Source organism: Cynocephalus volans, chromosome 4, assembly GCF_027409185.1.
Source record: "Cynocephalus volans isolate mCynVol1 chromosome 4, mCynVol1.pri, whole genome shotgun sequence".
NCBI classification, from domain to species: Eukaryota; Metazoa; Chordata; class Mammalia; order Dermoptera; family Cynocephalidae; genus Cynocephalus; species Cynocephalus volans.
The window spans coordinates 100,635,133-100,754,321 of NC_084463.1; the positions used below are offsets into that span (position 1 = coordinate 100,635,133).

Below are 119,189 nucleotides of genomic sequence, written 5' to 3' on the forward strand. Positions count from 1 at the left end.
ACCCAGAGTCACTTCTGGGGTATTATTGCCAAAATGTACAACCTAAATCTAATCATGAGGAAACATCAGACAAACCCAAACTAAAGATTCTTCTACAAATTGACCTGTATTCCAAAAAATGTCAGGGTCATGAAAGACAAGGAAAAACTGAGAAAAACTACTCTAGACAGAAAGCAAATAAATGCAACATGCAATCCTGGATTAGAATATGGACCACAAAGAATATTGTTGGGGCAACTGGCAAAACTTGAATGGGGTCTGAAGATTGGACGACAGTGCAGGATCAATGTTGATTTCTCTGTTCTGATAACTGTACTGGGCTTACGAAGGAGGGTGTCTGTTTCAGCAAATGTGTACTGAAGTTTTTAAGGGTAATAGGACATAATGTTTACGTATTACTCTCACGAGTCAGAAAAAATATATACAGCATATATATATAACCTGTGTACATATATATAACGATAAAGCAAACATAATAAAAAGTTAATTGGAAGATCTGGGTGGGGGATATACTGGAACCCTTTGTACTATTCTTGCAAATTTTCTGCAAGTTTGAAATTTTTTCAAAATAAAAGGTAAAAATAGAAAAAAAATCAAATATATGCACAAAGAGACATGTTCAAAAAAGAAACCTTTACCTATTGTGAGGACTGTGCCTGGCACAGAGCACACGCTCAATAGCTGATGCCGCTGCCAGTTTTTCGGGTTTGAGAGAGAGGTACTTCTCACAAGAAGTCACAAGGGGGCATCTGAGAGCCAAGAAACAAGGTCTAGCACAGAATTTCACTGGGCCTGTAGTGCTACGGATGGGAGTTGTCCTATTCTTCCTTACCCAGAGTGCACTCCTTAACCCTAAAGGGAAAAAAAAAGCTTTGTCTGCTGAAAACTGGGGCTTCTTCCATTCACAGTAGACAAAGGGCACCTGGGAGCTGGCATCCACTCCTTCTGTTTGGGTCTGGATTTCAGAGTATCTGTCAGGGTCATTACATCTATCAAAACCAGGACATCAACTCTGGAGACCTGTGAAAAGGGGCTCATAAATGTGATGGCAACATAGAAGAGTGAGCCCTGGAATGTAACTCAGATAAGTTCACTTGTTGCGTGAACTCAGCCATATCCTCCCTCATCCTGTTTTCTTAACTGACTTCTTAAAGTTTCCCGTAGATCTCCTAGGATTCAATGTTTCCAGGTTCTAGAATATGTCCCTTCTGGTCTACCTGACCCTATCACAAATCAATCCTTAAAATGAAATTGCTCTAGTCACAAAGGCCTTACTATTTGCTCATGATTATTAGGTGATGGAGTTTGGATGTGTTGTCACCTCCAAAACTCATGTGGAAATTTGATCCCCAATGTGGCAGTGCTGGAAACTGATTTGAGTCACGGGAGGCGGATCCCTCATGAATGGATTATGCTCTTCCTGGGGGAGGGGAGATTAATGGGTGAATTCTCGCTCTATTAGTTCCCGTGAGAGCTCATTGCTTAAAAAGACCCTGGCACCTTCCCTCTCTCTCTGGCTTCCTCTCACCATGTGATCTGCTTGTACCCACCAGCTGCCTGCCGCTTTCCTGAGTAGAAGCAGCCTGAGGCCCGTGCCAGATGCAGCTGTCCCAGAATCATAAGCCAAATAAACCTCTTTTCTTTATAAACTACCCAGTCTCAGGTATTTTGGTTATAGCAACACAAACAGACTAAAACACTAGGTCTTGCTACCTGCTCATGATTACTCATGGTGTACCAGAAGGAGCTTTGGAGATTGACCATAGTCCAAATGAAGGCTCTGGTATTTCATTTCTTGAGCTCAGTTTCCTTATCTGAATAAAACAGCAATAATATTTGCTTTTTAAAAGTGTTCTGAGGATTAAATATATAAATACAGTACACAAAACAGAGTAGATACTCAATGAATTGCACTATTTTACTTTTACATTTTGGTTTAGGCATAAGCAATGGGGAGTTACAGAAAAAAATGGAACTTAAAGTTAAGACAAAGTTCCTGCTATGACCAATGGTAAATCACTTCACCTCTTGGGAGTCTTAATACCTACTTGTCACAGTGTAATTGTTAAGAATGACGAGAATGGGCTGACCCCGTGCCGCACTCGGGAGAGTGTGGCGCTGGGAGCGCAGTGGTGCTCCCGCCGTGGGTTCGGATCCTATATAAGGATGGCCAGTGCGCTCACTGGCTGAGCGCGGTGCGGCCGGTCACAAAAAGAAAAAAAAAAAAAAAAGACAAAAAAAAAAAAAAAAAAAAAAAAAAGAATGACATGAGAATATACCTTTAAGAACTCTGTCAACTACATTATTACCTAAGCCAGGAATTAACTTCCTCCCTTAAATAAATCAAAATCTTAGCCTGTCTGGCCAAGCTCATGTGTTGTATCCTCCAAGAAACTTTTCTCTAATAATCTCTAAAATGTAAAATATAGTACCCATACTCTGGACATTATTAAAAAGAATGAGGAAGATCTAAACATACTGAGATGGAAAGATCTCAGAGATACTAAGTGAAAATAAATGAGGGAATACATACATTATGATTCCATTTTTATGTTTAGGGGGGAAAAAAAAGAGGTGACCATGCCATTCTCTTGCTTAAATCCTTCAGTGGTTCCCCACTGCTGACCAAGTGAATTCCAAGCTCCTCACCTGACATTCAAGCTCCTTTACTATTTGGGCCCTGCTAACCTCTCTAGCTTCATCTCCTATAGACCAACCCTGCCATCTTATAAGCCCTGGGTTTTAGCTATGACTAAAGTGCCCTTTGCCATCTCTGCCTTTAGGTCAGTGGTTCTCAAACTTCAGCATGCATCAGAGTCACCTGGAGGGCTTGTTAAACTACAGGTTGCTGGCTGCACACACACAATTTCTGATTCAGGTCTGGGGTAGGGCCCAAGAATTTCTATTTCTAGCAAGTTCCCAGTTGATACCGACGCTGCTGTTCTAGGAGCCATACACTTTGACAGCCGCTGTCTTTACAATGGTGATGATTCAATTTCCTCACCTATACACAGGCTGACCAACCACATCCGTTTGCTGTGACTGCCCCCATTTGGCCCCGAAAGTCCCATGTTGCTGAAAACAGTTCCAGGTAAACCGGAATGGTTGGTTACCCTAACTGTGTAAACATCTCTCTGGGTTGCAGCTTATGGGATATATTTTTTTTTTTTTTTTTTTTTGTCTTTTTCGTGACCGGCACTCAGCCAGTGAGTGCACCGGCCATTCCTATATAGGATCTGAACCCGCGGCGGGAGCGTCGCCGCGCTGCTAGCGCAGCACGCTACCGAGTGCGCCACGGGCTCAGCCCAGCTTATGGGATATTTACTGCTACTGCCAAGCAGTCCCTCTCTGTGGCTGGGCCAACAGGGAGTGATGAGGAAGGAGTTCCATCATCTTGGCTGACTTTTTGCTGTAGCAGAGTATTTAACAAAGATTTTCAAATTCAGGCCAAACATATTTTCCAAACATATTTTCTTTATTTCCACCAGAGAACAGGCTTTATCCCTCTAGTCCTTGTAAACATTTAACACAACTGGTGTGAGAACAAAGAGTAAGCATCCATATCTTTGCCCTGTGCTGCCAGGTGAGTTTCTACAAGGAGAAGTTGGGGCAAATGCAGTGAGCACATGTGAGCTTCTTACTCAGTTCAAAGTAGGTCTTGGGACAACAGTTCCACATGGACCAGTAGAGCTCACTTTCTGTGACTTCCACGGGGAGCCCAAGAGAGTAAAGGACCATGGTCCTTTTGACAGACTGATGACATTTCTCACTGTTGATTAGGGTCAATCCTTTTCACTAAATGGGACTCTTTTCCAAGGGGTTAGAGGTCAGAAAGCTGATAGCGTCGCACAAGACCATCTCGACAGCATGTGTAGATCTGCTTCTCCCACGTGGCTACCTGGAACACAAAAATTCACAGCTCAAATGAAGCCTGGGATTCTTTCATTTCAAAAAGATGGAGCTTTGTCATTGACCCCCATTAGTCCAAGGGAGTCTGAGAGGCTTTAATGACTCTGAAGGGAAGGAAGAGTTACATCCACGATATGTATTTACAATATCGCTGGCCAGGGCAAGGGTGCACTTATGACTACAGAATAGAGAAACAAGTCATGCACTGCTTAATGACAGGGTTAAGTTCCGCGAAATGCATCCTTAAGAGATTTCATCGTTGTGTGGGGACATTACAGAGTGCATTTACACAAACCTACATGGTATCGCCCACTACACACCACCTAGGCTATATGGTATAACTATTATCTTACGGGAACACGTCATATACACAGTCCATCGTAGACCGAAATAATGTCACGCAGAGCATGACTGTAATTGGCCTGCACAGAATGCAAACCCATTAGTGTTGTGCACGGTTTAGCACAGAGGGTCTGCACCTGTGGTGGAGATGGTCCACAGATGGGCTCGGGTATCCCTGAGCCTCATAAAATTGTACAGAAAAAAGTTCTGAATATGTGCCTGTTCTTCTGAAGGGTTTTTATCAACTACCCGAAGAAAGGTAAGAACCCCTGCAGAAATAGCATGACTTTTGGAGTTGAATTAATCTCAGGTTTTCTACCATGTAGCTGCATGTCCTAGGGCAACTTTTTCAATCCATTTGGGCGCCAGTCTCCTCCTTTGTAAAACGGAAATGATGTTTATTCACAATATACAACACTATACAGGAATTTTAAAAAATGAAACGGATCTATATTTGTTTACCTGGAAAGAGCTCTAAGATGTTAAGTAAAAAAACACAAACCATAGAGCAATACCTATAATAGAATGATCCCAATTATGTACAAACTAAACATAAAGCTATATTATTTACATAAATATATAAACACAAAGATGTAAGTGTGCAAATTCTCTGAAAACAGTCTTGAAAGACATATGCCAAACTGTTAATGCTAGTTACTGCTAGAAAGAGTACATTTAACCCCAAGATCAAGTGTTCTGATTCCTGTACCAGCCAGCTTCCAAAAACAAACAACAACAACAACAAAAAAGAAGAGTGGAACTTAAAAGGTCTAAAAGAGAATTTTAAGTCTATATAATTCTGTATTATTTGAATTTTTATAGGTATGTATTAATTGTACAACTTTTAAAAAATTATAGGAAAAAAAAATAATACCTATGCCTCAAGAAATGGTAACAAAGATTGGATGAGAATATTTGTAAAACATCCAGTACAATGTCTGGTTAATAAATAATATTTCCCCTTTCATTTTTCTCTTTCCACTCTAATCCAATTGAGACAATCCGTCTTGAACTTTAAATAATAATTGCTAATATTTTAGAATACTTTACATTTACAAAGAATTTTCATATTCATTATCTCATTACTATCCTCATTCTATAGATGAAATGACAGATTGAAGAGGTGCAATAATTCTTCAAGTTTCTAGAGCCAGTAAGTGACGAAGTTCACTTCTGACTCAAAATCTTGATTTCTTTTCATCTCACTATATTGCTTATACAATAACCAGTATTTTATAAACCCTAATGACCATAAGGTAGCTTGATTCAGTCCCTTCAAAGCCCCAGATCCCAGGCAAGAATCACCCAGACTTGTGTGCTCTCAGGTCTGTACCTTGTACACAGGGTCACAGTCAGCCCCAGTGAGTTCAACGACATAGTCTAAGTCCTGCTGAACAATGAAACAGCTCCCATCACCTAAAAGGCAGAAAAAAAATTTAGATAACTACAGAGATATTTTGACTTATTTCTGCAGGTTATGAGCTTAAAGATGATGGTCCTAAGATCCAGAGTGGCAAATAAGTCTTATTATGTGGGCTATCTATGATGACCTTCAGTGGCTGCCTAGAATGCTGAGCTGGGGAAGAGTTGAAGGCCAAGTGCAAGCTCAATGTCAAGGACTATCTTTGCTTAGTGATACCTGCCAAAGGCACAGAGCAAGCAAATGCAGGCTTATACAACTATTTACAAACTTATTCTCAACAATGCTTTTTAATAAGAAATTTGTCTACACAAATGTTTTCTTTAAGAAAAATCTATGCTCCCAAATTATACCTCAATTTATAAACTTGACTGTATATACACTAGATGAACGAGGAAGGTTATACCAAGCAAATAAAAGTGTATCTAATCTTAAATTTAATTTTCTCAAAAGAGCATGGACAAATGAAACTTGGGGGGCTGGCTGGTTAGCTCACTTGGTTAAGAGCATGGTGGTGATAACACCCAGGACAAGGGTTCAGATCCCCTTATCAGCCAGCCATCAAAAAAAAAAAAAAAAAAAGAAAGTTGGGATGATCTATATACTGCTTATTAAGGTGATTTTTGTTGTTTTATTTAATAAAAAAAAAATACGTGCTCATTAAAGAAAATTTTAGAAAGATAATTACTGTTAACAGATACATTTTTAAATCATTTTTATGCAAATTTTAATTTTACATGGCTGAGTGTGTGTTGTAAAAGAATGTCTTTATGCATAATGTTTCTCCAAATTAAGATCATGACTTTGGGCTGGCTGGTTAGCTCAGTTGGTTAGAGCATGGTGCTGACAACACCAAGGCCAATTCGGGTCCCTGTACCAGCCAGCTGCTAAAAAATTAAAAAAAAAAAAAAAAAGATTATGACTTTGTATAGAACCCAGAAGAATCAAAAGATATCAATCAACCTTTTCAAACTTTTTTTTTAACAGGATGAACAGCTTTTATTGGTTGCCACGTTAAGTGAAAGAGAGGAGGAGATATGATAGCTCCCTCTCCTGGGGCGTGTCCAGACCCGGTCGCCACCCTCCAAAACAGAAACTTCTTGAAAATTTGAAAAAGTGCTTTCCAAATTTTTCTGTTAATCCACCTACGCCCCAATCAGCGGTATACAGGAGGTAATACTTTATCCTTTCTTGCATTATTAGTAAAAATCATCTTTTCCAAAAAAAAAAAATCCTAATCTTTTAGAGATACATGTAGAAATAATGACAGATAAAATAATATGATGTTTGTGATATATTTCCAAATATTACGAGGGCTGGGGATTGTGAAAAAATGGGTAAAATAAGATTAGCTATATACTGATAATAGCTGAAGCTGGATAATGGATACACCAGGTCGCTATGCTTTTCTCTCTGCCTTCATGCACTCTTGAAAAATTCCATAACAAAAAGTTTTTAAAAATAGTTTCATCTGACAATTTAAAACTCCTCACTAATAATCAGAGAGTTCCAAAGGACCTCAAAGAACATCTATGTTGAACTTCTAAACCAGTACAGAAGTCCCTCTATGGCACCTTGCAGAGTAGCCAACCAGCCTATGCTTGCCCATCTGTAGAGTTAGGGGTGCTCACTACCTCAATGGTAGCTTTTTTCTTATGAAACAGAAGGCCTTTCCTTATAATGGACTGAAATGTGGTTCCTAATAACTTTCTCTTAGTGGTTGTAATTTTATACTCTGAAAACAAAGAATTATAATTTTACTTCCTTTGCCTTTAGATGCTAGTAAGGGAAGTTATGCCTTACTTTCTTCCTAGCAGAAAAGAGTTACAAAAAGTAGAAGGGCCGGGAGTCAGCTCTTCTCCACCTGTTACCCATCATCTTACCCACACATCACCTTGCAACAGAGATGTTAATATTCAATAAAATGGCCTCAGGGCCGGCCCATGGCTCACTCGGGAGAGTGTGGTGCTGATAACACCAAGGCCGTGGGTTCGGATCTTATATAGGGGTGGCCGGTTTGCTCACTGGCTGAGCGTGGCGCTGACAATACCAAGTCAAGGGTTAAGATCTCCTTACCAGTCATCTTTAAAAAAAAAAAAAAAAGAAAAGAAAAAAAAAAAAATGGCCTAATGGTGAAGCTGGGGAACAAGAAATGCAGAGGCCCTGGGTGGCCTACCTGATGGTTCTCAAGGATATTACGCTCCGTTACTTCAGAGCTGCCAATGAAACAACTGAAGTTCCTCGTGTGCTACATTATGGTTCTGGGTTTCAAGTCCACATTCCTCTTGTCTCAAAAATCTCACTTTATGCCAGAGTGGGAAACCAACCATAACTTCTTGTCAGTTTCTCACCATTATTACTTAATTCAGAAAGGAAAAGTGACATTCTACTATTGAGTTTCTTTCCTCTCAAAAAAGTGTGATTACTATAGCTCTTCTTCTGCACTCTTAATTTTCTATATGCAAATCTAATCTGCTGGATAAGCCCCAGCTCTATTCTCATTGCCTCCAGGAAGCCATTTCTCAACATCCCATACAGTAAATTCTTTCTCCATCAATCTCTCTGTAACATTTATTACTCCTTTGATACTTCAACAAATCTTGCCTTGTTGCATAATTCTACTTTTTGTGGTTGTGTGCCTTACCACTGGAACATGATGATAAGGAACACTTTTAGGAGGGCTTATCAGGGCCAGGGGTAGTAGCAGGAATAAGCAACTATCATTTATAGAATGTCTACTTTATGTTGAGTACTTTTAATCTCTAAGGAAACTGAGGCTTAGAAGAGTGAAGTGGTTTACCAACGTCACAGAACTACTAGATTAAACCATATACGGCCGCCATTTTTATAAGTAAAAAATGGTCAGATATTAAGAATTTTATATGGTTGAATCCAATACTAAGTGATAAAGTGAGGATTTAAACTCATGAGTTAGTTGTCAGTCTGGGTCGAAAATCTATGCTCTTTCTACATCATGCTATTGCCCAATAAAATGTGAGCTAAGTAGGAGGTCAGGACTAGAACTAGATTCTAATCATTAATAGCTAAAACCATGAGAACAGTCAGTTCTTGAGGAAGCTTGGAGAAAGAAAAGGTAGAAAGACAAAAGCTGAACTCAGGAAATATCTCTGGTTTAGAAATGGCAACAATAGCAGAAATAGGAAAAGGATTCAAGTTCAATGCCAATTTGAGAACCTATAGTATACCATAAATCATGCTAGGTACTTATAAACATAAGCTATTGAAACCAAGGAAAGGAACAGTAACTGGATAGAGAGAATAACCAGGAAATAATAGTATTTATAATTCATAGTATCACAGAAGTCAAAGGAGACAAGAGCTTTTTTTTTTTTTTTTGTCTTTTTTGTGACTGGCTGCACCGCGCTCAGCCAGTGAGTGCACCGGCCATCCTTATATAGGATCCGAACCCGCGGCGGGAGTGCTGCTGCGCTCCCAGAGCCGCACTCTCCCGAGTGCGCCACGGGGTCGGCCCTAAAAGGAGACAAGAGCTTTAAGAAGGAAATAATAGTGACCAAATTCATTAGCACTAAGAGTCACAAAAGATGAAGAATATTACTCATTCATTCGATAAAAATTTGCCGAGATCCTTCAGTCCTGGGTAAGAGCTGAAAACACAGAGATGAAGAAGACATGGTACTTGCCTTCAAAAAAACTTTTGGCTGTCTCCTCCCTAGCATGCTGGCTTTTGTCCTCACCATACAAGACAGCTGATGAGACACAGAAAAGGCCACTGGATCTAGCAAGAAGCACATCATTGGAGTCCTTTAAGAGGACAGTTTGAGCAGAGGGACAGGAATGGCGGATGGAGGCCAAACTGCGGAGTTCTCAAGGGAAGTGTGTGGCATGGCAGCAAAATTCTCATCCCAGAAATCTGGCAGCAAAAGGGAATCAAAGAAAAAGGATCTCACTGAATGGTGGCAGCAGCATCAAGAAAAGCTGCCACAAGCTTATGCCAGCTGTTCTCTTACCGAGGTTCTATAACAGGGCATCACACAGGGGAGAAACACATCGAGAGAGCAAATGCAAAGAGCTAAAAAATTAGGTCTTTAGATTCTTGACTACTCTTTGCTATGGTCTGGAAATCCTGAAGAAGGGCAGGGGAAATAAGGCACCAATTTTGACAGTGACGAAGAATATCTACCTATATCAGAGAGGGAACCATGGCAATCCAGACTGCCTACTCAACTGGTGGCCTACTCAACAACTATTTTCCTGACCACCTCCTGGCTAACAAAATCCCAAATTGTTTCTAGTAACAGATGACCCAGGGGGTGAATCTTGATTATGGTAATTCCATTCTCTTTGTCAGTGTTTGTCTTAGGCATGGGTGTATGATATAAATCTGGCCAATGAAGTAAGTCTGGCAAGTCTGCTGGGCTGCTCCTGAAGAAATGTTCCTCATTCTTAAACAGGACAACAGGATCCACTGTTGTGTGTGAATGACAGCTGCTGCAGCTATCTTGTACTATGAGGACAAAAGCCAGTACGCTAGGGAGGAGACAGCCAAAAGATGGAAAGAAGCTGGTTTCTTGATTTTGTTTCTTTCTCCTTGCTAACTTTGTTTTTTAAATTAAAAAACAAACAACAAAAAACACTTGATATTTTAGAATATTTTAGGTTTACAGAAAAGTTAAAGGCAGGACAGAAAGTTCCCATATGTCCCTTAGTCTGTTTCAGCTTTCCTGAATGTTATCATCTTATGTTTGTTTAAGATACTGATACTGGTATGCTACTATTAACTAACCTCTATACTTGATTTTGATTTTGCCAGTCTTTCCTTTAATGTTCTGAATCCAATCCAGTACCACAGTGATTTAGTTGTCAAGTTTCCTCTTCTTCCTCTGGAGACTTTGTTTTCGAATCGCTAAATTAATCTAATCTGAAACCACCATACATCTGGACATCTTGTTAAGTGCGGTAGTACACTTTCCCAGTTGTTTTAGCCATGTTCAGGTGGGTGTTCTGTAACCAACAGCCAAACACATCCAAACTGATACACTGAAATACTCAGGTTAGGTGGTCCCTCCTCACCTTTATCATTCTGTGGATCGACAGTGTCCCTTAATGTACACTTTGTTCCATGCATTTCCCAACTCCACTTCAAATGTTTTGTCCTGCCTATACCAAGTCCTGCCTATACATACTATAATATGTATGTAAAGCAACAAACACAGTACCTACAACATAGCAGGAACTCAGTAAATGCTAGTTCCCTTCTTTTTTGCCCCCTTTCCCTCATCTATGACTTTGCACACACTATAGCTTCAGCCATCAAAGTCCACCTTTACACCTCCAGTTTGTGAAATCACCAGCTTACATGTCACCTGGTCCATGAAGACTCACTGACAGCACTCTTAAAACTAAAACTAGCTATTCTCCATGCTCCTCTACTGTATTCGCAGTAGCACTTACCAAACTACTACAATCACATGCTCACATGTCTGTCTGCCTTACCAACTGTGAGCTCCCTCAGGGCAGAGACTGTCACTGATTCATCATTGAATCCCTGGTGTTTTGCAATAAGGGCCCATATATTTACTCTACCAATGTTTATGGAGCACCTACTCCATAGTGGGCACTGAGCTAAATGCTGAGGATAACACAATAAGGCATAATCACTATTCGCAAGAAGCTTGGCCTGAAGGGGGACAAAGATAATTACAATGTACAGTGATATAAACATTATGTGATAAGCACAATATGCCAAGGAATCATGGAGGACCACGCCCCAACCCAGCCATAGATCAGGCACTTAAAACTATGTTTAATTAATTGAACTACATGGAATCATTTTTCTCACTTGGCCCCTGGACCCACCTTGGCTAGCAATGAATCCATCTCTGAAATTCAGCAGGGATAGAACTGGTGCTCCTGATCTGTGGATGACTTGTACTGGAGCCCTAGGATTCAGAGTAAATGGGGCAATTTTACTTTTTTTCTTCAAAAGCAACGCTTCACTATATTCAACATATAGTACTAACCATGTAAAAGTAAACAAGACAAATGTGGAGAGAGATTAAACATTCATATGATTTCTTCCCTGGCAAGATCTTTAAATGGCAGATCAAGATAATTCATTCTAAACCACCTTGGAGTGAATCTAAACACCAATTAAATCACCACCAAAATCTCAAGTTTTTAGGGGAGAGCTGACATGGGTTGAAGATAACAATGTTAACAATATGTCAAGCTTTTTTCACTTAAAGACAGCACTAAGACCACTTGTGAAATATTAAAATTGCCAGGAATCTAAAACATTTAAGAGAAAGATGAGTGAGAATCAATTTAATATATATATAAAATTGATTTTATAATAGTGGTCAGAGATTCCCCATCTGTTTGGTGACGCAGCCATCTTCCACCCAGCTTTTACTGTCACCTCAGCCAAAAGAATAAAAAAATAAATAAATAAAAAAACAAAGATAAACTAACTTAATGTTAGAAAAGGCTAGCCACCTTCCACTAGAATTTTATAACTGCTCTTGGAATAAAGTCCAAAAGTCCTTAGGATGGTAGGTAAGGCCTAAGCAGGCTCCTGTTTTCCTGTATGGCATCGCTTCTCGCCATTGCCCCCATCAGCAGGGCACATACGTGTTATACTAAATTACTCAGAGACCCCTGAACATGACAGTTTCACATCCTTCATGCTTCTATATGTGCAATTCTACCCAGGGCAGGTCCTTCCCTTCCTCTTTACTTGCTAACTTCCTACTCGACAAGATCCAATGCTTCTCATTTCCTTGGAGAAACAGTTTCACCTCTTTCCCTCTCCTTTTTGTTGCTTCCTCAAATTTCTGTGGATAGCCCTGGCAGACCAGTGATCACACTGAATCACAACAGTCTTTTACTTGTCTATCTTTACCATTAGACTCCAAGTGCCTCAAATGCAGTGCCTGTATCTTTTATTTCTGTTTTTTTAAGTGCCCCACACCAAGCCTGGTACCCAAAGAAGCCATTTGATAGATATTAGTTGAAAAAAGGAAGGAAATAAAAGGCAGAAGGGAAAGGGCCAGCCCATGGCTCACTTGGGAGAGTGTGATGCTGATACCACCAAGGCCACGGGTTCAGATCCCTATATAGGGATGGCCGATTGGCTCACCTGGGAGAGTGTGGTGCTGACAACACCAAGTCAAGGGTTAAAATCCCCTTACCGGTCATCTTAAAAAAAAAAAAAAAAAAAAAAAAAGGCAGAAGGGACAGAATCATAGAAACTGTTAAATCCTGCACAGAGAGATTGTATGATTCTTTATGAATATCTTTAAGACCAGGATAAGTCCTGTTTTAGATAGGTCGTAATCAAAGCTAAATAAGAAATAGAGCTGGATTACTTGAACTAAAAATGACCAGTCATTCATAGGCCAGCCTGGGTCTAATATCATAAAGAAAATTACTGTGCTCCTTAAAGTTAAAAGTTCAAGACGATCATTTTAAATGAAATGTTAGTTCATGTTTAAGCATAATTTTCAAAGCAATCATTACAATAGGACAATCATGACAGTATGAATCGAATTCTTTTAATATGATTCAAGGAATAGTAAGAATAAAAGATTCACATTGGGAAAATCTTTATAAATGGAAAAATATACCCTTAACTCAGTAGTCATCTAAATGCTAGGCTAAATCAATGTTAAAACCAATAAAAAATTCCACTCTGTAGAAGACCCGCATCATGCAAATTAATGGTGACTCACCTTGGATTCCTCACATCCAGCTGATAAATGTTTCCATCTTGTGTTCCAGCCAATAGCAAGAAGCCAGAGAGAAAAGTACAGCAGTTGAAGGCATCTGAGCCAATAAAGAGGAATACCTGGGAACAAGTAGGAGAAAAAATGCTGCATAAAGATTAATTTATTTCCAGGACAGTTGGCCAGTTAGCTTGGTTGATTAGGGTGAGGTGTTATAACACAAAGGTCCTGGGTGTGGATCCCTGGACTAGCCAGCCGCCAAAAAACACAAAAGCTTTGTTTCCAGGAATAAACAGACACCAAAAAAGGGAAGATTTCATTATTTTTAGAGATATTTTCTTCCTTCCCCCTTTAAGCACTCTTGTACAATAAACTAAGCATTCACCAATAACTGAGAAAGAAGCACTCACAGGATTTCGTTGGCCAACGACTTGGGCAGTTCATGTAAAACACTACTCTGAGACAGCGGTTTTCCGATTATTACCCCTCAACACATTGACTCATAAGATCCTCACCACCAAAAATCCTTCTTTCCCACTTTTCATTACAACCCTCCATCTGAGAAACCTGCAATTCCCTGATTTGAGTTTTACTTTCTCCATGTCACTTGCAGCAACCTTTTGAAGGGGGTTACTTTTGTAGGAAAAGAAACAAGCTTAAATAAAGTGGCAATTGAAAAAAATCAGTTATCCCCATGTATCTGAAAAAGGAAATTATTAGATTTTCATTTACTCCTTACTGTTAGCTCAAACTGATCATTTCTTTCCAATGTTCTAAAAAGAAAAGAAAAAAAATAAAATAAAACAAATACACAAAAAACCCCTGAGTTCCCTTTAGAAGTAAAAACCAGCATGGAGATTCAAGGGCAAAGGCAGTATGAGCAAAAACAGTGATATTACTGGAACAAACCTGGAAAATGGAAACATCACCAGTACAATGAAGTAACAAGATGAAATGAAATTAATAAAGCCTGTGGCCAAACCAAATCATTAAAGTTGTCCGGATGATGATGACAAGAGCATAGTCTGCCCAGCAAAACCTCAATGTTGAAGGAAGAAAATTCAACTAGTTCTTCTCTAAGATGTTCTGGTCATTAATTGACTGAGAGCCCTGAATTTATGAGTCCTTTACTCAGAATGTCTTCATATTACCTTAGAGGTAGAAGCACCCATAAAGAAAATCTGTACCTCATCACTTTACATATAGCACCCGAAGGTCCAGAGAGGAAAAGTCACAAAGGTCACAAGGCAGTAGAGCATTTAATCCTTATCACATAACCTTATGAGATAAGTCCTATTATGCCCAGTTTAGTGATAAGGAAACTGAGGCTCAGAGAGGTCAAGTAACTTTTCCAACACCTTAACCATTAATTGGAAGAGCTGGGATTTAAATGTTACCCTTATTCCAAATCCCATGCTCTTAATCACTAAACTGTACTACCTCTCACCCATTCAGCCTCTTCAAAAAGTGAACACAAGGGGCTGGCCCGTGGCTCACTTGGGAGAGTGTGGTGCTGATAACACCAAGGCCACAGGTTCAGATCCTATATAGGGATGGCCGGTTCGCTCACTGGCTGAGCATGGTGCTGACAACACCAAGTCAAGGGTTAAGATCCCCTTACTGGTTATCTTTTAAAAAAAAAAAGTGAACACAACAGGGAGCAAGTGAAATGTTTCCAAAACTTCCCAAGAATGAGAGTGACAGGGTTGCCTCAGAGTTCAAAGGTCTTATAGGAACCACTTGCCGGCTGCCTGCTCTGTAGTCCAAAGCATTGCAGCTTCTTATCTTCCCGGCCCAACAGCAGCATTTTCGCCTCGGTTCCAACCTCCCGCTCACCTGCGTGAAAGATGAGCTACGTTAATAATAGCTGGGCTGATCAGAGAGCAGTGCCCACAAAGCACAGATACGGATGGCTGTTTACTGACTATACTCCATGTTAGCGATTCACTTATTAATAAAAAAAATAATTATGTTCTATATGTCACTGAGGTATTGTTTATGTGCATTTGTTAAAACTCATAGAACTGTGCAAAAAAAAGTGACTTTTACTACATGTAAAATATAACTCAATAAACCCAACTTTAGAAATATTGGTTTTTTGTAATGTGATGAGACACACTAGCAGCAGAAGTACAACGTTGAATAAAAGTCTCTGCCCTCATTGGCCTTAGTCTGAAAGAAATCAAATTTATTCATTCATTCAATATTTATTGAGGGTCTATTATGTGTCAGACACTATTCTAGGTGCTGAGAGAGTAGTGATAAACAGACAAGGTGCTTACTCTCAAGGATTCTAGTGGAAAAAGACCACGGGTAAATAAACCGGTTAGGATAGTTTCAGAGAGTGATGAGTTCTAAAAGGAAATAAAATAAAAATATGATCAAAAGTGAGTAGATAGTGGGAGGCTGGGTGGGGGAGGGTAATTTCAAATTTAGACTTCAACTTTCTTTTTTTTTTTTTTTTTTTTGTCGTTTTTTCGTGACCGGCACTCAGCCAGTGAGTGCACCGGTCAGTCCTATATAGGATCCGAACCCGCGGCGGGAGCGTTGCCGCGCTGCCAGCGCAGCACTCTACCAAGTGCGCCACGGGCTTGGCCCTAGACTTCAACTTTCAAAAGGCTCTGTGGAGGTCACTTTTCAACTGAGACCTGAATGGTGAACAGAAACCAGTCATGTGAAGATATATTTCAGACTAAGGAAAGAAGATGACCAAAGCTTCTCCTGAGACTGAGAGTGTCTGCTGTGCTAAAAGAACAAACAGAACGCCTGTGGCTGGAATGCAGTGGGTCTGGCAGAGGAATGCAGGGGTTAGAAAGACATGAGGCCGGAGAGGATTGCAGGGGTTAGAAAGTCTAAGGGTTTGTTGTAAGCCATGCTAAGTGGTTAGGACTTCAAAATACATTTAAAGGGAGGACACTGGAGGGTTTTAAGCAGGAGAGTGACATGACTTGATTTATGTGTTGTTGTTTTTTTAACAACCATAATGATTGCTCTCAAGAGAATGGAATATAGGACAGTATAGTAGTAGTACAGGCAACAGATGATGACAGATTCGACCACGATGTTGGCAGGAGGGAGATGAGGAAGAGAAGGAAAGAGAGAGAGAGAGGGAAACATAATCAGAAACTCTTTGAACGCAGAGATGACAGACTTTACTGAGGAAAGTGGGGTGTGGGTCATGAATGAATCTCAGGCTTTGGGCTTGAACAAATGGATAGATGGTGGTGCCATTTTCTGAGATGGAGGAAAACAGATGGGGGTGATCAAACACACCATGTCAGATAAGGTAAGTTCAAGATACGTATTAGATATCTAAATAGTCTAAGGTCTATGCATTAGACATACTTTTGGAAATGAACAGCTTAAATACAATATTTAAAGCTATGGAGCTGATGAGATCACCTAGGGAGAAACTGTAGTTAGGGCCAAGGGCCCAGGAAATAGAGAGGTCCTCCAACATCTAAAGGTAGAAGAGAGGAGATTTATAAAAGGAGAATAAGAAGTAGCAGCCAATGAGATAGGAAGAAAACCAGCATAGTGCGGTACCACAGAAGCCAAGAAGGAAAAGTATTTTGAGGAGAGGAGTTTATTATGTTGTATACTGTTGAGTTCACAAAGACAAGCACAGAGAAGATGGGATTAGGCAATATAGAGGTCACTGACAAGCTTGACAAGAGCCATATCAGTCAAGTAGTTGGGCCATAAACCACCCTAGAATGGGTTAAAAAGTAAATGGTAAATGAAAAAATAGAGAAAACAAGAATATTTTCATTTAAATTGCTTTCATTATTAGCTGTTTAAAATTTAACCTTGTTTTAAGTAATAATGTCTGTGAAATCTTAGGTTTGAAGTGAGGTATGTGTGTATTACATGAACATATAACTATTAAAAATGTGTACTGCCTGAAATGATCTCATTCACCATTAATTATACATGTATCACACTCTAGGAAATAGACTCTCCCTATTAATCCATTTATTCCCAAAGAGGAGTCAGGAACATCCAGTTGTTAGAAACAGTTTCAGCAGGAGTTCCTGGACCACAGTGCATCTATATAGGAAGTTTAAGAGCGAGGCAGAGCACCGATAGTGTGTCAAAAGTGAGGAGCAAAATTAAAAATGAGTTGAAAACTTAATTCCACACAAAAACCTGCACATGGATGTTTATAGCAGCTTTATTCATAACTGCCAAAACTTGGAAGCAACCAAGATGTCCTTCAGCAGGTGAATGAATAGCAAATACTATGACATTTTATATCAGGGACTTGAGCATCTATGGATTTTGGTATTTGTGGAAGGTCCTGGAACTGATCCCCCACGAATACCAAGGGACAACCGTACTTAATGCAGTGACTATGACATATACTTCCTTTGTAGATTCCAAAGCAACAGAAATATAGTAGGTACATAATAAATATTAACCTTGGGTGGAAATACCAGCTACAGAGCAAGAAAGAATGAGGAAGAAAAATGAGAAACAAAGGCAAACACTGAAGAGAGCCTAAGAAAACAAAACAGCTCATCTATCATTATCAACTTACTGGGCATCTGCTCAGGAGAGCCGAGGTTTATGGAGTTGTCAGCAGCACCCACTGCCAACCCATTGATGGAAGAACCACAGTCTGCAATGACTCCCAAGCAGGCTGAGCGCCCACAATCCCAAAGTCGTGCTGTCCCATCTCGGGAACCAGACACCACATTCCTCCCTCGATCAACAATGGCTGTATCCAGGATACCTGGCAAGAGAAAAAACTCCCTAAGATAGAGAAAAAAATTCCCTAAGGTAGAGCAGATAGTAAAAGAACTACCAGGGCAGAGAAGATGGAAGTGCACAGATGACTCCATCTCTTCATGAACATGTTATGAACACATGCTACATGCTGGGCATGTTCAAAGGGTAGAGAAACAGAAATAAGTAGAAAGAGTCCCCACGTCCTAATGGTTTGAAGATGAGCTGTGAGAGACAGACATGGAACAATAAGCTCTGGATATAATTTTTAGTGGAGTGTTCTCAAACAGTGGTTTTCACGTTTTTATTTTGGCTTCAAAACCCGTTTTAAACAAAAATTAAGAAGACATCTTAGTTTAGTTTGAAAATCAGATCCTGTTACTTCCACTGAGGACTGATTAAAAGAGTTAACCTTCCCATCCTAAAAAAGGATGTGTTAAGAAAAATAAAAAATAAAAATAAAAATCATTAAAAAAATTAGGGTTGGCCAGTTAGCTCACTTGGTTAGAGTGTGGTGCTGATAACACCAAGGTCCAGGCCAGCCAGAAACAATAACAACAATTTAAAAAAGGATGCAACTTCTGGTTTTGGCCAAGATGGAGTAAACCCTTTGCTCACAGGTTCTTCCATTCACTACTGAAAAAACATGGAACTAGAGGGCCGAGCCCGTGGCGCACTCGGGAGAGTGCAGCGCTGGGAGCGCAGCGAGGCTCCCACCGCAGGTTCAGATTATATAGGAATGGCCGGTGCACTCACTGGCTGAGTGCCCGTCACGAAAAAGACAAAAACAAAACAACAACAACAAAAAAAAAACATGGAAGTAGAGAAGAAGACTCTGAAAGATGGAAAAAAAGGCAGCAAACTACCTAGGGACCTCAGGACTTGAAGAACACCACAGCTAGTTCCCTGGATTTCCTTATTGCCTCCCATATATCCCAGACAGGACAATGCAGAAGCCTCTAACACGGAACTGCCAACAGGCACTACTTTATTTCTTTTTTTGTTTTGGCGGCTAGCCAGTAGGGGGATTGGTACCCTTGACTTTGAGGTTATAATACTGTGCTCTAACCAACTGAGCAAACCAGCCAGCCCCAACAGGCACTGATTTTAAAAAAACAACAAAAACTCCAAGAAAAGTCTGTTGCCCCTAGCCAAAAGACTGGGAAAGAGGGGGCCTAACAGAATAGAAAGACTTCCTGGCAATATCCACCTTACTCCAGTCAAACACCAACAGAAAAATTGATATGCTCCTTGCCCATGGTTTCAGTGGAGCTGAACCAGAAGAGATAGTCCACCCCACTCTCGTGGAAGCGGGCAGCAGCACTTTAATACTCTACCCAGTGGGGTTGTCTGGGCTAAGCAGAGTATTGTCAGCAGGGTCCAGAGGTGAGCTAAGCCTCCACCCCCACCTGGCAGCAACAGGTGGGAAAAAATAGCACCAGATGGTAGAAGGTAGCACTCTACTTCCCCCAATCCCTCTTCTGGTATCAGTTAGCAGGGAACCGAGCTTATAATTCCACTAGGAGGCAACAAGGTGTGCAAGTCGGTACCCTACTTTCACCAGGAATGTGTCAGCAGGACTGAGAGGGAAGCTGACCTTTCACTTTATCTGTCTGAAATGAGGCAGTGTGAGTCAGTGCTCCACTTTTGCCAGGGTAGTGTCAGAGGAGCCCAGAAGGAAGATGATACTCACATATACCCATCCCTCATACCATTACCTCAAAAGGGGACTGCCTGCTAAAAAAGAAGATTGATAAGATGTAGAGTATTATAATAATATCCAAAATGTCCACTGATTTTATAATTTTTGAAGCCCTTTATTACCTGTTGTCTGAATATTTGCTATGGTCCCTAGCCTCAGGAACACACAGCATAAAAACAGAGAGTCATGGACACAAAGACTTACAATACACAGGCAAGGTGTGATAACACAGAATTGTACAGAGTAGAAAGGTAGTACAACCCTATGGCAATCCACGCTGGGCTAATATTTGCTTTATTAAAGTCCATTTAACCGAGCCTAATATAGGTTCCAATAAATACTTGCAGATTGAGTAATTAAGAGTACCAGACCAGGATTGGCCAGTTAGCTCACTTGGTTGGAGCGTGGTGCTGGTAGCACCAAGGTCAAGGGTTCAGATCCCTGTACCAGTCAGGCACCCAAAACCAAAAAAACAACAAAAAAATCCCAAGTACTTGACCAAAGGTCACTTAGCTAATTAGTGATCTTTAGGTAGTTCTCATCCCTCTCAGAATGAAATGACTTCAGATATACAGAAAACTCCATAGTCAAAAACTCCACAGCAACTCAACATAACATACAGGTGACAGTCTGGTGTGATTAACCACATACTTCTCAACATTTACTGGAAATTTCACTGTGAAAGCCTTTGTTCAGAAGAAAATGTGTTTAAGAAAATGCTGCAACTTGAAAAAGTAGCCAACTTAGGGTCTGTTTGAGAAAATATAATTAGAGGGAACTCAGGTGGGACCTAATCACTACAGTGTAACTTTCCACATAGATCCAATACAAAATAAAATAAATCCAATTTACATAGCTGACAATAGTTGTTGGAAAAATAAAATGTACTTTCCACAATTATATATCCACTGGATAAAAGCCACTAGAGACAAAATTATAAAGACAACCTTCCCTTCAGAAACAGATCTATGAAGGCAAAATGTTTTGCTATTTTATGTTTCTTATTTACAACATATTTTGTAATAGGTCAACAAAGTATTTTGAGTTCGGAAAACCCACCTTTCTACTCTATCTCCATAACAATTTCAGCAAAAATCTGGCTAGAAAAGGATCCTAGAACTTTTAAGAGGACTAATGGGTTTAGACTATGCTATCCACCCTAAGTGAGTCATTGTGCAGTATATGCATGTATTGAAATAACATACTGTACCCCACAAACATGTATAGGTAAATGTCAAAATACTTTTAATAAAAAAAATAAAATTAAAAAAACAACTTTTAAGAATCCTAAGGAATCACCATTAGGAAGGGCCTTCAGCTCTAATTAAGCAAAGATCTGTTTATATCTTTATTGGAAAGTTCCAACTGCTATTAAAAAAGGTATTGAGTTCCATGGAAGTGATACAAGCTTTTTAAAAAAATAATTCTGAAAAGTATGTACACCAAGGCAAGGATGCTACTCTGTGGCTAGGGAGTGATGAGCGTATTAACTATGTACAAACTTCAAGTAACACTCAGCAAACAGCTGCCAGCTAGAGAGTCTCTCTTTTCTATAAAAGTAGAGTGGAAAATTATCACCCCTCTCTAATAAAATGTCACTCACAACATAATGGAATCTAGTGTGGGTCTCTTCACACTTAGATGACAAGAATAAAAGGAAAGAGGAGCCCTACAGGAGCAGGAACCTACAAGGAATTATTTTAGAAAGAACTATTAAAGTAGGAATTTCAAGAATGCCTTTATAAGAGAAGCAGCCACAGCTAAGACCTACCCGAAGTTGCAAAAAGCTTTAGATAACAAACCAAATAGATATAAGTCTTCAGCATATGAACCAAAACAAAAAAGCATTTGCCTTCAAGAAAAGATTCAGGTGAATCACATATAAGCATCCTTGCCAAAGTCTGGGAAATAAAAATAACATTAGATGAAACTATGAAATAAGTATTTACAAAAAACAGCAAATTTTGTATTTCTAGGTATATATTTTTAACAAGTTGACTCTTTTAAAATTACTTTTACTATTATATTAAGCCGATTTAACATTTTGCTAGGGAACAATATACATACAAGTGTACACTGGTAAATTAATGGCCATGACTCAGATCTCCGAAAAAATAAGCCTTGAAGCACCTACTATTGGAGGCAGCATACCTACCCTATTTCTAACGAAGTACCTAAGAGATTGAAAATAATAACCCAAGTGATGAAAATGCAGCTTGGTTTCTTAAAATTATTCTACAAATATAAGTATTTCTACTACCCTGGTAAGCAGAAAAACTCAACCAACTAGTCAACTGAAATGGTGTTTCACTTGGTCCCAATGTTTCATTGATTATGAAAGATGTAATGCTTATTACACAAACTAGGATTATAAATGTATACCCCCAAATTCACTAACCTTAATTAAACAGCCTGGGCAATTAAACTTCAAACTGATTAAAGTTCACTTTAGAGCTACTTATTAAATTCATATATTACAAACACAAAAACACTTTTAGTTTATCTTTCCATTTGAAAGATTCATAACACACAGAAACCTTGCCTCTGCTTGTTAAGTAAGGAACACACTAATTAATTAATTATATATTAAAAATATAAATATATACCATTGGGGGATCAATTTATATATATTTAAAGAATATATATAAAGCATTTGGGGGACCAAACATGTATTAACTAGGATCATATTTGTTTCTATTGGAAGTGTTTATTCTATTAGAAATAACAATTTCTGCTTTTACATTTGGCAAGTACATTAAAACATTATAGGGCTGGCCAGTTAGCTCAGTTGTTTAAAGTGCAGTGTTATAACACCAAGGTCAAGGGTTCAGATCCCCATACGAACCAGCCACCAAAAAAAAATATTGTAAGACTTACATTTCCTGGCAGGGATTAAAGCTTAGTTTATGTCTTATACAAATAATAACACTTATTGAGTACTTATTCTATACCAAGGATTGTGCTAAATCCTTAATATGTACTATCTCATTTAATACTACTATCCCCATTTACATATGAGGAAATTAAGGCTCAGAAAAGTTAAGCCATTTTTTTTTTTTACTTTTTTTTTTTTTTTTTTAAATTTATTTTGTCGATATACATTGTGGCTGATTAATCCTCTCCATCACCAAAACCTCCCTCTCTCCTCCCTCCCCCCCGCCCCCAAAAATGTCCTTTCTGTTTGCTTGTCGTATCAATTTCAAGTAATTGTGGTTGTTATATCTTCTTTCCCCCACCTAAGCCATTTTCCAAGGCCACAATCTGTGAGTGGCAGAGTTATGATTTAAAGCAAGATTTGCCTGTCTCCAAATCCCATGTTTAACCACTCTATTGCACTGCCTTCCTTCCTATCACGTGTTCATCTACTAGAAGCAGAAGCAAGTCAGAGACTTAATTAAACTGACAAAAGGTTACCATTCCCAACAGACCTCCATACATAGCTACTTCATTATTCTCCTAATGGTTTTCTGCAATAAGCATCAGGCTATGTTCAGTCCAGTCTTTCTTGTATTTTCTTTTATATTTTGCTTGCCAGAGACCTACCTTAGTAATAAGGGACCATGTTTGCTTTCAACACTATCTTCTGCTTCTTAGTCACCACTTGTGAAACCATTAAAAACAAAAAATGCAGGTGCAATTCTTTATTCTACTTTTTTATATGGTTCATGGCTTTGGCTAATAAAATGCTTCAACATCTCATAACTCAAGAATAATAAAAGGAGCCATACAAAGTAATTTGGAAGTCACTTGGCTGGAGAGTAACTCATATGCTGTTAAGCTATCAGAGATTGATCATGATTTTTGCTCTGTGTTGTGAAAGAATGGGCAACCCCAAACCAAGGGCTACTTTACAGAACTAAGTGGAAAGGAGCATTCAAGACCTGACAGACATCAGCTTGGATCTGACCTCACGTCATTTCTCCTATAGGGTATCATTTCATTCAATCTATTAAAAACCCTCCTCTCAAGGAAAAAAAAGTCAGGGTTGTTATACTCTACAGAAGCACCTTACCCCCACCCCAGCACTTTCTCACAAGGCCAAAAGAATGGAAAAACTATATGAATAAAAGCTTTAATCATATTAATAAACATTCTGTTATTCACTCTAAGCTAAAGGACACACATTCTTGTGGAGAACTGAAGAATGTTGGGAGACTCACCGAGGATTCCTGTGGCAGGCACACTCATCGCTGCAGTGGTCCGAAGGTATTCATAAACTGAGTGTGCATTGATGTTGAATATATACCTTGTTAAGTTCAACACATACAGTCATGCCTTATTCCACTGAAAAGTTTCCCTGTGCCCTAAATATTCAGGCAATGGCCAGATCTGAGGTGAATCCCTCAGAGTTTTTCTAGACTCTTTTGGCTCCTGAACTCCTCAACTTTGCAGGCCACTCTGACTCCTTAGACTTTTCAGTTCTTCAGGCTAAATGTGAGGAAGACTCTGCATATTGTTTCTATTCCTTCTCAATGTACCCACGTACTTTTAGTCTTGGAAGTAAACCATTTATTTGCTAAGGTTAACACATGTGTTTGCTAAATCATCTGCGTGTAATCTGACAAACCATTATAAAGAAATATTAGGGCTGGCTGGTTAGCTCACTTAGGAGAGCATGGTACTGGTAACACCAAGGTCAAGGGTTCAAATACCCATATTGGCCAGCCACCAAAAAAAAGAGAAAGAAATATTAAAACTTAAATCTTGATCTCTACACACAAGTTACAATTCAGTGGGGTTCACAGGCAAAAACATTGGCTTAAATACCATAAGTACAGAGCAATACATAATTAGTTCCCAAATGAGTTATCAGACAATGTGTACTATGGTTCCAAAAGAGGGATCAAAACAAATTATTTGGAGACGTTATTACATTTTTAAAAATATCCAAACTTGTAAAATAAGACTAACATATTTATCACCTTTTTAATATTCCAATTAAGGATAAAACATCTCTAAATGATACATCTTTTTCCAACAAATCAATCAATTACAAAGGGAAGATGTTCTCACTGTCTCTATGAGATTCAGATTGAGCATCTCTAAATTGAAAATCCAAAATTTGGAATGCTCCAAAATCCAATTTTTTGAGTGCTGACATGATGCTCAAAGGAAATGCTTGCTCACTGGAGCATTTTGGATTTTGGATTTTCAGATTATGGATGCTCAACCAGTATTAACTGGTTATATTGCTAATGCATTTTTAAAATTTCAACTGTAATTTAAATCCACGGGAATCAATGGTATCTTTGATGTTTGGTGATGCAGCCATTTGCCACCCAGCTTTTACTGTCACCTCTGCCAAAAGAATAACAAGGAGAAAATGTGGGTACACCTCTCTCTCTTTCTTCCTCCCTCCGCCCGCCATACACAAGTAAATGATCTCCTGGGGAGGATTTTTTCCCCCATTTTAATTGTGGAATACAACTATCTGTGTAAGACAGTTTTAGACAGCAATAACAAGACTAGTTCTTGGGGAATAGCAGCTCATCTAAATGGCAAATTGGATGAATTATTTGTGTTTGTGAATAATGAGCTTTTGTCTCTATTTTTTTAGTGATTTATCTCTATGAATCATTAGAGAAGCTTTTTGGAAAAATCACCCTACATACCTCCTTTGTGACCTTTGAAGGTCACCACACAGCTAGCATCTTCAGCTGACCAGATCTTCAGCTGCGCATCCATTCCCCCACTCAGAACCACAAGGCCTGATGGGAAAAACCTGCAACAATTCACATCAAATACATGTCCTTCCAATACTCTCTGGAAAAACAAAAGAAAATTCCACGCTAGTTGTCTTGTCCATCCCTTGATGTTCTCTTACCTCCTATATCTTTCATCCTTTAAATGAAATACTTACATGCTACACCTGCATGTTGGAATTTAACAGTAAGAATGTCCAAAGGATCTCTTTAGATTGTTTGTCACCATGTAGTGTTCTAAGAGCTGTTGGCTCCCTTTCTTAGGATTTAACTACAGATGCTGTGGAACTGAATTCCATGGCTCTCACAACCATCCCTAGGTCTATTTCAAAGTAAAAGAGGCTGCCAAGGCTTGGGAACTCTGTATAGGTTGGAAGCTCAGTATGTTCAATCTAACAGCCTAGCTACTCTAGTCTTGGAAACCAATCACTGAAGGCAGTTCAAACCAAGGGCCCACCCACTTAGACATTCACTTGCCGGGCTCCTCAACTGCTCCAGCCCCACTCTGTAGTGGCAAATCACTAAGCTTGAGAATGGTTCTCCAATTAACAAATGGGAGAACAGAGATCAGCTGATCAGCATTTGTCCTACGTTTTTAGAATGGCTCACTCTTCCTTCCATTACCCAGTATAAGATTTGTCAGACCACCCTTCATGTATCAGACCCTAAAAATGTATCCAATTCCTTTACTCTGAGTTCTCCATTGGAAGCCTGCCAGATCTTCATGCTCCCATCAGTACTAGAAGACACACCAAGACCTCCTCCACTGGAAATATCCAGGCATGTTATCTGTTCAAAAGATAAAACAATCAATGTTACAAATAATGAAATTCCCTTGAGATACATTATAAACCTCCCTTGTTTCACACTCCTCCAAAACATATTCAAGCCTATGATTCCCAACACAAAAGACATGTGTTTGATATGAATGCTGAAGTATCATCAACAACCTCCCCATTAGGTTGGAGCCAAAAGCTTCTATTTCTCTAAACAAAAAGATATTCCTGTAATCAATCATTTGTAGTTTTCTGTTTCAGCTAAAAAATTTTCCCTATCTCCATATCATGTCCAGAGTTTCCATCTTTTGCTATTTTATTTTAAAATTAACATACTGCTCCTAATTCTTCAGAACCCACTTACACAAAAGATAATCTTCCAGGCTCCTTTTGCACTGGGAGTCTTTTCGAAAGGGGATATATGTCAGCACATCTTGGCATGAGATGGGGATTGTTCCGACAGTGCTGAAACAGCTTTGAATGGAGCCTCGATATTGATGCCTTGCAACTGATATGTGGTGTTGTACTCAAAGCCGAGAGAGCTCCGCAGGTGTCCAGAGGAATTCCAGTATTTGTTGCGGTAACCTTGTCAGCCTGCCAAGATGGCGATGCGAGTGGCCAAGAGGATGAACATTCATTTGCCTCCCACCAGAAGTAGATCAGATTTTGTATATAAGAAATTTACCATACAAAATTGCAGCTGAACAAATGTATGGTGTATTTGAAAAGTATGGACCTATTAATCAATTCAGAGTGGGGAACACACCAGAAATTAGAGGAACAGCTTATGTAGTCTATGAAGACATTTTTGTTGCCAAGAACTCATGGGATCACCTATCAGAATTCAATGTTTGTAACAGATACCTTGTGGTTTTGTACTATAATGCCAACAAGACACTTCAGAAGATGAATACAAAAAAGGAGAAGGAACAGCTGAAGCTTCTCAAGGAGAAATATGGCATCAACACAGACCACCAAAATAAGCACTGTTTTTCGTATTTTCATTGTGCTCTAAAGCCCATAAATCATCACCACCATCTTTTATTTTCCTTTTTAATTAATACTGAATGTTATGATTTCTTATTTGAGATTCAAAATGACCTTCTTGAAACTTTGATACATATTAGGATATGTTACATTAATAAACTTGTAGCATTTTGTTTAAAAAAAAAACAGCTTCCAAGATGCACCAGAAGATTCAAAGAGCAAATATACTTCCATATATATCTATATATAGGTATAGATATAGATCTTTCAGAATACGGAATAGAGAATTCTCAGATTCACTTTTGCAGTGTCACCATCAGCAATAGCTTCATTCATAAGCCATGATCAGAATGCCAAGTCGTTTTCATATACATACCCTTTTTATTAAAAAACAATTGAAAATTTCTAGAAATGTGGGACTGAGATATATAATCCCTAACATTCCCAGCAGCAATTCCCACATGACTTAAATCACTAAGGAAAAATTAAAGACTTTGGCTTTATCCAACCTTTCATTTTACTTTGTTCTATGCCAATTAAAATAAGTTTGCCAAAAACTATAGGGATATATGGGCCAATACTAACATTTTCTAAGACTTTTCTTCTTCATTTTGGTTCTTCAGAATAAAATATCTGTTAATTGTGGATTTTTCCACTGTAAGCAACCTACTTCAACCTCTTTCCTGATTCAGGTGGCATCTATCCAACTGCCTGCTAGGCATCTACTTTTGCTGCAGCAAACACCTCAAATTTAACATGTTCAAACAGACCTCTTATTTCTCCCTGCTCCATACCAATACAACTGCTGCTCCTCCAATTAGTAAATGGCATCACAGTTCACTCATTTCTCAGGCCAAAATTTCTAGAATCATCCCAACTCATTTTATCTCATATCTCACAGCCAGTCATTAGTTTCATTCATTGCTATAGACCTGGTGCCCAGCAGAGTACCTGGAATATAGTAGTTGATTAATAAGTGTATGAATCATTTCTTAATAAGCTCAAATAAGGGAAAGGGAGAATAAGACACAGAAAAGGGGCACAGTTAATGATTTTTTAAAACATGATCTATTTCTCAAAAGGTAAGTGGCTTTTCCAACTCACCCAAGAATTTCATCACGTCTTCCCTCATTAGTCCTCAGCACTATGTTCATACATTGTAGTGCTTGTCAACTCAGGCAAATTTGCTCCCTACAGGACACCTGAAAATGTCTACAAACGTTTTTGGTTGGCATAACTGGGAGAAGGGGGGAGATGGGTGTCCCACTGGCATCTTGGAGGTAGAGGTCAGGGATACTGTTAAATACTGTATGAGGCATAGAACAGTCTCCTACAATAAAGAATCCAGTCCAAGATGTCAATAGTGCCAAGGTTGAGAAGCCCTGATATATAGTATTGTATCCTCTCAGTTACTATACTGTCCCTGGACGGGACAAGGACATTGTGTTATTTACCTTTGTTACTTATTCTTGGGGCCCCAATTCCTAGCTGCTGTAGACTGACTGAATTGTGTCCCCCAAATTTCATATGTTGGAAGCTTAATTCCCACTGTTACTGCTGATGGTGGGAAATCCTATTATGGTAATTGAAAGGTGGGGCCTTGAAGAGGTGATTAGATTATAGCACCATGCTGTTGTGAATGGATTAATAATGGTGGTCGTGGACATGATTCTAGGGGCTTTAAAAGGAGAGTGCATGACGAGCTCGCTCTCTCTCTGCTCCACCATTTTCTGCCACGTGAGACCCGTGGGTCACTGTTGCCACCAAGACTCACATCAGATGTGTTCCCTGGACTTTGAACTTCCCAGCGTCTGAAATTATAAGCAATAAATTTTGTTTTCTTATAAATCGCCCAGTTCCATATATTTTGTTATAAGCAACAGAAATGGACTAATACAATAGCCCCAAAAAGAAATTAGGCCTGAACTATTTATTTCTTCCAAAGTGATAGGAATTGAAGAATAGATTATAGGTTATGCCAGCTATCTCCTTAATCCAAACTTTTGTTAAAGGAAAAGAGGAAAGATAACTAATATTTACAGAACATCTATTATGTGCCAGGCATGTAACAGATACTATCTCATATAATCCCCTAAAAATCTCTAAGTTAGGTATTATTCCAATTTTTTAGATGAGGAATCTGAGGCTCAAGGGGTGATTAAGTAAATTCCTCAAGGTGACACAGCAGAGCCAGGATATAAACCTAGGTAAGAGTCCAAAGCTAAAGATCTATTCCTTAGTCACAGCAAAAGAACAGTTCCAAATTATGAGAAAAACGTGACAAAGATGACAATTTAAGTCTGTGGGATAAAGAATAGATTACTTTGTAGTGTTGTGACTTGCTAATCATTTAAAAATTGAAATGTAAAAAATAAAACATAAAAAAAATCAAAGAAAATACTATATTTATATTTCATTTAACAAACACTTACATTGTGCTTAAATCACTATGTTCTAAAAACCTATTCTAGCTGCTCAAATACTCAGAACAACCCTAACAATTAGTAAGTGGCAGAACCAGAACTGAAATCCAAGGAGTCTGGCTCTAGGGTCCATGCTTTTACCCATGTTCTGTGCAGTTAAAAGTGAAGATATATAAAATCATGGACTGCCCTAAGCAGAATCCCAAAGCAGTTACTATAAAGGAATAAATTGATAGACTTTAATATCTAGAAATATTAAATATCTATATAAGATACCATAAACAAAGACAAACAATAAACTAGAAAAAATTATTTGCATAATACATTGCAAAGAATCAATTCCCTTAATATAAAAAGAGTTCTTTTCAATAAAGAAAAAAATTCACATAGAAAAAAATGGGCAAATGACATGAAGATGGCCAATAAATATATGAAAAAGTAGCCAATCCATAATTAATCAAAGGGATGCAAATTAAAATAATAATGAAATACCATCTCTCAAATTTGTAAAACTAAAAAAAAAAAAAAAATTCCAGGGGCTGGCCAGTTAGCTCACTTGGTTAGAGCATGGTGCTGATAACACCAAGGTTAAGGGTTCAGATCCCTTCACTAGCCAGCTGCCAAAACAACAACAACAACAAAAAGGCTAAAACTCTAGCCAAAAAAAAAAAAAAGAAAAAAATTCTAATACCAAGTGTGAGCAGAGTATGCCAAATCAATATAGTAGAAAGGCAATAAAGTAAAAGCCCTATTAGTCGATGGACAGAAGTCAGTGGTAGGCTAATTAATCAAAAAATTCAGTTAAAGTAGGAAATAATAAAAAATGATTAAGACCTACAGTTTATTTTAATTCAAATATATAAATGTACACTAAAATTCACTATTTCATTAGTCCACTGATTATTATATTGTCTTTCTTGTCCTAAACCATAACCAAAAGGCCCAATTTACAAATTCCAGTTTCTATAAAGCAATGCAAATCTTTATTCACATTTACAAAGCGATCTAAGAACAAAAATTCATCTAAGGTTTTGTTTTTGTTTTTGTTTGGCAGCTAGCCAGTACAGGGATCTGAACCCTTGACCTTGGTGTTACAACACCTCGCTCTAACCAACTGAGCTAACCAACCAGCCCCACCATCTAGGGTTTTTTTTAAAAAAAATCTTCTCCCTAACATTTTGCATTTACCTTTTCCCTATATACTATTAATGGCACTCATCTTTACCAAGTCTTTATAAAGCAATCAACTTAGTTTTAAAAGAAATTGCTCTCTGCCTTTTCACAGTCATATTTCATTGGTTAAACACAATATTTAATCAATTTACATAATTTCAAAAATAATATAACTGGCATTACAACTAACTCCCAGTAAGCATTTAACTTAAACAGTAGTGGCAGAAGTGTGCAAACATAATAGAGAAGATCTTATGAGCCACCAACATGCTGTGGATATCAGCCAGCATTCTTTACAGAGGAAATACAGAGTAACAATTGACTCCACAAAGCAGTTTAGTGGATGTCAGTTAGAACATACCAAAAGCCTTAGCATTTGTAAACCCTAAGACTCAGCAATTCCACTTTTACAAGTGTATTCTCATTTTTTCCTATCTTTGTGAGCAAAAATTTAGCTATGAGCATATTCGTAAACATATGAAGTCATGAAACTAGAAACACTTAAATGTCCAATAATGTAAAAAGGGAAAAATAAATTATAGTAAGCCATACAATGAAATACTATGCAGCTCTTGAAAGAATACATAGAAAGATGACAAAATAAGGGAGATATTAAGTAATAAGAAACAAGTTATAAAACAGAATGTACTATAAAAATCTATTTCAGTAAAATATTTAAAGTAAAGACTGAAAGGATTAAGTAAAATAATAATATGCAGAGTTTAGCATGGTACTGGCTCATATTAGACAATAAATGTTAGCTCTTACTACGATTATTATTAATAAAGGCTATATAACAAAAGCTCACAACAGTTATCTTTAGGTTACAGAATTATCAGTGATTTTCACTTTCTTTTATGTTTCTTAAATTTTTTTTTTTTTTTTTAAAGATGACCGGTAAGGGGATCTTAACCCTTGACTTGGTGTTGTCAGCACCACACTCACCCAGTGAGCTAACCAGCCATCCCTATATGGGATCCTAACCCGTGGCCTTGATGCCATCAGCACTGCACTCTCCCGAGTGAGCCACGGGCGGAACCCTTAAATTTTAATCATAAATGTATATTCATTTTGCAATCAGGGTAAAAAATAGGTCTTTTTAAAAATGTACATGGTAAGAAGCGGAGAGCTTTATTTATTTATTTATTTATTTATTTATTTTTTAAAAGATGACCGGTAAGGGGATCTTAACCCTTGATTTGGTGTTGTTAGCACAACGCTCACCCAGTGAGCTAACTGGCCATCCCTATATGGGATCCGAACCCGGGGCCTTGGTGTTATCAGCACCACACTCTCCCGAGTGAGCCACGGGCCGGCCCCCCCCCCCCCTTTTTTTTTGTCTTTTTCGTGACCGGCACTCAGCCAGTGAGTGCACCGGCCATTCCTATATAGGATCTGAACCCGCAGCGGGAGCGACGCTGCGCTCCCAGCGCCGCACTCTCCCGAGTGTGCCACGGGCTCAGTTCGGAAGTGGGTAGCTTTAATATAATCACTTCATCTACCAATTTCTCACTTCTGCTTCCAAAAACCCCATGGTAGTCAAAAGAACTTTATTACAAAGACCTTTGAAAATTATTCCTCAATATGGTATATTTGGAATTTTGAGAAAATGTCCCTGTCCTGTAAGCAAAGGAATAAAATATGAGCAGTGGCATATTATGCAAGTATCAGCATTATATCATTACACAAAAGCTGGTAAATAGCTCTGCTAAAACACACAATTTCTAAGATTATCAGTGAGTATGTTTGCACACATATTCTATGTGGACCCAAGCACCAATTTTGCCAAACATATCACACTGCCTCAGCTGTATCATCTTACAATGATAATGAAAGCCATATTAATTATGAATATGTTTATACCACTAGGCAAGCAAATAAAATGAAAAATTAATATGCTAATTACATTTTCTCTTCATCTTATCAAAATACTTACACTCTTTGTATGAATTCTGGAAAAAGTAGTGTATGGTGCCAAAAATTTAGAAGATGCACTTTCCTTTGGACATGAAATATGAATGCTTTTCTAAACAGAAGAAAAGATAAAGTCCATCAGTAAGCTATTCCAATGTGATGAAGCCTCTTAAAGAAAACATTAGGACTACAGGAAATTCTCATCTTCTAAGTGTACCGTCTCTAATCTTCCTTCCCCAGCCCACAAAACTATCACTCCTTCAAAGCTCAGCACTCTTTTTACTGCAGAGGGCTGCAATGTAATTTGGTATCACTCAGATGCCATTATCTTTTTCTTTCTTTCTTTTTTTGGGCAGCTGTCCAGTACCAAACCCTTGACCTTGGTGTTATTGACACCATGCTCCAACCAACTGAACTAAATGGCCACCCCTACCATTTTCTTTTTTTTTATGGTGAAGTAAACTGTCCCATAGAAGACAGACCAACAATAAGATACAACTGACAAGCATGAGAGTGTTGATTTTTAGAAGAAAATCTAATACCAATACATACTCGCAATGAGCAGAGGGACAAAGAGAAGGATCAGCAAAAGAGCACATAAGGAGATGTGAGGAAACTCAGCACCAGCCCCCAAGCCTATAGCCTAAAAGACAAGCCTAAAGGTAAACTTGCTGCCTATAAGAACTTTCAGAAAAAATGTTAGACTTAACATTTACAGTTACCAGAGAAAATTGGTAAATTATGGTATACCACACAATGTATGGGCCCAGGTCAGGCTTGCAGTATCATTCATACCTAGGACTTAAACTCAATGTAGACGTTCAAAGACTGGTAACTGTCACACAGCTGTATTATAATGCCCCATGCATTTTGCCTAGCCATTATCATGTGTCTTACAGCTACTGCAGTAGTCAGCTACTGTAGTAAGATATAACACTGGTGGCATAGTAGGAAAGTACACCTAGAACCAGATGTTAGATTCAGGTGACATGACTTGTTAAGGCCATTTGTAACCATTTAGGTAAGTATGTTGGTATTTCAAGTTAGCATGTGTAGAGGTAGAAAAGGCTTGGTAAACCCTTCCTCAAGGATTCTTGAAATATGACAGTCCCTTACTCTAATCAGCAGAAGATCAGAAGATTACTATCACCACTTAAGTATATATCGCCTATGAGAAGTTGAGGAGCTGCACTCGCCAAAGGACCCCTAACCTGTTATCTCTTCTGCAGTAGTACTTTGAAGTTTCTGGAAACTCTGCAGGACAATGAATATGTCCTTCAGTCATCAAGATTTTCTGAACCTCTTTGTATCAAACATGAACAGGTCCTCATAGTTCATCAGAAGGAACAGTTTCAAAGTCATAATATTCTCATCACCAAAAATCAATATGTTCTTGTTATAGATTAGTCCTTTTAAAAGACAATTAGAATAGGGTGGCAGGTTAGCTCAGTTAGTTAGAGTGCAGTGTTGATAAAACCAAGGTCAGGGGCTCAGATCCCCTTACTAGCCAGCCCCCCAAAACAAACAACAAATAAAAGACAATTAGAATTAGAATATCTATACAAACAGCACTTTCTTAGCCAGCATATCCATGCCTGGCTGCCTGCAGACCTTTCATTAAATGAGTTTTTGCTTCTAACAGTGTGGCAAAGCCCCCACATAGCTGCAAGAGGGCTAACCTGGATTTGGAACTGCCTCGTGCACCAGAAACGAAAGTGTCAGCTAAATTCTCTTGGCTGAATATTCATACCACCAAGGATGCAAGGAGCTCCAAAAGCTTAGTGTTCAGGCCTCCGTAAGAATTGGATTTGCTCGCAGAAGACTTAATTTCTTTGGGGCTAATTATATGAAAAATTTCAAGAACTGGTGCTTTTCTCCTGCTTATCAATCCTGTCAATCTTTAATCCATCAAAAGACTCTGGAGGAAGATAAATATTGAATTGCCTTCCAATATCAGCAGTAGACAGTCATGCTGGTAATGAAAATATTTTAAAGAAAAGCGGCAGAAGATATCAAAACAGACAAAATCCAAGGGGAAAAAGTGTGAGTATACCACACTAAGATAAAATTCAAAGTCAGACTTTTTTTTTAATCTTCCAAGGTTAGGCATTTAAGCATAATGACAAATCTATTGCTTAATAGAACGATGTAGCAACATCAAATAGCAAAGTGACTCAAGGCAGTTAGGAAACAAATGAATACTCAACCATAAGCACTTACTGTCTGAACCCACCCAGGAGGTTCACGCAGAAATTAGCAATGATGTTTGAAGAGATAAGGATTGTATCCTGGCCTGAATATGAAGGGAAGAGAGAAGTCAGCACCCAGGCTATGGATGGATACTGCCAAAATACCTGGGAAAAAATGTAGGCTTGCAAGGTGGTGGTAAACTTGGAATCAATAGAGCTGGGTTTCGATTCCACCATACAGTCTAAGTGACTTTGATTATTAGGGATTAATTAACTTTTCTGAGTCTGTTTGCTTATCTGCAAAATGGAAGTTTAAAAATACCAATCCCACAGAACTGTTATCATAAAAATAACTAACTTTTGTGATATTTTAGTTTCATCTATATGCAGTCTCACTTGCCATTAACCATCCTATGAGGTAGACTATTATCTCCATTTTATAGATAAGGAAATTGAGGCTCAGAGAACTAAGTTATTTGTCCAAAATCACAAAGTCAATAAGTGTTAGAGTTAACAAAGACTTAGACTCAGATCAATGGCACTTTCTACAATACCATAGCTACTTATGAAAAACAATTATAAAATATACAATAACATGTAGCCTTTTACTCGGCACAAAAAGGATAATGAGTGAACATTTGCTAAAAATCTTTCATAAAAAACAAAGTACTCTCTATTCTTGTCACTATACACAAAATATTTTACAACTAAAAAAAGTTTACACACATGCGCACATGCATGTGAAAACAAAAGGCTGGTTTACCCTTTGAGAATCATCAGACCAGAGCATACTAACTACAGCAGTCAGAATGAGTAAGACAAGGCAGATCATGGGTTCTCCAACACTTATCTTAGCCATCTACTCACCTCAAAGCCAAATGAGAAAAACTGTTAATTAAGTATTATTAATGCAGGCTCTTCACAAAGGCCTAGTCAGACACAGATTGCAAGGCCATGCTATCCAATATGGTAGGTACCAGCCACATTAGGCTACTGAACATTTGAAATGTGGCCAATGCAAATGAGGAACTGAATATTTTATTTTAAATTTAAATTTATTTTATTTCATATTTTATTTTATTTTATTATTTTTTTTAAAAAAAGATGACCAGTAAGGGGATCTTAACCCTTGACTTCTTGTTGTCAACACCACACTCCCAAGTGAGCTAACCGGCCATCCCTATATAGGGATCCAAACCCATGGCCTTGGTGTTTTCAGCACCACACTCTCCCAAGTGAGCCACAGGCCGGCCCCTAAATTATGACTTTTTTTTTTTAACAGCTGGCTGGTACAGGGATCTGAACCCTTGACCTTGGTGTTACAAGGCCATGCTCTAACCAACTGAGCTAACCAGCCAGCTTCTTTAAATTTTTTTTTTTTTTTTTTTTTTTAAAGATGAACGGTAAGGGGATCTCAACCCTTGACTTGGTGTTGTCAGCATCATGCTCAGCCAGTGAGCGAACCGGCCATCTGTATATAGGATCCGAACCCGTGGCCTTGGTGTTATCAGCACCGCACTCTCCCGAGTGAGCCACAGGCCGGCCCTAGCCTCTTTAAATTTTAAAAACTGATACTTGATTCAGTTATTGGAAAACTTTTAAGTATGTTTTAAACTACTTGCTATGTTGTCAACTATATATTTTATGAAACCTAAATACAGATCAAGTATTACAAAAAAAATTTAGAGTCTGAATTGAGATGTGCTGTATGTGTAAAATGTACATGGGAAGACTTAATAAGAAAAAAGGAATGTAAAATATCTCATTAGTAATTTCTTACATATTAATTACAGGTAGGAATAATATTTTATTTTATTTTATTTTATTTTATTTATTTATTGTCTTTTTTCGTGACGGGCACTCAGCCAGTGAGTGCACCGGCCATTCCTATATAGGATCCGAACCCACGGCGGGAGCGTCGCCGCGCTCCCAGCGCAGCACTCTCCCAAGTGTGCCACGGGCTCGGCCCGGAATAATATTTTAGATATACTGGTTAAGTAAAATATATCATTAAAATTAATTTCAACTATTTTTTTTACCTTTTTAATGTGGCTACTAGAAAACTTCAAATTACTTTCACAGCTCGCATTATGAGAGCTGGCATAAGGGAAGTAAGAGGCAGTCTGATTGCATTTAAAAGTATATGTAACTACAAGAGAAAAAGAAAATTGACACTCAAAGGCAACAAAAACTATGACTACTGTGCAAATGAAATGGAGGTGACACAGATAAACAGGTAATAGTATAAATATCTATAGAAGATTTATGAGTACTACCATGGTTTTGAATACCATGCCATCTACAGGACATAAAAACCTACCTTGTTTATTTCATTCACAATAAATCCTTCTGAAGCTGTAACCTCTGGGATGCCATCTAGGCCAATTCCTTGACAAGTAAGGCTGCCATACAAAGATGGTTTTCCTATATAGCACAAAAGAAGCATATCTCAAAAAATAAGAATTTAATATTTTTTCCTTGAAGACTCACTCAATTCAGGCATCTGTATAGATGGTTTACCCATGAAAGAAAAGAGGTACTTGTGTTAAAAGTCAGGTGAAGCAGAAAGAGCATTCGACTAGGTGAACCTAATTTGGGAGGGAATACACTGAAAGACTAAGGGCTAGGAACAAAGATTTAGAGATATGATATAGAATTTATAGAGAAAGCTGCTACAGTGATCTCAATCTGTTTTTACTGGCTGTGAAATGTAATTCTTCCAGGATAAAAGGCGAAGATCAACATGTGTATATGTATTTATCCACAGTATATACACATAATACATAATAAAGAATTAAGCTTCAGTAATCTGGAAAATTTGCCTAAGTAGAATACTGATCTTGCAGTGATATGGGCTACACAAGATATTATCTTACACAAAAACATATGCAGATGGAAGAATGAAGTTTAAAAACTTTCCATTCTTCTTCTGCACTTTATATATTCCTGTCTCTAACAGCCCATAACACACTGTTTACGTGTCTGCCTTCCCCACTAGACTGTCTCAAATGCAGAAACTAGCAGGGTGCTACAAGTTACTCAGTAAATAAATGTTGCACCAAACTGAAGTTCTAGGAGTAAGAAGAAAGTAGAAACCATCATGGATTCACACAAGAGTTGGACAGTTTTCTAGAGAGGGTAGGACTTGAGCAGGATCTTGAAAGAAAGATAGGACTAGCCTAGGAAGAAGATAAGGGACAGAAAACTTTAAGTCAGGGTGGGCCATGCCAAGAATAAAAGAAAGTCAAAAAGAACAAGGGAGAAAGAGGAACCAATTAATATACCAGTTTAGTTATAGCAGCCATGGAAAAGGTAGTTGAAGGGTAAATCACAATAGAATCACCATCAGGGTAAAAATCTGCACTAAAGATCTAGTAAAGAAGCCTTTGACAGGGAAGTGGCATGAAGTGCTATTTCATTAAGATGCCACAAAAATAGGATTGAGAGAGCTTTGCTTTCTGTCCCACTCCAAGATTCCCTCTGTCTTCACCAACTGCCCTATTAAGTCTGGCCTTCATGGTACATCATTTCAGTGAATCTCCTGTCAGCACCCTCAATGACCCTTCTACATTTATAAAGTCACTAAAATGATCTCAGTCCTTTTTTTGTCTATATATATAACACAACTGGCATCAATCCAACCACTCACCTTCTATGTTCCTATATGTAAGCTGTTAAGTGCTGCTACAGAAAAGGACACACCTGTGCAGATTGGCACCACTACAATTCAGAAGTTTTGCAGTCCCTTTGCTCCTCCCATTCCCCACAGCAGCCAGTTCTTATGCTACCTACCCTGCCATCAAAACCTCCTTCCTAGCCGGCCCGTGGCTCACTCGGGAGAGTGTGGTGTTGGTAACACCTAGGTCACGGGTTCAGATCCCATACAGGGATGGCTGGTTAGCTCACTGGCTGAGCATGGTGCTGACAACACCAAGTCAAGGGTTAAGATCCCCTTACCGGTCATCTTTAAACAAACAAACAAACAAACAAAAAACCAAAACAACCTCCTTCCTCCCTAACAGCCAAAAAGTATAAATAATTTAAATGTCCATCAATTGATGAATGGATAAATAAAATGTGGTGTATCTAAACAAGAGAAAATTACCTGGCCACAAAAAGAAGTGGGGTACTGATAAACACTACAAAATGAAAGAAGTCAGGCACAAAAAGGCCACATATGAGTATTTTATGATTCCATATATATGAGATGCCCAAAGTACGCAAAATCCATAGAGACAGGAAATAGAATAGTGGTTGCCAGCTCTGGAGGATGCGGAGTTACCACTAACAGGTATGGAGTTTTTTGGGGGGATGATAATAATGTTCTAGAATTAGATAGTGGTGATGATGCACAACTCTGTGAATATACTAAAATCCGTCGAATTGTACACTTCACAAAGGTGAACCTGATGGTATGTGAATTATATCTTGATAAAGCTGCTTTAATAAAAAATCTAGAATCCTAATAGTACCTACCTCAGAGGGTTAAGAAACAGAAATATTGTATGTAAAGTAACACAGCACACATGTTTATTTCAATAAAGCCATTATTTAAAAACAAACACAAACCCATCTTCCTTAAGAAGTGACTTAAGAGGTGACTCTAGCTCCAACTTCATAAAGAAAACTGAGGCTACAAGACATCCTCAAATTTCCACATTCATATCCATACATTTATTTACATCTGCACTTATCCTCACCTTTTTCGTCCTTGTCTCTTAGACTTAATTCAATCTCCTTCCTCTAAGACTTTTTCTTCACTTCTACCTTACTTTTCTTCACTTTTTTTTTCTAAGACTTCTTCACTTCTACCTTCCTTTTCTCTTGTCTTCACCCTATATTTTTTAATTCCTCTTTCTTCAATTAACTCGTATCTTTAAAAATAAAACCAGACCCTTGACTGTGAGATTTTCTAGCTACCACCTGCTCTTCATCCATGCAACATCGATTTCCTCAAAAGAAGTCTTTTTAAAACGTTATTTCTTGTAGAAATAAAATCTATCAATGGCATCTGAAATGAAAAATAATCAGTAAAACAAAACTTTCTTATATAATTTAGAAGGAAGGTTGATTTGTTTTTGGAATGGTACTACACTGGTTACGATGTGAACCAAATGGCTGGGAATGACATAGGAGTGTCATTCAAAGGAAAAATTGACTTAGGAACTATCTGGATATGGCAGGGTAAAGTAATCAGATTTTTCATTCTTATGCCTAGAAGAATGAGAAAAAAGAAAGAAAACTCATTTGATAACAAATGTGCTCAGCTTGGTTTTGGACTTCAGTAAGTCAAGTAATTCAAGATGACAGTGAGACCTTCAAACAGACATGTCTACAAACTGTTCAATCTCTGCTTGAACTTGAAGAGAGGTCAAGCCCAGAGCTATAGATCTAGGAATTATCATGAAGGTCACAAATGAAGTTCTGGAACTGCTTAGAATATAACAAGGGGCTGCTGTATTCTAAGGGACTGATTAAGATGCACCAGCAATGTCTCCATCAATAAGTCTGGATTCCAATTGGAAAACCAACCTGAAGGCCTTCCCCTGGAATGGAAGAGTTGAGGTGATGTCAGTATAGTGTAGACTGGTCAAGCATGTTTGCAGACTACGAGCACTGTGCAAGAGCCTGGACCAGGAGAAAGTAGGAAGCTTTCTTCTAGCAGTAATAAATCCTTTTTCTATAAAGGGAGGGCACATAGATTTATGGACATTACCTGGGGGATGACAGCTCAGCCAGGCCTCCCCTTCATCCTTCCTATTAAGAGAAACAAAAGCTTAATTAGGCTCACATAAAGTTGAATAGGATCCCATGGGTACAAGGGGAGAAAGAAAGTCATATAATCCCGTTTGGTCATAGTATTTAGAAGTGACCTAATCCGACCTCCCATCTAGGCACAGATTATTCTAAGACAGTCAAACTTGGTTTATTCGTTGAAGAAATAGTTATTGGTTTTTTTGTTTGTTTGTTTGTTTTTTCTAAAAGATGACCGGTAAGGGGATCTTAACCCTTGGCTTGGTGTTACCAGCACCACGCTCAGCCAGGGAGCCAACCGGCCATCCCTATATAGGATCCGAACCCATGGCCTTGGTGTTATCAGCACCACACTCTCCCAAGTGAGCCACGGGCCAGCCCTAGAAATAGTTACTGTTAATAAATAGACACCTGTTGGTTATATTAGTACTCAAATACTTCCATCAATAGGGAGTTCACTTTGAAAAATCAAGGTTGTTTATACTTATTTATTTACTTTGGCAGCTTGACCTTGGTGTTGTAACACTGTGCTCTAACCAACTTAGCTAACCAGCCAGCCCAAGGTTGTTTATATTTAGATATTTATCCAGATTACTGTAAACCAGGCCCTGTACTAGGCATTTTGCATGTAGCACCATCAATCCTTACAACAACTAAACAAGATACCTTTTATTATCTCCATGTTAAAGATAAAAAACTGAAGCTCAGAGGCAAGTGACTTGACCAAAGTCACCTAGCTATAAAGCAGGAATTGAAACCTGGGGCTGGTACACAATCAGGTCTGTGTTCTAACACCTTACACTGACTTATTACATGTTGTATCCTTTTTTTTTTTTTGGCTGCTGGCTAGCACAGGAATCAAACCCTGTACCACACTCTCACCAACTGAGCTAACTGGCCAGCCCCCGTTACATGTTCTAGAATGCACCTCCCCAATCATCCAAATTTTCATCTCTTCAAGCTAACACTTTTACAGTGTGATGGAAAGGACTTAAGCTTTAAGACAGAAAGCTCTAGGTTGCATTATTTGGGGCAGGTAATGTACTCTGATTCTGATCCTGCATTCTCTCATGGGTACTTGATGGCACTTAATAAATGTTCCTGTTCTTCCTTCATTACTTATCACATTCTGTGTTCTACTAAGTAATCAGTATTTTATTTTAGCCCACCTCGTACAGTGTAAATTTCTTCAATGCAGGAGGCTATGTTTCATTCATTTTCATCATTGTTTCAACTTGAAAAACCCTTATTAGTACTCATAGTTGTCATTTATGGCACTGCTGTACTCATCCTGATGCCTAGAGAAATAATTGGCACAGTATATGACCAACAAATATATGTTAAATGAATGAATAGTTTGCTGGGTATTCCCAACTAAGACGTCAGCTTCCTGAACAGCAGGAAACACCATTTAAATTTAGACTACACACCTGAGCTCCATTGAGCCTCTAGCACAGGGACTGGACATGGCAGGTGCTACATTGTTTCCTAAATAGAATAGTCCAGTATACCTAATATAACACTAGGGGCCTAGAAGGATACAAAGATTCCATCACATACGCCAAGTGGTGGTGAGTACTGTGACTTTTACAAATCACTGATGACCAATAAATATCTGCTAAACGACTACTCGGCCAAGAGTCTTCCTGCATCCCAGTTTTCCTATCTTTCTCCAACTCATTGATCCTGGTTCTGACGCAGCACACAACGCATATGTGTTCCCCTGGCCTCGGGATAGCTGTTCACAGAATGAAAAACAATGACCACGTGAGACTGAGACTTCTTTTTCTAGACCCTATGTTCTCCAGCTCCCTCGACAATCGATGAGGTAACCTCTATGGACATCCTGGACCACACATGGCTCTCCTCGACGCAAAGGCAACATCCGCTACCCGCCTCCTCTGCCCCTGTTCTAGGCCTGGATTCACCTGAGAGCGTGGGCCCAATCGCTCTGAATCCTCAAAGGCGCCGCCATCTTGATTCCGCCTCTGCCAGCCCGCCTTTTCCGCCCCTTCCCGGAAGTGGTCCCCCAAAGGGGTGCGGCGAGGGCAGAGGGCGGGATCTACATCAAAAGGCCACCAATGAAAATTCGCAGTGGGTTCCCCCGCCCCTTCCTTGTGAGCGGTTTCCACGAGGGCTGCTTCCTGGGAGGAAGGACGGAAGAGCCCCAACTGCTTCCCGCCGCACAGGACATTTGGGTCCTCATCTCCCACCTGTTCGGTGAGCACCGCGAACCGGTCCTTGCGCGGAAGGCGTTGCGGAACGACGGGATTACTCCAGGCGGTGCTCATGCGCGCATGTGCGCATACGTTCTTTCCTTAAATGAGGAGAGGAGCTTCAGCTGGGCTGGCCACTTGGCTTTGTCTGCTTTCGCACCCTTTCCATGCCTTCTTAGGTCAGGCCAGCCTCCGCGATCCAGCTGGCAACTACGTAGCCTGCCATGATCTCTGAGCAAAGGTGTTCTCATTTTACTCCAGGGGAGACTGAAGTCAGGAGGTGGGGGGGGGAAGAGTGCAGTAGTACTGAGTCCTGTTGTAGTCCAAGCACTTTTCATTCATTATATTAATTCTCATTACAAATCTGTGTGTTAGATATTATTGATGAGGAAACTAAAACTAAAAAGATTACATAGTAAAGGGTGGTGCTAGGATTCGAACCTGGATCTCTTGGCTTAGGATCTAGGCACTTTCCATTTCACCTTTCTTGCTCTAAGATATTTGCTCCTGGCCTTTAAAGAGCTCACAGTGTATTTAGAAAGAGGAAACATGTACAGTAATAGGAACTATCACTTAATGAGCTCTTTGGACGTACCAGGCTCCTTACAAACACTATCATCTCTACTTTTCAAGAGAGGTTAAGTGACTTGCCTAAGAATACCCAATGAGGCAGTGACAAAGCTAGGTATCCGAGCCAAGTCTGCTTCAAAGCCCATTTCCCCCCTCCTCCCTTAAGTAATAGTGCCTCCAAAGCAAATAAGTTTTGTGTAGAGCTATAGAGTGCTTAAATCCCTTATGACTTACTCATTGCCCTGAGTATTAAAGTCTTAAACTCCTTAACTTGGCCTGCAAAGTCTTGCTATTATCAGACACTTACTTACATTGCTAGTTTCTTTTGTTGTCTTGTTCTCATACCTTCTCCAGATACTGAACTTTTGATTACCCTCATGTCAAATTCTATCTCAACCCTCTGCTCTTCCATTGGCTAGAAATACTCTTCCCATCTCTGGCTAATTCCCATTCATCCTTAAGTCTTAGCTTAGAAATCACTTCCTGCAGGAAGCCTTCCCTGTCTGTTCCTGCCCTTGTCTGGATTAGGTATCCCTCCACTGTGTTCCCAGTCTCAGCTATCTGTACACACTGTGTAGTAAGTGGCCTGTTTACTTGTCTAGATTGTAAACTCCATGAAGGCAGAAACTCTTATCTGGCTTGGTCATTCCTGTATCAACTCTAGCATAGTGACTGGTACATGGCAGGTACTCAATAATCATTTGTTGAATGAATGAGAGACACAGGAGAGACATTAAGGAGTCCTTCTACTTCCTTTACAGCCCATCATGGTGAAATTTATGCAGAGGCTGAAATCAGTTCTCTTCAAATCTTTTTTAAGTTCCTTCTGGATGCTACATTCTGCTGGGTGCTCTGAAGCAGATGATCTTGGGAAGACAGTCTGGGCAAATACACCTCCCATGTTTGTATAGTTAACAAAGCCATCTCACCTCATAGACTCCTCTCTTGCCCTGGCTTGTGTACCCTCTATGCTACAGCCACGCTAAACTCTTTCCATTCCTCCCATGTGTCATAACCTATGCGGATTTGGTACTCCTCCAAGTGTTAACCTTTGTTCTTCAGGCATAGAATAAAGCCAATAGGAAAAGAGAAGGTTAATTCTTTAGAGGTAGGTCAGAGATGGCTTCTGCAAAAAGATGACATTTTGCTTAATTCAAATTCCATTGGCAGAATCCATTGAGCTCATTGAGTGCTATGTTAAGCATTCTCAATTATCTCATTCAGTTTAGTTCAAACCATTTTGCAGGCTTACTCTCTGCCAGGTTTAGTGCTGGGAGCACTAAGATAAATCGAGCCCAGTATCTATCTGCAAAGAACATGTAATCTCCTAGAGAAGACAGACATACAAATAGGCTATAACAGTTTAGGAACCTTATATATAATCATATCCCTACTTTATCTTTGTCACTATTGATGTTCTATAGACTCCCCAAGATGTCAACCTCAGTCCCTCAAGGCCATACCTGGACCCGACAGGTGAAGAAAGAGGATGAGGAAGAGGACCCGCTGGACCAGCTAATCTCCCGCTCTGGCTGTGCTGCCTTCCATTTTGCAGTACAGGAGTGCATGGCCCAGCACCAGGACTGGCGGCAGTGCCAGCCACAGGTGCAGGCCTTCAAGGATTGCATGAGTGAACAGCAGGCAAGGCGGCGGGAGGAGCTGCAGAGGAGGAAAAAGCAAGCCAATTCCCATTGCTGAGACCCCAAACCACCTGTTCTCAAAGGATGGCCCTGCAGGAACCAGCACCCAGAGAAATCATGGGAGGAAGAAATCCGAAATGGTGGAAGTGGGGGCCAGTAGGTATAAGACTTGGGGATAGTCTTTGGGTCTGGGGTTGAGAGCCAGATACCATGGAATTGGACATGACTCCCACAAAGAGCTGATATATTTTCATGGTCAGATCCCACACATCCTTACCTATTTTGTTCTACCAGTATTTGCCATGTTAAACAAAGAATAGGGTAAGGGATGCTCCTGGACCCCACAACGTGGGTCATTGTGCCAAATGCTGAGATGATTACAGAGAAATTTATTTTTATTTTTTTTGCCACTTTAATGTGATGCCCATTGTCTTTAATTAGCTGTGTACAGAGAAATTTTAAAAGTAAATTTGCAATCTAAAGGTAATTGGTTAGCAAATCAGGTTTGCATTTATTCAGTCACAGGTTCAACAACAGCAAATATTTCTGAGGCATTGTGTTTGAAACTGATGTGATGAGTAATGTGATCTCTGCCTTCATGTTGGTGAGAGTCTAGTTTGAGAGGTGGAAATAAAACAACACTGGAACAACTAACTAATTTCCGACAATGATATAAATGCCTTTATCTTTCATCATTTGTTCAGAATGTTTCATTCAGTTTAATAAAAGGAAGAAAGCAAATGGAGAAACTTTTTATTCAACAAATATTGAGTAGGGCCAGCCCATGGCTTACTTGGGAGAGTGTGGTGCTGATAACACCAAAGCCACGGGTTCGGATCCCTGTATAGGGATGGCCGGTTAGCTCACTTCGGAGAGTGTGGTACCGACAACACCAAGTCAAGGGTTAAGATCCCCTTACCGGTCATCTTTAAAAAATAAATATATATATATATATGTGTGTGTGTATATATATATATAGAGAGAGAGAGAGAGAGAGTACCTGTTGTATGCTACTCTGTTGAACTAACAGATGCAAAGTCTGACCTCAACCTGCTCCTAACCCAACAAACACACAAAGTTGGCCTGAAATTTTAAAAGTATATTTAACACGAAAATATATTCAGCTTTTGAAAAATGGAGAAGCTGTCAACATAAAGCTTGTTTTGCCACTTGACAACAATTTGCTGGAACTGAATAATAATGCCTCCTTTAAGGGGGTTGTGTTCCGTTCATAACAGTTGCCCTCGGGCCGGCCCGTGGCTCACTCGGGAGAGTGCGGTGCTGATAACACCAAGGCCCCGGGTTCGGATCCCATATACGGATGGCCGGTTCGCTCACTGGCTGAGCGTGGTGCTGACAACACCAAATCAAGGGTTAAGATCCCCTTACCGGTCATCTTTAAAAAAAAAAAAAAAAAAAAAACAGTTGCCCTCACTTCTCATTTTTCTTCAGTGAAACTAATTACCCTGTAAGGCATTTGGGAGTGGGAAGGGGGCTGGGGGAGTGACATCTGCCGTTGAAGCTTGTCATATGCTCTCATAAGCAACAGCAACAAACATTTCTTAAGCACCTATTTATAAGAAGCAGAAATCTGAAGTGTAGTAGCCCGTAAAATCTACTTTGAGCCTTTGTACTGGCATTTAGGGAAGAGGGAAGGACAAAAGAGGGAAGAAGATATAAGGAGTTTCCTCCTATCTCCTATTTCAGCCTTCAGGCTGAAGGTGATGACCAGGTAAATAGATAAGGATGAATCTCTAGGGCCCAAGTGTGCTCAGTGCTATGGCTCATCAGAGGGAGCAAGCAGTGTACACTGAAGCCTGTCAGCAAAAAGGGAAGGGAGTTAGTTAGGTTGAACCTTCAAAGGTGAAGTGGACATTTTAACATAACAAAGGAATACCACTTGTAATAAATGAAAAGTACCCAGAAATCAATAAGAAAAAGCATATAGCCTGATAGAAAACTGAAAGCATGCCTCAAAACGTAGGAAAATGTAAATATGTTCTACATCATGGATAATCAGAGAAATGCAGATCATAAAAACAAAGTATTAACTGATTCTACTGACAAAAATTATTTATAATGACTAGTATTGGTGGGAAGAATACTAGTTGGAGGAATCATAAATAAAGCTTTTGGAGGGTAATTTGGTGGAATCTATAAATAGTTTAAATATTCAAACAGTAATTCCTCTTTTAGGGATCCTCTCAGAAATATATTTTTACAAGATGTGTATAATATTGTGTTCATTGCAGCATGGTTTATAATAGTGAATAAATGGTCACAATATAAATTTCTATCAGTTAGGACTGTATTTGCTTATATATTCAAATCTATATATTAATTTATGTAATTAAAAACAATAGGCCATGGGAGAGGAAGGTGAAAGGAGATCGTTAGCAGGAGGAATGGTTTCCAGACCAGCAAGTAGAGCAAGCGAGTTTTGGAGGACTCCGGCCATAGCAGGGAACAAACACTGGGTGGGTCACGGAATGTATTTGATTGGGTAGAAAGGGTTCTGCTGGCACAGAAGCCCGTTTCTTCAATAAATGGGGCTAATTCTTATTTCACATGCGCATTCAGAGAATTAAATGAGGGAATGATACATAAATAATACATAGCTAGTAATAAAAAATGTTGCCATTTATTGAACTATTATAACTAATATTTATTTAGTATTTAACTCAGGTGATCTGGTTCCAGAGTCAGTGCTCTCAATCTCTGATATGCTGCCTTCAAATCCCAGTTATGCCACTTACTAGCTGTGTGACTTTGGGCAAGTTACTTAACAGCTCAGGCTCTGTTTTCTCTTATGTAAAACTGTATATACAGTACTTTCCTCACAGGCCTCAAAACATAAGTATAGACTGTCCTCATAGGGTTGATGAAAGAATGAGTTAATTTTGGTAACGAACTTACAGTGTCTGGCACAAAGTAAGCATTCAGTGAACATTACCTATTATCATCATTATTATTATTGTGTGCTAGTGACTGTCGTGAGTTATATTACCTAATCTAATCCTCACAATACTGCATTTATTCCCCTTTACAGAGGAAATAAAGGTCAGACTGGGGATTAGACTCCAACCATGTCTTGCACTAAAGCCTAGGCTATTCTCTACTATGTGTTCTCTTGCAGGCATCCAGTGCCTAGTACAGTGCTTAACCCACAGTGAGTAACCACATTGAGTATGTAAATTTTACTTTTGTTAGCCCTTTATAGAAAGGAAATGGACCAGTGCAAGTTGCCCACAGTGATCTAGATTGTTGTTTTTCTTTGGTCTCAGCTCTGCAGCCCAGTCGTGAAGCTGGAGTTTAAGGTGGTTCACGCTATCCTATACAATCTTCATCTACCTCTGGCAGCTTTGGGTTACTTCTGCAGAGAGGCTTGGTGCCAGGGATGAGTGGAGAAACCTCTTAGCTGGGTGCCCCTCTTGGCTAGGACTAGAGTAGACTCATGGTTTAGCTCTTCCCTGCGAGGTCTTTGGCTGGCAACTTGGCCTTGTGATCAATACAAAGGTGCACTGTAATCTGTTTTACTAGATGAGTAAGAAGATACTCCTCCCATCGTCCTTCAAGTAAAGTTGCTAGATTAAGTACTTGGGCTGCTGACTTTAGAAATCCAGTGAACTGGAGCGTGTCAAGATTGAAACTATGCTTTCCCTCTGTAGAGAATGCTGGGGCTTCCTCCTCTGCTATAGCAAGGTCTTATTAAAGCAAGCAGAGGAAGTGAGAGGGATTCTTCTCTTCTCAGCAGCTGTCTTCTGAAGAGTTCATTCTTCAGAGCCTAGACATTGTGTAAATGGTGAGCTGATTCCTTAAACCTGAAATGTGTGAGAATGAAAGTTATTCCAGGGGAATTATAAGAGCTAAATGAATCATTTCAAATTCTGCAGGGGGATCAGACATTTGAAGATGAAAACATAACAAAGAGAGCAAAGTACAGATTTTGATCAAGCATAAGGACAAGCACAAGATACACTGGCCACCTCTGCCTGCAGTGTCTTTCCAGCAGGTCTAGATCTAGACATGCCCAGTGCATTCTCAGAGAACTTTCTATCCTTAAGTACATTTTACATTCTATAAATAGTGGGGTCCAGGGATCTCAGCATTGCTACCTTGTCCAAATGGCCAAACTATCCAGATTTCATTTCTTTGTGACCAAAACATACCCTTTCAGAATCCACAGCTGGGCTATCCTTGCCCAGAGGAAAGGGACTAAAATACAAAGCTGAGGAATCTGCTGGCCTTAACTAGGAAAACTGCCCATTTGACCCAGACATTCTGTCCATCCTGAAAGTTACTGATCTACATAAAAACCCATTTCTAAAAATCTCAGTAATGCACACTGAACCAGGAATTGAATGACCTGGAACATCCCTGACTGCCACTGGCTAAGTGGGTGATCTTTGACAAGTCTTTTTCCATCCGTGGGCCAACTAACCCATCTGTAAAATGAAGACTAAAATAGATTATCCCGAAGCTTATATATTGATAGAGCCAAGACTGGAACCCAGCTATTCTGATTCCCAATCCATTGACCTTTCCTCTCTTCTCTCTTGCCTATCCCTTGTGCTTTTATGGCTACTCAGATAGTTAAACCCTAACTGGGGTATTCAAAATAAAGTACGCTCAAGGAATGAACTACTGACACATGCAACAAAATGGGTAAAACATTATGCTAAATGAACGAAGTAAGACACAGAGTACATTCTATATGATATTTCACTTACATGTAGTACTAGATAGGCAAAACTAATCTGTGGCAATGGAAATGAGATTAGTGGTTGTTTCTGGGGGAGAATGACTCAAAGAATATGAGGGAAATTTCTGGGATGATAGAAATGTTCTGCCCTGCCCAATGCCACAGGGAGTCCAGTTAGCTTCTCCCAAGCCCTGGTCAGGCCTGGCCTCATCTCAGACTCCTGCCTAGGATGGGGGGCTTGGCCAGGGGTGCTCCCTTCCTCAACCTCTGTTAGAACATTTCCTTGTAAGAATAAAATTGCCTTTCTCTGTAGAAAAAAAAAAAAAAAAAGTTGTTTTTTATTTTTATTTTTTTAAAAATAGATGACCAGTAAGGGGATCTTAACCCTTGACTTGGTGTTGTCAGCACCACGCTCTCCCAAGTGAGCTAACCAGCCTTCTCTATATAGGGATCCGAACCCGTGGCCTTGATGTTATCAGCACCACACTCTCCCAAGTGAGCCATGGGCTGGCCCCAAAAAGTTCTTTATCTTGGTAGAAGTGTGGGTGTTATGGGTAGATGTGTTTTCAAAACTGATCAAATATACCCTTAAGATGTGTGTTTCACTATATGTAAACTGTACCTCAATGGAAAAAAATCTTTTATGAAAGTATGCTGAAAAAATTTAGAAGGGAAGGAAATCTAAAATTTATTTACTAAGCACTTGTGATCTCATTATACCCATTATCACCATCTCAAAACCCTAAAAAAGAACTATCCCCATTTTACAGATTAGGAAACTGAGGTTCAGTGAGGTTAAAATAATGCAGCAGAAGCCTATAATAAATATAGAAGCCAGAGAGCTGGCCCATGGCTCACTCGGGAGAGTGTGGTGCTGATAACACCAAGGCCACAGGTTTGGATCCTATATAGGGATGGCCGGTTGGCTCACTGGCTGAGCGTGGTGCTGACAACACCAAGTCAAGGGTTAAGATCCCCTTACCGGTCATCTTTTAAAAAAAATAAAAATAAAAATAAAAAAAAAAAAAAAAAAAAAAAAAAAAAATAGAAGCCAGGCACAACCTAGGCTTGTCTGCCTTTCTTATAATAGGTTATCTTAGGGAGGGAGGGGAAGATATTTTCAACCTGGGGCCAGGAGATTTGTGTTCCATTTGATTTCACTGTTATGTGATCCTAAGAAAGTCCATTTCCCTCTGGGACTTACTCTAGAATCAAATGAAACTCATAATTGTTTTGTAACACTGAGGTTCTAGCAATCAGAATATCTCTCCTCCCTCTTACCAGGATAAGGCATTAAGAGCAATTTCTATTTGTCTCAGGGCAGATGAGCAACAAAAGCCCTTTGACTCTGGTAAGAGGATAAATCCTCAACTAGGTCAGTGACACAAGAGCTCTAAGGTGATAGAATCCAGCAGCCTCCTGTTTAAGAGATAAGCCTGACTCATCCCTCAGTGATGTGATGGAAAGAAGTGGACTGGGAATCAAGAGATCTGAAGCCTGCTGCCGCCCTGACAGTGAGATGCCCTGTAACCTTGGGCAAAGCATGCCCTCTATACCCTGATCTTGTACTCACTAAAGAGACGGTTAGGCTGGCTGGGTCCTAAGATCCTTCAGCTCCAGTATCTTGTCAATTTATGAAATCCTGAGTTTTGCTTCTACATATTGATAGCAAGGAACACTGGGCAACTGGAAAAGACTGCTGTGTTTTCCAAGTTCCTAAATGGGGTCAATGGGACACTGTCCATGTGAAATGGGGTGGGGGGTGTGTTTGTGTGTACGCACGTATTTATTCACCTTTTTATCTTCACATCACTTTATGAGTATATCCCCTAGCTTTACACTCATCCTTTAGCTGCTGCTCTTTTATCTTCCCTGAAGGAGACTCAGCAACGAGCAATTCTACAACCAAAATATCAGTCCTCACCTGGAATATTCTGCCCACACTCCCAGTGGGGTTCACGTGGAAGTCCTAACCTGCTGAGTCTTGCGTTTGAATTCAGAGAAGCATTTTAATTAAGGGCACCTACTATCTTGACAGCCCTCACTTAGTGTTACACCTTGGGAGGAAATTGGAGTTTCCTCCTGTTGCCTTTGGAGACCAAGCAAAGAAACCAAGATAACTTCAGGATTGAAGCTGATGAATTTCAGAAAGTACACGCAACGCTGAGAATGCTCTGAGCTTCCACAGACCTCTATGTAGGGGTATTCCAGAGAAGCAGAGGGATACAGGGGAAAGAAGTCTGCTACTTAATAGCTGTATGACCCTAGGAAGTCACTTTCTCTTTCCAAACTTCTGTTTCTCCACTTATAAAATTGGAATAATACCACAATCTCAAAGATAATCCGTGTTAAGTACATAGCATATTAAGAGCTAAATAAATATGCATCAGATACAGACATGCTCACATACATACATTCACATACTCACATGCACTCACACACACACTCATACAAATGATACCCATTCACACACACATGCTGATACCTGGGAAGACTGGCTTAAGGGTTATGTGTACCTAGTACAGAGTCTAGCTCAAAAATGATAGCGATTATACACAAAAGTATGAATGGACTAATGCTAAGAATAGGAAGGACATTAGAGATCAGCTAGACTAGTAGTTCTCAAAGAGGTAACCCTGGACCAGCAGCATCAACATCACCTGGAAACTTGTAAGAAATGCACATTCCAGGCCCTCACTCTAGACCTACTAAATCAGAAAACCTGGGGGTGGAGTCTAGCGTTTGTGTGTTTTTGTTGTTTTTGGTGGCTGGCTGATATGGGGTTCCAAACAATTTGTCTTTTAAAAACCCCTCCAGGTAATCCTGATGCATGCTAAAGTTTGAGAACCAATGACTTAGACAAGGGTTTGACAACGTGTTTCTATAAAGGGCCAGATAATAAACATTTTAGCTTCATGGACCCCGTTGCAACTACTCAACTCTGGCCTTGTAGAATTGAAGGAGCTATAGACAATATGTAAATTAATGACTATAGCTGTGTGCCAATAAACCTTTATTTACAAAAACACAAAGTGAGGTTTTGGAACTAGGTTGAAGTGGTGGTTGCACAAAATTGTGAAGGTATTAAATGCCACCGAATTATTTGTTTTAAAATAGCCTCAGTAAGTTATTAAAAACAAAACAAAAACAAAAACAGGAAGTGAGGGGGATTTGGTTCACCAGCAAAATTTGCTGACTCCTAACCAAGATCAACTTTCAATTTTTTACTTAAACTCATTCTAGGCAAACTTAATTAGCAGTTATGTGAACTCTACCTGAACACTTATGACAAGTCACTCACTACCCCACAAAGCAATTTATTTTACTTATGGACAGATCCCAATTCTATCTGTAATAGACTTTTTTCATATACAAAGCCAAAATCTCCCTCCCTATGACTTCCACCCAAGAGAGTTTACTTATGTTATGATCCTTTGCTTCACTTCAGGACTCCATGCCACATTACTTTTAAGGATGAGTCAGCTCTAATTGGAGAAATACAGAAGGGAAACATGCTTCTGTACTAAAGCACCAAAGAGAAAATAGAATCCCTTAGATTCTCCACAGGATGGGCCGATCTCTCCCTCTCTATCTCTCTTTCTCATATACACATAAACATACACACACACACATACACACACCAGCAGCAGCAGATTTTTATTAGATGGAGGATAATGAAGGTTAGCTCAAAGTGGTAACAAACTGGAAAGCACAGCCACGCCACAGAGGAGAGGAGGCATTCCTGGCTGTGAGGATGGGTACTTATTAAATCTAAGGATCACAGTATCCTGCTTAACTATAACCAGCCAGGAAGCTCTTCTCCCTGGCACTCAGTATCACCAGTGTTGGCATGAAAGGGTCTGCAATAGCTAGTTCAACTTGGCCAACAGTTCCTCCAGTTCTGGCCGAGCTTTGAACCTTCCCTTGAAGTCTTCTTCAGTGTGCTGGGAAGAAGGAAAAAAAAATAGGTGGGAATTACTGTAGAGCTTTTAGTTACCCAAATATGCACACATCCAAAAAAGGGCCCATCAGGTAGCTCTGTAGAAAATGATTCAGATTCAACTAACTTTTACTGAGTATCAACTAGGTACCAGATTTATATTAGGTACCAGGGATCTGAAGTTGAATCAGACTTCCTCCTTGCTTTCACTGAACTTACAGTCTGGTGAAAGAAGACAGACATATAAAAAACTAATGCCAAAATGCTACAACTATCACAATAGAAGCATTTAAAAAAGAAAGAGAATGTCAAAATTATCTATTTACAATAGAAATAACACTCACAGGAATTGGAATATTTTAAGTCAGCATGACCAGTACATTCTCTCCCTGTATGATCTATGTGAAACCCAAATAACAACCAGAAGAAGCTGGCACGCATGGACTCAAATCAACGGGAGCTGCATGATGCATATGGCAACGGTCTAAAATGACCTGACGTATGTGTCATAAGGATCATCTTGGCAACTGGATCCAAATACTCAGTATTTAGGCTAAGGTCCTTAATGTTTTGCAAGTTTTCCATGCCTGACCAAACATCTTTCTGGCTGGCATTCTGACTGAATTTATTCAGTCAGGCTACAGCAAGATCCAGGAAACTTCTCTCTAAAATATATTTTCCAATATGTGTTCTGATTTATTATATTGAATATAATCTTTTGTGTGTGTGTGGTGTGGCTACCCACAGGTTTTATATAATCTTTAATCATGTTCTTTCTGCTATGTGACTGCCTAAGATAATTTTGGGGTGTCAATGGGCTCACCCCTAATATCAGCATGCTGTGATGGAGGTCAGCTCCTGTGGTCCACAAAGCATCCTCCCTGATGCCTCAGAAGAACCAGAATAATGATCATGGTACCACCAGACTGCACACCTTTCCTAATTATTATCTGGGCTAAATTATCCACATTTCTCTGTTGTTCCTACAGCCAGGCAGTCCAGATCTTCTTATCCTTATTTTGAGCACAAGTAGGCCACTAGGGGGCCTCTTCTCAAACTAGAACCTACCTCCTTCACTGACAATTTGACTCCTTCAGGAAGATTGCTGTGTATTATTTCCAAGAAAATCTCTGCAAACGTAGCACTCAAACCGCTGATCTGCAAATGAAAGAAGATACTCTAAGGGAGGGCATTGAAAGCCAGGTGACTGGGCAGACATGGCATGGATTCAAATGCCAGCTCCAGGAGAGCTGGAGGGCCCTAGGGTGGAAGATAACATCCAGAGCTAGTTTCTGAGCCTGCCCTCTATGGGATTTCTCTAGCCATCTGCCAAGGTATTTGCCTGCTGAGGTGGTCACTGTCAATATTACTCCTACAGGCAATGGATGTCATAAATGGACCAAGAGTTACCAAGTCCAGGCTGACTTTCTGATTCAAATCAGGTGTACCCACATAGACCAGGGACTTGACTGTGTTGTCAATCCAGACATGAATCAGATGTGTGGTAGAAGAAAGAGCATGCAGGGGGCTGTGAGGACCTACAAGAGAAACACCTACCCAACTCAAATCAGGGAAGGTCAAAGAAAGCTTCCAGAGGAGGTAACATCTGGGTAGAGTCTTGAACAACAGGAGTAAACCAGGAGCACTCAACAATAGTGTGGAGGGTTTTTAGAAAACCCTCCAGAGGAAACAGGCATACCAGTGCTAGGAAGTTAAAACTAGTTCCATGTGTGGCTGGAATGAATGGGCTGTGAAGAGGAAAAGCAGGAGCAGAATCATGAAAGTACCTGAGTGCTAATCTAAACAGTGTAAACTTGGGCCGAGCCCGTGGCGCACTTGGTAGAGTGCGGCGCTGGGAGCGCTGCAACGCTCCCGCCGCGGGTTCGGATCCTATATAGGACTGGCCGGTGCATTCACTGGCTGAGTGCCGGTCACGAAAAGGACAAAAAAAAAAATAAAATAAAAAAAAAAAATAAATAAATAAACAGTGTAAACTTTATCCTATGGGCCTCAGTGCCAAGTCAGATCTGTCATATGATATAACACAAATAATTTATTCCTCATAACATTTAAAGAACCAAAGATTGTAAGTACATTATTTTAAAAATTAGAATATTTAGATTTAAGGTGTTACTACTTTAACATTCTCTCATTATTTTGATGTTATGTTTGAGTGGATCAAAAAGGGAACAGAATATATAATGGAATATTATTTGTCAATAAAAAGGAATGAAGTACTGATGCATGCTACAACATGGATGGACCTTGAAAACATAATGCTAAGTGTGAGAAGCCAGACACAAAAGGCCATATATCATACAATTCCATTTAAATAAAATGCCCAGAAGAGATAAATCCATTGAGACAGAAAGTAGATTAGTAGTTGCGAGGGGCTGAAGGAACAAAGAAAGAGGAGTGACTATTAATACATACAGGGTGTCTTTTGGGGGTGATGAAAATGTTCTAAAACTGATTGTGGTGATGGTTGCATTACTCTTTGAATATACTAGAAACCATTTAACTGTGTACTTTGAATGGGTGTATTGTACGGTATGTCCAGTATATTCTGAATAAAGCTGTTATTAAAAAGGAGGATGATGCTAAAGCTGATAAGCTATGAATTTTTAATAACTCTGGGCATCCTCATGGTGGTGTGGTTGTCACCCATCTGTTTCTGCAGGAAAAAATACAGGATAACTGCTAGAGCTAAAAGGAAACCACTGAGGGGTTTTGAACAGGAAAATGACAATGTGATCATACTGGTATGGAGGTAAAGCAAAGTGGATGGATCTGAAAGATTTTTAGGAGGTAGAAGCTATAGAATTTGGTGAATGGGCTGGGCAGTTAGCTCAGTTGGTTAGAGCATGGTGTTATAACACCAAGGCCAAGGGTTTGGATCCCTGTACCAGCCAGCCACAAAAATAAATAAATAAATTAATTAATTAAATTAAAAAAAAAAAGAATTTGGTGAATAAATGGATATCAGAGGACAAAGAAGGGTCAAGCATTAGCTCAAAGGTGCAGAAGATTATAGAAAAAGAGGAAAAGAAGCCCCTCTAGTTTTGCATACACTGAGTGTAGGGAAGGCACCTGTTTAGCGTTCTAATGAAGTCCAGTAGATAACTGGATATCAGGGTTGAAGCTCAGCCAACAGATCATAACTGGATATACATATACCTGGAGGTTATCAGTATACAATGATGGTCAGTGAGGCCAGGAGAATAAATGATATTGCATAAGGGGAAGGTATAGAAGGAGAGATGGAGGGGTCAAGAATTGAACCTTGGAGAACACCATTATTCGAGGGGCAGGAAAGAGGAAGAAAAGGGCATGAGAGAATGAGAAAAAATGGATAGAAAGAAGAACCAAAAGAAGCAAATACATTTGGGGTTCAGAATGCCTACCTGAACCACTCGCTCATGGGTGGTAAGGACTGCGTCCAGGAACATCTTGCTGCCTTGGTCCGGCAGCCGCAACATCTCCATGGTTTTGGTGGGCATTGCAAAACTGTGGGAAGAAGGAGTCAGCTATTGGGAAGGTTCACTTAAGCCAGCAGTGCCACTTCAATCAGGATAGTCTATGAGTACAGCCACTACTGCATGCAATAGCTCCTGGAATCTAGGGAATGCTTATCTGCAGCCAGGAGCAAACTAACCAGATCCCTTTTACCTCCTCCAGAAGTCTCTAAACTCCCTGAAGGAACAGATCATGTCTAATGCCCTTCTGTATCCCCAATCATGCTTAATACATATTCTGAATACAACATGGTGATTCAAGGTCAAAGGTTTGGATCCTCATACTGGACAGCCGCCAAACAAAAACAAAAACAAAAATTAGTGATTAATAAATATTTGCTGCTACTGAAGAACAGCCAGTTCTAAAAGAATCAAGCTCATCAGTAGGCACGCTTTAGAAGCTAACATTGGGTATCTCACTTGTTCTGGAAAAATAAGGCATGAAACCCAATTGTTCTAGAGCAAGATTTCTCAACCTTAGCACTACTGACATTTTAGACTGATAATTCTTTGCTGTGGGGGCTGGCCTATACATCCCTGATGGATTTTGGACGTGACCCACGCCATTGTACACACAATAAGCACCAGCACGAAACAGCCGCCAGCCTCATCTTCCACTCCAGCACCAAGCCCCTCCACGCTTCCCTTCACGAGAAACTTCCTGACTTAGAAACAACTTTCTGGCTTCCGCATCGGCACAGTTCTCCACCCAGTTACATCAACCTAATGGTCCCTCCCCCGTACATTTCGCACCCAACAGCTAATATAGACTCTTGAAAACCCACTGTTGTTGATGTCTTCCATTTTGAAGGCAGCGCCGGGCTGCCTGCCACTTTGAGCACAGCCCGGCAGATTTTCTTCCTTTAATAAAGCTTGAACAGTACCAGCATTGGCTCACTTTCTTTCAATCCCTAGCTTCTACGAACTGAATACCAGTAGTACCCCCCAAGTGGTGACAATCAAAATTAGCTCCAGACATTATTAAATGTTCACTGTAAGGGCAACATCACCCAGGTTGAGAACCACTGTTGTAGAGTCTATGTTTATTTTAATCAGCTTCAGCAGGTCTCCATGCTGCAATGAAAAGACTGGACTTGGAGTCCAATGTTGGCCCTGCCACTTATTAGCAATATTTACTTAAGTAAATCACTTCCCCCTCTGGGCCTCAGTTTCTTCATGTATAAATGAGATTACAATCTGGGCCTATCAATGGACAATTGTGAGGATCAGGTGTGGTGATGAGATAGGATTGACTAATCGCTACACAGAGATATGGTATTAGTATTGTGTCCATCTTACAGTGAGTAAATGCTGGGTATTGCAAACTCTTTCAGATAACCTCTCTAAATAATGTCCTCTCCCACTTTCCAGCACAACCTCTGATCTCCTCTTCTTCCAATTCAAATATAGTGATAACTTCCTGATATAAAAAATGGAGACAAAATCATAGACTTCTTATGAAAGATCGAATAAAATAATTACGTAAAATCAGAAAAGTAAAAAGCACTCTAAAATACTACTTTTCTTTTTCGGCATTCTGCAGATAAGATTGACTGACTAAAGTGGGACTTGTCCAATCCTGCCATTAATCATGGATTTTATTCTTCAACACTTACTTCAGCAAAATTTCATTGGTTTTACTTATTTATTCATTCATTCAACAAACATTTACTAAAAGCCTTTTCTGTCCTAGGCACTCTGGTGGGAAATACGCAGTCTATGCTTTCAAAGAGCTTTTAGAGACAGGTAAGTACACAAACACCTGTACTACAGTAAGATAAAGGCAATAAAAGGTATTTGCCTAATATTATAGGGACAAGAGGGAGAGAAGAAGGGCTCAGGGAAGGCCTTAAAGGTGAGGTAGTGATTTATCAAGATGTAAAGAATGTGCAGCAGTATCTACAATGGCAAGGAGGCACGAGAGGCCCTCAATGAAAACCAACAGAAAAGCAGACATAGTTTGATAAAGAATTACTGGGAACTCTGGTAATTTCAAAGTAGAACAGGCCTTTGGGTGGTAAGAGTACAGGTAATTTTTCTTCAGTATCTATACTTTTCTGTACTTTCCATATTTTCTGTAATAAACATTACTTGGATGATCAGACATTAAAACTGAAGGAAAGAAATGAAATAATTGAATTTCAAGAGTCAACATAACATGAGAAAATAGTGCTACCTTTGGAGAGTATCGCCTGGGAAGGAACACTAGGGAGCCTGTTGGGGTGCTGGGGAACTCAGAATATGTGGACTTCACTTTATATGTTATACCTCAATTTTATTTTATTTTATTTTATTTATTTATTTATTTTTAAAAAGATGACCGGTAAGGGGATCTTAACCCTTGACTTGGTGTTGTCAGCGAGCTAACTGGCCATCCCTATATGGGATCCGAACCCATGGCCTTGGTGTTGTCAGTACCACACTCTCCTGAGTGAGCCACAGGCCGGCCCTATACCTCAATTTAAAAAAATATAAGTGAATAAAAAAAAGAAAAGAAAAGAGTAGTCTCACAGAGTGATGCTAAATGATGCTTTTCCTCTCCAGGGAGCTCAGGGGCTAGGTCATCTTCAGGCTTGGAATTTCTTCCCTGATGAGTAAGATTTCCATATTCTCAGGCAACTGCTCAGCAGGGGATGAAGGCAAATTAAGGGACCCCCATAAGAGGCCTCTTCTTTCCTTTCTTTCCGGGTCAGTTGCCGCTGCAGCAATGCAGACTATTTACAGAACAAAAGCTGGAACACTGCTCTCAAGCCCAATTGCAATTCAAGGTCACGGCCATCATCTCTACCTACCTCTCCCCACTCCCAGAGGAAAAAGAGATCAAAATGAAGTGAAAATCAGAAGAAAATAATTTCATCTCTAAAAAGCTGGGCAGTGAGAATGCCTAACAATACAATAATCTGAAAACTTCAATCAATGCAGAGAAGTGAGTCACTAAAAACAAACAGCTCTTTCTGCTCTGAGCTATTTGGAGCAAAGAGCCAGGAAAGAGGCAAAAAGCAGCATATCATTCATTCTGTTGTTCTAGGAATCTTATCCATGCCTATTAGACCTCAATCCACATCAACAAATATTTATTCAGTGCCTACAATGTGTGAGGTACTTGGCAAGGTCTTAGGGTTAGACCACTAATGAAGACAGAAACAGTCCTCACCCTACAGAACTTAGAGTTTAATAGGAAAGATCAATAATAGTCAAGTAATTACAAGGGTAAAGAAGGCATATTACAAAAGGGAAGTTATATACCCTTTATTTCTCCTAAATATATAACATAAGGATCTAACTTAATTAGGTTCCCTGAAGAAGTATCATTCAAGATGACACCTAAGAAAAAAAGTAGGAAGGCCGGCCCATGGCTCACTTGAGAGAGTGTGGTACTGATAACACCAAGGCCACTGGTTTGAATCCCTATATAGGGATGGCCGGTTAGCTCACTTGGGAGAGCGTGGTGCTGACAACACCAAGTCAAGGGTTACGATCCCCTTACTGGTCATCTTTAAAAAAAAAAAAAAAATGCAGCCAGAACTTTTTACAGGCGAGTTTTTACAAGCAGCATCTTTAAAAAGAGCATTTCTGAAAATCTGTAACACTATTCCAGGGAGTTGATCCACTGTAGGAAAGACAGTAATCTTCTGTGAATGACATTTAATGCCTCTTTGCCACCACAACCTCTGAGAAGCTACCCCTGATCCCTGCCAGCTAAAAAAAAATCTTCATTAATTATTAGTAACATTACTTACAGTGTTTACAGTATGCCAATGTCTATACTAGGTGCTGTCATGTACTATCTTATTCAATTTTCAGAATCCAAAGAAATAGAAAAATTATCATCCACATTAAATCGATGAGGAAACTGGGCTTCAGAATTTCCCAAGGTCATATTGCTAATAACTGGTAGAGCTAGAATGTGAATGCAGGCAGTTTGATTCCAGAACTTGCACTCTTAACCACTTATTTTTCCAACTGGAGTCACAGACAAGCTGCCAAGGAGCAAACTGATTATCATCAGACAATGACAAGATAAGAAGTGTTCACCACTCGCTAAATACACTGTTTAATTCAGCCAACTTTTTTTTTAATAGCAAGAATTTCTTGATGAAAGAAACAAAATATTAATGTACATTTTGGCATAAGTTCCTTATATCTTCTTGGAGTGGAACTCTGAGAAGCATTGCTCTAAATTACTCTGCTACTGTGCCTACTTTTTTTTTTTTTTTTTTTTTAAAAGATGACCGGTAAGGGGATCTTAACCCTTGACTTGGTGTTGTCAGCACCACGCTCAGCCAGTGAGCGAACCGGCCATCCGTATATGGGATCCGAACCCGAGGCCTTGGTGTTCTCAGCACCGCACTCTCCCGAGTGAGCCACGGGCCGGCCCGTACTGTGCCTACTTAAACTGACATTGCACTTAAACTTTCACGTACCACCTTTCACATTATGTTATAATTATTTCTCCCAGTGTGTACGTATGTGATGTATGTGTATGTGACCTGCATGTATGTATAATCCCTGAAATCAGGGAGATTCAGTCAGAATGTCTACTGCAGTACCCATCACATAGCAAGAAAAGGCTCAATCAATAGTTTTTGGATTAATTAATTAAAATCACTATCACTGAACTTTAGGAAATGTGTACAACACAACTGGATTGGATAGTCATATTCAGGAACCTGTCATTCTTTCAACAATGAATGAATGTCTACCATGTGGCAGGCCTTGTGCTAGATGCTAAAGAAACAAAGAACACTGTCCCCATCAAGAAGGAATGCTCGGTCAGGGGGAAGGGGAACTGACACACAAATAGATCATTATATCCCAGAGCTCATGAAAGAGGTGTGTGACAAGTGCTGAAAGAGCAACCAAGTCTCTGGAGTGTCAGAAAGAGATAGAGCACATTTTTAGGCTTAAAAGAATTGAAGTACTGTCAGCTGTGAGAGATGAAGTCACAGCTTATTATCAAATCTTCTAAAGAGCACTTTTAGCATAGTTGCACTCTAAGTTGAAAGGTTTAAAAGTTCAAATTTGGCTTAGCGACTTAAAATAAGACCATACATAATTAAACATACTGGAGTAAGGAAGAACTGTGTTTAAATCCAGGCAACTTACTGGTTCTGTGACTTTGGGTCTTTCTCAGCCTTGGTTTCCTCATCTGTAAAATGGGAATATTTACTAATATCTAATGAGTAAGGAAGTATAATTTTTGCCATATCCACATACCATGTCATGTACCACTTTGCCACAATGGCAAACTACCTAAGCTAGTATTTATTAAATATTTTTCTTTTAAACCAACTCACTTTTAAAAAAATTAATTTTAAAAAGAAATGAGATATAGAACAACTTGGAACTATGCATTGCTGGTGAGATAGTAAAATGGTATAGCCATTTTGGAAAACAGTTTAGTAGTTTCTTATAAATTCAGACATACACTGCACTTACCATTTGACACAGCAATCACACTCCTAGAGAAATGAAAACTTAAGTTCTCACAAAAGCCTGTACATATTTATAGTGACTTTATTCATAATTGCCAAAAACTGGAAACAACACAAATATCCTTCAATAAGTGAATGCATAAACACGGTACATCCTTTCAATGAAATGCTACTCAGCAACAAAAAGAAGCAAACTACTTGGTACAACAAAGGCATGGGTGAATCTCAAACACATTATGCTAAGTGGAAGAAGCCAGACTCAAGGGGAAAAATACTGTATGATTCCATTTACTGACATTCTGGAAAAGGCAAAACCATAGAGACAGAAAATAGATCAGCAATTGCCAGGGACTAAGGATAGGGGAAGGGTTTAACTACAAAGGCAGGAGAGAACTTCTTGGGATGATAGAAATGTACTAAATCTTGATTATGATGGTATTTACGATGTACATCTATCAAAGTTCACGGAACTATTCACTAAAAGGATGAACTTTACAGAATGAAATTATACCTCAATAAGCCTGAATTTATATCGTGACTGTTAATTTAAAAAGAGTATCAGCTGCCATAAATAAAAGGTAGGTCAAAAATAAATACAATGAAAACAAAATAAATGTTATAAAATTCTAACTAGATATTAGTGCTTGCCAAAGATTCCAAGCCTGAGGTCCTCTCTGTTACAAAGATTAGGAAGTGTTAGGGCAAGGACATACCAACACCACACTGAGAATTTCTCCTTGACATAATTAGGCTGAATGAGAATTAAAAAGGAAAGAAATTTCTAATCATGTGATTTAACATTATTTAAGGCAAACCACAGGTCATCCCATATTGTTAGGGACACTGAGATAAGATATGTAAAGTGCCTGGCCTGGAGTAGGTCGTCAGTAAATGTTAGCTCCCCTCTCCTACAGTTTTCCAACAAATCCAAAGAGTACATGAAAAGCAGAGCAGGCAAAGACTATCTAAATAAATGGAAAGAAACGCTGTGTTAATGGATCAGAAGACTTAATATAGACAGTTAAAGTTTCAATTCTCCCCCAAATTGATCTACAGATAAAACTCAATCCCAACAAAATCCTCTCAGGCTTTTTTTCTGTAGAAATCAACAAGCTAATTCTAAAATTTTAAATGAAAAATCAAAGGACCTAGAACAGCCTAAATAATTCTGAAAAAGAAGAAAACAAAGTTAGAGTTTCAGTAATCAAGCTACAGTAATCAAGACTGTGTGGTATTCATGTAAGATACATATATCTCTCAATGTTACAGAACAGAGTCCAGAAATAGACCCACACATACAGGGTCAATAGGCTGTCAACAAAGGTGCTAAGATAATTCAGTGGTGAAAAAAATCTTTTCAACAAATGGTGCTGGAACAAACTGGATATCCATATGCCAAAAAAAAGAAAGAAAGAAAGAAAGAAAAAACTTTGACCCATATCTTACACCATATACAAAAATAATCCAAAATGGATCACAGATCTAAGTGTAAAACTTAAAACTATAGAACTTTTAGGAGAAAACATATGAGAATATCTTTGTAACCCTGGGGTAGGCAAAGATTTCTTAGATATGACACCAAAAGCACAAACCATTAAAAAAAAAAAAAAATTAATAAATTCAACTTCATGAAACTTAAAAAACTTCTGCTTTTCAATAGAAACACTGTTAAGAAGACAACAAGATAAGTCATAGACTGGGAGAAAATATTTGCAAAACATATCTGAAAAGGAACTAGTATCTAAAAAGATAATTTTCATAACTCGATAAGAAGAAAACAATCCAATTTTAAAAATGGACAAAAAGGGCCAGCCCGTGGCTCACTTGGGAGAGTGTGGTGCTGATAACACCAAGGCCACGGGTTCGGATCCCTATATAGGGATGGCGGGTTAGCTCACTTGGGAGAGCGTGGTGCTGACAACACCAAGTCAAGGGTTAAGATCCCCTTACCAGTCATCTTTAAAAAAAAAAAATAGACAAAAGATTTAAAGAGACACATCATTAAACATATACAGATGGCAAATAAGCACATGAAAAGATGTTTAACATCATTATTTATTGGGGAAATGCAAATTAAAACCACTATGAGACACCACTATATACCTATTAAATAGCTTTAAAAAAAATTGACAATTCCAAGTGCTGACCAGCATGAGGAGTTACTGGAACTCTTATATATTGCTAGAGGGAATATAAAACGGTGCAGCCACTTTGGAAAACAGTTTGGCAGTTCTTTATTAACTTAAACATGAACTTACTATACAATCCAGAAATCCCAGTAAACTGGAACCAGTCCAAATGTACACCAGCTGGTGAATGGATAAGCCAGCCTAACCATCCAACAGAATATTACTCAGCAACAAAATACTTTCAAAAATCTGTACATGTTCATAGTAGCATTTTTCACAATAGCTAAAATATGGAAGCAACATAAGTGTCCATCAGATGAATGGATGAATGGGTATGCAAAGGTGGTATATACATACAATGAAACCTTATTCGGCCTTAAAAAGGAAGGAAATTCTGATACATGCTACAACGTGGATGAAATTTTTGAACATTATGCTAAATGAAATAAGTCAGTCACAAAAAGACAAATACTATATGATTCCACTTATATGAGGTAGAATAGTCAAAATTGGAGACTAAAGTAGGATGGTAGTTGTCAGGCTGCAGGGGAGGAGAGAATGGGGAGTTGTTTATCGGGTAAAGAGCTTCGGTTTTACAAGATGGAAGGAGTTAATGGAGATGGATGGTGGTGATGGCTGCACAACACTATGAATGTATTTGATATCACTGAACTGTACATTTAAAGATGGTTAAGATGGCAAACTTTATATTATGTATATTTTACCACAAGAAAAAAAAATTGCAGGGCCGACCCTGTGGCTCACTCTGGAGAGTGCAGCGCTGGGAGCGCAGCAGCACTGGGATCGCCGAGGCCGCGGGTTCGGATCCCTATATGGGGATGGCCGGCGGGCTCACTGGCTGAGCGTGGTGCGGCCAACACCACGCCAAGGGTTACGATCCCCTTACCGGTCACAGAAAAAAAAACAAGAAAAAAAAAATCGCAAAATCATGGCTGAATCTCATACACATTATTAAGCTAAGTGAAAGAGGCCATACACAAACAGCTACATACTGTGTGATTCCATTTATGCGATATTCTGGAAAAGTTAAAATAGTAGGGACAGAAAATCAATCAGTGGTTGCCAGGGAACTTTTCGGGTCAACAGAATTATTCTACAGTTCAACTGCAGCAAATTATAGACCTAAAAAGAGTGAATTTTACTACATGTAAATTATGCCTCTGAAAGCTGATTTAACAAAAAAGTAGAGCATGCTACCCACACCAAGAATATCCCATACAAAGGCATCCTTCATACCTTTCCTCAACTTTAATGGAGAGATGGTTGCAGAGGTTGTGAACGTACTGGGCATAACTCTCTGCCAGGGTCATGTCGTATGCAGTCATGTGAATGTTTAAAACCCCATATTCATAATCTGTCCCCAAATTAATGGGTCTCACTTCCACTTTTCCCTTCTTCTTCTTGGGCTGAACAGAAAACAAATAAAAAGAGAAAGTAAATCAAAGGACTATATAAGAAATTTTAATCATACCATCTTGATATTAAAAGAAAAAAATCTTCTGGGAAGATTCAAGCTGAAGTTCTCCTGGGAAGGAATGGGCAGCTTCCTTTGCTAGTCTGGGTTGTGACATCAACCAATGCAAGGACGAAGAATATTGTTGTCATTACTTTAACATGAATACATGTGACTATTACCTTGTATTGAGACCTACTTCCCGTCTCTGGCCCTCTGTTTCTCAATTTGTAAATTGATAGGGCCAGATCTGTAAATTAAAAGATTCTTAATCTAGAACCCACAGATGAATTTCAAGGGGTCTGTGAATTCATATGCAGTGTCTTATACGTACTTTATGTGGGTAGAGAATCCTTAGCTCTCATCAGAATCTTAAAGAAATCAACAGCAAGGAATCTCAGCATTAGTTCTCTTACAGCCCTCCTAGCTCTGAAATTCTGTAATAATCTATACAGCCTTCCTTTTGAGAACTGAGAGGTAAAATAATTATTTTATTTCCACCTTTCTCTTTCATATAAAGATTGCTTCACTATATATCAACCTGTGCAGGCTGCTGCTATAAAAAGTTAAAATGAGGCCTGGGAAGAGATATTTAACACAACACACATCAGGATGAAGAAAGTTTGTCAACTGAAAATAATCTGACCTAAATGCCCATCAAGAGGAGAACTTGTTAAATAAATTATGCAGCTGTAAGAAGAAATAAGAAACTTCTTTCCAAACTGATGTGGAAAGGTCTTTAAGAAAAATTAAATGATAAAGGCAAACTGTAAAATAACGTGTTCAACATATTGCCACACATATAAAAAGGGTGAGTGGGAGAGATGTATGGGAGTGGGATGGGGCGGGTGTGTGTGCATGTGTGCTCATGTGTGTAATTACATAGAAACTTGCTTGCTTGCATATCCAAAAAATATCTCTGGAAGGATGTACAAAAATACTAATATCACTGGCTGCCAGTGAGGGAACTAGGAGGCTGGGGCATAGGGACAAGAAAACTTTTTTACTATTTTTTCCTATACATTTTTAATTTTAATAATGTAAACCATTAATCAATTCAAAATCAAAATCTCAAAATCTACTGTTTAAAATTTTCATTGCAACATAGTATTCATACTAAAACAATGCATAAACAAGTACACAGCTCAATGATTTTTCACAAATTAAAAATACCTGTATAATCATTATCCTAGACAGGAAATAGACCATTACCAGTATCCTAAAAGGTCTCCTGTCCCCCAAATTGGTAACCACTATACTGACTTATAAAACCATAGGGTTATTTCTCCTGTTTCTTTTTTTTTTCGTTTTTTCGTGACCGGCACTCAGCCAGTGAGCGCACTGGTCATTCCTATATAGGATCCGAACCCGCGGCGGGAGCGTCGCCGCGCTCCCAGCGCAGCACTCTACCAAGTGCGCCACGGGCTCGGCCCTATTTCTCCTGTTTCTGAAATTTGTGAAAGTGGAATGATACAGTACGTTCTTTTTTGTGTCTGGCTTCTTTCATTCATTACATTTGTAAGAGTCATCATGCATTATGTGAAACTGCATTTCTTTCCTTGTCAAGGCTCTAGTAGTCCACTGGATGAATATGCTACAATTTATCTATACTTTCTACTGCTGGTGGGAATTTGGGTTGTTTCCAGTATGGGGCCATTATGAATAGCACTGATACCAATGTTCCTGTAGGTATCTTTTAGTGAACAAATGTATTTCTGTTAGGGTTATACCTGGGAACTGAAATACTGACTTAAAATGTATGCATATGTTCATCTTTAATAGATACACTCAGTTTTACAAAGTAGTTTACAATTTAGTCTGCCACCAGTAGTGTATCAGTTCCAATTGCTCTACATTTTTGCAAAACTTAGTAAAGTTTGTTTGCTTTAGCCATTCTGTTGGGTATGTAGTGGTAATTCCTTGAGGTTTTAATTTGCATTTCTTTTATGTGTATTGAGCCTGATCATCTTCCCATATGTTTACTGGCCATTTGGATATTGTCTTTTATAACCTGCCTATTCAAGTATTTTGCACACACACACCCCCTTTTTTTTTGGCAGTTGGTGGGTACAGGGATTTGTTTTGCCCATTTTTAAAATTGGGTTGTCAATTCAAACTCAACAGTAAAAAAACCCAAAAAACAAATCATCGAATTTAAAAAATGGGCAAAGGAACTGAATAGACATTTCTCAAAGGAAAACATACAAATGGCCAACAAATTTATGAAAAAATGCTCAACATCACTAATCATCAGGGAAATGCAAATCAAAACCACTTTGAGATATCATCTCACCCCAGTTAGACTGGCTGTTATCAAAAAGACAGAGAATAAAAAATGCTGGTGAGGATGCAAAGAAAAGGGAACCCTTCTACACTGTTGGTGTGACGATAAATTAGTACAGCCACTACGGAAAACAGTATGGATGTTTTTCAAACAACTACAGATAGAACTACCATATGATCTAGCAATCCCACTTCTGAGTATATACCCAAAGGAATGGAAATCATCATGTTGAAGGGAAACCGGCACTCCCACATTTACTGCAGATCTATTTACAATAGCCAAACTATGGAACCAACCTAAATGTCCATTTACGGATGACTGGATAAGGAAAATGTAGTATATATACGCAATGAAATACTACTTGGCCATAAAATAGAACGAAATTCTGCCATTCACAGCAATGTGAATGAGCTTGGAGAAAATTAAGTTAAGTGAAATAAGCCAGGCACAGAAAAGAAATACTACATATTCTCACTCATAAGTGGGAGCTAAAAATTAAATAAATAAATAAGAAAGAAAGAAAGAGAGAGAGAAAGAAAGAGAAACAAGAAAAAAGGAAACAACAATCACAATAATGCACTGAACTCTCAGGAGAGAACAGAACTGGGGTCACTAGAGGTGGGAAAGTGGGAAGAGGGGGTCAGTGAGAAATTGGTTAATGGATGCAAAGAATGATTACGTACTGTAATGATGAATAAGCTAGTTATCCTAATTTGACAATTACATATTGTACATGAGTATCTGTAGTCAACTCTATATCCCAAAAACATGTATAAATCAATTGTTTCAATAAAAATAAATAAATAAAAGAAAATTGGGTTGTCTTCCTTTCTCATTGATTTACAGAGGTTCTTTATATATTCTAGATATGATCCTTTGCATGTAACTGCAAGTATCTTCTCTCTGTAGATTCTCTTCTCACTTTTTAGTAGTGAAGTTTGATGAGAAGTTATTTTTAATGTAGTCCTATTTATTTATTTATTTATTTTATGGTTATAGTGATTTTTGCATCTTGTTTAAGAAATCTTTGCCTACCTTAGGATCATGAAGATATTCTTGTATTTTATCTTCTAGCAGTTTTATCATTTTATCATTTACATTTAGATCTACAATCCATTTCTAAGTGATTTTGTGTACAGTGTGAAATAGGAATCAAGAGTCATTTTTCTGCATATAATCATCCAGCCCAAATGATCCAACACCATTGCACCGCAGTGTCATCTTTGTCATGCTATATGTGTCCATAGATATGTGGATCTGTTTCTGTAGTCTTTATTCTATTCCATTGGGTTATTTGTCTATCCTTAAGACACCACCACACTGTCCTAATAATTGGAGATTTACAGTCTGTTATTGGTAGAAATAGTTTTTTCAAGAAAAAAAAAATCTATCTCTACTTACATGTCTTAAGTCACCCCTACCTAACAGCCAACAGTCTAGTGGCTGCCGCAGAAGAATTGTTCCAGACAGAGCACCTGGAGTGGTTCCCTCACACTGTGGCGCTGCTCTCCAGGTCAGCTTAAGAGAGTAGGAACCCAATTTAGGGAAGCAGGAGGAAGACAAAAGAAATGTTCCTTTCACAAGGTCAGTAATACAAATGACAGACCTGATCTTACATAAATGTCTTGAGAAGTGAATAAAATACATTTTGTAAAGTAGTTAATACAATCTGTGGCACATGTTTAAACACTTGATAAATATTAACTTTTATTATTAATTTCATTTTTATATTTCTCATATCTAGCACAGGGCCTAGTAGAGAGAAAACATGCAATGAATCACTATTTTAGAATTTTAAAACAGGAAGGAATGTAGAGATGATTTTGTCCTGGCTCTTCATCTTTGCAGGGGAAAAATATAAAGCCCAGAGAGATTAAATATAGCCCCAGAGTCACACAGCCAGACAAGCAGATCCAAGAAATAAAATCCAGACCTCCTGACCCCCAGTACAGGGATTTTTCCACCGTAGCCTCCGCATTACTAAACTTCTTAACAAAGGGGGGCCCTGCCGGGAGGCAGGAGCCAAGGGCCACCACCCCCGCCTGCAACCAGGCAATGAGCACACCAAAAACACCAATTGACATGGGTGGCCCACCACAGCCACCGCAATAGCCATGGCTGCCACAAAAGCGGCTAGACACCACAGCAGTAGCCACAGCTACTATTCAGGGGTTCCGTCAGCCACTCGACTGCATTGACACAAGGAGAGTCACCAGCGGAGACCAAAAAAAAAAGAAGAGGATGTCTCTCTCCACAAAGCCCACTCTAGAGTAATAGAAGAAGCAAGAAGCATCTGTTCTACAATAATAGTGGGGTACCTGAACACCCCTCTCTCAGCACTGGACAGATCATCTAAGCAGCAAATCAACAGAGTAACAGTTAATCTTTCAGAAAGAGAGAACAAATCTAGGGTTATTAGAGGTGGGAGGAGGACAGACAGCAGGGATGGGGAGAGATTGGATAAGGGGCATAAAGAATAAGTATGATTCGTAATGATGAATATGCTAATAATATTGACATACATTGTACACAGGTGATGGTAGTCAACGTTGAACCCAAAAAACATGTATAATCAATTATGCTTCAATAAAAAAAAAGAATTTTACATTTTGAAATAAATTTAGATTTGTAGGAATTACAAAGATAGGACCAAGAATTTGTGTACAACCCAGGCCCAATCTCACTATTGTTAACACTGTAAATTACTATGGCATACTGTATTTGTCAAAACCAAGATGCCAACTTTGCATATTACTATTAACTAAACTGCAGACTTTATTTGGATTTCATTAGTTTTTCCATGAACTCCCTCTTCTTGTTCTGGGGTCCAATTCAGGGTACCACAACACTGCATTTAGTTGTCACGTCTGCCAAGTCTCCATTGATCTGTGAGATGATGTTCCTCGTTTTTCTTTACCTTTACAGTCTTGAAGAGTATTGGCCAGGTGTCCTGGAGAATGCCCCCAGTCTGAATTTGTATGTTTTTCTTATGGTTAGACTGGGGTTAAGGGTTTTTGGAAAGAAGACCACAGAGGTGAAGTGCTAGTCAAATCTTATCAGCAGGTATAGTTCAGAAAGTCAAGTTTGTCTGTTTATTTTTATTTTTAAAAATATGACCGGTAAGGAGATTTTTACCCTTGACTTGGTGTTATCAGCACCACGCTCTCCCAAGTGAGCTAGCTGGCCATCCTTATATAGGGATCCGAACCCGTGGTCTTGGTGTTATCAACACCACACTCTCCCAGGTGAGCCACAGGCCAGCCCCAGAAAGTCAAGTTTAAACTCACCTACTACGTGACTCAATGTACTATGTCCCTGCTCAAAGTCAGGGTTTATTTTGTTTGTTTGTTTGTTTGTTTCTCTTTACTGTTTTGGGAGAATGGTGGATTTGTAGGAAAAGTGCAGTGAGCATCTGGGGAAAAAACAGTTTTTAACAGTGGTGGCTACCCCAGGGTGCTAGACTGTGCTGTGAGTGACAAGCCAACCTCTAGAGACTAGCCGTCAAGGTGCAGGAGGTTCTATTCTTCAGGGCCCACCACACTCATGGACAAATGCAGCAATCAGGACTTCTCATCACGACAGCCAGCACTGCAGTCAGAGCTGTGAAGAATGCTAAAGTCTGAATGCAAAAGTAGTGGCTGAAATTTTCCAGCAGAGAGGGGAGGAGTTGCACTGAAGCCTGTGGGAGGCTTTTCTTAACCAAGGAAAATGCCAGAGCTTTTCAAAGGTGTCACTTGAAGGGAACAAAGAAAGAAAGCTGATTCCAGTATCCCTTTTGGCATCTCACTTGCTTTTCTCTGTTGGCCTAGATCTGCCTGGACCAATCCACACCATCAGAAGCCCATTGTGATAATATATTTCAGTTCTGAGCCAGGGCACAGCATAGCCAGCAAGAGTTTAACTGCATATAATACCAGATTCCAGTTTGTCATTTTACCTGCACAATTTTTCTCACGGCCATTCTGTCCTCTCTATTCCTACTGACAAGTCCAGGGATTCATGAATGCCATGGGGAGCTATTAAAGATATCTGTGCAAGGGATGTACATGAGCAGAGCTGTGTTTGGGAAAGCCCGCCCTTACTGCACATGGAAGACAGCCAGGCAGGGAAGGAAGGTAGACTAGGAGAAAGGTGGTAGGGAAAATAAACTACTGTTCACTAAAAAACCTAGACATTCCTGGGACTAGCCTGGATTCACTAGGAGATGGACCAGGGTAGCCATCCTTAGGTCCCTGTAGAATTGCACTATAGTCCCCCAAATGGACCATGGGATAAATTACTAAACCACTTTTGCACTGTAATGTCCACATTATTATTCTTATTTTTCAGACAGAAAACTGAGGTCCTCTGAAGGCGAGTGACTTACACAAGAGCACTGGGAAACTTTGCTGGGAAAGAGCAGACAGAGGAAGGAATTAAATTAGAATCACAGGCTGTTAAGACTAGAAGAGATCTTAGAGATAATGGTCTCTCCTTCCTTCCTAATTTTACACAAGGGAGAAGCTGAGGCCCAGAAAGGGGAAATGACTCATTTAAGGTTACAACAGTAAGGAAATGGCAAAGGTAACCACTTTACGTCTAGATAGGGCAGGAAGCTGGGTCTGTGGCCCCAAGCCCAGGCAGTCTCCTCTAAAGTGACAGTAACTGTCTATCTCTATAGTTGGCATTCTCCAGGGAAATAAAGTGGGAAAGGAATTGCATCATCCTAATCCTCAAACAAAAAGGCTGATAGGCCGGCAGCATATTCAGTTTACAGAAATTCTGGTGATGAAAATAACAAAATTTACACCTGGGGACTTGAATAATTTGGTGATGGTACTATGAATAGTCCATAATGAGCTGTGAGGTATATCAAGATCAAGTATGTTTGTAATTCAGTGTCACATACTCATGAGATGTATAGACAGAAGACCTGGCCCTGATTGGGGTGGCAAGGAAGTATAGCCTTAGTACTAGAGTACTAGAGTACTAGACTTAGATGGAAGCCAAAGAAAATCTGGACTCAAATCTTATCTGCTTAGTCACTGTATGACATTGGGTGACCTCTCTAGGCCTCAGTTTCCTCATCTGTAACAGCTAAGGTTATTGTGAAAATCAATATAGTGAATTTACATGAAATGGAAATAGCATAAATGGTGGAAGGATTCTGACTATCCTCAGTTCAGATATTGACCCTGGAAATTACTGGCCATTGGGCAAGTCATTTAATCTCTCTGAGTGTCAGATTCCTCAAATAGGGTCTTTAATAGTTATAAGATATTCTGAGGATTAAATAAAATATACCATTTGTAATACTATAAAATTAAATAATGTTTTTAAAGCCTGGTACATAGTAGTTACAGCACCTGGAATCTAATACTCAGTAAATGGTATCTTTAAAAGAGGTTGAGCACACAGATAGGACATTATTAGTACTACAAATTGGAGGTAAGCATGCTCCCAGTATTCTATTGGTAAGCTTTACAGAACGAAGAACACCTGTTGTGTGCAAAGTGCTAGTTCAACCACTCTAAGGAAAGACACCAAAGAAACAGAAAACATAGTCCCAAGTCCGAGCCCGTGGCGCACTCGGGAGAGTGCGGCGCTGGGAGCGCGGCGATGCTCCCGCCGCGGGTTCGGATCCTATATGGGACTGGCCGGTGCACTCACTGGCTGAGTGCCGGTCACGAAAAAGACAAAAAAAAAAAAAAGAAAGAAAAAGAAAAGAAAACATAGTCCCAGCCCTCAAGGAGCTGACTCCAGAGAGAGAAAGACAAAGATGAAAGAACGGATCCTCTCAATCTAATCATAATGAGCGGCCCACTTCCCCTGTGTGAGGCAAGTTCAACACAAGCTACCTTGCCAGCACCATGCTGATTAAATCCCGAAGGGGAACCTGAGAGCAACCGCCTCAGGCGGGCGCAGCTGAAAGGGCACTGAGCAGAGTCAGTACCCCTGAGGTTTTGGCATGACACATAAGGGTGTATAGAAGTTACTCAATAAATGGTATCTTTAAAAAGGTTGATCCAGACCTGCCTACTTCTCAGGTCTCATCTCCCTTCACCCGCTAGTGCCCACTTGAGACTCTAGGATTAACAACATGCTGAAAGCTTCCCAACTGCATCTGCAGGATCAACATCTATTCACCTTTGCCCAGAACATTTTCCCTTCCTGCATAGACTTTGACTACCCACCCCCCACAATACACACACACACCCTCTCTGTGAGAAACTCATTTTTTAAGACTCAGCTCAGGGGCCCAGCCCGTGGCGCACTCGGTAGAGTGCTGCGCTGGGAGCGCGGCGACGCTCCCTGCCGCGGGTTCGGATCCTATATAGGAATGACCAGTGCGCTCACTGGCTGAGTGCCGGTCACGTAAAAACGACAAAAAAAAAAAAAAAAAAAAAAAAAAGACTCAGCTCAGGCTCTTCCAGGAAGCCTTCCAATTCCTCACAATGTGTCAAATAACTCTCCTATGTGCTCCCACAGTGTCCCCTCCATTCACAACTGTCACTTACCACATGTATTCACTTATTTAACAAATATATACTGACACTGGTGATGAGCCAGATGGTTAGCATTAGTGATATGATAGTACATAAGCCAGCCATAGTCCCTGCTCTCTGAAGCTTGCAATCTACTGGGAAAGGCATATACAGAACAAGTAATTATAAGGAGATGCATGTTTTGAAGGAGGACAATAGTGTGCTACGGGATTGTAAAAGGAGTGCCTATGCTATCATCTTCGTCATCATCACCACTTATGGGCACTATGTTTCATACACTGTGCTAAATCTTATAATTTTCCCATTTAACTTACTCCTTACAACAACACTGAGAAGTATAATTTCCTAGTTAAAGCCAAGGAAACTGTGGCTTAGAAAAGTAACATACCCAAGGACACACAACTAGTAAATATCAGAGCTGAATCTTTAACTCAGGTCTGCCTAATTCCAAAACATTTCTCTTAACCTCTGTCTTTCCCTCTAAAAACACCGTGCAGAGCCTGCCGGTTTCCTCAGTATCTATTCCCTCTTTTTCCTTTAATAACAGAACTGCTGGATTTTAGCTGGGCACATGACGATTCATAATAAAAATGACATTTCTTAACCAGTTTTGTAGCTAGCTAGGTATGGTGATATGGCTGAGTTCTGGCCAGTGGGGCATGAACAGAAATGATGTGCATAATGCCTTGCACATACTCTTAATGGCAAGAAACATGTTCACTGCTTCCCCTTTCCCCCTCCTGCTGGCTGGAATGTGGACATGACAGCTGGAGAGGGAGCAGCCATCTCAGATGATGACATAGAAACAGTATGATAAATATAGCAAAACAAAAAGCTGGCGTACCTACTAATACTTTTATGTGAGAGAGAAATAAACTTCTATCTTGTATAAGCCCCTATTATTGTGGATCTCTCTATTATGGTAGCCAAACCACTATCTCAGTTCATATAAGAAGGTACTATGTCTCATCTTTCTATTACTAGGGCCCAGCAATATTAAATATTTCTTTTCATCAAGTGAAAGTGATGGGAGAAAAAACTTGAAATTTAGAAAATTCTACCCATTCATTTAATGTTTTTCTGAAATGGGAAAGACTGTTATAAAACTTGAGGAGAGATTCAGCTCTAGGACCACCAGTGTTCCAAGGACATCTGGTTTGCAAGACATTGAAATAATGAATGTGAAAGCACTTTGAAAATGGAAACGGATCATTGCTCCTATTCATATCAGAAATAAATCCCTCTAAAAATCTGACAGTTGTACTTTGACAGAACAGGTGAAGCAGGGTGAGATTCCTGGTGGGTTGGAGACCAGGATCTCTAATGGCACAGGCAAAGAGTCAGGTCTTCATAGGAGTCATGCCCTGTGCATGGAAAAGCCCCGAAGAACTATTTTATGTTCTTTACAGTCCAGTGTTACCAGCCACCCCAAGCAACTAGGTACTCCTAGAGGAGTATCCGATTCAACTTTACATACCTAGTGCCAAAAATACAGGTGGCATTTGATAAATGTTTGTTGCGCTGAATACTGTGACACCTTCATAGGGAGAATTGCCTCATTACTTCCCTCCCTCCCTCCTTCCTTTCTTTAAAACTTAACAAATAAAATTGTATTTGCCATGTATAACATGATGAAAGAATTGCTTCTTTATCTTTGCTCTCCTGATATTTAGTTTATTCCCCTAATAAAGCACTTACCATGTGTATTTAGTTATATTTTTGAGCACTGACTTTCCCAGCAGACTGTGTACTTTTTGTAGGAAGAGACTACGTTGCATTTATCTGAGCATCACCAATGCTCAGCACAGTGCCTGGCACACAGGAGATGCTCAAACCATCAATGATGATTTTTCTTCTCAGTGAGTTACAAGAAGCAGACTTGAGGGAAAACATGGATCCTAGTATAAAACAGCCCTCCCTAAGCCAATCCTATAATCCACATCTAGTCACTAGGCCTGCAAAACCAATCTTTTTGTTCCTAGGGAGCTAGGACTGTTACCATAAAGTGATTGTGACCTGCTGTTTTTTCTGGGAATGATTCCAGTCTCCTTACAGACTTGTGGCTGTGAGAGCTGATCTATATATGGGTGCTATAACAAAATAAATAGGTGTCAGAAATGGCAGACACGGGTTGGCCCGTGGCTCACTTGGGAGAGTGTGGTGCTGATAACACCAAGGCCCCGGGTTCGGATCCCATATACGGATGGCCGGTTAGCTCACTGGCTGAGCGTGGTGCTGACAACACCAAGTCAAGGGTTAAGATCCCCTCACCGGTCATCTTAAAAAAAAAAAAAAGAAATGGCAGACACTATGTGTCAACAGAAAAACAGAATAAAGTTTCTGAGAGAAAAGATGTCTTGATTCCTAGGGGTCATTCTATAAAGAAGAAGGAAAATGCCTGAGTTATTAAAGATATCCTTACACTCTTGCCCCAGGGCCTAGAAATAAGAACACAAAACAACTACGAACTGACAGCAATTTATATTGCCTCCATTTCAACTTCCCACATCTTTCTCTTGGCAATTTTCTGATTACTGAGCTGCTATTACCCTAAAACTGGAAGCTGTTGTCCACAGCTGAGGGCAAGTAAGTGGTCTTGGGAGAGATGACCTAGTGCTATACGAACGTGAAGGATTATTATTATTACTATTTCTATCAAATATATCACTATAAAAAACTTGAAGCCTTTTAAATTCAACAGAATGATGCAGGGCCTTTGAGGGAATAATGAGATCTACACATTGAGACACAGTGCTAAGTCTGGAGATAGGCTCTGAAAGTGATCCCTCCTGCCACGAGTCAAGCTGGGTCTTACAAGATGTGCACCATAGAGAAAAAAGGAAGGGTATCATCCCACACACACAGGAAAGAGCATGTGTGAAAGCACAGAGGCGGGAAAGAGGGGTATGAGAAACCGTGCCTGAAACAGTGTGCAAAAATGGAAATCACTGAGGAGGTAGTGTCCATACTGTAAGAGACCTGGAATACTACGGTTTGCTATCACCCCCCCACACTGCCACCCAAGGGGAAGCTTCGTTTTTAGCTCTCCTCTCATTACCTCCTCAGAGAAGCATCAAGGACAAGGGCAGAGGATGGAGGGATGGGAACCAACTTAGAGTTATAAACCAGGCCATGCAAGAAAGAGGTAAAACCAGTATTGACAAGGAAAGCTGAAATGAGGTAGATGTCGCCTTTCCTTCCCAAGGTTCAGGAGTCGTAAGACTGAGTGTAGGACCTTTGGAAAAAGGAATAAAGAGATTACACCAGCAGAAATGGGACAAGGCACTTTGAGCATGAGAATTAACTGTATCTCAGGATTGTTGGGTTCAGACTGAGACCCATAGAGAAAAACTGGGAATCTGGCTTTTTTTTGTTTGTTTGTTTTTTGGCTATCACATTGAAATCTTGGCAGGAATCTGGCTACTTATTTCTTGTAGGCTCTAGGCTCAGGCAGAGAAAGAAAGGAGGCCACACAAAATTCCTTCTAGTTTATCCAGTTCAATTCTCCACAGGGGTAAAAGAGAGACTTAGGACAGAGGCTCCGTAAGCTGGCAAAGAGCTTTCATTGTGCTGTCCTGTGCATGATGTGAGGAGCCCGGAGCAGCATCCATCACTATCCAGCACCACTGTGCTAGCTACCCTCAGACACTGAATGACAACAGAAAAAAGCCTATAGCTCTAACCAAAGGGAGCACCACTCCCTTCAAGCAACCAAGGTCATCTGGAGCCAGCTGTTTGCAGATAGTGGGTTGTATTTGCTAGCTGTGATATACAAAACCTCGGGGCAGCTCCAATAACTGCATTTCACTTCAGCTCAGTCACCTGCTTGACGTCAGGCCTATGCTGGACACTGAAGATTCAGAGAAAAATGAGACATGACCTCTACCCCTAGGGACCTCACAATCTAGAAAGGGAGATAGTCTTCAGAACAGACAGTTAAAACACAGAGCAGTAACTCCCAGGACAAAGGAAGCACAAGAAACTCTAGCAGCTCATGGTAAGACAAGTAACCCAATAGGGGAATTTAGGAAGGTTTCTCAGAAAGGGAGATTTGTGTTCCTCCTTACCCTGCTTCCTCACTGGGATTTAAAGATTGAAGAAGAATTAGCCAGGTGAAGAAGAGGAAAATGTCTTCCAAGTAGACCAAAAAGCATATGAGAGGCCTTGAAACAATATGATGATTTGGATGAAAAGCAAGAGGCCCAGTACAGTTAAATCATGGTATCCATGACATGGGAGAAGAGGCTGGAGAGGAAGATAGGGGACAGATGACTTTAAAGATGGCATTAAGCTTCCTTTCAAACCAAGGTGAGGAGCAGGTCAGAGTATGGCATATGCAGAAAATTATCGTATGAGGCCGGCCTGTGGCTCACTCGGTAGAGTGCGGTGCTGATAACACCAAGGCCACAGGTTCGGATCCTATATAGGGATGGCCGGTTTGCTCACTGGCTGAGCGTGGTGCTGACAACACCAAGCCAAGGGTTGAGATCCCCTTACCGGTCATCCTTTAAAAAAAAAAAAAAAAAAAAAAAAAAAAGAAAATTATCGTATGGAGATAATCCAAAGAAATTTTTTTAAACAGCAAAAACAAACAAAAACTTCACCCCAACAAAACTAATTTTATTTCCTGCTAATTTATGTGGAACTTTTACAATGGGAATGTCCCAAAATAAAACAATTCCAGCTTACTCTAAGGTGTCACAACTCGGCAAGGGTGTAAGTCACTCCTTTTTCTGAATTGTAATAGCACTTTTTGTCTTCCTTTTAGCACTTGTCACTTTCTACCTGAGAGCATAATTATCTGTGTGTTATCTCTGCTGGTTTACCAGCTCCCTCTGAGCATGAACCAGGTCTAGTTCATTCATTCATAAAATTATTTTTCAACCCATTCTGAATAGGCAAGGCATCAATAGTACCTAGCACATAATAAATGTTCAATAAATATTTTATAGCATCATGGAGTTAAATGATATCCAAGTTGAAAGACTCTTACAGATATTCTAATCCAAAGTTTCTCAATCTTTTTAGAGTCTAATAAAAGCTATGGACTCTCTTCCCAGAAAAATTTACATACAGAAAACATTTTACATACAGTTCAGCATGCCTAGAGGGGTAAAGTTAACTTACCCTAAATCACAAAGCTGAAAAGTAGCCGAACCAAGCCTAGAACACAAGTTTTCTAATTCAGTATTCTTCTCACTACAAAGAAACAGTTTTAGTAGGGCATTTGTTTCCTGCTGGGAACCTGCCTGATACAGGCCTCAGGTGTGGCAATGTTCTTCTCATGAAATTCCTTGATATAAGGATGATGCTCAGGAGAATATGACAAGTTTGGTAGCTGCTGAGGCCCAAATACAGTGGTATTGGACCCCTGCAAAGGAGACAGAAATAATGGGAGATGTGCTGAATTTATCATTTCCACTCTGAGGTCCATACTGAACTAAGTACTAAGAAGATATTTTTTAAAAAGTATCACAAAAACATAAAAATAAATAAATAAAAAGTATCACAAATACTGTACCGGCCAGCCTCCAAAAATAAATAAATAAAAATAAAAAGTATCATAAATAATAAAACCAAACCATTTGCTTTTCACTGTCATACCCTGGCCTAGGAACAAGATTGGAAGCTGGTAGAAACATTTCCAGTCTGGATAATCCCAAACTAAATAACTAGAGAGGACTAACGGGCAACTTGCTATCCTCTGCAGCTCCAATAATATCCACCCTATGCATATCTGCTGTTCAGGTCTTTGCAAAAGCTGCACACTGCCCTTTTCTAAAGGACTCTCCCTAACCCTTACCTCTTGTGCTTTAATGAGATGCTTGTATCTTCCAATGCCATGGGTGGGCTTTGATTTGTAGTGCCGACTGGTACTCAGTAGAATGCCACCTAAAAGAAAATAAGACAAACCTGTTTCTAAGTTCTCCAGGGACAGATAGTTCATATGCGAGGAAACAAATTCTCGACTGTAGAACTGGGAATATTTGGCGGTAGAAGGCCTCTTCTTGGTTTAAAGAACCATAGATATTTCTTCATCCTGGACTGATTCTAAGTCTGTCCACTTTTTCTCTCCTTTTGGCCCCTAGAATATATCCAATCTCCATCACTCATCTTTCTTTGAGAAATTCTCTCCTGCTGAAGTCACTGGTGATAGAGGGACAAAACACATTCTCATATAGCTCTTATCTCCTCTTTTTCCTCAATAGGAAATAATCCTTCTCAAGTTTTTTAAGGGGGATTGTACAGAGAAAAAGACAGGCAGCAAAAATAACACCAGCAAAGAGTAGGACTGCAGAGTTCCATAAGTTTTAAAATCTATCTAATTTGATTTATTTGTGCTGACATAGAACATTCTCCAACGTATATGGTTAAGTGAACAACAATAAAAACCAAAACCTAAGGTATAGAATAGTGTGTATGTATGCTACTACTAGGTAAAAAATAGGATCTCTGTACACATATATGCTGTGGTAGACCCAGAGAAGTGCCACCCCGATCCCCCTTCAAGGAAGGACTTGCTGTCCATATCATGCTTCCATACATACATACACACACAGACATACATACATATACATACATACAAATTCTCCTTTAATCCTCATTATTATCTTCATTTACAAATAAAGAAGAATTGGTAGTTCAAAAAATTTGGTGAAATGACCAAGGTCATCCAGCAAGTAAGGGGTAGAACTGCTATTTAAACTCAGGTCCATCTGACTGAACAGCCTGTGTCTGTAACCACTAGGTCATAACACCTGAATCTCTAGAATTCAAAATCTAGCTAGACCTGATCTTTCCTAGCTCTGATCTCAGTTGCTCATCTCCACCCTTCCACTGGAACCAGCCCTACACAGGTCTGCTATGTCTGCCTGTCTTTCCTGCTCACTCTCCACTTTCTGGAGAAGCACTAGTCCTAGGTTCTGCTCCCTTTCTTCTATGCTTCTTTGGTCCTCCTCTCCTCTCCTCGGGGTCACCACTCTGTGGGGAGCTAAACTCAAGATGGTGTGGAGAAGTCTAAGTGACATCAAGAGAAAGGTTTCTTTCTTTACAAAAAAGGTTACCCCTCTTTTGTAAAACAGGCTTCCAAGAAGGTCTGCTCTGTGCCTGGCCAATAGAGAGAGTCCTGGCTTCAGAGAACTTCCATGCGTTTACAATCCACACTATTTCATCAGGACAATCAAAGGACATCTTGGATCCCTTCCATGATATGCATTAGTCCACATTTATGATTACATGCCAACAAACTGAATAGACACTGGGACAGTTACAAAGATGAATAAAATATGCTACTTTCCCTTGAGATACTCAAGGTATACTGGAGAAGGATGATGGAAAAGCAGATAATTACCTTACAGTATACAAAGTACTTTAATAGAGATATGAGCAATGTTGTGGCTGCCCAGAGTAAGGAAATTCTAACTCTGCCTTTGGGTTGGGGGTGCAGGATACAGGGAAATAGGTTCAGAAGAGGTAACAGCTGTGTTCTTGAAAGAGGCATAAGAGTTTACCATGCAAGGAAGAATGAGGTATTTTCAGCCAGGAGTTCCCAAAGAGCACTGCACATAACTGAGATGTCTTCTTGGCTGCTGCCCCAATTCTGTCTATTTAAGACCTTTGACCTCTGAGACTTTGGGCTCTAGACTCTACAACCTGAGGCCTCAGCCAGGATTGATAGCCAGATCTCCTTGATGGGTACATAATGATCTTCAGACCAGAGCCTTGCAAATGAATCTCATCCAACAAGATTTTATTATGACCTCAAAATATGACCTCCTAAAAAGCACTGAACTCTCCAAAGTATGTTCATTCATTCAACAAATACTTATTATTACCCATTAGGGTAGCCAGTGACAATTGTACCCTCGTTTGTGCAGTATACAGCTAACCTATTATCCATAGCAGGCCTGTTTGGTACCAAGCTCTGCCCTAGAAGCTGAAGCTACAACAATAAACAAAGACAAGTCCCTGAAATACAGAACCTACCTAGGGAGAAAGACAGTAATATCAATGCAGGGTGATAAGGACTATCTATGATAGGGGCTATACATGAGAGGGGCACTTGGGCTGACCTGAGGTATAAGGAAAGGGTTCTTAGAGCAGGTGGCTTTTAAGTAAAACCTGAAGAATAAGTAAGAGCTAGTGAGGAGAAAACACAGTAGAGAGAGACAGGAAGAGCCAGAGAGAATTTCAAAGCAGAGCATGAGGCGCAGGGTGGTGAGAAATAAGCTTAGAGAATTGAGTACTTATGATATGCCAGACACCAGGCAAAGAGTTTGGGATATAACAGTGAACAAGGCCCACAGAATTCTCCTTATGGAGCTTATAGTCTACTGGGAAGAGGAAGTCATTAGCAGAACAGTTATAAAATAAATATAAAATTACAAATTGTGATAAATGATAAAAACAAAAAGCACACAGTGCTAAGGCAATACAATAGGTGGACCTATTTTAGAATAATAAAGTATCAGGGAAGGCTTCTCTGAAAAAGTAACATTTGAACTGAGACCAGAATTCAGAAGAAAATGGTAATAGTGGTTATCCCCATGGAGGAAAAGCAAGTGGCTAGAAGGAAGGGAAGAGATACAGAGACTTACTTTTTAACTTATACTCTCGTTTGTATATTTTAAGGTTTGTTCCATGTACATGTATTATCTATTAAAAAGTAAGGGGCTAGCCAGTTATCTCACTTGGGAAAGCATAGTACTAGTAACACCAACATCACAGGTTTGAATCCCCATACCGGCCAGCCGCCAAAAAAAAGAAAACAAATGGCCCACATTTCCTATTTCCGTGGTCCCTGTCTTAAAAAAAAAAAAAAAAAAAAGTTATGCTGCAGCCTTATAAAAACACCGAGGTCACAGGTTTGGATCCCCTTACTGGCCAGCCACCAAAATTAATTAATTAATTAATTAATTAAAACAAAATAAATGAGACTTGAAAGGCAAAAAGAAGATTACTGGATGAAAAACAGGACGAGTGTTCCAGGAAGAGAAAACAGCATGTGCAAAGGTCCTAATGTCAGACACAGCTTGGCACATTCAAGGAACAGAAAGGCTGTCAGAGTGGCTAAAGCAAAGTGAGAGGGACACAGAGAGCACCAAAGAGACTTGAGTGAGTGGTGGGTTGGAACCAACCATGCTGAGCCTTGTTAAGGGTTTGGATGTCATCCTCAACAGCCACAAGCTGGGGAACTATGTCCAATATATGTTTTTAAAAGATCATTTTGGTTGTTGTGAGAAGGGAGTGGGAGAAAGAGTATACATAGAAGAGTTAGGAGATTAAAGGGGTAGCCCCAGCTAAACTGTTGTCATTGGTCTCCCTGTACCCACACTCCTCCTCTCTGTTGCATTTCTAGAGCTAACAGATTAACCCTTCTATTTTTTTTTTTTTTTTTTTGGTGACCGTTAAGGGGATCGCGAGTGCACCGGCCATACCTATATAGGATCCAAACCCGCGGCAGGAGCGCCGCTGCGCACCCAAGCGCCACACTCTCCCGAGTGCGCCACGGGGCCGGCCCAGATTAACCCTTCTAAAACACAAATTTAATCATGTTATTCTCTTTCATTAATTTAACCATTTATTCATTGCACACATACAATTTTTTTAAGTACTTACTATTTGTCAACAGAGACAACAATGAATGAGACAGAGAAGGTCTTTGCCATATTTTTGAATGTTTGATGGTTTTCCACTGCCCAAAGTTCAAACCTCTTAGGTAAGTATTTAAGGATCTTGATTTTATAATCTAGTTCTAAACTATAATCTAGTTCTTTAATCTCATTCTCCCACTCTTCTAGGCCTTTAAAACCCTGCTCTCCAGCCACAGAGCTAGACCCTTCAGTTTTTGTGCCCCTGTGCCTTGCTGGGCTGTCCCCGCCTGCTGGGACTGCACCTCTGACTATGAAATTCTACACAGCCTCTGGCCAGCTCAAATATCACCACTTCTGTGAAACTCTTCTTCTGCCCTAAATATACAAGGACCATCAAGAGTTTATCATCAAGAGATCATCACAGTTCTATATCTCTCTCATGCCTCCGTTATATAATAAAACATTTTGTGCAAATAAGAAAGAAAACTCAGATGCCAATCACTATCTTTAAGTACACAGAAATTCAATCACCCACCAGTGGTTTCAAAAAGCAGAACCAAAACTGATCTTTGAGATGATGACACACCTTAAGTGAAAGTGCTGCAAAGGCTTGCTTCAGCCTCTCATCTACTGGAATTCCTTGGCAAGGAGGCATTTTCAAATTTGGTTCCTATAATTAGAGCAGCTGATTAATTAAGACGGTGATTCAAACCACCGTTAAATTAACCATTTTTCCCCTTAAATGAAAGGTTTTGGTCAAATTACCAGTGGTTAATTAGCCAGTTGTTTTAATTATAAAATTTACCAATTTGAAAGCCTTTGATTTCCAGTAAGTTCAACTGGATTCCACCCCCCCCACCCCCCCCACCCCCCCGAACCCCTGCTTGTGTCATTGAGCTGGGTTTCCTGCTGTCACATTAACATTGCAGCCTCCTGACAGAAAAGGCAACTCTTCACTGAAGGAAGACACAAAACCTCAGGGTTTCAAAAGGAGGCTTTGAAAATCTTTCAATTACCACAATTATAAGATGTAATCACATACTGACTTCTCCCACATACTCCCCTTTCCTTTATATATGCCAGAGACAACCATCCTTCAATGTCCTAAACTGGGAACTAAACCCTTCAATCCAGGATGGGGGTAAACAACTTTGTTTTAATTATTTCTCCTTCACAATTGTAACAAGCATTTTAGCGGGGCTATGCAGGTAGGGAAAGAGGAAAAAACTGGGGTAGCTCTAGCCAAGAGTCTAATTACAGGATATTCCCGTCATTCAGTAGAGTATTAAGTCCCTCAAGGGCAGATACAATGCCAGCACCTGGCAAACAGCATGTGCTCAGTAAGTGTATATTTAAATGAAACAAAACAAGACAAAAACAGGTTTTTGAGATATTTTACCAAAACAACCTGCAATGATTCGTCCCTGGTGGCTGCCCACTTTCTTCAAAATTTCTTTTCAGACTTCTTTCAGTTCTTCTAATTACACTGAGATACTTGGACTTGAATAGAACATGTTTCTCTGACTCTACCTTTTTGCTCATGCTGTAATGAGAGCACTCTAAGTTCCCTTCATTTAACCACTGTATATCTCTTTTTTATATTTACTTCTACCTGTCTGTATTTAAATCAATAAGAAAGAGATGGTCACCATAATCAGGCCCATCCTTGGATACAGCAGCTGGCATGGTACCCAGGGCCCACACACAGAGTGGATGGGTGAAGGAAGGAACAGGACAGTCTCTCTACTCTTCTTTTCTGAACATCATTATAATTCAGTTTTGAAATTTCTCACTTTAAAAATATCTCAAAGAACCTATGAAAAATGCAAACAAAGCTGTGTCCTTTCAAGTGGAATTATCTTGATGAGCCAACATTTGCGAGTTACTCTGTGCCTTGGAGCATTCTAGGGACTTGAATTCCCTGACTGCAAATTAAAAATGGGCAAAGAAAAAGATAAATGGCCAGTAAATATATGAAAATATGTTCGACCAACTAGTAATCAAAGACAAGCAAACTATAAACACAAGGGATAGCATTTTTTAACCTGTAATATTAGCAAATACTTAAAATAATACCACTCAAGGTTGATGAATGTATAAAAAGGGATTCTCAAATATCAAAGAAATATACAAAATGGGACAACCTTTGTGGAGAGCAATTTGGTAATATATATTGATAGCTTTAAAAATGTGCATTTCCTTTGACCCAATAGTTCGCCTTTAGAAATGTATCCTAAACAAATAATCAGACAAAGGCACAAATATTAATGTACAAAAGGATGTTAATCATAGTGTTGTTTACCTTGCAAAACCTTGGAGACAACTTCAATTTCTCCAAATGGGAAATGTTTGGGTAAATTATGCTATTATCCCGCACCTCTCTTTTCAAAAGGATCTCTATTGGTTCTTTTTCAATAGTATTTAACATGCCGTATTTGATCTCAGCTTTAAAAACAAAATAAAACAAAAAATGTCAGAATTACACAGCTACCATATACTAAAATGTGCTACAAACTATAGTAACCAAGAGTATCAAACAGTTTGATACTGGCATCTAGTACTCAGACAGATCAATGAAACAAAGTAAAAAAATAGTCCCACATCTATATTGAAACTTAGTATATGATAAAAGTGACATTCTCAAATCTACAGGCCAAAAAATGGACGTTTCAATAAATGTTGATAAAACTGACTACCCATCTGGGGGTAAAAACTGTATCCCTACTCCAATTCTAATTGCAAATGGACCATAAGGAAAAAACAATAGCAGAGGATAAGATGAAGAATTTTTAAAAATAATCTTGGGAGTAGAGAAGATCTTTCTAAGCATTAAACACAATCTAGAAATCAAAGATTAATAAACATATATAAAAATTTAAAACTTCTGTTCAGCAAAAAAAATACAAAAGGAAAGTCAAGGGATAGATGACTAGAAAAAATACAAAGCATATAGAACTGAAAAATGCTAATTTTCTTAATATATAAGAACCGTATTAAAAGTTCTTACAAATTGGGCCGGCCTGTGGCTCACTCGGGAGAGTGCGGTGCTGATAACACCAAGGGCACAGGTTCGGATCCCACATAGGGATGGCCGGTTAGCTCACTGGCTGAGCGTGGTGCTGACAACACCAAGTCAAGGGTTAAGATCCCCTTACCGGTCATCTTTTTAAAAAAAAAAGTTCTTACAAATCAAAATGAACAAGTAAACAATACAATAGAAAAATGATTAAAAAATATAAATGGGCAGTTCATTAGGAAAGAAATACAAATGGGCCAATAAACATGAAAAGATGACAAACTCTGTCAAGAAATGCAAATTAAAACAAAGAGACACAGTTTTTCTAGCAAAAAAATGAAATGTTTTATAAAACCCAGTCTGAGCCAGAAAATAGAAATGTAAATTAATACAACTTCTCTGAAGGGAAACCTGGCAATATTTATTTACCAAAATTTTCAATTCATAATCCATTGACTCAGCACTTTCAATTCCAGGAATTATCTTACAAATGTATGGGAACAGGTTTGCAAAGATATATAAAAATGGTTGCTGCAGCATTTTTTGAAACAGCAAAAAACTAAAAACAACCTAAATGTCTAGCACTAAGATACAGTCATACGCACACATAATATATATCTTCATATATGGATAAAACTTTCCTGAAAAATATGCAAGAAACTGCTCTAAGTAGATACTACTGGTGAGTAAGACTGGTAAAGAGGAAGAAACTTTAACTTCATCATATACCCTTTTGTATGGTTTATATCTATTTTAACCAAATGCATCCATATGCATACATTTCCAATTTTTAACAGTTGATGATTTTAATAGTAATTTGTTGTTTAAAAAAAAAAAAAAAAAAACTTCCTCAGAATATATTTCAGTTCAAAATAAACTTTGCCTCTGATTGAGGGGTTAAGAGATGAGATCAAGGCTAGAGAATAAAGGAGATTTGAACATAAACTTTTTTTTTTTTTAATACACAAAAGACAATGAAAATCTGACATTTTAATAGTTGCCAATTCTGGGTTTATTTGACATATTATCTTTTCTTACTTTTCTATATTTTTATATCTTTCAAGATAAAAAATATAATTAAGAGAAAAATAACTATTTTTAAAAAATCTTTCCTCAATCTCACATCCCTCACCAGCTCCCACCAATATTCTTTCCCATTCAGTCTCAAACTTCTTAAAAGCTTTTTTCTGGGCTACAGTAGCCTTCTTTAACTCCTAAACTCTCATTCACTTGTTAATTCATGGTTGGTTTCCACAATCCACCCCACCCGACCTGCACAGATTGCTCTCCCTAAGGTCAATCATGACCTCTATGTTGCTAAAATCCAAGGAATATTGTTAAGTTCCTATCTTTCCTGATCTCTCAGCAGCACACAGTTGAAACTGTGGTTGACTACCCTTTCCTTCTTGAAACTCTTTTTTCTTGCCTGCCATGAAACTATACTATCTTGGTTTTCTCCACTTTGGCCTCCCTTTCTCAACCTTATTAGCTGTCACTTTCACCCTCTACCCTACTTTTTAATGTTGAAGTTCCTCAGGAACTGATCCTTGGATCTCTTCTCTACCTTTGCTCCTTAGGTGATCTCATTCACTCCCATGGCTTCAATTAAAATTGACAAAATGATGACTTCCAAATTTATAGTTTCAACCCAGACCTGTATTCTGAGCTCAAGATCAATATATCCAATGGCCTACGTAATATTTTTTCCACAAAGGCACTCCAACTCAACATGTTCTTCCCCCCACAGTTGTTCTTAACTGGCCAGCTGTTCCATTTAATACAGAACTATGCAGCCTTTCAAAACAATGATATATCTATCCTACTGCTTCACTTGACTTGCCTTTTTTTAAAAAAAAGACAAGGTAATGATATAGATATTTATTTTAATATAAACATGTTCACCACAGATTAAGTGAAGAAGAAAGCAGATTATAAAGCATTATATATCATTTGTTCCCATTACTACAAGACAATACACACACACACAGAATAAGAAAAATATATATAAAATTTCATGACAGAGAAAAAGACCTGATAGGATAAAAGCAAAATGTTAAGCAATAATCTTACATTCTTCTTTTTCAGCTTTTTCTTGTGTGTGTGTCTATGTGTATGTATTTATTCTCTATATTCTCTAAGATAAATGTCTTTCACTTTTATAATCAGATATTCATAGTTATTTTTTTAAACCTCCTGATAGGATGCAATATGAAATTCAGAACATTAGCCATAAAGATTTTTTGGTAAAACTGTTTAAGTTGAATCTAGTCAAGCTTTCAGGTCTAACTTCCAGTTTGTAGGAAGGGAACAGAAGAACATGTTATACCACATCATGAGAAAATAATCAGATATACAGAAGAGAGGACATTTCATAAGACAAATGGTCTGGTCTCATAAAAAAAATCACTGTTTTATGAAAAAAACGTAGCAGAACTGTTCTAGATTAAAGAGACAAACAGGGAAAAGCAAAGTGTGAAATTTCATTAGCCTCTGGTTAAAAGCAACACCCTAAAAGACATTTTGAGGACAACTGAGAAAATGGATAGAGTATTAGATTATATTGGGGCATTATTATCAACCTTATTGGGTATGATAATGGTACTATGTTTCTTTAACAGAACATAGAGAAAGTCCTTATTTGTAGAAATGCATGCTGAAGTATTTAGAGGTGAAGTATCATAATATCTGATAAAGAAAGCTAATGTGACAAAATGTTAACAACAGTTGAATCTAAGCAGTGGATATAGAAGTGTTCACTGTATTATTCTTGGAGGAAAAATTATTTCTTACAAGACTGCAAGCTTCTAAATGGCAAGGACTGTATCCTCTTTTTTTTTTTTTTTTCTGGTACAAAATCTTAGTTATAATTATTATTGATGTTTTTATTGCTACAAATATACCCTCAATGTTAATAATAAAAAAGCTTTACACTTTATTTTATTTATTTTTTGTTTCATTTTTTAAATTATCTTTTTTTTTTTTTAATTTTATTTTGTCGATATACATTGTGGTTGATTATTGTTGCCCCTTACCAAAACCTCCCTCCCTCCTCCCTCTCCTCCCTCCCCCTCAACAATGTCCTTTCTGTTTGCTTGTTGTATCAACTTCAAGTAATTGTAGTTGTTATATCTTCTTCCCCCACCACCCGGTTTTCTTTTTGTGTGTGTGTGTGAATTTAGGACTGTATCCTCTTAATTTGGATCTCCAGTACCTAACACACAGCCTGGTACAATTCATGCCTGTGAGAGAATGAATAAATAAAAAGAAGCCCATCTTTTCAGATGCTAGGCTCTGGATATGGGAGAAATAGTGACTTCCTACACATTGCTGCTATCTCCTAAAATAACTAACATTTGTAAAGTCACTTACACACTGCCTTGCACATAGTAGGCACTGAGTAAATGTTAGTACTCTTCCTTACACCTTTTCCTTTATCTCTGATACTCTTTAATTACATGACAGATGTCATTAAAATCCAACAACTGCTTTGAAATTTGTCTATTTGAAATAGACAAAGGAAAAATGGCAAGTTATTGGGGTTGAAATAGAGACTGAAATTCACTGAGTTAATCAGATTGAATGTACATTCATTTTGGATAAAACAGTGTGAAAAAAGCTCTAGCCAGGTAGATGAAAGACAGGTCTGGAATAGCAGCAGTATTAATAGTAATAATACCAGCTAAATTTTTTGAACACTGTGTTTTATCTCATTGAATCATCAAATAGTTCACTGAAGTTTGTATAATAATTATCCCCAGTTTTTAAAGTGAGGAAACAGAGCTCCAGAGAAGTAGTCAAAAATCACAGAACAAGTATGTGGTAGAGCCGCATTCCAAACTAGTAAGAGCCCTTACTCTTAAGTACTACTTTATGTTCCCACCCATGGTTCTATTCCAAGCAAGGGATGGGATTTGGTCCCAACCACTACTCTCAAATATGTCAGACATCCTTCTAGACAAAATTATTACAGTGTACTTGAGGGTTACGTAAAGCAGGCAGTCTACATCAGGAAATAACTGCTTACCTGCAGAATAGATGGGATTCTCTCCTGAAGTTCTGAACCTAAAAAGAGGGAGAAAGTACATTGCATGCAATTAGATACCCACATTTTGTTTGCACAGTTACCAAAACTTGTATGCTCCTCATTAAGGATATGTCAATACTAGATATTTCCTTATTCCCTCCCTTCCCTTCTTCCTTCCATAAACATTATTAAGCACTTACCACGTGCCAAAATGCTAGGTCCTGAGAATGCAAATATAAGTTAGATATCTCCATCCATAGTCTAGTTGAGAAAGACATATGTAAACAAATGTGAGCCACAGTATAGTACTGATCCAGAACAGAAACATGTACAAGATTCAGTAGGACACCAAGGAAAGTATGATCATTTCTACCAGGGAGGTGGAACTATTTGAACTGCATTTTAAAAAATGAGGAACTATTCTCAATTATTTAGCATTGCAGGAAAAGCATTCTAGGCAGAGGTATGAAAGGGTATGTTTTGGGAATAGCAAGCAGCAGGATATAGGTGGAACATGAATAGCAGGGACAAGGGCAGGGTGAAAGATAATCAGGGGCCAGGGCATAAAGAATGCTGTACACTGTGCTAAGGGGTTTAGTCTTTACTCTGTGTAGGCAATGGGAAGCTCATGGCAGATTTTAAGCACAGGAGTGATATGATCAAGTTTAAGTTCTGGAAAGTTAACCCTGGCAGCAAGTGAGCAATGAATGGGAAGAGGTGAGACTTAGGAAAGAGAACCAGTGAGGTGGTTCTTGCAATAGCCCAGGAGAAAAAGGATGTTAAGTCTTGCATTATTAGAATAGGCTCTGGGAGGATGGAGAGGAAGGGAGAACAATGAGAGCCAGACTGGATACAGAAGCCAGAAAACATGGTTCTGTTTGGCTGAATAGGTAATCTGCATTTTGAGAAGCTTTGAAACTAAACTGCAGAGTAAGCTGGAGACAAGAAGATCTATGATTGAATGCTGACTCCATCATTTCCAAACTGTGACTTTAGTTTAGGCAAGTTGTTTGCTATCACTAAAACTTAACTATCTCATCTTTAAAATATAGGTAATAGTAATGTGCCCTCATGGGACTAAAAATCTGTCTTAAACTCTCTGAGTCAGTTTCCTCTTTTGTAAAATGATATTTATATTTGTCCTGTAGTGTTTTTGTGAACTTCAGCAATAACATGCAAAATGCCTAGTGCGGTGCCATAGTAGTTGCTTATCAAATAGCAGTTGACTGGTTAATGATGAAAAAGTATACTAAAATTGAAAGGTAATAAGAGAAAGGCTTCAATAAATGTAAAGGACTCATGAAATCATCTAAGATTATAAGTGCCAACTGGTCCAAAAGATATACAATTCATTATCTCATATCCTGTGGCTGCCACACATAAAATACTTGGTGAATATCTGCTTAATAGAGAAATTAAATACTAAATACATTTCATCAGCACCCAGAGAAAAACAATTGGGAGGTTGCACTCTATATGTAGTACAATAAAAAAAAACTTGGGTTTAAATCCTAATTATATCCCATATTTAGCTATGTCTTCTTACAGCAATAGATTAACCTTTTGGACCTTAGTTATTTATGTATAAAATTGAGATAATATCACCTGTTTTACCAGGTCAGTATAAGGGTCATGAGGGTCAACTCATTCATTAAACAAATATTCATTAAATTCCTACTAGACACCATTCTAGGCCATAGGGATAGGGCAGTAAACAAAACTAACAAAGTACTTATCCCCATGATGCTTACATTTGAAGAGGGGGTGGACAGACAGCCAAAAGAAGTTTTATATATATAAAATGTGTCAGGTGGTGATATCCACTATGAAGAAAAATAAGGGAAGGAAAAATAAAATTAAAAAAAATAATAAATAAAAATTAAAAAAAATAAAAATAAGGGAAGGGAAGAGATAGAGATTGATGGAGGGGGACTATTTTACGTAGTGTAGTCAGGAAAGGCATCTCTGATGAGATGAAATTTAGGCACAAACCTGAATAAAGTAAGAGGGCAAGCTATACAGATATCTGAGGGAAGAATGTGCAGAGATCCTGGTGGGAGAGTGCTTAGATCATCAAGGAATAGGAAGAAGCCAGTGTGCTAAAGCTGAGTAAATAGTATAAAATGAAGGAGCAGATTATGTAAGGATTGTAGATTTTATTTGAGTAAGATGGGATACTTCTGGAGAGTTTTGAGCAGAGGAGTAGTCATAAGCTAACTTGGTTTTAAAAGAATCACTCTGGTTTTAGTGTGAAGGACAGAAGACAAAAGAAAAGGCAGGGTGATGTTTGGAGGCAGGGAGATGGGAGTAAAGGCCATGAGGAGATGAAGAGCTGGTCCCCAGTGATTTAGCAAAACAGGAAGTAGGAGGCCAAAACTGGAGGTATGAAATGGCTTGATTCTGTACATATTTCAAAAGTAGAGCCAACAATTTCTTTTGGAGAATTGGATGTATAATGTGAGAAATAACAGTGTCAAGGATTTTGGCCTGAGCAACTAAATGAATGGAGTTGATGTTTACTGAGAATGGGGAAGGAGCAAGATGGCAGGGGCGTTAAAGCTTGAGGTGCTTACTAGACATTCAAGTGGATATAATGAAAGAAAAATGCTATGTGAACTATGAAGCAGAATGTAAATGTTAGGTATGTTTAATTATTGTTATTAATATCCTTACCTTAAAAGGGAAAAGGCTTGCTTAAAAAAGGTATTGTTCCCCAGGCACAGCATCTACAGCAAAACAGCCATGTTAGGACAATCTTAAGCATTCACAGACCTCCAAGCACCTCTTCTCAAAGAGGCTAGAAACCTACAGTACACAAACCAAAAAGGACCCAAAGGCTTTTCTCTAGCAAAGAAGAAGGCTACAGTTAACACCAAATATGCAAGCAAACCAAAGTCATCTTTCTTATGCCTCCCACTACAGAAAATGCTCAAAAAACAGAACACCCTCTCCCATAATGCTTTTTCTCCTTGTTTCCCCTTTCCAACTTGATCTGTTTTTTTCTTATACCTATCAACAATAATTATGTATCTGCCATACACAGCACACATTAAGAAATAGGCTTTCTTAAATCTTCTTTAATTCTCAAAACACTGCAAGACAATTTTACAAGTGAGGCAACTGAGGTCCAGAGAGGTTATATTCCAAAAAATTATAGCTAATAAGTGGCTAAGAGGACTGTCTTATTCCAAAGTCGAGGCTTCTATTATAGCCCACTGTTTCTCTCAATAATACAGTGAAATAAATAATACCAACATTGCCAAAACAATAAAGAGAGGAGGCTATAGCAGTGGCAGCTTCCTTCCCTAATCCTCCTCCCTCCCTAGTTATTTCAATCTCACTCTGCCCTGCTGGCACCCACTCAAAAAAAATCAGTGGTATCGCTTTTCTAAGAGAATGTTTGAAGTAGAAGAGGTCTTTTTAATAAACTAGATGGTAAATAGTAAATGTTTATCCTTAAGGTCCCATAATATAAAGAGAAAATCTTGCCCACTCTGGATAACAATTTAAATTCCTTCAACATGTATGTGTTAAAAGCCTACAACGCAAAAACAAGGAAAATCTGAGAAACTGCCTCAGTCAAGAGGAGCCTAAGGAAACATGCTGACTAATATAATATCCTAGATGGGATCCTGGGACAGAAAAAGGACAAGTTTTGTTTAGAAAAAAACTAGAGAAATCTGAATAAGTATGGACTTTAGTTAATAATAATATATCAATATTCATTCATTAAGTTTGAAAAATGTACTATGTAAGATGTCAATAATAGGGGAAACTGTGGTATATGGGAACTCTCTGTACTATCTTTGCATCTTTTTAGTAAATCTAAAACTATTCTAAAATAAAATTTATTTTTAAAAAGCCTATTATGTGCCAACTACTGTGAATTTTGAAGGGAATATAAAAACAAAATGTAACAACATGGATGAACTTTGAAAACATTATACTAAGTGAAAGAAGCCAGTCACAAAGGACCAAATATTGTATGATTCCATTTCTATGAAATATGCAGAATAGGCGAAAATATAAAGAAAGGAAGATTAGTGGTTGCCTAGGACTGGAGGGTCTGAGGAGCTAGAGATGACAGCTAAAGGATATGGGGTTTCTTTTGCAGGTGATGAAATGTTCCAAAATTGATTGTAGTGATGGTTGCATAACTCTGTGAATATATTAAAAGCCACTGAATTGCACACTTTAAATGGGTAAATTGCACACTCTGTGAATTTTATCTCAATAAAGCTATTACAAATATAAGTACAATCCCTGTCCTACAGGAGTTTGGATGGCTGGAGACATAGAAATACACTTGTATTAAACAGCTAAGCAATATCACAGGCATTACATGATGAAGTCAAAATAGGTGGCATGAACAACAAGGACACCTGGCAGGAAATCCAGGTGGAGACGGCCAGGAAAAGTTCTTAGCTTTTGCAGTGTCAGAAACATCACTGAGGATCTGCTCAAAATCATGAACCCTCTTCCAAGACAAATGCATATAGGCATGGATATACAAAAAGTTTGCATAATACTTCAGGAGATTCACTAGAATTCTTAACATCACCCAAGGACCCTTAGCTAAACATAGAGATCCTCAGGGGCAAGTGTCATATCATATTCCTCTCAGGCACATTATGAACACTCAATCAAGGTTTGTTTTGGTGAAAAAAATTATTTGAAATAAGTGCATGAATGATAATCATTGTTTACCATTTATTAAGTACCCACATCTATTTTGCTGAGTACCTAACCATGTGTCTAAATCATAACACCCTTACAAGATAAGTATGATTATCCCCATTTTACAATTGAGAAAACAGATTAAGTAATCTACCCAAAGTCACACAGCTACTATCAAAACTAGCATAGGATCTTGGGATTCTCTGACTCCAGAGTCCATAATTTCCCTGCCTTCTCTCACATAAATGAAGGGATTAGTGCTTAGAAAATCAGAGAGAAAAAGATCAAACTTAAGAAAAATGTCAGACCGTGAAGACTGGGAAGGATTTGAATAGAAAGAAGAAAGGGCAAAGTGTGTAGATGATCCTAAAGAGCACAATTAAACCAGATACTAAAAGACTTTGTAAAATATGTGTACAATAGGCTTAATCGAATATTGACCAGCATAAAAGACAGAATAGGGAACCGGTAGCCCCAGGAGAACTCAGGCCAGCTCCCCTGACCACTATCCATATACTCTGAAGTTAGAGCAGATGCTTCTAAGGTCCCTCCAGGACCAAGATCTATTAACCAAGACAAACAGAATAGAAATGAGAGTGAAGAGAATATATATTTTAATGGGTCACTTCATATAGAAGAGGTATTGGGAAGAAAGATCTAGATGAAACTGCTTTCTCCTCATTTTAATGGTTCAGATTTCTGAGTCTCTACAATAGCTAAGGATTTAATTATTTAAAAGCCAGACTTAAGGGTTGACAACTTTCTGGAAGACATTCAACTTGTGGTGTAAACTCTTCCTTTCAGCTCTGGGAAATGTGCTTCCTCTCCCCTGCAATACTCGGCATTATTTATCAACAAAAGTAATCTATTTTGGGACTGTATCTACACATACCCCTTCCCTGCAGTCAGCAAATGAAGAACAGCTCCGGCTATGCAAGTAGAAGAGGAGGGTGGTAACACCAATGAATGAATGAGAACACAACTGCCACAGTGGGTTACAAAAATATTTGTCTCATGAGCTCCAAAGCCAGGAACCAAGAAAGGACTGCACAGCTACCAAAGAAACAAAGTCAAAGGGCAAAATCTATAGTGTATGAGTAGCTTCAGACATCCAGGGTGGGTGGTGAGAGTAGTGGGCCAGGGGCGTTTGAGGCAAGCAACTGAGCACTGTTTCATAAATATTAAAAGAATACATTTGTATATTAATTGATATTATTTAAAACAACATTGTTACTATCATTTACTGAGTGCATCCTTTATGCTAAGCAGTTTACACATACTATTTCAATTAACCTTTCCACCAACACTCTGATAGAGTCATTGAGATAACTGCCTCTATTTTGTAGAGAGAAAAATAGAGGTTAATGTAAATAAAAATTACAGGTTTAGTAAGAGATGCCAGGAATTCAAACCCAGGTCAGACTGAATATAAAGCCTGGGATTTCCATTCTGCCACACTACCTCTCAAGAGTGATACCAATTTGTACTAGTGAAATTTGTATGCTAATAATAATAGCCTCAATAATCCTTGCCTGAAATATTTTTTTCCCTGTCTAAATCCTACTTACCCTTTAAAGCTTAGTCATGTAACATCCTCAAGAAAACTTTCCTGACTGCTCAGATTTGCTTGGATCCTGCTGTTATACAATTATATAGCAACCTGAATCTTTCCTTTGTGGCATTTTTCACAATTAATTAAGTAATCATATGTTTAATTAGTCCATCTCTTAATAAACTCCATGAAGATAGGAACTTGCTACTTCCTACATCCCAGCATCTAGTATACGTTCTGGCACATAGCAGGTGCCCAAAAAATATGTGCTGATCAAATTAATAAGTCCCTCTAAACCTCATTTCCTTATGTCTAAAGAGGTTATAAAAATATTTACATCATAGAGTTGTTCATGATTAAATTAGATAGTATCAGAAAAGGGCTTAGCAAGAACAAGGTGCATTATTAATTGTCAAATTGGTAGCAGTGATGATAACGGTGGTGGTGATTATTCAGTTCCTCATTTGTTAAACAATATGTATCCTAGGGTGCTGAAGATAAACCATGTCCTCTAGAGCTCATGGCCTAGTAGTAACCAGGAAATAGCCGACTTGTTGACTATTCTCCTGGGCTTTTGAACTACTTGACCTTCTAGACACTCTAAAATGTGTGTACTCTTAGTACATGTCTTTTAAATTCATGTCTGTTCGTTTGTCATTTGCTTCTCTCCTCCCTACTTTTTGCTCATATGAGCTCTGCTCCACTTTAGCCTCCAATGTTTTCACCTGAAAACATTTTACCTCTGAGATCGGTCTCCAAGACCACTCTTTCTGGGCTGGTATATTAGATATAATCTGGCATACCATTAGTGATCACCACCCTCCCCCAACCACATCCTTGTGATTCAGGTGTAATGGTAATTCTTGAGGAAATGGTAATCTCAGTGTGAGTAGCATCCAGACCTGAGTTTGAAGCTCCAGGGCCAACCATTTTCTGTGTAAAATAACTCAGCAGGTGAGTCATTACCCATTCCTTAGTACATTCTGACTACCCCAGACACCATCCGGCCATATTGATCAATCCATATGTTTTCTGGGATGATGAGTATCAGCATTAGTGTATTATCCAGATCTACCCTACTGTACTTCTGTTGACCCAAAAAGGTATTAGATCTATCCAGCTTCATTCCAGTAAAGCTGGGCTTCTCACCCATCTAAAATTTTAGATGACTTGCAGCCAAAAACTTCTTAGGGTCCCAAGAAAAGAGTACTACATTAGGAGTTAGAAGTTCCAGTCCCAGTTCTATTATGTACTTACCATGTAATGTCAACATTAGTTCATTCACTTAATTCATTCAAAATTTAGGGCTGGACCGTGGCTCACTTGGGAGATTGTGGTGCTGATGACACCAGGGCCATGGGTTTGGATCCCTATGTAGGGATGGCTAGTTGGCTCACTTGGGAGAGCAAGTCAAGGGTTGGGATCCCCTTACTGATCATCTTGTAAAAAAATAATAATAATAATTCATTCAAAATTTATCAGGTACCTAGTTTAGGCCAAATACACTGTAGGCAAAGTGCATATAGACATGAAGAAAATACAATTGCCTACTGACAAATCTTCCTAGTAAGGAGAGTAAATGTGCAAATTATTTATTACATTGCAATGTGAGATCAGTATAATGGCCTGCGTGGGTCACATCGAAGGAAAGAACTGACACCTGGGAAGGTCAGGAAAAATTTTCATTCCTCCTTTCACAGATGAGGAAAAACAAGATTATTATTAAGTTAGGGAGATGTGAAATACTCATAAAAGAAAAAGAGGTGGGGTCTCAGGAGGGGTAGAAAATCTATGTTCCAGTCTCAATACCACACTTAAAGGCTGATGACCTATAAGCAAGGCACTGATTCTTTCGAGGCGTTCAGTAGAACATTTGAGACCTTATTACATGCCAGACACTGTGCTGATGGCTTCCATTTCCTTCTCTGTTGTGTCTGCCAGGATTGTGAAGACCAAATGAAATCATGAAAATGAAAGCAGTGTGATAACTATAAAATAATACCAATATTCTTACTTGCATCTTCCTTCACTCCTTACAAAGTACTACTACTTACATTATCATATAGAATCTTTACAACAATTCCGTGTTGTGGGAGTCATCATCTACATTTTTTAGATAGGCAACTGAAACACAGAGAGGTTAAATAACCTGCCCAAAATCATTTAGATAGCAAGAGATAAAACCCAGGTCTGACACAAATCCCATGACTTTCCTTATAAACGTGAAATATTAACTAACACTTCAAGACAGGCTGAGGCAAGGATGATCACAAGACTGCATATGATCAGATACCAAAAGATAATAATGGCTCAGAGTTCAGAAAATAAACAGGCACTTGTGTCAGAGCAGTTAGAAAGCTTTTATGAAAAAGATGAGACCTGAGCAGGGCCTTGAAGGATGGAGCATTTGGATAGGTGATGAGAAGGGGGAGGGCACTCCAAGTGAGAAGGCACCCCAAGATCAAGGATCAGAAATTCACCATTTGGCAAATAATGAAAAGACTAGCTGGCCAAAGCAGGAGGGTAAAATGGAAGAGTAGGTCAGTAACAAAAGAGTCTGTTAGGGAATGATGGCATCAGATTTGGAGGACCCCTATATGCCCTTGTTGTCTTTGAATGATGGCCTTAATGACAGATTTCCATGGGCTCTTCTAGAGTATGGAATAGTCAGAAATAATATTCCTTGAAAAATGATCCCTACCTTTCAGCATTTCTCAAAACAAAGCAACATAGAGCAAGGGAGTGGAGTCACCAAGATGACCATCTTTAACAATGGAATTTTGAAACTTTCTGATTTTTTTCTATTCTCCTTGAACAAGATCTGGCCAAATTCACACAAATTGACTAAGGTGAAGTGAGTTGTTTCATAAAAGAGGAAGTGAAGCTTGAGCCCTTAGAGAAACTCGAATCTAGAGACATTCAAGAGCAGCCCCAAGGTAACTATAGGTAGATCCATGAGCAGCAATGATCTTGCTTATTTGTACACCATGGATATATAGTCTCTACGATTAATACCTAAAATACAATTTTAATATAAATTGCTAAAACGAGTCAATCTAATTAGAATGATATGACTGAAAAGAGCACAGCTGAAATCTGTTAAATGTGTTCAGGGAAAGGGGGAAAGCCAAGGAATGCATTTATGATGGTTCATACGGTTTTATGACCGTCACTAAAATAAGTCTTTTGGAAGTAAAAATGTAGTAGTTTATTATTGCCCTTCCCTTTTCACTAGGTGGCTTCACATCCCAATCAGTTCAGCAAGTCAAAATGATATTCTTAGAAAAAATTCTGGAAGTTGATGACTAAACGCAAAAATAATATGACCCGTTCAAGGTCATACAGCGTTATGGGACCACATCCTGATGTCGTGACTCCCATCGTGGGGCTCTCCCCTCTGCAGGCACTGGGTGGAGAGAGTGGCACGTGGAGGGGGCGTGGCGCGGGCCAGCGCGGACAAGTACTTCCACCCGCGGAGGAAAGGGAGATAGCGCAGCCTCTTCGCCTGCGAGGCGCCGCATGGGCTAATGGGAAGGGCCTTATTCTGACCAGTGTCTCATACCCGGATGTCTGCGCGCCGCCACCTCCCGGCTCTCTCTCCTCACCACCTCCCCCGCGCCCTGCGTGTGTGGCATCTACATTACCTTTCCAGTGGTTCCGCTCATCTTTTGCTGCTGCGGCCTTTAACTGTGCAAACCAAAGATCCGTCTCAGCAGCTGTGATCCCTGGACGTCTGAAAACACTGACGCAACGGCTTTGATCAAGTCCAGTAACAATATCCGGTCGAGACTCACTCAACTCCCGCAGCACCTTGGTTCCGGCCGCTTCTGAGGCTCGGCGTCTAGAAATCCCCCCCGACTGCGCCCTCACTATAGCTCCAGTGTCGCCTTCACTGCTATTTCTCCAGGCAGAATTAATTGCCATCTTTGTGTTACCCCCGTACCTTGTACACAATTCTGGTATTTAACCTGCCGTACTATATATTATTTGTTACTATCTTTTATCCGCATTTAATTAATTCTTCAGGGACTAGCATCCTGTCTGATTAATTCATTCCAGATCAAGGCCAGGACGTGGAGATCTGACTTCTAACCTGGATCTAAAAGCTGGTTAGGCTGGCTAGTTAGCTCACTTGGGAGAGTGTGGTGCTCATAACCTCAAGATGAAGAGTTCGGATCCCTATACTGGCCAGCCGCCAAAAAAAAAAAAAAAAAAAAAAAGAGCTGATTGACCCTAAGTGAGCCTTTCTAACATTCAGCTGCGGCATAATAATTGATAATAACCGCCTTTTATTGAGTGGCCACTATTATCTTTTAATTCTATTTTCCCAGAGGCCTTTTTAAATACCCTCGTATATGTATATACACAGAGAGAGAGAGATTGATTATAAGGAATTAGCTCACGGAATTATGGAGGTTGAAGAGATAGTAACAAATAATTAATATATAGTATGATAGGTGAAATTCAAGAATTGTGTGCAAAGTACTGGGGTAACACAGAGGTGCCAATTAATTTTGCTTGTTGAAAGTCACACCTCCTCCACTACAATGACTGGTTATTGCCTGCATGGGTTTCTAAAAGCTGTTGGGTTATTTATTTATTTATTTATTTATTTTTGGCGGCCGGTCAGTTGGGGAATCCCAGCTCTTGACTTTGGTGTTTTAACATTGTGTGTAACCAACTGAGCTAATTGGCCAGCCCTCTGTTGGGATTTTAGAAGTGAATTTTCAAATAGGAAAAAAAATAAACATCTATCAAGTGCTTAGTGTGTGCCAGGTCAGGTCTTTTCAGGTGTGTGGTTTCATATCATCCTCCCAATAACCCTGTGAGGCTGAGGATACACCCATTTCATAGATAAGGGTCAGAGGCAAGAAGAAGGTACCTAGTTAATGTAAGATCACAATGTAAGTGGTGAGCTGTCTCATTACTGTGCCTGTGCTCCTTCTGTTCCACATGACTGTGGCTATAGGTTTGCAAAAGGGCAGGTTGACTGAGACAGAGTTTCTTTCCTTGTCTAGGCCAGGTAAACGCAATCCGGTAAAATACAAATCCATCTTTGTGTCTTCTTATAATCTGAGAAATGAAGAAAGTGAAGGGAAAGGGAAAAAGAAGGAAGAAGGGGACAGTTTTTGTATGACGGTTCAAGGATTCCCAAGATAACTAGACTATTTTAAAAAGTCAGGAATCTAGGATCCAAAGGGGAGGTGAAATCAGCATATATTCAGGTAAAGACACCTTAGCAATATCCATGAATGTATTGGACTGGATATGATTGTTGCCAAGCTCTGCTGATGATGTCATGTGTTATGTTATAAAGGAATATGAGCTTACTGAGCTTCCCAGAAGGAAATTTTTATATAGACATAACCAGACATTTTTGCATATCCATCTTTCTGCAGTTTCTCTGACTTATTTTGTCTCTAGCCTCTAAAAACTAAGTCAGCTCAACACAGGCCACTTTCCAGGTATCAAGGCTCCTGCTTTTTTATTTCATCCTATTATAGACGATGAGCTCCCCAAGGTCAAGGATGTACCTTATTCATCTTTGCATCTCCTCCATCTAGTCCAGAGCCTGGCCCATGGTCATTTGAATCCAGTGAACTGAATTGAAATCTTCCTCTTCTTCTTTCTCCTCTTTCTCCTACTTGTAACCTGTTACTACAATGATATTTGTCTGCATTTTCACAAGTGGTATAGTAGAGACATAGGAATGGGAGAATGTGCATAGAAAATGGACTCAGATCCAATCCTACCTCTGCCATTCACTCTCTGTGTAGATTTGAAAAAGAGAGAGTGGTGAATGTTTGGGGGCTTCAAGTTTGGCTGAAATGTAGATGCAGAGAAAAAATTGGTGAGAAAAGAGATTAGAAAGGAAGGATAGGGCCGGCCCGTGGCTCACTCGGGAGAGTGTGGTGCTGATAACACCAAGGCCACGGGTTCGGATCCCATATAGGGATGGCCGGTTGCTCACTGGCTGAACGTGGTGCTGACAACACCAAGTCAAGGGTTAAGATCCCCTTACCGGTCATCTTTAAAAAAAAAAAAAAAAAAAAAGAAAGGAAGGATAGAGTCAAATTGTTACATGCCAGGCCAAAGGCTTGAGAGGCTTTGACCAGAAGCCAGTGAAGAGTGGAGTAGTGGAGGAGAGAATGGAGCCAGGGAGTAATTTAAGAAGACTAAGGTAGCAATGTAAGTGAGAAGGAAGAGGCCTAAATTAAGGCACTAATAGAGATGGAAAAGAATCATTGTGAAAGATGTAAAAGAGGTAGAATAGGCAGACTTTGATGACTGCTTAGACTGTGAGTTATAATCTGAGTTATAATCTGAGATGGGTATTGAGCATCAGTTTACAACTAGGTAACAGATAAGCCAGTTACCATTCTTCCTGGCCTATAACCTGCTGCTGCCCTTCTCTTTATTGTCTGCAAGCTCCTTTGGTCACCAGCCTAGACTCGGTAATAGACAGAGGCTCACCAAATCCCTCCTGACCTTCCTAGTGGGAGAGTTAGAGAGAAAGGACAGGAACATTTGAATGCCTCCTGTAAAGGCTGCCTGAAGTAATCCTGTCGGCCTAAATTCTGGATGGTTTTGCCTTTCATACTGAGCAGATATTGGAAGAAAGACAGCTATGATAGTAGGGCTATGGAAAAGAGCACTAAATAGTCATTTGTGATCACTTTACTTTAAAAATGATTTGGCAAATCCCTTTCTCCCTTTCTTCCATGCCATTTTTCATGCTACAATCAGAGTGATATTTCTAAACACAAATATGACCATGTCATTTATCTGCCCAAGGTCATTTAATGCCCTTACATACTGTCTATAGCAGTGCTGTCCAGCAGAATTTTCTGCAAATATCTAAATGTTCTACTTGTGGTCTGTACAATAGGTAGCTACTAACCATATGCAGCTACTAACCATATTGAGCACTTGAAATGTAACTAGTGTGACTTAGGAACTGGATTTTAATTTAATTTAAATTAATTTTAATGTAAATGTACGCAGCCACATGTGGCTAGAGGCTCCCTATAGTGGCTGACACCTAAATATGACATACAAAGTCCTTTACTCTCTAGCTTCTGTCTACCTATCTGGCCTCATTTCCCACCGTTATCAACACAAATATTACTCCACAGCCAAAACAAAATCCTATAATTCTCCGATAATAATATACTTAGCATACCTCCCTGCATTTGCACCTGCAAGTCCCTCTGCTGAAATGATTTTTCTTTACTCATTAACCTAGAGCACTCCTACTCCTCTTTCAAGACACAAGTCAAATGTTACCTTTTCTTTGTAGCTTCTTCCAACCACTTCAGGAATGGTGTAGTCCCTTCTCTGTACTTCCACAGCCCATTTCCCATGCCCTGAACACAGTGTATTGTAACTATTTGTTCACTTGTATATCTTCTTCACTAGATTGTGAGCACTTTTAGAGGAATACTGTTCATTTTTCTTTGTATCTTCAGCATTTTGCACATGTCATAGAACATGAGGCTCCAACATATGTTGAATGAAATAATGAATATGTGAATATTAAAAAGTTCCTAGACGTAAATGTGGATTTTAGATCTTTTCCAAGATTTTGCATCACAAAAAAAGCATGGAGGTACGTTGCCTTTCTAACTTTATTTTTACAAGCCAACCTTCTTTAAAAGCTTCTTTTTAGAAAACCTGCTCCAGTTTTCAGCACAACCACATCAGAGAAAGCCTTAGGGAACAGAGAATAAAGGGAGGCCTTTTAGAAGACTGTTTGATCTCAGGTTAAACTTCCTTTAAAGTAATAATGCTATGGTCGCCTGTTATAAAACATTTCCCAATGGTGCCAAAAAGCTCTAATTTATGGCGTCAGTGAAAATATATACATTAAGCTACCTCAAACTGAAAACCATTTTAGCTTCTGTAGGAATTTTTGCTTCAATTTTTTGGTATGTTTTTGGTACAAAGAAAATCACACTTAAAAGGAAAAAGAAGATAGAAGGCCAGAGACAGAAGAAGTCTGGCTACCTAGGAAAAGCCAGAAAGAGATGGTGCTGACTCCCCAGCCTGTACTTTACCAGCAGTTTTCTGCTTGTGCAGGGCTGGGCTGAGTAAGTGGGGATTACCTAACCCTGGAGAGAAGACAAAAGGATGATGAAAGAGGCTGCAAGAGGGAAGCTCAAGTGGTTAGTGAAATCATAGACGCCCATAAGAAGGGAGGGAGAGGGTGCATAGAGCCACTTACTAGGCAGCTAAGTGTGCAACTCAGACAAGAGTCTTTCTAGAAGCCCAAAACCTGTATTCTGGTTGGTCCAGCCTAATCTCTAGAACAGGGATAGTGGGAGAGTACCTGCTGCAAAGAGCTCCTCCAGCACAGGTTTTCTGGGAGAACTGGACATCCAAGAGGCACTCCTTATCTGCCTTTTTCCCACCCCTTTCAGGTTGGCCTGCACTAAACCACATGTTGTAGCTTATACATTACTCAACATAAGAACATTTTTTTTTATGGAAGAATCCTTTGTGTCACTTCTACCCAAGGCCCAGATGTCACACGTGTACTGGAAAACAGAAAGAGAAAAACATTAATTCCACTGTAGGAAATGACTCATGGCCTCTAGGGTAATTCTCCTGCCTGGTAGCATGGGATTAGGAGATACAGGTGCAAATTTTACAAAATCATAACATGGAGACAATTTTTGAAATAAATTACTCAGAAAATAGTAATAACTCTTTGACCTAATAAGATAGGAGCTTCTGACCTTCAACCACTGACTTTTTTTGGCAGCTGGCTAGTACAGGGATCGAACCCTGGACCTTGGTGTTATCAGAACCATGCTCTAACTGTCCAATCCTCCATCTATTGATTCTGTCTTTTCATTTGAATGCTACATCTCTTACTGCCATATCTACTGCCCAAGATACACTTCCATCATCTCTCACCTGAACTATTGTGCTGGACTTCTAATTGATCTTCAAGCCTTCAGTCTCATTCTCATTCCAATTTATTTACAAAAACACTCTTTCTGAATCACATAACATGGAGATCATGATTTAAAAAGCAAGACAAACCAACAAACCAAGACCCTTCAGTAGCTACTTATAGCCCTCCAATTTAACAATATGCTCCTTACCTTGGCATTCAAAGCTCTCATGATATATCTCCAATTTACCATTCCAACCACTCCTATTCACATACCTATTGCTCCTACCACACTGATAACTCTATTCAACACATTTTTGTACACCTCCCTTACAGACTTTCTAATTTGTTTTATAGTTATTTGAAGATGTGTTTTGTCAGAAACCAGACCATGCTCCTTGATTTTAGAATCCTCGTCTGATTTAAATCTGTGTTTCTCCCAGTATTTTTATAGCATCTACATATCATAGGCACCAGAAATTATTCGAGGATGAATATTGGGCTTGCTGAAGAGTTCTAAGACCTTTGGCTCCAAGATTTACTGATCAAAATAAATATGGTTGTCATGATAAGCTACTCCTATTTTGGCCCCTGAGAGCCTTTACTTTAAAAAGGGGGGCATACTTAATTGTAAAACATTTGGAGAATACAGAAAAGTAAAAACAAACAAAAAAATCTGCACCATCCAAAGACAGCCAGTATGAGTATGCCAACATTTTACTATATTTCCCTTTTCTCCATATCTTTTAAAAATAGTTTTAGTATAGTCTGCATACAATTTTAGGGGCAGTTTTGTTCTCAGTATTTTATAACATTAGCTATTCCCTAGTTTATGAAAAACTCTGCAAATATCATTTTGTAGCTATATAATATTATATTATAAAGATGTGTCATTAAACCCTAAATTGTTTTCTTTTGAAATTACAGATTGTGCAAAATTTCATGTTAGAGAATACATTTTTATGATGCTATAAGAAGCAGAATTAGTTCAGATCGATTCATTTTAAGGCTTTTGATATATTTTGCCATATTGCTATCTTTTTATTTCTTTGTATTTTCTGTTTTACCAAACCTTCATAAGCATTGAATATTAACATTGATAACATTCCAAATTTGTTAGGTAAAAAGCTGTACATCGAAAAACTTTGCAAATTTTTTGCAAATTTTGTAGTTTAAAAACTGTGGTTTTTGTACTTTCATTTTTTATTGTTAATGTGGTTGAACTTTTCCCCCTATGCTTTGTTATCCAACTGTATTTCTTTTGTGGGGTGGCCAGTTAGCTCAGCTGGTTAGAGCATTGTGCTGATAACACCAAGCCACCAGAAAAAAAAAAAAAGAATGTATTTCCTTTGTGAATTACTTGTTCATATCCTTTCCCCATTTATCCTTTGGGTTCTTAATACTTTTATTCCTGACTATTTCAACCTTTTATATACACTCTTATTGTGTTTTAGGAAGAAGCTTGTATTCAGAGAAAGAATACCATACTGGGATTCATGAAATCTGGGTTCAAATCCCAGCTGTACCACTTGGTGACCTGGAGCAAGTCACTTCTCTCTAGGTCTCGGTATCCAGATCTGTAAAATGTCAGTGATGAACTAGAAGCTCTAAGATCAAGGGAAAGGCCAAGGAGATAGGGCGACCCTTCAAAACTCCTGCTCTCCACTTTGACTTGAGCAATTCCTCTTTTATCCACGGTTATAAAAAACTTCCTAAAGCCCTTTTATCTTTAATGGTTTTAGATTCCATTATTCTGCTATACGTAAGTATTAATCCAGTTAGAGAACAATTCTATTTCCATTTTACAGATGAGAAAACTGAGGTTCAGTCCAAGTGAATCGATTATTCTTTAAGTCTGGCTATGAGAAAGCCAAACCTTCCTATCATGGCTCCTAGCCCTTACTTGAATCCAGAACCACTCTTTCTGAATCCCAGCTCTTTCTGAAACTGGGGTGTTTAGCATCTCAGGGTCCTCCAACATGCATATACTTACAATGAAATGCTCAACAAACCTCCACCCTAACCCACTTGAAATAATCTGTTCCTTACAACCAAAAGAACTAAATTATTCAGAGCAAAACATAAATCACCCTGAGTTGATAATACTGTTTTGGCATAAGAACTAGCATTCCTACATGCTCAGTTATCTAAGGCTATAGGAGTTACTATGCCACTTGACTTTTGCCACACCTCTCCTACAATTTCCTGAATTATGATTCTTCTAAAGTTTCAAACTTTCTCTTTAAAAATTTTATGCTATTCAGTAATAATAATACCAACACGGTGCCTTCTTTTTTCTAGAACACCTTTGCAGATTTTTTTCTCAATTGTTCTTCACCATAGTCTCATGAAGCAAGAAGGAATTACCATCATCACAAGATGAACTACTTAAGGCTCAGGGTTGAAGTGACTTGCTCAACATTGCACAATTAGAAAGTTGACCCAAGGGCCAGCCCGTGACTCACTTGGGAGAGTGTGGTGCTGATAACACCAAGGCCACGGGTTCGGATCCCTATATAGGGATGGCCGGCAAGGGTTAAGACCCCCTTACCATTTAAAAAAAAAAAAAGAAAGTTGACCCAAACTTTTTAGTCTCCTAGTCCAGTGCTCTTTTCTTTCAACCACTACCACTCAACATTATCTCATTTAATAATTGTTAGTTGCAGACCCATATTTAAGCCAGTTTATCATTATTATAGAGCCCCTGAGCAGTCAGTCCCTCTACCCCCATTATTACAGAGTCCCTGAGCAGTCAGACCCTCTACTTCTACCTCTACATGGAAGGGACCAAAAGGTACTAAACATTGTTTCTCTGTAGTCAAACAAATAAATGAATAAACCCATGGAAAACTCCCTCTTCTGTATCTTGCCTAACTAGAAACTGTAATGTAAGACAAACCACATTTAGATACCTAGGAATACTCCGCCTGGGAAGGTTGGGGCTGAAAGTCCTAAGTTTCTTCTTGACCAGTTTGTTAAGACTTGTTGGAGACATTTTTATTAGGGAGAGAGACTGAGTACATACAGCTAGTAAGAGATGACATTCTAAATATAAAGAACTCAGCTTTTGAGAAGGTTCTGATCTTGGATACTCCTATGTTGGCTGAAATTTTGCACTTGTTTCTTCAGAGTTCCTTACCAGCCCAAGATGTCATAATTCTGAGTTTCTCAAGATTGTACTACTCTAGAACCATAAGATTGTAAAGGCTCTAACATCTTGTAATTCTTGTGGAGCAACTTAACAGAGGGAGGGTGAAGATGTGGAATATCTAGTTCTTACCTGTCTCTCCTTCCCTACCTGCCCTTAAAGTTCAGTGTTTAAATGCTCAATAGAGAAATATAACAATTATGGCACATTCATCCATGGAATACTTTATCCTATACATTTAACTAAAATGACAAAAACACTTTGCATGCAATCAACAATACATAACTTATACAGCATTGTCCCAACTGTGTTAAAATAGATATATAGGGGGAAAAAAAAGGAAGCATGACAAAGATTAATCATGATTGTTTCGGGTTAGTAATATAATAGTCATTTTTATTTCCCTTACGCTGTTATTAATTCCCCATTTTCTAAAATATGCACCTATTTTTATAATCAAGCGAAAAAAAAAAAAAAATCCAAACGTGTCAGGCCACACCGGGAGCTGCCAATTATCTCATTGTTAGGACACAGAGATGAGTCATCTCATAGGAGAGGGCGGGGCCAGCAGGCCTTTCCCTGCGGCTGGCTTTGAAGGGGAGGAACCAGCACTGGATAGGGTTGAAACTGATCAGTTCCGCAGGAGTTCAACCCGGAAGCGCTGACGGTGGCACACCACCGGGCAAAATCCAGTACAAGCTGGGGACAACGTGGCAGTCGCAGCATGACGGCAAGGCCCGCCTGGCCAAACCAACCCCACCGCCCTCTGGCCAACGACCCCAGCTAGCCCCTGCCCCTCGCCACTCCCCATTGGTCCGCTGAAGCTTGTTTGGTTCTCAGGGCTCGCCCCTCTGGGCCTGCGAGAGGAGGGGCGTTCGCTCCTCCACGTGGACAGGAGTGGCCATGCTGAGTGTGGCCCGACAGAGGAGGGTGGGGCCGGTTTCTCTTACTGCCGCAGCTGACTCCATCTCACGTATTCTGCCAGTGTTTCTTCTTAGTCACGGGGTTCTCGGGACCCGACGGAAAGAGGTGGTTTGCCACTGAAGTTATTCTCACTTGGTAGCTGGACGTTTATGTGAAGTACGCATGTTTCCTGCACTGCTTCCAATTCCCTGGAGGCTGGTGGGTTCTAGTTTTCCAGAGGTGATGTCATCACAAAACCTTTCCAAGGACCTAATGCTTGAAGTTAGCATCGCAGAATCACTCAAAACCAGTGCCACTTAGAGACTGAGTGACCATATAATTTATTGTTTGTGGGACAGCTTCAAGAGTGTATGGGGATACTATTAATAATTACGATCAGCACAACCATCGAAAATCTGGACTGTTCTGAAGTGTGCAGTCACCCTAGAGATCACCAGGTTTTAGGCCTACCTCTTTTTTTAAAAAAAATTTTGGTAAAATTGTGGTAAAGCAAAAGTTTCCATTTTAACCATTTTAAGTGTGCAGTTCAGTGGCATTAATTACAATCACAATGTTGTGCAACCATCATTATTATCTATTTCCAAAATTTTTCTTATCCTAAACTGAATCTCGGTACCCATTAAGCACTAAATCCCCATTAGCCCATCCCACCAGACCCTGGTAATCTGCAATCTACTTTATGTCTCCATGAATTTGCCTATTCTAGATATTTCACTAAGTGGAATCGTACAATATCTGTCCTTTTCTGTCTGGCTGATTTCACTTAGCATAATGTTTTGAAGGTTCATCCATGTTGTAGCATGTATCAATACTTCATTCCATTTTATGGCTGAATATATCCTTGTATGGATATACTACAATTTGTTTATCCATTCATCTGTTGATGGACACTTAGGTTTTTTTCTACCTGTTGGCTATTGTGAATAAAGCTGCTACGAACAAGTATTCGTTTGAGGGTCCCAATTTCTCCACATGCTTGCCAACACTTATTTTTTTGTTTTACTTTTTAAAGCCATCCTAGCAGCCTGAAATGGTTTTTTGTTTGTTTGTTTGTTTTGTGGTTTGGATTTGCATTCCCCTAATGACTAATGATGTTGGGCATCTTTTCATGTGCTTATTGGTCATTTGCAGAACTTCTCTGAAGAAATGTCTATTCAAGTCTCTTGCCCATTTTTGAACTGGATTGTTTGTCCTTTTGTTGTTGAGTTGTAGGAGTTCTATATATATATATATATTCTGGATATCAAATCTCTATCAGATATACTATTAGCAAAACTTTTCTCCCATTATGTTGATTGTCTTTTTCACTCTTTTGCTAGTGTCCTTTGATGCACAAAAGTTTTTAATTTTAGTGAAGTCGAATTTATCTATATTTTTCTTTAGTTGTCTGTATTCTCATTGCCAAATTCAAGGTCACACTGCCATATTATTTTACAGGTGTAGAAACTGAAGCCTACAGGGCAAAGGCCTGAGCACTGAAACTTACTGGAAGTTAATGACAGTTGGCAACTAAGGCCCAGAGTTCTCATCACAACCAGTACTAAAAGAACAACTTTTAAAAAAACAAATCATTGAGTGGGGTTTTATTTACAATAATTAAACACCGTTACAGAATAAAACCTTCAGAATAACTTTGCTCTCAGAATAAAGAAAGTTGTAAATATAGCTCAAATTATGGTGACAGTAAGCAAATCTAATTGAATAATTTTGGGGTCAGTAGTAAGCAAACAAAATCACTGTCTTTGATAAAGAAACAAGACCCTGGCTTACCTCAGGACATAAAAGTAATAGAATGGCTCTTTCTTTCATGGCTTAGATTACTAGGATTTTAGAAATCTAAATCTTTCCTGGCTGAGTTGCCTGAAGGGTTCCTTTCTGATGCCAAGAGCAAAATGTCAACTTCACTTAAAAAAGTTTTTCACCAGTGTACATTAATAGAAATGCCCTCACAAACATGGCTTTTTAAAAAAATTGCAAACAATGTCTGAAGTTTAAAATAATATTATTCAACAAATATCTACAGAGAACTTTAGGTCTATAAGTGTCTTTATTCTTATTTTATAAATTTGAAAGGTAAATATTAGGAATTTCTCTTTCTCTGAGATTTACATGGTGCACTCTGTTAGGGCTCAAACAAAGCTAGTCATTCTATCATGTATCCAAGTCAAGATGAATGTGATATAATGCCAGTGCTTCCCCATCACGTTTTTTTCTATTTAAAAATAGCACCATTTTTCTCCTTCAAAGCTGTAAAGTTTGGGATATGGAGAAGTTAGTTAGAAATTACAAGGATAAGAAGAAGGTATTCTTAGATCCTGTCCTAGTCAGAGCAGGTGGTGGGGAGGGCGGGGAGGTCATTCCCATATTCCGTTGTGCTTTTGAAAATTATATGAAAGCTTTCACTCTTGGAAATTAAAAAAAGATTCTGGCCAAAATGGAAGTTACAAAAGCTCCCTTCATTAAGCACTTAATTTTATAGGCAGAGAAGTTGCCAATTATAATATCTCCCTCTTGCAAATCTTTCCACAAACCTTCCTACCCCTGAGCCAATCTTCTATCAGAATTGGCTTTAAAAACAAACTAACCTGAGCAAAAAGTGTGTATAAATATGACTCTTTGTACCTGCAGAGCACATCTCATCTCAGTAACATAAAAAGCCATGAAAATTATCTTCTTTGCTCCTTCCCAAGATTTCTGCAAAGAATTATTGTAAGTATTTTACTTTATCCTCCCTATAAAAATCAGACCATTCTAGTACAACATGTTTTCTAGTTCAATTTCTCTGTTGAGCATATGAGACTGCTCGGTTCTAAAGTCTTTTTCAAGGTAGAACAGTCTCACTGCTAAGGAAAGAAGCCCTTAGACAGTTAGAGGGGCTATAAGTTTTGATTTCTTACTACTTAAATGTTACTGATAATTAGAGTTGCCAAATTCAGCAAATAAAAATAGGATGCCCAGTTAAATTTTAATACAAGACTTGAAATTCAAATTTAATGGGGCATCCTATACTTTATATGGCAAACCAAGTACATTAATATTATTTATTCATTATTTAAATTTAACATGTATTTATTGAACACCACTAGTTTAAAACGTTGGGCTGCTGTAGGTCAGACTGAATGTAAAATTTATAAATTATAATTTATAATTATATATTGATGGGCTGACCATCAATCTTTGTGCAGTTTGTTTCTTTGGATTTTGAGTATTGGTTCTCTCCACACATTTGTATTTGTAAGAACAACAGAGTCCTTCCTGTGTAGTAAAGCTCTGTCTTGGAATCAGCATGGCTTTGACTGTTCATTGCTACCAAAACATAAATATCTGTTATTGAACAGGACTGTCTAACATTTAAACTCTCCATACATAAAGTGACAAATTAGAAAACTAGACATCTAAATACTTATTTTCATTATAATTTCAAATTTGCTTTATCTTGTGATTGATATTTAATCAACAGTGGTTTGCTATACTTACACTTTTTGTTCAGCCTTCTATTAGAAATTGAATTATTCCTAAACAAACACATAATGATCTCTAAACACTCATGAGTCATTTTGTAATGATCCCTGTGACCCCTTTGCAACTTGTGAATCATTTTGCAATGTAATTAATTTCATTCTCTAATTTATGAATTTATAAGTAAAATAGTAGTTCAGATATTAAGTTTTTTATCAAATAATATAAAAGGGATGACATCCCAAGGGGGAAGAGCGACATCTATACAGAAACATTTTTTTCAATCTCTCTCCCTCCAAATAATAGTAACTACTTATTGAGGTCTTTCTATGTTCAGGCACTGTGCTAAGTGCTTTACGGACACCATTTAATTTAATCTTCATGGGAATACCAAGGCTAGAGAGGTTAGAGAAGTCATCCGATATTTTTGGAGGACTGCTGGTAACCTTATAAATACTAGAAATAGAAAGCACAATAGCACAACATTTTTTCTTAAATTTTTTCAATTATGAAAAGAGAGGTTTGTGTTAAACATTAGGAAAAACTTCCCGATAGTGAAGAACTGGAATAGGGGAGAGGGCATAGTGGAGAGAGATTCTTTACTATATATATTGAAGAATCAGTTGATGTTTATATGCCCAGAAGCTAACGGAGATGAAGAAACCTTGTGGATATTCTCTGAGCTCAGTTATCTGGGAAATGGAGTTTGCCTAGAGACCAAAGTGGAGACCTTTTTCTGCTGTACTTTGCTCTTTACAGCTTCAACTCCACACCCACCTGTTCTGGAACTTTGTACTAAGCAATTTAAAACAAAAATTAATAATTATCTACTTCTAGCTGTTTGGATTCTTACTTCAAATGGAATATGTCAAAACTAAACTCACTATCTTCCTCCATTTCTTGATGTTGTGTGCTTCTTTAGGTATTACTTTTTTCTTTCCTTCCCTTAGAATCAAATTCCGTAAATGAGTGTTCTCTTTTTTCCTCCATTTCTCCATCTTTAATTTACTCCTAAACCTAAATCTGGCTGTGGTCCTCATCACTCCACTGAAACTTTTCAGACCCAGGCCACCAGTAACCCTTTTAAAAAGAAAACTTTATTGAGGTATAATTTATATACCATAAAAGTCACTCATTTTAAGTGTACAATTTAGTGATTTTTTAGTAAACGTACAGAATCGTGTGATCATCACCGCAATCCAATTTTAGAACATTTCTGTCACCCCCAAAAGATCCTTTGTACCCATTTGCAGTCACCCGTACCTCTTCTCTTTTTTTGGTGGCTGGCTGGTTACTCGTACCTTTTGATAGCAGATTTAATGGATGCTTTTCAGTCCTAGATTTATTTAACTGCTCTGATTTATTTGACACTGCTGACTGCACCTTTCCTTTTGAAACTTTCTCTTCTCTTGGCTTTCTTGTCACCACTCTCTCGCCTAGTTTTCCTCCTAACTCTCTGGCATTTCTTCACAAATTACTTTCTCTGCCCAACTTTAAATATTGCTTTTCTGTAGGATTCTGTCCTGGCCTTCACAGCCTACACTGTATTTAGGTGATCACATCCATCCTCATTACCACAACTGCCACCTATAAGCTGATGACTCCAAAATCTCAAACACCAGCTTAGACTTATTCCCTGAGCTCCAGAGTGATATGGTGTGGTAATAAAAATATTTATCAATAGCAGTTCATCTCTTGGGCTTTGGCTATGATAAAATGCAAATAGAAAACTTATCAAATAAGAAGATAAATCCTGTTCTTCTTGGAGGAGAGAATTGAGATTCACTCATATCTTATTAAGTTTTCAAAGTGGTGGATGAAATATAAAATGTATGTATGAAGTCTGCAGTCTATAGATCATAATATACACTTCTTAGCAGAGTGGGTAAGTTACATAGAGTTATAAAGTACCTGCACCTTTATTACTTATTTTATCCTGACTTAAATTTAGTGGGTTGTTTTTTTTTTTAAACTGAAGCCACCCAGACTGTGTTCTTTCCCTCTTACTCTCCAGAAGGAAGAGAAGATCGATGGCAAACGGTGGTTGTGGCGAAGCAACACCAAGAGCTGGATTCACGCTTAGGAGAAAATGCTGTGCCTCCTCCTTGTGGTTTTTAGTGCTCTACACGTTCTGAGAAACTTCTCTAGTAATGAACTACAGGAATGATCCCTTGAAAGTATAATCTTAAATTAGTGTTGTTGTTCTTGTTTTTAAACATGTTTATCTCACCAGTGGATTGATGTACCTTCAACAGTAAGAACCAAGTCTTTTTCTACTTTGTATTTCTAGTAGGGAAGCAGAGTGCCTGATACATAGTAGTCCGAAGTGTTTGTAGAATGAATAAATGAACAAATGAATATTTCAGGACAGAACATACTTGAACTTGAGCTGGTGTGTGAAGTGTAGTGAACTGTTGGTGTTGGGCTACCAAATATCATTTTCCATCTTTTCCCCCATTACAAAATTACAAATTTATTGCAAAAATCCATCTTCCTCTTCTGTATTCCAGTCATAGTAATCCCATTTCTCATGCAGTGACAAATTTAGGATGGGCATATGAAGCAATTCTGGCCAATGAGATGTAATAGGGAGTCTGCTGGGGGATTCTGGAAAAAGTTTTTTCAGGTACAAATAGAGATACATAGTGGCATCTCCTTTCTCTGGACTTTATAGCATCTATATGTGTCAATTTGAATTATGGCAGCCATCTTGTGATTACTGAGGAAGCTAGTGTCCAAGAGCGAAGTCAACATTCTGAAGAAGGCAGAGCAGAGAGACAGAAGAACATGGTCCTTGTAGACGTTGCTGGGTGGGAATTAACCAACCCCGCAGCTGTTCTAGCTTGGGACTTCTTTATGTGATTTGCCCTAATGTTTGAACTATTTGTTGGGCTTTCTGTTTCTTCCAGTTGAAGTTTCCTAACTGATACTGATAATGTTAGTAAATGCACCACAGAGCAAATAAGTTGTGTCTCTCTCGTTTTTTTTTTTTTTTTTACTCAGCAAAAGACAGTGGAGTGTGGACAAAGAGCACATATCAATCTTGTTGTAATCTCTGTTGTCTGTATTGGACTAAGCTGCAATGCAGATGTTCTTGCAAGCCTCCTCTGGAGAGACTGCACACTGACCTTAAAAGTCTCAGATCTAGACAACAGAAATAACAGTCAGCATGTCAGGTGAAACCAGGAAGACAGATGGTAGGATCAGTGAAATGGAAATTTTTTGTTTTTACTGATGAAAATAATGAGAATTTTCAGCTGACTGTACCACCCAATGCTGGCTTTTCCAGCCTAAGGGGAGAGTCTCAAAAGTAGTTTTCAGGAGAATTGAAAACATATATTGGTACTGGTTCTTTGCTGTTATTACAATGTTTTTATACAAGTTTCAGTATGTTTATCGTTTTCTTCTTTCCTTCCATCTACTCAAATTCTGCTCATTTGCCAGTATGCAACTGAGATTTCACCCTTGTTATAACCTCTTTCTCTTCTCTTACAGAGGACTTTGTACGTTTTTTGGCAATAGATCATGCAGTGCCTTGTGAGATCTCTATTTATTATTTTGAAATGTTGTTCAAGTCTTTATTATTTAACTTTCCACATATTTTTCCTCTTCAACTAGATTGTAAGTTCCTCAAGGGCAGGATAAATTGTCAAGGTATTGCCACACAAGCTCCTCATCTATTGGATAAATGGTTAATTTGTTGTCAAATAACTTTTTATTGTACATTTTTAAAATTGTGGTGAAAAACACATAACATAAAATTTACCATCATAACCATTTTTAAGTTCAGTAGTGTTAGGTATATTCACATTGTTGTGAAACAGATGTCCAGAACTTTTTCTTCTTGCAAATTGGAAACTCTGTATCATTAAACAACCCTTTTCCACTCCCTCCAGCCCCTGGTAACCACCATTCTACTTTGTGTTTCTATAAATTTGACTACCATAAATACCTCATATAAGAGGAATCATACAGTGTTTGTCTTGTGACTGGCTCATTTCACTTAGCATAATATTTTCAAGGTTCATGCATGTTGTAGCATGCATAGGATTTCCTTTTAAGACTGAGTAATATTCCATTGTGTGTATATACCTGTAGAGCTAAGACTAGGGCTCTCAGGCCTCTTGAGCCTGTTGCACAGACTGGGTCACAAACCCTCCACACGCAGGTCTATGAGCTAGGTAATAGGAAAAAGGTCCTGGAAGCCATGGGTAAAAAACTAATAGGCTTTATTCAGAGCTAGGAGCAGCCGTCCTAGTGGCTTCTCGGAGCATTCTGAGAAGCACCGTGTATCAGAGCTGTTAGTCCTTTATACTTAGGTCCATAACCCAGGACACCTGGGTGCCCATACGCAGTTAAATTAAGTAGTAACCAAGGAACACCTGAGGATATTTACAGCAAATGCTCGGCAAGATTCTGAATATCTGAGGGGCCCTGACCATTTTCCTATATTTTCCCAACAATATCACATTTGGTTTATCCATTCATCCATCAATGGACATTTGGGTTGATTTCACCTCTAGGGTATTCAGTGCTGTTATGAACATGAGTGTGTAAGCATCTCTTTGAGACCCTATTTTCAATTCTTTTGGATATATACCCAGCAGTGGAATTGCTGGATCATATGGTAGTTCTGTTTTTAATTTAGGGAGGAACATCCATTGTTTTCCATAGCAGTTGCTCCATTTTAAAATCCCACGAGCAGTGGTGCATCAGGGTTCTGATTTCTCCCCATGTTGCCAACACTTGTTCTTTTCTGGGTTTTTTCGTGTTTTTTTTTTT

At 39.0% G+C, this 119,189-nt stretch overlaps 3 protein-coding genes, 1 non-coding gene and 1 pseudogene across 7 annotated transcripts; 2 read left to right on the plus strand and 3 right to left on the minus strand.

Moving 5' to 3' along the window:
- Nucleotides 1–3,475: 3,475 nt before the first annotated feature.
- Nucleotides 3,476–43,131, minus strand: PAAF1 (proteasomal ATPase associated factor 1). 4 transcript variants are annotated; one of them, XM_063093485.1, is made up of 12 exons: nt 42,939–43,131; nt 40,688–40,728; nt 35,003–35,075; nt 32,805–32,894; nt 26,200–26,298; nt 25,420–25,570; nt 17,918–18,112; nt 15,122–15,213; nt 13,384–13,499; nt 11,510–11,592; nt 5,585–5,667; nt 3,476–3,898 (listed from the first exon to the last, which is right to left on the minus strand). In XM_063093485.1, exons 5-12 carry the CDS (start codon nt 26,233–26,235, stop codon nt 3,821–3,823), a joined length of 834 nt encoding a protein of 277 aa, XP_062949555.1. In that variant the 5' UTR covers nt 26,236–26,298; nt 32,805–32,894; nt 35,003–35,075; nt 40,688–40,728; nt 42,939–43,131; the 3' UTR covers nt 3,476–3,820. The 4 variants fall into 4 exon arrangements, with proteins under 4 accessions (XP_062949555.1, XP_062949552.1, XP_062949556.1 ...); XM_063093482.1 differs by lacking the exons at nt 35,003–35,075; nt 42,939–43,131 and adding exons at nt 37,292–37,395; nt 42,654–42,714; XM_063093486.1 differs by lacking the exons at nt 35,003–35,075; nt 42,939–43,131 and adding an exon at nt 42,654–42,677.
- LOC134375006 (splicing factor 3B subunit 6-like) lies at nt 26,888–27,990 on the plus strand (annotated as a pseudogene).
- LOC134375230 (cytochrome c oxidase assembly factor 4 homolog, mitochondrial) lies at nt 42,856–45,805 on the plus strand. The gene is made up of 2 exons (XM_063093487.1): nt 42,856–42,945; nt 44,936–45,805. The coding sequence occupies exon 2, from the start codon at nt 44,946–44,948 to the stop codon at nt 45,207–45,209; it is 264 nt and encodes an 87-aa protein (XP_062949557.1). The 5' UTR covers nt 42,856–42,945; nt 44,936–44,945; the 3' UTR covers nt 45,210–45,805.
- A 7,680-nt stretch (nt 45,806–53,485) lies between these two features.
- Nucleotides 53,486–101,730, minus strand: MRPL48 (mitochondrial ribosomal protein L48). Its single transcript, XM_063094572.1, has 8 exons — nt 101,622–101,730; nt 94,422–94,474; nt 91,749–91,786; nt 80,919–81,007; nt 66,130–66,299; nt 57,198–57,300; nt 54,862–54,951; nt 53,486–53,797 (listed from the first exon to the last, which is right to left on the minus strand). The coding sequence occupies exons 1-8, from the start codon at nt 101,640–101,642 to the stop codon at nt 53,723–53,725; spliced, it is 639 nt and encodes a 212-aa protein (XP_062950642.1). The 5' UTR covers nt 101,643–101,730; the 3' UTR covers nt 53,486–53,722.
- Nucleotides 101,731–116,384: 14,654 nt separating this feature from the next.
- Nucleotides 116,385–116,594, minus strand: LOC134377511 (small nucleolar RNA U3). Its single transcript, XR_010023536.1, has one exon. It is a non-coding gene; the product is annotated as a small nucleolar RNA U3 (small nucleolar RNA).
- Between the last annotated feature and the right edge of the window lie 2,595 nt (nt 116,595–119,189).

Excerpts from the sequence above, each read along its gene's own strand:
- MRPL48 (XM_063094572.1), bottom strand. The coding sequence starts at position 101,642 with ATGAGCGGAACCACTGGAAAG. Across the intron at positions 81,008-91,748 it reads GAATCCCATCTATTCTGCAG|GTGGCATTCTACTGAGTACC; the intron begins GTAAGCAGTTAT and ends ATTTTCTTTTAG. Across the intron at positions 53,798-54,861 it reads TCAAATTGTCAGTGAAGGAG|CACACTGAAGAAGACTTCAA; the intron begins GTAGGTTCTAGT and ends CCTTCTTCCCAG.
- LOC134375230 (XM_063093487.1), top strand. The coding sequence starts at position 44,946 with ATGTCAACCTCAGTCCCTCAAGGCCATACCTGGACCCGACAGGTGAAG.
- PAAF1 (XM_063093482.1), bottom strand. The coding sequence starts at position 42,700 with ATGGCGGCGCCTTTGAGGATTCAGAGCGATTGGGCCCACGCTCTCAG. Across the intron at positions 32,895-37,291 it reads TTGTGAATGAAATAAACAAG|AAAAGCATTCATATTTCATG; the intron begins GTAGGTTTTTAT and ends TCTTCTGTTTAG. Across the intron at positions 5,668-11,509 it reads TGGATTCATTGCTAGCCAAG|GTGATGGGAGCTGTTTCATT; the intron begins GTGGGTCCAGGG and ends TCTGCCTTTTAG.